The sequence below is a fragment of the Gossypium hirsutum genome, chromosome D07 (assembly GCF_007990345.1).
Source record: "Gossypium hirsutum isolate 1008001.06 chromosome D07, Gossypium_hirsutum_v2.1, whole genome shotgun sequence".
Taxonomy (NCBI): Eukaryota; Viridiplantae; Streptophyta; class Magnoliopsida; order Malvales; family Malvaceae; genus Gossypium; species Gossypium hirsutum.
In genome coordinates this window covers 58,173,454-58,315,674 of record NC_053443.1, presented here as the reverse complement: position 1 = coordinate 58,315,674, position 142,221 = coordinate 58,173,454, and the positions used below count along the sequence as shown (strand labels likewise).

Genomic DNA, 142,221 nt, shown 5'->3' with positions numbered 1-142,221 from the left:
CTTGTATGAGAAGTCGGGATTGCATTTTGGCCCCTATACTAAAAAAGAGAGCAAATTAGTCTCTGAGCAAACTGGTCCTTCTATTGTTAGAAATTCCATCCATTTCTAATATTAAAAATTGGTCTTTATACTTCAGCAACACAGCACATGTCATTCTCCGGTCATTTCATCAACCACGCCAGTTTTTAACAATATAAATAGATGAAATTTTTAACACCAATGACCAATTGGCTCTCTGATCTAATGCATAGGAACTAATTTGCTTATGTTTTTAGTCTGGGAAGCAAAATGCAATCTAACAACTAAAATAGGGACCTCCATGGTACTCTAACCTAAAAAGACAGCATACTAAGCGAGTATTGAGTACAACACTAATCTCAACCTAGTAGTGGACTTAGCAAAAACTTCAAACAGAAGTGACAAGATGAATAAACAAAAAACACTTGCAATGCTGATCTAACAAATCAAAACTACATTTATGGCCTAAGATTTGCTCTATACAAAACTGACAATGAACAAAATCAGAACTTCCCAATAAAGTACTAAAATTTAACTCTCAAAATTCAAATAATTAATATAAAGCTAAACTTCAAAGAATCAATCATAAAACCCTAATTTCAAAATGATTAATTAGAATAGGAATTGAAATAATCACCGTCAAAAGCTTTTACATTTCCCCTTCTTTTTCAGTTATCAACCAAATAAATCCCAAAACCGCCATTAACATAACTTCCCTTTCTGTTAATGACTGAAGATAAAGCTAGCTTTTTTAGTTTTTTTCCTAACAACCAATCAAATAAATACCAAAACCCAAACACAAGAACCATCGTTGATATAAAATTAACAAAGGAAACCCAAAAAATTCATTATTTTGATTACCTGTTAGCGTGAAGCAAAGCAGCAGGACCCAAATAAGATTCAGGATTCCACCAATAACTAGGACAGCTGGTACTGCAACAAGCACACAAGATACACTCATACATCCCATCTAACTTGGCTCTGTCCTTTTTAGATTGCGGAATCTCTTTCCCCGCCGTCGGTGGCGGATTCTTCCTCTTCAACCAAGGCTCAATGCTCTTATATTGATTATAAAAATTAGTCATATCAACCACCAAATCTTTTATCACAAACATATGCGGCAACGGCGTGATCGTCGTTTCCGACGGTCCAGATTCGATCTTGGTAAGACATGCTAACCCGTTACAACCGTTGATGTTCATTGCACAAGAGCCACAAATCCCTTCACGGCAGGAACGACGGAAGGTGAGCGATGGATCCATCTCGTTCTTGATCTTGATCAAGGCATCAAGCACCATGGGTCCGCATTCTTTTAAGTCGATTTTGAAGTCTTGAAGTTGGGGTTTCGTAGGATTATCTGGGTTCCATCGATAGATTTGGAAGGTTTTCATGCTGGTGCCGCCGCTGCCGGAGGAGGCTTTCGGTTCCACCTTTTGAGCTTCCGTTTCGGTGGCGTAAGGACGGTCCAACACCAGCCGCGACGCTGGAGCCACTGTCGATGACCGCAAACGTGACGTCATGTTCATCGCTCCACGGATCAAATTGGTCGCCATTGTTTCGGGAAAAGGAAAAGTGCAGTGGCAGGCAGTTGAATAATGAATAAATAAATTATGGGAAAAGTGCCGTGGATTGGATAGACTTTTTAAAGTCGGTTTGGTGACGTGGATGAATGTGGGCCGTAGGTTAGGGGTTCACGTGGATTTGTCGTGGAGCATACATTTCTTTCTATTATTTTCTAGGGCGTGTGCTTAGCATGGCGGCAAATCATATTTATACACGCGGCCGATTATTATTGGATAATAATGTTTTTGGAAACTATGAGATATTTGGGCTTAAGATTTTGGGTTTTTTTGGGTAAAACAAAGGGAAAAAAAGATATTACATTTGATGATGATGAGAGTTTGGGCTGAAGTTTTGGGCCCAAAGATTGTAATAAACTTAATGGACTATTTGAGGCTTGAATTTAACAATTGTTCTTGTATTAAGATTTAAATTACTTTTTGATCCAAGTTAGTATTTGAATTTGCCAATTGTTTTTATATTGGGTCTAAATTTTTTTTGCCTAAGTTAATTATTGAACTAGACAATTGTTTCTGCATAGATCCGAGTTTGGATAAAAACAGTTTAATCCCCAATGTAGGAACAATTATCTAGTTCAAGGGAAAACTTGAAAAAAAAGGGGTTCTATGAAAATATTTACTAAGTTCAAGATCCAAATAATGCATTAATCCTAAACATAAAAACACTCCAAAATTTTGGTTTTTGGGTTTGGATGATTTTGAATTCGACTTCTTCAAAATTCTGGGTTTGGATAGTGAAATTGGTTCTAGTGAGATTAAAGACAACTATATCAATGAGATCAATTATTGTAGCGGTGAGATTAGTGATCGTAGCAATAAGATTAAAATCAATGGTGAGATTTATTTTTGGATAAAAAATAATGATGCCAATAAAATAAATTATAATGAGCAAACAAAATGTTTTTTGGACATTAAATTAAATTTATGTAAAATTGTCTTACTATATGCAATTCATTACAATTAATAATATTTATAAGTATGTTTATTTATATGTTCAAGTAATGTAAATAAAAATATTAAATATTGTTAAGAGGGGTCAACTCCTTTGGAGAAGTCTTCGAATTCGAAGTGTCGTTTGTCGAAATCTTTTTTGAAATCGACTTTTATTTTTAAAAAGAGCTAAATGGAGTCACCACCAATCCCTTTTATTTAGGTGTCATCGGATCACCTCAAAGTTTTAATACATTACTAAAATTTTTAAATTATTTTTGGTATACAAAAATCTGAAAAAAACGGTTCGGGAGTCAGTTACGTATGAGGAAGAATTAGCACCCTCATAACGCCCAAAGTTGGTACCAAAATGATTACTTGGTGTCTTAGTGTTGAAAATTCAAAAATTTAAATAGGATCCCTCTTTGCATGATTTTTTAATTAAATCACTTAGTTAAGCCAAAACTTATATAAGAAACCTTTTTATTTCGAGATAACCAAAATGAAAAGGTCGTGTCCCGTAAGTTAGGACACGACATCCCGAATTCTCGAAAATAAAATTGCTCCTTATTTAATTATTGTTTAAATATCATGTGTTTTTAGTTTTAAAAGGATGTTCAGTTATTTAGGTTCAAAGAGAAAATCAAACCCCGTAAGTTAGGGTATGATTTCTCGAATTTCTAAATAAGAATGTTGCATTAGTTTTGAAATTCCCCTTTTTATGCATCGAATAAAAATTAATGTAACACTTAAAATGATGAATATTTAGTTTATTCGGGCATAGTATGAAACGGGCAAATATATTTAAACACAATGTATGATATAGTGATAATGAAATAATATAAAATGGCTATATGGGTAGAATATTAGAATGATAAATAATAGATAAATAAGGGAATATTATAATAACAATAATGTAATAATATTATTATTATTAATCATATCATAATAATAAAATAGATAAGGTAACTTAAAATAAAATAAAAATGGAACATGTATGATTAAAAAGATAAATAGACATGACATGAAAGTGCCAAAAATAATAAAAGAAATAATAAAATAACAAGAACAAAAAAGGAAAATAATAATAAATTGAAAAAAAGCACAAATAAAAGAATGTATACAATCTAATTTTTAAGTATATATATAAAAAATAAGTAAGTAAGTAAATAAATAAATAATAATAGAAACAGTTTGCAAAAAGGTTGAAGTTAAATAAGCAAAGGATTAAATTGAAATTTAAATGAAATTAGGGGTATACATTGTAAATAATAAAAAATAAACTCATAAAATGGAATAAAGGACCAAATGAAATGCGCGAAAAGAAATAGGGACTAAATGAGAAATTATCCCAAAACTCCAGGACACGCGTCATTCCCCAAGGGGTCAGCATACGAAGGACTAAATCAAAACAAATTAAAATTAAATCGTGTAACACCCCTAACCTGTATCCGTCACCGGAACAAGGCTATGGAGCATTACCGGAATAAACAAATCAAATACAGAAATTTCATATTATTTAACATTCATATAAGATATTATTCATAAAGTCCCTTATATGAGCCATCGGAGCCCAAAACATACATTAGAAACAAGTCGAGACTAAACCGGGTACTCAGAGAATTTTTCGCGAAATTTTAAAATTTTTCCTAGGTGAAGGGTGCACACGCTCGTCTGGTCAGGCCGTGTGGCTCACATGGCCAATAGACACGCCCGTGTTACAAGCCGTGAAGGCATTTGAAATAGGGCACACAGCCGTGTCCCAGCCCGTGTTAGTACCCGTGTAACTCTCTGACTTGGGTCACACGGCCAAGTCACACACCCGTGTGCCAGGCCGTGTGAGAAATTCTAAGCATTCTGTTTTGAAATTTTTAAAAAACAGGGGACACACGGCCAAGACACACGTCCATGTGCTAGGCCGTGTGTCACACACGGCTGAGACACACGCCCGTGTCTCTACCAGTGTGGACGAACTAAGACTATTTCTAAGCCATATTTCTCACCGATTTGGTCTTCCACCTACATTAACATTTTTAACACATTCAATAACCAATCCAAGACATTTAAACTAAACCACAACCAAGTCATATACCTCATTTCTCAACATTCAAATTTACCATATTAATCAAAACATTTATTTGCTTACTTATACCAACTATACTATCTCATCTCATACATCAATATGCCTATAACTTATCCATCACTCAACCACATCAAACACAACAAACATGAAGAAGCCACACAAAATATATACATAACAAAAGTATGTCCAACTCAAGCCATTCCAATGGCTATTTATAACCAAAACACATATTTGTCATCAAAAACCCATTTGCACCTATACATGCCATTATACCAAAATATAATTCTTTATATATATATATACCGAAATAAGCCGAAGGATAGTGTGATGTTGCTCCGACCAGCTTCCAACCACTTCGAGCTTCCGAATTACTATAAAACAAGAAAAATAATACAGGGTAGGCATATTATGCTTAGTAAGTTTGTATAACGGGAAATTAACTTACCATTCATTTATATTTAAAGTAAGCATGCAAAATTCATCCAAAGAAATTTGGCAGTTTGCCTAAACACATATAATCTCAAGAAACATGTTAGTTATGTAATTCATGTGAATATCAAGAAAAAATGAGCTCATCATGTAACAAAGTTTCATGTACATATGTTTTCCACATCATATATTCATATAACATATACATTTCCATAATATTTTATTTCAAATTTTGATTATCCCATGTCAGAAACTTTACCCGTTGAATTTTTTAGAAATATCAATGGATACACAGGTAGTACACTTGAATTATACAAACTGTAATTCGTCAATTCATATTCGGAATTTCTCATACGAGCACATAAATGAGAAGCTCTCTCTCAAGCCATATAACGGGAAGCTCATGTGAGCCATGTAACGGGAAGCTTATCCGGGCTGTATAACGGGAAGCTCATAAAAGCCATAATCAGAAAGTTCACGTGAGCCAATAATCAGAAAGCTCCGAATAGCCATATATCAGGAAGTTTAAGCGAGCCAATATCTGGAAGCTCCAGATAGCCATATATCGGGAAGTTCACAAAGAGCCTTTAATTGGGAAGCTCACTAAGAGCCATATATCGGGACGCTCATAAGAGCTGTGGTGTGTCTGCAATACATACAGAATCACAACCAATCGGGATGCTCCGAAAAGCTATTAACGGGAAGCTCGCAAGAATCATATAATGGAAAGCTCGAGAGGGCTAATAACGTGATGCTCATGAGAGATAATAACGGGATGCTCTTTCGAGCTGTGGTGTGTTCGCAACATATGCAGGACCACAACCAATTCGGGAACCTTGTATCCATCGAATCTCATTTATCCAAACAGGTCTTATTATTTATCAGCTATTATCAGATATGTGATCAATTTTATACATATGACATTTATACAATTCACATATACAACATTAATTTCAAACATATAAATATACACAACTTAGTTACACGAACTTACCTTGACAAGTGTTTGTTGATTTGTTGTCCACTAGTCCGACACTTTCTCTGTTCCTCGATCTAATTCCGTATTTTGTCTATCTGGATCTAATTGAGCAAATAAGCTTGCTAGAACTCAATACCCATAACTAGGGTTTCCATGGATTTTCATTTGGGAAAGATGATAATATGATGATATTTTCATTATTTTATCATTTATCATCTTTTATTATTTCACTTTTTAATTTAGCCATTTTCTTTAATTAATTTCCCATTGATGAATCATCATACTTATCTACTAACTCCTCTTAATGGACTATTTTCCATATAAGGACCTCAAATTTTGAATTCCATAGCTATTTGATACCTATAGCTACTAGAACTCAACTTTTGCATTTTATGCAATTTGGTCCTTTATCAAATTAGACATGTAATCGGTAAAATTTTCTTAACAAAATTTTTATACGACATTCCTATCATAATGCAGACCATGTAATAATATTAAAATAATTTTTCTTATAGACTCAGATTTGTGGTCCCAAAACTATTGTTCCGATTTCACTGAAAATGGGCTGTTACAAATGGTGCAATCTAAAAATTAAAAAAAGTGAAATTAAGACCATATAAAAAGGAGTTTGAAAGCGGAAGGACCAAGGTCACAAATAGACCATTGTCGTGAAAACACACGAATCTAGCCAACTTTCAAGTCGGGTCTTGGGTCGTGTCAAAACGACGTCATTTCGAGTGTCTATTTCACAAAAATGGCCATGGACCAAAATGAAAATAAAATAAAATAAAGTGGTAAAATAAAAAATAGAACAGGACTGTATTGAAAACTGCCTAAAAAGCAAAATGACTAGGGTTGCAATTAGACCTTTACCGCAAAAACACGCGAATCTTGCTAGCATTCGGGTCGGGTCTTGGGTCGGATTTAAAACGACGCCATTTTGAGGCTTCCAGAGCTTGGCAAAAATGACGTCGTATCCTAGTTATTATAAATGCAAAAAATTTCTTAAAATTTTATTTCTGAACTTAGTTTTTTTTTAAAAAAATATTTAGGTTTTTTTTTTCTCGTCTCTTCCACATTTGGCCATGGTGTCGGTGAGTCTCCACCGTGGCCATCGATCATCAGCGACGGAGACCGCTTCCTCTGGTGGCCGGAGATCGCAAAAAAGGGGTATTTTCATCCGTATTTTCTGGGGAATCCGGATCTGGGGTCAAAATCCCTAGATCCAATTAAAGTTTGACAGTAACAATTAAGAGCTTTTCGACCTCCAGTCGTCCCCGACACGGTTTTAGGTGAACCCCCAAGGGTGTGGCAGCCTTTTAAGTCAAAGGGGACTCCGACGATGACGTCGAGGTAAGAACCCTTTTTATTTCTTGTTTTATGTTTTTATATAAAAAAATAAATTCAAAAAAAAATTACCTTTGATATTTTTGTATTTTGTATTTTGTTAATGGCCCCTCTTTTTTTTGTATTCAATTTCTATTTCCAAAAATTCTTTCTTACAATATGTTTATTTAGGCTTTTTATAGCCGATTGATTACAATATATTTTCCTCTTTTTTGCTTTTTCTGCTACTGTTTGTTTCTTTCTCTTTGTAGGTGACGGTGCGTGGTCAACGGTAGGATGAAGACCCTTGCCTTTGCAGTTTTGGTGCAAGGGCGCGCGTCAGGCCTCGGGATGAGGGGCCTCAGGTGGTGTGCTTGTGAGGTAGCGGCGCTGGAGGCTAGGGTTTTTTAGTTTTACTGAAAAAAGGTTTAGGTTATTGGGCTACTGATCCATTAGGGTTTTTTATTTGGGCCATCTGTAATTGGACTTTTATTCATTTGGTTTTATTTATTTTATTTTTTTTGGTTTATGGTGGGCCGAGCAAAATTGGCCTGTTACATCGTTTGTCAAGCAGTTAACTGATCTCCCAACAATTGAAGGTATCGTCTCCCATACTTTGTCGACAATAAAAATTAAGCTAAATTGTAAAAGTCCAATCGCTATAGATTTTTAACTGGCCAAAGACTTAAGAAATTAAACTGCAATTAACCAAAGGTCCCAAATGGTAATTAAACCATTTTATAATATGAATTAGTGGATGATGAAACATCTCACTTAGGCTTAATTAAGCTTAAAATTATGTTTACTTAAATAAGGTTAATTAGGCTAATCAAAGATTAATACATGTATAAATAGTTGAAATAGTGGAAGGAAAGAGAAACATTCATCTTTCTCATCCTTCCATAGCCAAACCTCCATTGTTGAGAAAGGAGAAAGACCTTTCAAAGCTTTCACCATTCGGTCCCTATTAGATCAAGAACCGGATCAAAGCAAGATTAATCATGGGAAAACTAAAATTGTTGATTAGACTTTGAAGAATCAATTTGATGATATTTTGACTAGGTAAGTTCATATGGAACTTACTAATTTATTTTATGCTATGTTTGAATTGCGTTTTGTTTCATTTATGTGTTTAGGTTGAAGTGTATTGATTGAATTTAGCATATTTGGCTTAAAATGGATTGAATTGAAAATCATGAGAAAATTGGCTATTACAAAAAGGTTTGGAGTGAAAAAATGATAATTGAATATTTACAGGATCTGTAATGAAATATGTCAACTGGTATAAGTTTGATAATGATATGTATATGACAACAATGTTTGTGTGAACTTGGTAAAAGTTTAGAATACGTATGGCATGCCATTAAGGGTTATACATGTAATTGATTCGACATTTTCATGTTGTTACGAGATCTACCATTTGTTGCAGATTCTCGGGTTATACATATCGTAGGTTTAGCCCGGACGGGTAACCTCGATACAAGGTTAGCTTGTGTGAGCAAGTCCACTAGAATGTCAGCTTGTGGAACTGCCTAGCCGAATCAGCGGAGAAGCATGCCCACTATCCTGAGACAGTAGTTATAAGTTTGTTTTAAGTGTCGACTATGTGGCATTTACCTAAGGGTTATTTTGTGTAAAAGAGCATTTTGATTTTGGTAACTACATGTTAATGGTGAAGATGATTAACCTTGGATATAACACTTGATTTGAAGCTTGTTTGTGCATAGTTTTGGTCAAGCTTGATGTCTTGTGGAAGATGATTTTCTTTTGATTAGTATGACATGTTAAAACTACCTTATGGGTTATATGAATTGGTCAATTTGAACTAAAGCATGTGAAAATGGTACGCTATATGTGAAGTATGTATTGGAATTGTATGTATGATGATTTGGCTTGAGTTGTGCATTTGGTATGTGACTTGCTTTGGTTTATTTTGGGACCATATAGGTTTTATGTGCAAATTTGAATGAAATGAAGTTGAGAGAATGTTTTTGATAGACTTGACATAGGTAAAGTTGTAATGGAATGTATGAAACATCATGGTTTGATTTTGAATTAATTTTGGGTCATGATAGATTTAGGTCTACTTTAAATTGGTTTGGTGACTTGTTGGCATGAATTTCCCTTGATGATGATGGTATGCTGTGGCTTGAATCAAATAGGTAGATGTTTATGACTTGAATTGGGACCAAATGGTTCATTTTTGCTAAAAACAAGGTCCACATGCTGACGACCAACCTACCTCTTCGCAATGTCCACCAACAGTAAGTGACATTATGAAGTGACATACTATTTTGGAGATGTCACAATGTGGAAGAGATAACGTCATGACGCTGATCTTGAATTTTTAAAACTTTACAATTTTGTTATATTTTGTTCTTAGGTTGACAAAAGAGCTTTCATAAGCTCGATTAAGACTTGAAATTTATTGTTTAACCTGAAGTGAATGTGATTGACATTGAATTGTATGTGTGAATGATTATTTTACTATGAATTTGACTGTTTGTTACTTTGGCAACGAATGTAGCATCATATAGCTTAGGCCCGATGATCGAGTTGGGCGAGGGGTGTTACAACTACTCGGTTGGTGGTAGGCTTGTTTATGAACCGGGCTAGCCGCCCAAAATTTGGGAGGGTTCAACAAAAATATTAGGCCCATAAAACAAGATTCGACAAAAAGTTAAGCCCATTTAAAATATGGGTTGAGCTTGAGCTCAAACATTCAAATCTTGAGCCCTGCCCAACCTGTTCTCTATATTTATAATATATTATATTATGTTCTTTATATATATAATATAATTTATAACACATAAGAACTAAATCTATAGTAATATAAAATACTATAATGTAAATATTAAAAAAAATGGACGGGTCTAAAATGAGCTTAGGTTAACCATTTACAAACATTAGCTGATTTTGGCAAAAAATTAAGCCCATATTTTAGTTCGGGTTGAACTTGGGTAAGTGTAAAGCGTGTTAATATCATACTTAGGCCTACTCCAAACTCGACGCAACCCAATCCATGAATACTTTTAGTTGGTGAACCTGTAAAACTCAAAAGAAAAATACCTAAGATATAAGCATAATTATATAGCTAACTTGAATGTGTGGAGACTGGAACCACTATTCTAAAACTTTAAAGCATTTGCTTTGCAACCATGAGCAAATTAACTCAATTCCTTTGATTCAGATCTAGTAAAGAACAAGAAAGGCTAAGCAATCTATGCTGGATATTAAGAATCTCAATCTCTGGAAACAACAAAAGATTTTGATCATCAATAAAATCACATCTACGTGACAAGACAAATACAAGTTGCAACATCATTTGTTTTTGTTACAGGGAATCATATCTATTTGTTTCTAATTTTATAAAGTTTGATATATAGCCATTAATGGACCACCATGATTGAGCTTTGAAATCACACTTCCATGACCATAAAATCTCCACCAACAATCATAGTCGGCTTGGGAATGCATATGCCAAGATGAAGTAAATCTTGTGGGGATCCCTTGTTATCATCTTTTGGGTTAATATATTATTTAATATTTAAATCTTTTTATCCAATTAAATACCTATATTTTAATTTCCACTATAGAAGTTGGTATCGAGATTAAATGGCGATGAATATTTGATATGTGGCTAATATGATGCGTCATCCCAAAAATTAAAAGTATATATATATATTATTTTTATAAAAAAATATCATGATTTTGATTTGTGTAATTTTTGTATAAAATTTATAAATATTTTTTGATGTTTTATAAAATATTTTTTTGATTTGTGTAATAATAATTTTAGAAGAACATATTCCAAAAGAGGAAATAATTATTATTAAATTTCAAAATTTTGGGAGATAATTGGATAAAACTGGAAAAGGTATATCATAATCCTAACATAGCAAAATCATCATAAATGTCTCTCCAAATAGAATATGCAGCATACGCTAGTTACAATTTATGCAACAAAATTATTATTATTTTAATTTAATTATAATATATATTAATATTAAATCAAAATAATATATTGTAATAAACAATGTAATGGAGTTGTGGATTGATTTTTTTAAAGTTAAATTTAATTACCAATTTAACAAAAAAATAGTTGAATTAATTTTTTAAATAGAAATATTGACTAAAATATTAAAATTTTAAACCTGATAACTTATATAGCAATTCACGTGTACTTCATACTAAAATTTTTTACTTTTTATAAATTTTTTTGAATATTTTCATAAATTTTAAATTATTTGTTGAAGTGGCATATAAGATGTGCCATATTTGCATAAAATACAAATGGGCTGCCACATGGATTGTCATACCAACATTGTTTTATAATAAAATGTTGTATTAATATACTATTTCTTACTTAAGGTAGGTTTCAATGTTCATTTTGATAGTTGAGGTTTTTTTTTCTAGAGTATGCATGTCAAATATTCAATGACTCGACATTTAAATTAAGTATCAAATTGAACATTGAAGTTGACATAAATAAAGTAAGCCAGACCTAAGTTTACTATGTCTTTCTCTCACAATACATGTGGGGGTCATTATCATGTTTGAAATAGAGTACATGATAAGAATTGAAATTTGATAAGTTAACCCTTTAATTTAATACTTGTTTCATAATTTCATCAAATCTTTATAAAATTGTCACCCACTATTTAGAAAACTAATTTAGAGATTAATCCCTTAGAAACATTCATTGAATAATTGAGAGTTTTGAGGATCTTCACATGGGTTGAGTGTTTGAAGCCTTATAAATGAAACACTTAAGCAAAGCATTTTATAAAAGTAAAACATAAATAAATAATAAACATCCCAAAGGACAAGACAGGATCCACCTAACTACCTAACTAAATCATAAATAATAACAAGTTATAAAGTCCAAGACAAACAATTTTGGTACTTTTTTCAAACATATATTTCATCAAATATTAATTATTCTTACACCATGTTTGATAAATTAGATTAGAGTTAATCTTGAGAATTGGTGATATTAAGATTAAAAAAAATGTCATTGTGAAATGATAATTCAAATAATAAATTTAATTTTTAATCATTTTTATTTTTATTTTTTAAGTTAAAATTAACCTCAATTTTTAATGAAAAAGTCTAATTGTTGTTTTTTTTAAGTACATGATAATTTACATGTACTCTAAGTTTTTTTCTTTTTAATTTTTATTAAATTTTTATAATTTTTAAATTATTTGTTGATGTAGCATATAAGATAAAAGTGTCATATTAGCATAAAGTATACGTGGACTGCCACGTAAAATGCCACATCAATATCATTAAAAAATTAATGTTTTCATAAACATTTCTATTTAAAAAAGTGATTTGATTTTTTTTAAAGGTTAATGACTAAATTTAACCAAAAAAAGAATAAGAGCCAAAATAATAAAATATATAAATGCTGAGGGCTAAATTTAACATTACGCCTATTCTTTTTAAGGGATGAGGGATTCGGGTAATACGTTTTGAGCCCATATCAAACGAGTATCTGACAAGAACATTAACCACCAATCTGTACAAATCAAAACATAACTCATAATTTAATTTAATTTAGCTAATTCATGTATCACATTTAATAGGTTGGAATTCAGTTTATAACATTTGTACTCTATTTTGTACCAAAGAACTAAATATAACATAGGCAACTTTGGTTGTAACATGCATACTTGTTTTTATCAAGTTTTGTTAGTAATAGGAAGAGGGTGCAAAAGGGTTACTCAAAATAGCAATATTCTATTTAATTAATTAATGTAATAATGGAAGTAATTATTTTCTTATTGGAAAACCAATCTTGGAAGTTGGAAGAGGGTTATAAATATATAGATGATTGCCAAACTTACTTGTTGCCACTAATGGAAAAGAGTAAAAGCAAAGAAAACAATATATGCAATATTTAGTTTGTTGAACAATTAATAATTAGATTAATATAAAGTAAGTAAACCAATAACAACAATACAAGAGATATTGGGGAGGGACAACTAACCAAAATAATATTCATATCTTATGCACCTCGTTCTAGATCCCTCATCCTCATCGCGCACCAAATAAGTAAGACCAGAAGATATGATAGATTAAACATTAATGGGAATAATATTTCATTCGGTGTGGTTTACATGTAATAAAGTCACCTTAGAAAAAACATGAGTTATCTTATTGGCACCCTGACAAATACAATGGAAGAACAACAATTCGAAGAATGATTACACCATCAAGTAATCGTGAAGGATCTTACCAAGCTCAATATCAAAGTTATGAGAAATCGCTTCAATCACAACAAATAGTCTGATTCCATGACAACTTGATCCACACGAAGCAACTTAAGCCAAGAGAGTGAATAAAAAATCAATTATTTTCGGTTTAATTCAAATATGAATTATACAATTCAAGTTATCCGAAAATTCGAATAAAAAAAGACAAAACTACATCATTTTGATAAATGTTTACCCGTTAAGTTAAAAGGCAAAACCATTATATTGTTTATGTAGTTAAATAATCTTATATTTCGTCTACTAGTTAAATAATTGGTCCATGTAAACTCAACATTGAGTATAAATAATAGGATTCATTAACTTGACTCGAAATTTTTTGACTCAATTTGACTCGATTCGATCGAATGCCCATCATGACCACATGAATCCTTAATCGTGTTAAAATTTTAGCATTACATATTGATTTTTTAAACAACATTTCTACAGGGAATTGACCAAAAAAAATTTATTTAGAAACAAACATTGGTATAATTACTCAATCTAGTTATTGTTGCTCCTAAACACCATGATTTAACAACTTGATCAAGTGGTCAAAAAAGGAAAAGAAAAACAAGTTGATCATATAAATGGAGGGTCCTTAAATAAAATCATTACATTCTCCGACTTTTTATGAGCATACCTTAGCTACAAAGAAAATAGGGAATGAAATGCATGATTGTAAGAAAAAATTTACTGTCCAATCATATTTTCACATTTTTCTTTATGAGATAATGTATTCAAGAATTACCATCTAATAAAAATTAGTACGGACCAATTAAATTACGATTGAAATAATTTTCTTTATTTTTAAAATAACTTATTTAACCAAATTATTTTATATAAAAAAGCAATTTTATTTAAAAAAAATTCATCAAATCTCATGAGACAAATACCCAATTAAACTTAAAAACTAATCATTTACTATTAAAATATTATTATGAAAATCCACAATCGATCCTATTTAAATAAATTTATCCCAATCCCAATAGACCCCATGAAAAATATTCCTAAAATCCATCCATCAAATCAATAAGCTATATATATATTTGCCAGCCGACCAATGTTTTTGGTTATATGTTTAGGGTTTGGTCCACTAATCAAGCAAGCGTGTTACATAGGCACCCACTACCCATGTGCTTCATCTCACTTGTCTCCCATGTCTTCTATTATATAACTAGCTAAACCCCAACACTTTCTCTCCCCAATTCTAGCTTCTTAAGCTTTTGACAAACACTAAGGGATCAATCCTAGCTGTTAAAAGGAGCATGATGAAGTTGAAGTCTAAGAAGTTTTGCAGAGGCAGCTTTAAGTTTGGGAATGGAGGTGGAAACAATGGTAATGTAAAAAGTAGTGAAAAGGGTGTTGGGAATTGTAATAATATAAGTGAAATCAAATGGGAACTTAGGCCTGGTGGGATGCTTGTTCAAAAGAGAGAAACTGGTTCAAGTGTTGGAGAAGGGATGATCATTGTTAGAGTCTCAACTGTTTCTCAATGCCATGATATCTCCATTGGAGCAACTTCCACTTTTGGTAAGCCTTTCCTTATCTTTATAGTTTTTCTTTTCATAGTAATCAGTTTCAACCAAGGATCAAAATTGAATTATAAATTTTTTTTGAGGTTAAGGTGTAATTTAATGTCGTACTCACTTATGATTTCATCACTTTTGAAAGGACTATATAAAAATATTTTTATTTTTAAGAGTCAAAGCACGATTTTATCACATAATAACTTTTAATTATATCACAATTTTATCACATAATAACTTTTAATTCTATCATTTATTAGAGACTAAAAAAAGGTTATTCCCCTCTAAATTTGCTCTTGACTTCAACTATATATGTTTTTATATCATAATTTGACTTATTTGTAAATTTTTTAAGAGAGTAAAGTGTAATTTTATGATTTTATTAACTGTCAAGTTTACCATTTTGGGAATTGATAGAACAATTTTACCAAAAAAGGGACCCCAAGGTCGAGTATTGATTGAAATTTGTGGGGAATTTTGTTTATGTAGGAGAATTGAAGATGATATTGTCACTGGTAACAAGTTTGGAGCCAAAAGAGCAAAGACTATTATTCAAAGGGAAAGAAAGAGAAGATGATGAATATCTACACATGGTTGGTGTTAAAGACAAAGACAAAGTGCTACTATTACAAGACCCAGCCATTAAAGAAATGAAGAAGCTTCATAGATTGGCTTCAACAACCCAACATATTCCCACTACTTATCACACCATAAGTGTATGACAGTCCATTTGATATTATAAACCAACATTGTTGTTAATTGTATTTCACTAATTAACCACCAAAACACAAAGTGTCAAAAATATGGTGAAGTGTTCTTATATATATATATGTATTTCACTTTGATATATAGGTTAGGGACTTTGGTTGTATCCAAACTATATAGTTTAATTTCAAAGCTGATGCATGTCCACCTCATTTTCTATAGTTTAATATGTTTATTAAATTTGTACCAGGTTGATGTACAAAGCTGTTTATTATTGCTTAAATAGAAATGTATGGTGGATGGAAAATTTGTAATAATTAAGGGAAGAAATGAAAAGCTGTTGAGTACTTTTCTCTCTCTTAGATGGTGGTGTTTGCTTATTTATATAGGTTCCATGGACATTAACACGTATATTACCTTAGACTTAAAGCGTGTTTATATAGTTTCATGTGTAATTTCGCAGGAAAACATAGATACTCATTCTGTGAGCTCAGTCTGCGAGTACGGTCTACGAGGTCGATGTGCAAGTTCGATAGAAACCGGTCCATCTGACTTGAATCCATTTAAGCCTTGAATTGGTGATAACAAGTATCATAACAAAAGTAAATTAGATTTTTTAAGAATCTGAAAATTGGTTGGTGGGTTATATGGTCTAATTATAATGCTTAAGCAAAAAGTAGAGTCAAAATCATTACTAATGCTAAAAGAAGAAAAGGAAAATTCATATTCAAGTATGGTTTCTTGGTTGTACATTTCCATACCTAAACACATATGGTCCCATTGACAGCTATATTACATTCCTTCTGTTTGAAAGTGGCAATATATTTATATCATTTCATATGTTGGGAAAATATAAATAAAAGAAACATGTTAGGTGCACTTAAAAATAATTAATTTATGCTACATTTTAATTAATTTTTTCATGGCCATCTTATGTTATGTTTATTTTTTAATTAAAAAAATTTATCAATCACTCTTATTTTAAGTTTAAATGATATATTTAAAGAGACTTCTCAGAATGTTCACTCATCGACTAATTTCTAAACATGATTTATTCCGAAAATAGTATTATAAATTCAATTTCATAATTAATAAAATAAAATATATTATTAGTATTACATTTTAAAAAAAGCTTTTGAATAAATAATTATTATTTAATATATTAAAAATAGTAATTAAATTAATTCAAAAATTAACATGCCAAAATAATTATTGTAAGACATAGGATTTTTTATTTTAGTAAATAAATTTTGAATGGAATTTCAATTATAAAAGAATTTAAAATGAAATTTAAATAGAAATTATTTCCAATTTAGGAGTGATTCTAAATATAGAGGAAATATTTACATTCATTCTTTTTTAAGATGTATTTATATTAATTGTTAAATTAAATGAAGTATTATATATTAATTAATATGTGTATTTCATATATTGAGATTTTATTAATAATTTTAGAAATTTGATACTAAAGTTTTGGAATTTGAAAATAAATTTCTGCATAAGTATTTAAAAATAATTTAAATAATTTAAATTTCATTATTATTAAATAATACAAGTGATTAAACTTTTAAAACGAAAATAATAATTGAATTTAGTTGACGCATTCATTTCTATTTTCTTCTTTCATATTTTCATTGAATCTGGATGTTCTTTATTCTGTCATATTTCATTTGGATTAAGATCTATTTGATATTATTTAAAGGGTCTTTGAGATTTGATTTTGAAAGCAAGTTTGAATAAATGATTGCTTTAGAATTGGATTTGATTTGGATTTAAGGGTTTTGAAACTTGATATTGAATCAATGTAGTTCACTCAAAAGGTTATCTAGACTTGATACTAAAGACAATTGATGAAGATTTGATTTAAAGGTCTCCTAAACTTGATCTTGGGTCAATATGGTTCACTTCAAGGGTCTTTAAGACTTAATCTTGAATAATGAGTTTGATCTATTAAATGTTGATATAACTCAATCTTCTCAAGTTTGATCTCTTTTGTTTTGATTTTTTTTCGTACACAGAGGAGTAGGAGGGGTGATGGGACAATTCACCTTGTTTAGGATAGGACTAAGAGCCACCTATTTGGGTTACTGGGGTAGAAGGTAAGGAGGAGAAGATGGAATTTGGAATAGAGTAATAGGAGTTAGGGAGGTATGGTTGCTTGCCCTTAGCTTCAGACCTCAAGCCTTCTATATATCTTGTCCTCTGTCCTGAGGTGCCACATGTTGAGCCACTATTGGTGGGTCAAAGACAAGTAGCTAAGTGATCTGGTGCTATATGTCTGGGTAAAGTGGCAATATGATGTGCTCTAGGTCATCTCAAATGGGACATGATAGTTGGAGTTTGGTGGGGGTGGTTAATGAGTGGGTCCAACTGTTAGAACCAAGGGGGTTTCTTTGAGAGGTTTGCACGTATTGCTAATAACTCTCATATTTAGAGATATGTTGATTTAGTTTTTATAGCATTTTAGTAGATAATCTTAGCATTTAGGTTAGTTTTATTACATTTTATATATTTTCAGCTTAATTATATTTTATTTAATTTTTATCATTTCTAGAGTTAGCTTGGATTTACTTGTTTTTTCCTCTCTACATTATAGGTTTCAAGATGAAAGAAGGGAAGGCTTGGAGCAGAGAGTAAAAGGTAGTGAAGAGAATTTTTTTGGTCCACCAGATTTCAGTGCAGTGGAGCATAATCTTCAATTCAGAATTTTCAAACAAAAAGTAGTTCGCTCCACCGCAATTATGCATTCGGTGGAGTAGAACGATTAAAACCCTAAAAATAAGGGTGACATGATTTAAGAGAAAATAGGGAAAAAAATGAGGAGAAATCAACTTAGAGCTAAGAAACAACTCTCACACACTAAGGGTAGCTTCAAACTTGCAGAGATGAGAAGAAAAAAGAGATCTGAAATGCTCGACACTAATTCGATAATTATTTCTCTCTAGATTATTTCTTTTTACTTCTTCTCAATGTAAGTTTGTTTTGGATTTCTTCTTATAATGCTTTCTCAAATCAACATGGATTAAACTTTATTTTCTTGGAACGATGATGGATCCTACTTTTAGTTAATTAATTTATTCTCTCTTCAATTGTTTTGATCATTGTTAGTTATTTATTCAGTACTGTGCTTACTTAATATGTCTGTCTTGCAACCAAGTAGTATTAATTTTATTATCTTGATTTATCTTAGAAGATAAAATTAAGGTTTAGATCTAGACTCAATAGATTAGGATTAATTTTAGTAGTACTGACGAACGAGTTAATTTGCGGTTAGGATAGGAATATACTTGATGCCTTAATCAACCCTATATATTTGTTTATAGTAACTTTGCCCAACTTACCTAGCGTAGGAATATAAAAAGTGGGGAAGGGGGATTGCATACTGGAATGGTCTAGTTAATGCCATTGAATCCTAAGTTAGTAATTACATAGGTTGAACAATTGAACGAGAGATAATTGATTAACTAGAATAGGTGAAGTTACAGTTCCAAGATTTTAAAAATTGATTGAGAAACTTAGTAATTTTCACTATTTTAGTTTAATACAATCTATTTAATTTCTTTAGTTTAATTTTAGTAGTAATTGGAATTTAATTTATTGATTCGAATTAGATGAAAATTGAATAGTTGGTACTTAGCAACTTAGAATTTGGTCCTTATGGTAACAATATCTTCTTATCATTTTATTACTCGATTCGACATGTGTACTTGCGTAACGAATTTTCGCTCATCAATTGCTCATTTAGTGGATGGCTTTGGCCATCCTAACGAGGTGTAAAAAATTTCTTTTATGTTGATTCAACCAAGTTTGATCTCAAATTTTCTTGAAGAATGAGTTTGGTCTTCAAGGTCAATGTACTCATACACCATTATATTGGGATTGTTTTCTAGTATGGTTAGGATCACATGTTTAATCACAAAATACTTATTTTCATTTACTGGTATCCTAATGCTAGTTCGGTTAACATCAACACTCAGTAATGAATAGTATTTAAAACTCCTATAAACTAGTTGTTGTGGAAGATTAGGTAACTCTGCAACCCTATTGTTTTGTTGGTTAAAATCTTGTTGCATACTTTGTGTTGGGTTCTTCATTTCTTACAAATTGGACATGGTTTACCTTTCTTAAATTAGGCCGGACTTGGCAAAAAATTAAATCCATTTTTTGGTTCAGGCCGGGCTTGAGCTTAGAAAATTAGTCTAGACACCTTGTATGGGTTCGACCCGAACCTGACCCAGCCTATGAGCACCTCTACTAGGGGCATACTATTTGTATATCAAATCATGTGGATAGACAAGTGGTTACATAAACTAGTAGTTAAATTCTAGGTAAACTACACTTAAAGTCACTAAACTGTTAGTAAATTTACGTTTTGGTCACTCAACTTAAAAAAGTTACAAAATGGTCATTGAACTATTTGAAATTTTTTTTAAGAAGTCCATCTAGTAAGCTCTAGGCGACGATTCAATGATCGATATAATGGATCAGTACCTATCGACTAGTGGAAGAACATACTTTTGATCCAAGTCGATCTGACAAACAGAGATCGAAGAAGAAAGTTGAAGTGGAAAGGAAAATTAGATTATCAGGCAAATATAAATGGGTTGTTTTTATCAATGGATCCTTTATGAAACTTATGCCTTTATCTACTCTTAAAGTTGTGAATATCGATGTGAAGAGTTTACATTAGGGGAAGTGACAGTGGGCTTTAAAATAGGGCCAATTTTGGATCAGATTTGCTTTCAATTGATGTTAATGTGTAATGGATGGTGAATAACATATAAAAAACAACACAAAATAGATATTCCATTTAATCTTAAAATGATGTTCACTACTCGCACGATATTTAATTTGTCTTAGTGATAAATGATTTTATTACTATTTAATAGTAATTGACTTTTTATGAATGAAAAAAGTAATAGTTACTATAAGATAAAATGGGATAATATTGGGAGAACGGATTTATCCCAAAGAGATTAATGATATCATATGAGTGTAAAACACGTATGATAATGTCGTTAAACGAGTACGTATGAAATATTTTTCATAATGGTACATAATAAGAGAGAGTTCAGTCACGATACTTCAATGGAATGACTTCATAACTAAATAAATCTATAATTAATACGCGAAAATCCAAAACTTAATTATAAATTATTTGAGACCCAATTATATATGTCCAATTAGTCTCTCTTCTAGCTCGAAATAACCATATGTGAATTGCATGTAGAACCAATGAATGAAAATGAATAGAAATAGATTACAAGAATTACTATCTGCAGTGAATGTGTTTTCTCACTAAGTACAGAAATAAATTGAGAATTAATTTAAGGTGTTAAAATAGAATGTCAATAATGGCAATGTATCACAAATAAAATAAAGAAAAATAGAACACACAGATCTTATGTAGAAACCCTTTCGGGAAAAACCACAGACAGAGAAGAAGAAATTTACTATGTCAAATCCGAATGATTACAAAGAATATAGACTGTGTCTGTTTATAGGTTTAGAAAACCTTATTCTAATCAACATCTAATAGAAGTAATATAGTAAGGTTGAAACAACTTATCCTCGGCCTTCGCCCTCGTGGATCCCCCTATCTTGCCACTTATATTTTATTTTAATAAGAATTTGGGTCACAACTCTAACATAAGGTTTTTTGAATTATTTTTTAATTAATTATAATTAAATAATTGAAGTTGAGAGATTGACTTTAATGAATTAATTAAATATATTTTCTCATAGATTCTATTACTGTAAAATTATTGTGGCTTTAACAAGATTAGAATTGGGTTGAGAAAATTATTTAATTGAGAAAATTGAATTAGCAAATTAAATCAATTAAATTAATTTATTGAATAATATTTATTTTGGGTAATAGAAAATAAATATAAAGTTAAATTAAATTATAAAGTATTGAGTCGAAGCCTAGGAAGCACTTATAATTGAACCCAATATATGTGAGGCCTAAATTAGCCTTCATGAAGCATGAGGGGCCACAACCCTGCTAGAAAATACAAGGGTTTTCCCTCTACTTAAGTTGGAGTACAATAATATTCTCTATTTAAATAATATTATTTATTAATGGCTTTTTTTACCATAACTCTTGTACATCTCCCTATAAATAGAGAGTATCGATTGACCTAAAAAATACACTTTATGCATTATTCATATATCATTATTCTGCTAGAAAGTAGTGATAATTCATCTACTAAGAATAGTTTTAATTTTCTGAGAATTAGGAGTTTTATCGATTTATAGATTGAGAACTTACTTTCCTACTAAAAGTAAGTAAATAATTTCTTTTTTATGTTTTTGGTTCATGTTGCTGATTGTGCCTCGAAGTTATTTATTAAATTAATTTAAATTAATTAAATTTTATCATTAAATAATTTTCTCAACCCAATTCTAATTCCATTGAAATCATAACAACTTTACCGTAAAATAATCTATGAGAAAATATATTTAATTTCTACATTCAACAGATTCACAATGACCAATTAATTTAATTCTATCTTTGAGTTTTAATTTTTTAATTAAATAATAAATCAAAAAACTTAAATTAATTCTCATGTCATTTCCATACTTAGTGAGAAACCACATTCATTTTCAAATATAACTCATTTATCTAACTTTATCATTTTTATCCATTTTTGTTCATTTGATTCAACATGCAATTTATTTATGGTTTCAAAGAGCTAGTGGAGGGATCGATTGAACATATGTGATTAGAGCTCAAATGATTTATTAGTAAGTTCAAGCTTTTCACTTATTAATTATAAACTCATTTAGTCACGAAGTCATTCCACTATAATATCATGACTGAGCTCTCCCTAAATACATACCATTATGAAAGCTACTTGATCAGTGCTTGTCCAATGATCTTTTCATAAGTGTGTTACCCTCATAGGATATTCTTAATCTCTTTGGGATAAATTCGTTCTCCCAATATGATTTTATTTTATTTCATGGTAATCATTACATCTTCCTTCATGAAAAGTCAATTACTATCATATAATAATTAATTCATTCATCACAAAGAAAAACAACCCGTGACACACTTGCTTTTCATCTATCATGTAATGTCAATGAGATGATATAATTTACCCATGTCTTAGGCTATGAATTCCACTATTGTGAATGATGCTACATATTGCAGAAGTCATATACCCAATGCACCGGCTTTCGAATCCTTATCTCTTTGAACTCAAGTTTTGACTTACATCAAAGTATATGAGTCACATATACATAGTTCATCATCCACTCAGGATTAAAAGTATGTCACACTATAAATATTACAAACGAATAAATCCACAAATAGATTCAGGATCTATTCTATTTGGGTCTTGTTCGATGTATTGTCAGTCCAGTCGCTTGTCCTCAACACTTTGATTCGATGCTTGTTATCCTGTCAATAAATACAAACCAACCTCCTTGTTCAAATCCACTGACAATCCCTTATCTTTGATTGATGTGATATCGACATTATGAGTCATTTAACACCAAATCTAATCCAATTGTATATTGTGTTTCGAGGTATTATTACCTTGCGTATCCTTATTTTAATGTCTCGTGAGGCTCTGGTTGCTCGAGCTTTGCCTCTCTCTTCAAATGAGAATGGAATGAACTCATCGAATCCTTTAGTTGGCATCTCCCCAACTATGGCCAGGAAGTGTACAAACTCCATTACACTTTCATTTAGAACCAGTTTGAACTCAGTGTTAGTGACTACTCCTACATTTACTACTATGTCAATTGGATCAGATACACCTTCTTCCCTCTTTAAATCTTCATCATGGTCGCCCATTACAATCTCTTGATGAACTTTATCATTTAAGTTAATATGGTAAAAAATAGTACAATGGTCCTCACCGTCAGAGTTAGGAACATCATATACGACCTCTTGTATTAGAGAATTTACCTCTAATAGTTTTTAAAGTAATCCTATTATCTAATCCATCCTGTTTATTAGGGACATGTCGCTTTTCATTTTAGCTCCAAACTTAGACAAGCTATCCTCAAATGCACCAAGACGAGCTTCCATTACTGGGAACTCCTCATATCTACTATGATTCTCACCCTAATGTGGATAGTTATACTAAGTCTGTGGGTAGAACTGAGGCTGTGGATCGTAAGTCAGATAACGATTAGACCATCTTCAGCTGTATCTTTCTCTCTTGGTAGTATATCTATATAATCATACAGAGGTTCATCTTAATACCTGTGCCTCTCATATTTTCAGTCATAACTCCATTGGTTCGTCGAGATTCTATTCGACCAACTCGATTTTTTCCTACTTAAGTGTTGATTATAAAACCACCTGTAAGCATAATCATCCATGGTTAAGTTAAATTATCAAAAAGGTAGATAAACAAAATAATAAAAATGAAAAATAAAAATAACTATATAAGAAAGTTAAAACATTATCTAGCTCGTTCGTCTTTCAACTAGTATTATTTTACTATACAACCAATTTAATAACAATTTTACACCGTCGCAATCTTTAACAATGGCACCAACAACTTGATCACACCCTGATGTGCATGCATTAGGGCTTAGAATAATGCAATTAAATTTAGAAGTGAAGTGTGGTGTCTACAAGTGCATGAGTCAAATTGTAATATAGTTAATTTTACAACGAAATATTGAAAGTATTTTGAGGACCGTACCCAAGGGATTGCTAAGTTGGTGAAAGTTGTTACTAAATTAATTAGTCCTAAAACAAGTACTAATCTAGTCAAGTTACGAATTAGTAGTGTAGATTCAAGATTCAGATTTCAAAAAGACTAACTAAATTAAAATTAAACCTAGGGTTAATATCTAAAAACTCTCGAGACTTCCTATTCTTTGTTTAAACAAGGCGAGTTGATTAGCCTATAATTGGTTGATTTACTCATTATCGATTAAGCCACTATTTACTTTAATTGAGCTGTCTACCACTCTTAATTAAGAATGCCCTCTCGGTTTCATCCTTGCTAATAGCTACTACCTAAGTTACCCTATCGATCTCCCCTAGGCATATGAATATCCTTACAGTCTCATTTGTTTAGATATTCTACTAGGGTCATCAATCCTAGTATACTGAGAACTTTAGCAAAATCGAATAAACAACCAACTTCAGATAAATAATCACTTAATCAAATAATTAGTTGATCAACCAATCATGCAAGATACTAATTATAACATCGATTTTATTCTCATATTTACATAGACATTCGATTTATAATGTAATGAATGAGATATAAATAAAGAGACTAAAGAAGAGAATGCTCATTATTAATTCAGATGAGTGCACGCATCTGGAGCATTCTCTGTTCGCTACGAATAAACTTCGTAATAGAGAGATTCCGATTAAGAAAACATAGTGAAAACCTAATCTACTAAAAACTAAAATTCAATTTGTAGAAGTCTTAAAAGCCTCCTTTCATTCTGATTACAATATAGGTAATAGTTCGAAGACTAAAATGCCCTTTCATTTAATATAACAATTAGGACTTTAAATTAGAAAAGACCCTAAATTGCCCTTGAAATCGCAATTTCTATACATAGAGAAATGTCAGGACATGGAGTACTTCCTCGTCATGATATGGAACCAACATTGCGACTTTCAGGTCTCAATGTTATCAGTCACGACAGTTTCATCCCAGGAGTTTGTTAGTGCGTTTGTCTTCAATGTCATGACTTCCATGGCCTAATGTTGTGACATCAACAACAATTTCATCTAGAAGTTACATTTTTAGCTCTCGATCCATCCTATATAACCACATAACCTTATTTAGATATCAAATACTATAAAAACTACTAGAAATCATAATTTGACTACTTAAACTGTAAAACATAACTTATTACTAAATTAACTTAATTTTACTATTAAACAAGTTAAAATTATATGAAAAGGGATACAAATAATATGATCGGCTATAACAAATCAAGATGGTGAAGGGAAAAGACATTCAACACGAAATGGATACTTTATTCATATCATATTCTCTTTATCTATTTTTTTCTTACTTTCTTACGATGACTTCATCACTTACAACCTTTATATAGTTTTAACAAGTGACTATTTGTTTCAATCTATGCATCTAAATACATCCATGCATGACTATTAGATTCCCTAGCTTTATCCATTCTAAACACATTGATTACATGCACACATTCATGACATCACATTATTCAACATAAACAACCCCAACTGCAAACCATGAAAGATACGAAGAAGTCTACTTCCACTTCTAGCCTTTTGTTGGTAAAGTAAAATCAAATTTTCATGTATAATTATGAACTACAATTCAAGTTTCAAGTGTATAATAGAACCAAATCAAAGTTTATATATCAAATTGTATATTAAACCAAAATTCATGTATAAATTTGATATTTATCCTTTAAAGAAAAGTAGTAGCACTCAACAATCTTAGCAAATGATTCGTGCCCAAGTCAAAATATAATGATCTCCAGATCAAATAAGCAAACTTTCTTATGAATAAAATAGATAGTCATTATATCATGAAAAGTATATCATCATTTCATAGGAAATAACCGTAAAATCAACACTAAACTGCAGTTGCATGGTTTCATTACATTACATCAGAGTACAAACTGCATAAGATTGATCATATATTAATCCAATCTATATAGCAACATGCAGTGGTTGTCACTTCATCATATAACATTCTTAGCTATAACCAAACACCAAAACTAGAAATATATTTGATTATTTTAACTCATTATCGTCATTAATCTCTCTTTTCCACTGTGTTTTTTCCGCATACATACATGCATATATATGCCTGCATGAAGTTATATATGCATGTATGGTTTACTGCTGCGTCAAAATTATCTAGCAGTGGGATCCAATCTTGCAGCTAAGTGCACCAGCAGTGGCGGTCATTGGACCCACAAGAGAAGATGGTCTAGCACTCAGACTAGAAGCCCTAGCATAGGTCGATGATGCTCCGCCTCCGGTTTGCCTGAAGAAAGCTCCGTTCAACATCAAGTCTCCTTCCGACCTCCAGTTCCAGTTTCGCCACTCGCTCTCCGGTGCATCCTCATGCTTGGTCACCTCTTTCTTAGAACCGTCATCTGGCGCTAGAAATCTATTCCCTTGGCTGTTGATTGTAGGGTTTGCACTTCCTCCAATGGCATACATTTCCCAATGTGTATAATCATTGTTCACCACATGAAAATATCCATGTCGACACCTACAATTTACATGCGTGCGATGCTGAATATAGATAATGGAAAGAATCGAAATTAGGGGTGAATTAATAAAGAAGTAATTACCTTGGCATTCTCTGAACAAGACCTTCCCCAAAATGGTTAAAGGCAACAGTGACTTGCATGTCTTTGTCTTGCGTATACTCATCACTGTGTCCCAAAAGCATGACTTTATCATGATGCGTCATGTAGTTGTTTGAGATGGTCACTGCTGTGGATCCATGGATCACATCAATCAATCCATCTTTACAATTAGAGAGGGTACAATGGTCAACCCATATATTCTTGCTATTAAAGATGGATACCCCATCACCATCCGACGGAGTCCAATGGCCTGCATGCTCAGGTGAGTCTCTTATGGTAGTACTCCCACCCGGTTTACAATCATGTATGTTGATGCCATGGATGATGATGTTGGATACGTAATGTATGGTAATGCATGGCCCTCCCGATATATGAACGCTGGCACCTCGTCCGTCGATTGTCTTGTAAGAGTTCATCACCAACTCTTCCTTCAAAGTGATCACCATATCCCTCTTGAATATGATCCACAATGGCTCGTCTTGAATCACTGCATGCCTCAAAGTACCCGGTTTAGGGTTTACAGGGTCATCGTCACCGGCATCGGTAACGACATAGATTCGACCGTTCTTTCCGCCAATCGCGTCCTTTCCGAACCCGATTCCGCAATCAGCTAGCTTTTGACGATTACTCTCCCAATTGGGGTCACACCTCCAGCAGTCATCAATAGGGTTCCCCGTTCCACATGACAAGTAACCCAAGTGCCTCCTCGAAGCATTTATGCTCCTGCAAACCAAACACATGGTAAAATATTAATATTTATATGGAAAATCGAAACCTTTAAGGAAAAATGTTAAACAGTGTCCAAATAAGTGGTTACTTATGAACTTCAGCTACGACAGATTCAGGGTCTCGAACTGCCGAAGAAGAAACAAGAGAAGGACAAAGGAGAGGAAGGATGAAAATGTGAAAGATTGAGAATGTTGAGAAATCCATTGTGTAGGTGAGAAACGAAGAAGGAGATGGGTGGGATAGGAAGGCCATGCAGAATGGGGTTTATATAAAGGGTAAAAAGCCGAGAGGTATGGCGTGATAGGTCCAAGTGAGTCGTAATTTCAGGGGGTTTTATCTATGGGAGTCATATGGGTAGTTTAAACCGTTAATCAAGCCTATAGAAGTTCGTAATTAGCTGTGAATTAAAGTCAATTTTATTGAATTTATCCAGCCATGTATTTCATCTACAGTAGCCGTCATGTGTTGTATATTTCGGAACATGTTTATATTTGGTGGTTTATACCCATATTTTTATACATAATGTTAGATATTATACTTTAAAGGAAAATAAAAAAATCACAGTAGCCGAACTACGTCATCAATCATCATTCTAGTGTTTGAGGAAAGAAAAACACTAATATTAGTTAAAGAGATCATCAAGCTTTTTTTAATATTAGACCCATAATGTGCTCTCCACAGGTTCAATGGAACATGTTTTGCCAACCATCCTTTTGAAAAAATGCTGATCTTAGTTGACCTTTTTTTTCTTACTTTAAAAGATGAAAATTTGGAAATTTGGTTGCTTTTATTTGACTTGCTAAAGATTCGATAAAAAGCTACCATGCATGCACAGTGAGCCACAAAGACACAAGCACCAGAGCAGGCATAAAAACACTTTATACACAGAGCAAAACCAGAGGGCCACCAAACACATCATACAAAACAATCATGCACACAAAAACCAGCAATGATTGGAAGATAGTGTAGAGGGTTACTTGCTCTGAAAACAAAAACTGTGATTAAAATAGTATTTGGAATTATGATCATAGTTTCAATTATGAAATTAAAAGAAAGTTAAAATTAAAGATGAACACTGAGATGGTTTACGCAGTTCCACTTTAATCTATGTGTGGGGTCTTATCCAAAGCAATTTTCGTCTATGTTACTCACAGTACAACCAATGATTTCAGTTTTAACACTAGTCTAACACTCACCAATTTAGTGACCTCACCGCTGTATAAAGGCTAGATTACTCTCCCACAAAGCTTCCCCTTGAAAGCTTAGCTTTGCAACTCAAGAGACTCTCTTGATTGCTTATAGAATCAATTGACACATACACAGTTTTTTACTTGAACAAATTTGTGTTCTTTTAAACTCACGGTTACTCTCCCATCCACTTGACCTAGGCAAAACTTATGTTTATATACTACTTAAGTTTTGTTTATATAAGAGTTATAATCTAATCACTTTTCTTTAAAGTAAGGCTAAAAATCAGCAGAAGATAATACTTCTATAAGAGTCTCTGTGCAATCCAAAGTCTTCAACTATAGAACGTGACTTTACTTGTTCCGCAAATAACCTGACTTAATTTGCAAGAACCAATCTTTAAGTCTTCGATTTCTACACAATTGGTCATCACATTCTGGGCTTAATTTACTCCAAATAATTCCACAATAGATAGCCCAATGCTTCTGTTCTAAAATTGACAACTTTTCAAATAGACAAGTAAGGCAATAAAACAGTGCCTAAAGTTATGGTCATTGTTTTAGCCACTAAATCTTTCTTGCCATCAAATAAATGTGTCATCAATCTCCCCTTTTGGAAATTTTTGAACAAAACATATACAGGAAAAATAAATTCATCACAATTACATATTCTCCCCTTAAGTAACTCTCCCTTAACCAAACACTTTCATCTTCATTAAGGTATTTATTAAAGTACAAGCTTGTTAATAGATTGTTAATATGAACAAAAACATATGAGGGTAGAGTACAAGATTATTGGATCGGGTGAGCATTAGAGCAGAAGAATCATCATGCCAAATAAGAATTGGAACCCTAAGTTTATGTTATTGTTGCATAAAAAATCATACCACCACCATCGTAGCACCATTAGTCCCCCCTTTTTTTTGTTCAATGATTGCAAGGGGATCATTGAAGTTGTCTGGCTAAGACGCCCAACTTCATGGCCAATAGCTTATTGTTGCGAGCTTTGAGGTCTTTATTTGCCTCTTATTGGAAACAATATCATCAAAAAGTAACTTGAAGAGCCTCTGATCAACAGTAGCTGAGGTGCTTGAGGAACTAGGAACTGTGCCAACAGTTTCAAACACTATTGTGTCCTCAGTAGGGGCTTCTTCCTCTTGAATGTTTTCAGGGTCCAATGGAGCATGTTTGCCCTCTAACCACTTGTGAAAGAACTTCAACTCAAGAGGAAACTTTCCATATTTCTCAATAAATTTGATTTTTTTTAATTTTTCAAAAATAAGATTTGAAATATAAGAGATGGATAAGGAAACTGAGCTTATTATAAACCTTCACAACATGTTATCATATCCCATTAAAGATCAAGTATCCAATATCGAATTGGATTCAAACTCCCACCTTCCTTAACAGGGCAATTGTCTTCTTTGTCACATTATGCCTTTAGTTGTTGGGAAGTCAATTCTCGTTGTTATGGAATATAGGGCAACATAGGTTGGTTCCAATGCAAATGAGTGAAGTTCTGAACCAACAGGCCATATGAGATGAATTTTATTTGTGATTTGAGCAACAATGGTGTCATCTGATTCTCCACATCCTTGGTGTAGGAGTGGTGAAGTAAGTGTCTAATTTTTACTGGCTCAAACTTATACAATATACCTCACAAATAGACCTTGTGGTGTAACTTATTGGTTGGGTCATCAATGCTCTGAAGTAGGTTGGCATAGAACTCCAAGACTACTTTATTAACATAGGGCTTAACAAATTGAGTATAGATGAGAATATTATTCTTCTCTAGGATGGTGTTAATATCATGATCACCAAAGCTTTTCTTATTGATATTGTACTCCTCGATGATGTTGTCATTGGCCAATGAGGCATATCTCTTAGTACTTGTTGTGGTTATGTAGACTCTATCATAAGTTTACAACAACTCTTCTTCATATTGGTTTTTTTTCCATAAAGCTTTTGAGGGTTTACATCTCTCAAGCTGTTTATAGGTTGCATTGGAGTAAGTGACACATTGGGCCTCTTTGTTCTAGCTATTCTACCAAGCACTAGCTTCTTAATGGGCACGTTGTGTTCGGAATCAGCCTTAAATGGCTTTGATTGACTCAATCTCTTCCTTTTAGAAATGGGAGTGGCCTTTTATTTTCCTTTCTCTTCAATAGTAGCCTTTTTCTTTGAACTAGCCATTGATATTGTGGTTATTTATCTACACATGAGCTTTTGAACCTATTTCTGCATTTATGGTCACACTTTTGATGACAACTTCTTTCTCTGTCTCAGCTTCAATGCCAGGCTCAACCGCTTTCTCACAATGCTCCTCATCAACCTCCAAAGTAGGCACAATGATGTTTGTAACAAAATTCCCAACCATAGAAGATGGACTAGTATCAATTTCAAGTTGAGGAGAAGAAAATGCATCATTCAATGGAATAGTAGAGGGATTGGGGTTACGATATTCTATAACCCCTACTAGGGACTCCAAAAACAATGTAAAAGATTCAAGAGTAGAAGGGTTGTTGAAAGCATAATTGATTTCAACAAGAACTTGGGAAATAGCCTCTATTGACTGAAAGGCTTTTTCTTAGTCCTTTGCAGCATCAAAGGACTCCTCTTGGGCCACCTTAAATGATTCATCAACCCCTAGTCCAATATTAGGAAATGATAAAATCTGTGCAACATCGCCAAGAAAAACAGTGTCTGAGATAGTGCCTACAGTTTGTGGCACTATTTGAGAACCTTCAGGGATTTTAGAAATAAGAACATCAGGGCTGGTAATGGCTTTCCTTGAGCTTTGGACATCTTATTCTTATGCTCATTCAAGAAGAGAAGAGATTTTCTCAATATTGGTCATTGGTGAATATTGTTAAGTTTTCTCGAACACAATGGGGAGAAGAAAGCAAGAAGATCAAGAAAACAAGAAATTGCTTAAGGCTTGAAATATTCAAAGAATAGATCTGAGGCTTTTCTTCTGATTTGATCTTTATTTATAGCCCTTAAACTTATTTTGGCACGACACATTTTAATTTTTTCCCTCCAAGAATTTGGAAAGAAATATTTTCTCAAATATTTACCTTCAAAAGTAAAGAAACTACCACCAAAATTAAATACCAAAATTTTCCATTAAAACACTTTAATTGGAAACCCGGATATGCTTTTGGTTGCCTTCCCAAAATAGCTACCACATTGTAGACATGAAAAACCCCAACTGAACTCTTTAGCACTTCAAACCTTAAAGCATCCAGTAGATTCATAAACAAGTCATCCAATTGATTCTTTATTTTCACATACTCTAGCTCAACCTTTCCTTCTTCAACAAACTCTCTGATGAAGTGGTGGAAAATGAAAATATGCTTGGTCCTTGAGTGTTGAATTGGATTTCTTGATATGTTAATTGCAATCTTGTTATCATGGAAAACAATGGCCACAACATTTGCCACACCATTGTTAGCAAGCATTTGCTTCATCTAGAGAAGTTGTGCACTACAACTTCTAGCTGTTATGTACTCTGCCTCACCTATCGAAGGTGAGATGGAGTTTTGCTTCTTGTTATACTAAAAAACTAAGTTTCAACCAAGGTATAAGCAACCACCAAATCTGCTCTTTTGATCATCCACATTGTTGGAATATTTTTGTTTGAAAACGGTTTTCTAGCTCAGTGGAAAAATAAAATTTTGAAAAGCTGAGTTGGTTTGTGATATTTATAGCAATAAACTATTCTCGAAATAGTACTTGTGTTTTGGGTTAGACAAATCCTAAATGTTCTCGACTATCAATCGAACGTCCTTCTCTATTGTTCTCGTACCACGATCTACTTCGAGTGTGAGCTCGAACAACTTTAAATCAAACACAGAACCATAAATAATTTTCTTACTTTCAATAGGAAAACAAATCACTCTTATTGAAATCGATAGAATTGCTATTATCAGAAAATAATTTTTTTTCGTAGAAATAAATTCTCACTATATTTGGGCAAAATAACATCTCAAAAGTTGTATGTAACTTCTTGTATTTTTAGCCTTAACAGTGCAATCTATTTATAGGGAGAAGAAGTGAAACCCTAGTTGAATTATTAGAATGCGTTTAGTTCCTATTTAATAGAGAAAAAAAAAGCTAATCCCGTAGTTGAATTAGGAGAGAGGGTGACTAATAGGGTGTGCCTTCCCTCATATGTATTATGATGAGGATTTGAGCCTCTCCTGTATTGGGCACATCTATATGTGTTTCCTGAACTTTTAATCCAACAGTTTATAATTTGATTCAACCTAGTACATATTTTTCTATTTCTCAAAATAAGCATTATTTATTAAATTAATTTAAATTAATTAATTTTTCCACTTAAATACTTTTTTCAAAACGATTTTAATTATGTTAAAATCATGACAACTTTACCGAAAAAGAATCTATGAGAAAATATATTTAATTTCAAAATTCAACGGATTCACAATAACCAATTAATTTAATTCCATTTTTAAATTGAAATTAATTAAATAAAAATTTAAAGAACTGAAATTAGTTCTCAGGTTTTTTCCATACTTAATGAGAAACCACATTCATTTCTAAATGTAACTCATTTCTTTAACTTTATCATTTCTATCCATTTTTGTTCATTTAATTCAAATGCAACTCATTTCTAGTTTCAACGAACTAGCGGAGGGATCGATTAGACATATGTGATTAGGGCTCAAATGATTTATAATTAAGTTCGAGTTTTTCGCTTATTAATTATAAACTCATTTAGTCATGAAGTCATTCCACTATAGTATCGTGACTGAACTCTCCCCAATGATTTTGTCACAAATGTGGTACCCTCATAGGATATCCTTCATCTCTCTGGGATAAATTCATTCTGTAACACCCCTAACCCGTATCCGTCTTCGGATTAGGGTTACAAAACATTACCGAACATAACATGATTTAGCACAATCATTAAACACCCTTTATGCACCAAAGAATAACGGTACATTTATAACATTATCAGACTTAACTATCCTCAAATCAATTATTTAAAAATTTGAAACATACATCATAGTTCCAATTCAAATCAATCATATCACTAACCATAACTTACAAATCAACACTTTTCAAAATTTCCAATTAATTCAATCCGAACTTACATCAAAACAATTGAACATGTTCCATAATTGTCAAATTCGAACTAGTATGTATACAACTTAAAAATTTAATCACATATGCAACATTATAATATGGTCGTATATACCTTTGATATTATTATAACCTGCGCATAACACTATAGTCACATTAAACATTTATGATTACAAAGTACAATTCATAGAATACCAAATTTATATGCTTTATAATCAATTAAAAATACATATATTGAACCATTCAAACAAAATAAAGTTGCATACTTTGCCATTACAACAGAATTCAAATAACCTAAGCATATTCGAACATATATTCATCTCATATCAAACATACATTAAGACATTATTTAGTCCAATTTTCGTTTATTTAACAAATACCAAACTTACCATTTTCCTAGTCATAAAACCATTCGAAAATAACTTTATAAACTTAAATCAAACATACATCTTTTCTTGTTACGAATTTCATGTATAAATGACCATATCATTTAAGCCATTTTCAAACATCCATATTTCATTATCATTACAAAGCTAATTAATGCATATTCGGTCATTGTATAACTCTCAAACCATAGCATATTTATGTTTTCATGATATTCACCAAAACCCATATATGTCATTATAAGTGCCAAGCTTTAGCCAAATATACCATTACATCTATTAAGACATAATACATGCTCATCAATATAATATAAACACCAAAACTGAATCTTATAGTCACTTACACGTTCAAATCAAACATGTTTCAAATTCACCCCATATATATACAATATTTCCAAATACATGATTATCACATAACATAATCTTAATTCAAATAACACCCAATATTAACTTTATTACCAAAACACATAACTAATATCACCTTTATTCAACTCATATTCCAAGACTTTAATGCCTAGCATAAACAAAATTTATCACATACGTGAAACTCGAATATTTCATTCGAAAGCAAGCTCAAATCATGATCAAATATATATTTAAAATACAAGTATAAAAAAAATAAACACATCAAGCACCCATTCAAACTCATAAAACCTAACTTAAGCAAAATGATCATAGACAAGCCATTTTTAAACCAAACCGAACATAAGCATGGAAATTAAGCCATTTTCGCATGGCCATTTATATACATGATCCAAAACTAACCAAAAACATAAGCAAGCCTATACATGCCATAAGATCAAATTCAAACTTTAACAAAGTACCAAAAGATGTCGATAGTGTGATAGACTTTGCTGACGATCCCCGAGCTCGTAACGTGACTCCAAAATCTTAAAACAGAGGAAAACAAGAACACACACAGTAAGCTATTTAAGCTTAGTAAGTCTTAAGCAAAAACATGTATAACAACAATTACATATTAACATTTTGTTATTACTAGATCATTTATTACTAGATCACATTTTAACCTCACATACTTATACCATATGGTCGAATACAATCACTCATATGCATATATTTATATTTTCACTTTTATTATTACAAACACATCAATAGGCCGAATCACTTATATGTTCAAATATGTTAACACATAATTCATGTTCACATAACTTTTTATCATTTCAATACACATTCGGCCATACACAAATATATTCACAAAAATTCCATTCATCATGTAACATTTATATATTATCAAATTTAATGACATTTATATGCTTATAGACTTGCCTCGAATGTTGTCGAATGGTATAATCGACTATTCGACTACTTTCGACTTCCCTCGATCTAATTCTATTTTCTTTCGTTCTTGATCTAAATAAATTCAAATTTAATTAATTTAAACGCACATTCATTCAATTTAATCCAAAAACACATAAATAGGCAAATTACCATTTTACCCCTAACATTTTACACTTTTTACAATTTAGTCCTTACTGCATAAAACACAAAATACACAAAATTTGCATATACCATAGCTAGGCTGAATCTTTCTATAGTCCATCTAAGTCCACACATTTCATTTATTTCACATTTTAGTCCCTCAAAATATTATTTTTATAATTTAGCCCTAATTACTCAAATTCACCAAAAATTCAAAGACAAAACATGTTAATCTTTTACATATCTTTAACATTTCATCATCAAAAAACAAAAATCACAAACTATCATCAATGGCAAAACACAAAATCATCATCAATTTCAAAATTTCAAGCATGGGTCTTGTAGTATTCGAAGCAACGATTACAAAAACGTAAAAATTATCAAAAACCGAAACAAAAACTAACCTCAATCAAAGTCTTCAATGGGCGAATATTTCAAAGCTTCAAACCTAATTTTCTTTTCTAGTTTCGGTAATGAAAAGATGAAGAACATGGCTTATTTCTTTAATGTTTTATGATATAATAGCTTAATATTCATTTTACATTTTTAACCTTTATTACTAAATATATAAAACATATAATAAAAGTTCATTCTTGACCATTGTCGTCCACTCACTTTAATAGTGGGCTAATTACCTATTAAGGACTTCACATTATAAAGACATTAGCAAATTAGCACTTACACATTAATTAGCCACTTTTTCATTTTAAGTGATTAAGTCCTTTTTATTAAATTAAGCACACAAACGATAAATTTAATTCACAAAACTTTCACACATGTAAATTCACACATAATTAACACATAAAATAATATTAAAATATTTTTCTAACTCGAATTCTTGGTTCCAAAACCACCATTCCTATTAGGGTCAAAATCGGGCTGTTACACATTCTCCCAATATGATCTTATTTAATCTCATGGTAACCATTACATTTTCCTTCATGAAAAGTCAACTACTATCAAATAGTAATTAAGTTATTCACCACAAAGACAAACAGCTCATAGTCACATTTACCTTTCATCTATCATGTAATGTCAATGAGAGGATATCATTTACCTTTGTCTTGGGCTATGAATTCCACTATTGTGAATGATGATACATACTATAGAAGTCGTATACCCAATGCACCAGCTTTCGATTCCTTAACTATTCAAACTTTGACTTTTACTTACATTAAAGTATACAAGTCACACATACATAGTCCATCATCCACTCGGGATTAAGGTATGTCACACTATGAACGTCACAAGTGAATAAATCCATAAATGGATTCAGGATCTATTCAACTTGGGTCCAATCCGATGTACTATCATTTCATTCAGTCACATTTCTGTTTCTATCTTTTGGGAGTCATCCACTTTGATGCTCAACACAAAACATCTCCCCAATTGGACTTGATAGACGACATATTAGTCTTTTAATTGGTTTGCTCATTTCTGATTAAACTAAGGGTATGTTTAGGTTCGTTTACTAATATAAGTAGTCTTTCCATATTATGATCCAACAACATAATGCCGCTAAAACCAATGAGTTAATATTTGCATCTATTTTCCTTTACATGTGAAAACCACGTAAGGACAATATCCAAATAGTATTAATGTAATTCATGACTAATTTTATTAACCAAACAATTTGAACAAATTACAAGTGTACAAACGAATATACTATACTTAGGTAACTAGATCCAACAGTTACCTAGTTTCCTTAGTGTAGTAGATGAGACATATTTCGTATTCTCATGCTCTTTACGTGTTTATTAAAACTTCTAGCTAGTAAATTTTTGGTAAATAGGTCCAAAAAGTTGTCCTCTTATGCAACTTAGACTCAAAACTCCCACTTTCCCTAGAGAAGTTGATATGAAACATTTCTTATGTTTTCTTCTTTTTTTTTTCGCTGTCTTAGTATAGTCCTCTAAAAAAGGATGAAATCTCGATACAAAGGGTTGAGTTCCCTTCTTAGAATCAATCATTACATAAAATTTTATTATCTTGTCTATGTATGAAGCTTGAGATAATGTTATCACTTTGTTCTTTTGATCCTTTAGGATTTAAATATCTATAACAAACTTAGCATCTCCTAAATCCTTCATGCTAAACTATTAAGTTAATCACAATTTAACCGATGACAATATTTGTACGTTTATAAACACAAAGTTCATCAGCATTTTACTCAAATTTAAAATTTTTGATTGCTTGATCAAATCTTTGATTTCATGAGCAGGATGTTTGCTTAAGTCTATATATGGATCTAAGCAGTTTGCAAACTTTATTATCATTTCCTTTAGCTCTATATCTAGTGAGTTGCACCATATAAATGTTCTTTTTAAGATAGTCATTCAAGAACGTTGTCTTGACATCCAATTGCCAGATCTTGTAATCGAGAGTCCTCGCAATGGATAACAATATGCGGGTTGACTTGAGCATGACAACTGGATAGAAGGTTTCTTCATAATTGATACCTTTTTTTTGAGTATAACCTTTCGCTACAAATATGGTCTTATGATATATATAATTATATATATTCATTGTATAATTACATATTTATTTTTTGGTTTATATAAATAAAGGATTTATTGATTAAAAACATGAATTAAAATACAATTAAAAAACTTGAAAACAACATGTTTATCAATTAAAAAAATAAAATGCTTGAAACAACATGAAAATAATAATAATAATAATAATACCTGTGACATAATAATAAGAACCTTCTGTATAAAGTGCTTTTTGAAAGTACGTTTTATTGTAACACATAACAAAATATTCCCTAAATAACAGTATATATCACAAATAATAATATTCTCTAACAACTACCAAAACCATCAACTAGTTACTCAAATTCCTAATGAAAACACAATTTTCTAATCAAATACTTAAAGTCCTAATGAAACCCCAAGTTTGTAACAGTCTGTTTTTAGTGAAATCGGAATAGTAATTTTGGGACCACAAATTCGAGTCAAAAAGAAATTTTATTTTAATAATATTGCATAATCTGCACTATGATAAAAAAGATGTATTAAAATTTTGATAAGAGAATTTTACCGATTTTAAATTTAATTAGGAGGAATGGACCAAATTGCATAAAATGCAAAAGTTAAATTCTAGTAGCTATAGGTAGCAAATAGCTATAAAATTCAAAATTTGAGGTCTTTATATGGCAATTAGACCATTAAGAGAAGTTAGTAGATATTTTTTGATGATTCATCCATGGAAAATTAGGGAAAAAAAGGACTAAATTGAAAATTGAAATAAATAAAAGATGATAAATAAAATAAATATTTAATATCATCATTTTATATCATCTTTCCCAATTAAAAAGCCATGAAAACCCTAGTTTGAGAGCTTGAAGAAAGAGAAAACTTATTGGGCCAAATTAGGTGAGTATTCATGTCCCTTTTTTAGTAATTTTATATTTTCGAGATCATAATAACCTAATCTATCTATTTTGGGGATTAATTTGCAAAGTTATCAAAGTATTAAAGTTTTTTCATGGATGAACATGCTGAAATTTTGAAATTTATGGCAGAAAATGAAATGTTGTTGATAGATAAACAACTTTTGTAAAGTGAATTTTGATGAAATTGTGATTTAGAGACTAAATTGTAAAGATGTAAAATTCATGAAAAATTTCTGATTTTTGTGAAATACATGAGCTGTAAATGTTATATGAAAAATTCAGCTAGGCTTGGATTAAGTGTTAAATTATATGAATTTCATTTTTCGAGCCTAGGGACGAAATTAGAATTAATCAAAAGTATAGGGGCAAAATGGTACTTTTGCCTAAAAAGTGAATTGGGTTGATTTGAATATGAAATATAATAAATTGATGATTAAATTCATTTATATAGATCTGGAAAGGCCAAATACGAAATTGGATTGAGGAAAACAAAAAAGTATTAGATTAGTAGATTCTTGTATACGAACAAGTATCGAGGTAAGTTCGTGTAACTAAATTGTGTATGTTTATATGTTTGGATTAAATGTTGTATATGAGAATTATGTAATTGTCATGTATATGAAATTGATTGAATATCCGGTAATGCCCGATAAGTGTTAAATCTCGTTTGAACAAATAAAAATCAATGGATACAAGTTTCTTGTATTGGTTGTGGTCTCGCATATGTTGCAGTCACATCATAGCTCAAAAGATCATCCCGTATAAGCCCTCTCGAGCTTCCCGTTATATGGTTCTTACGAGCTTTCCATTAATAGCTCTTCGGAGCATTTCGATCGGTTGTGATCTTGTATGTGTTGTAGGCACACCATAGCTTTTATGAGTGTCCCGTTATATGGCTCTTCGTGAGCTTCCTGATTAATGGCTCTCCAGAGCTTCCCAATATGGCTCGCTTGAACTTCCAAATATATGACTATCTTGAGCTTCCCGATTATTGGCTCTTCGGAGCTACCTGTTATTTGCTTGCACGAGCTTCCCGACTATGGCTCTTATGAGCTTTCTATTATTTAGCCCAGATAAGCTTCCTGTTACATGGCTCACATGAGTTTCCCGTTATATGGCTCGAGAGTGTGCTTGCCAATTATGTGCTCTATTGAGCACTCTCGAATATGAATTGACAGATTACAGTTTCGTACACTTCAAGTGTACTACCGGTGTATCTATTGAAATTTCAAATAAATTCAACTGGGATAATCTTAATTTGAGATGAATTATTTTAAATGTAAAATGTATATAAATATATATGATGAGGAAAACATATATATATGAAATTGTTATAGGATGAGCTCATCTTTGTTATATGAATAGTACTTGGAATTCATGACCAACGTGCTTGATGAAGATTTGTATGTGTTTAGGCTATTGATTTTATTGGTTTGGATGTACTATAAGTGCTTATTTTAAATGACTGTGATTGGTAAGTGAATTTTCCTATTATACTAACTTACTAAGCGTTATATGCTTATTCTATTTATTTTCCTCTGTTTTACAGTGCTCGAAAGCTCATAAAGGTTGAAAATCAGTCAGAGTATCATCACACTATCATTCAGCTCGTTTTGGTACAAATAGAAAACTTATTTTGGTAAAATGGCATGTATACCATGTATAGGCTAAGTTAGGAAAAATTGATGACATGTTTTGGTTGTAACTAGCCATTAGAATGGCTAGTGATAGTATGGTTAATGTATATGTATAAGGTTATACTATGTTTGATATGTAAATGTGCATGATTGGTATTATAGGTTTAAATATTCTTAGTAAGAATATTTTCAATTGAGTAAGTTGGTTATTTAAATAAAGGTCATGATATATCATGCATAAGAATTTGGTTTTGGCTTGGTATAAATGTCTTGGATTGGTTGGTGAATGTGCTTAAATGCGATTGTAGGTGGAAGACCAATTAGGTGAGAAAAGTGGCTTTCAGAATGGCCTATTTTCATCCACACGGGTAGACACACGGGCATGTGTCTCGTGACACACGGTTATGCACACGGTTATGCACACGGGCGTGTGGTTTGGCTGTGTGTCCCCTGCACCTAATTTTTAAAAATTAAATTGTCCACATAGCCTAGCACATGGGCGTGTGATTGGCCGTGTGACATAAGTTAGAGAATTACACAGGTAAGGACACGGGCTGGGGCACGACCGTGTGTCTTATATCAAATGCCCACACACCCTGAAACACGGGTGTTTCACTTGGTTGTGCGAGCCACATAGTCTGGCCACACGAGTGTGTGTCCCCTGCATTTAGGAAATTTTGTAAAAAATTCTTTGAGTTCTCGATTTAGTCCCGACTTATTTCTAACTCATGAATTGGGCCTCGATGGTCCATTTAAGGGACAATATGATTGAATATGAATAGTAAATGACATGAATTACCTGTATTTGTTCTGTAAACTTTAGTAATGCTCTATAACCTTGTTCCAGTGACAAAAATGGGTTAGGGGCATTACAAAGTTTGTAAAGTCTTGTTAAAAATTTTAAAAATCATAAAAATTATCTTTTTTTTTGGCGTTATAAATTTTACAATTTTTAATTAATATTTTTTAAGAATTTTTACAATGTTGGGTTTTCAATTGTGTATTTGGTTAGAAAATTGTGTTTTTTATTAGGAATTTAAGTAAATAGTTGACGATTTTGGTAGTTGTTACAGAAACTTTTTTATTTGTAAGATATAGTGTAATTTAAGGGATATTTTGTTATGTGTCACATAAAGAGATTGCGAATTAATGATGTGACATATTGACCCCAAAAGTTGATGGTGATGATGGCATTTGCGACAGCTATAATGGCTCGTAATAGTGACGGTGGTTCGACGATAGATCCCTTCAATGATTTTTCAAGTATTTTGGATTTCAAGAAACCCAAAACCAAGATATTTAGCTTTCAACCAAAAGACCCAAAGAATGTTTTGAGAAAATAAATGTAAATTATTTTATTATCATTTTTTCTAGGATAAAATTATGGAAACTTTAGATGGGCAGAGTCATTTATTTTTATGCTTTTATATGATAGCATGATGAAAATTAAATTGACTAGAAAAAATATGTTTATGGATATGTTTGACAAACATGTCATAGAGTTCAGGAAAAGAATGTCACATGTACTTGTCATGACATCTTAATCATTCATTATTTAAACCAAAGATAAAAACCTTGCATGTTTTCTAAAAGATTGGGTGAAAGAAGGTCCTTAAACAAGACCTACAATCTCCATCAATGATCTATTGTGATAGCATGACAATTTTTCGGCTTTAAGGTAGATATTGTCATGTAGATTTCACTGAGAAGATTTCTTTAAAAGAGATAATTATCCTATGATAGAATATGATCATTTGTCGGCCTTAAGGTAGGTATTATCACATGGAATTCACTAAAGAAGTTTTCTTTTATTTTTATAGAGGACAACTAGTCACACATGTTACTCATTGAAATTGTCCCAAGACGACTCATTCGTGGTACATGTTATGATAGATGTTGAGTTGATTGTTATACATTCAAGATCATTTTAGTTAAGTAACTTCCTATGAATCTCTACTTAAGTTATAATGATGGTCAAACGTGAAACAATTATTAGTACATGTAAATAATTAAGGGATTAAGTTCATGTATTAATTGGAAGGAAATCCATGTTCTTACTAGTTGATTAAGATTTCCCTAAGGTGACTTAATTCAATAGGTGTAGGAATTATCGTTGCACTGGCTTACAATTTTTCGTCAAGGTTTAATGTAAGACACATGCATCATTTTAATGCATTGAATGTTGCAAAAAGTTTTTCAAATATCTGTTTAATACAAATATATTAATAAATGAATGTTTTATTTTCAATTCGAAAATGACACAAACTCCTTTACTAAACATACTCACTGAGAAAAAACTAAATGGAAATAACTATAATGAATGGAAAAGGAACATCACGAATGTCTTAAAATATAAGAAACTCAAGACAATTCTTGATAATAAATGTCCTCCGGCCAATCAAGCTAATGCTAGAAATCACTAGGAGGAATCTAATGAGATATATCGTTGCTACATGCTAGCAAGTGTAATCATCACCTTTTATAAGCAGCTAGAGAGTTGTAAGACTGCCAATGTGATTCTAGAAAAACTAGAGGACATGTTTGGAGGTCAAGATACCTTGGCTCAAAAGTCAACTATAACTAGTTTGATGAATGCCCGACAGAAACCCGGTACTCCAATCAAAAACCATATGATTACTTGTGTTATTTTACTTAGGTTGCAGATAATGAGGCCAATCTGGACTAGAATACAAAAAATAAGATGGTGTTCAAAAACTTATCTAAAGACTTTGTAGGCTTTAGGGCCACATATAACCTTGAAAACAAGAAATTGATGCTTACACAACTCATGAAGAAGTTACAATCCTATAAGTTGATGTTGAATGGTGGTCAACCGATCCAAAAAGCAAAATTTAACTTAGTAGTTTTTTTTCCTCTAAAGGGAAGAGAGAGTATACTAAGAGAAACAAGATAAAGTCCTCTAGGCCACCTAAAGTGGAAAGGAAAAGAACTAAAAAGCCTAAAGACTTATCTAAGTGTAAGTGTTTTTTTTTTTTTTTGCTGCAATAAGAAATGGCACTTCAAGGCCAACTGTAAAGAACGGAAGGAGTACCTAGCCATTAAGGGCAAAGAAGTTCAAGGAAATGAAAGATCTTAGAGATAAAAAGGTTATCATTGTAAACTAGAAATAGGATAAGTGCGGCAGCAGAAGCAGTGGAATAGGTACATCTTTATTTTGATAATTTTAGGAATATTATTTTAAAAGATGTTTTATATGTACCTAATTTCAAGAGAAACTTAGTTTCTTTTGTATGTTTATTTAAAGATAACTTGATTGTGACTTTTAATAATAATTTTTGAAATCGTGTTCTTATATATAATGGATGATTTTCTAATAATCTCTACTTTATCAAACCAAAGATGTACACATTGCTTAAAATTGAATTAAGTAAAAAGACTTAAGACTTCTTACTCTAACGAGGCGTACCTTTGACATTTGAAACTTGGTCATGTTAACAAAGAAAGAATCATTAGACTTGTGAGAGATGACACCTTAAGTTTTCTTAAGGAAGTTAATCTTTCAAAATGTCAATCTTGCTTGAAAGATAATATAATAACCCTAACCCGTATTCGTTGCCAGATTAAGGTTACGGAGTATTACCGATCAACCAAGATCCATACAACAACATAACATTCAATAACTTAAATATATTATAAACCATTCAATCACATATATTTTGTCCCCAAATCGAGCCTTCGAGGCCCTAAAAATAGCTTGGGAGCAATTCGAGACTAATTTGAAACAAATCAGGAAGTTTAGGAAAAAGTAGCAAAATCTGAAAACAAGGGACCCATAGTCGTGTGGCCAAGCCGTGTGGAATTTCCCAGGCTGTGTAACTTTTGAACAAGGGACACTCGATCGTGTCCCAACCTGTGTCCTCACCTGTGTAACTCTCTAAGTAGGTTTACACGGTCTTGTCACACGCCCATGTGCTAGGCCATGTAACTCACTAACTTGCATACAGAAGAACTCTCAGATGACACACGGTTGTGTTGCCAGGCCGTGTGCCTCACATGTTTGAGTCATACACTCGTGCCTCAAATTGTGTGAACCAAAATTCACCTAGAATCAAACCATTTTAATACCATATCATGCTTAACTTCTCAAACCATTCATGCACACTTTGAAGGGACCTAAGCATCACCTAAACACACATTAAAATACCATTTTAAGATCCTATTTCTACCAACCAATATGTCATTTAACGACACCACAATTATAACAAAACAACACCTACCTAACATGATAGCATTATCCAATTCCATGCATAAATACGTCATTCTATTATGTGCCTAAAGCACATCATAGATGACCATTCCCAAACCATCATTTTTATACCAAAATGCCATACACATCAATTATCCAAAAAGTGATCAAAAGGACTTACCTAAACAAGCATTATAAGTCCATCAACCATACATAAACATCAAGGCACAAACATACCAAATTACTATTTACATATTCATCAAAGCGCCATTATAAACGATCCTATACATGCCATTATAAACCTTGGCCAAAATGCTCAAAAACTATCAAATTAACTACTGGATAGTGTGCTAGGTCTCCAACGAGCCTCTAACCAAATCGAGCTTTCAATGACCTATAGAACATAGAAAAGAAAATACGTAAGCAATGAGTGCTTAGTAAGCTCGAATAAACTTAAACTAAACTTACCATGTCATTTTAACAATTCAAAGGTTAAACATAAATAATCACCAATGTCATAAGCTTAGTAAAAGCCTGTACAACATCACCATATCACAAGTTAGTGTACTTGCTCATGTTACAAATGAAATCAACCATCAAATATGTAAATTCCATAAATAAATGCATCACTTAGCTCATAATTCCTTTTCATAAGTCATGAATTAATCCATTTACATACTTACCATTCAGTTCTCTTTTCTTACTCATTGAACCATTTAGAATTACATCAAATACTCGAAAAATCTCACACGAAGTGTGCCTTTACATATAACCGTAACATTTCCTTTACAACATTGCTCACACGAGCTGCGAAATGGGCCTACTCACACGAGCTGTAGGTTGCAATGTAAGTTACACGATGCTGCTCACACGAGCTATGGAGTATTCGCAAAAAATACAAGACCTCAACCATCGGTAGGACATTCAAGACCGACACCTGAAACATGAAATCCCTGATGACATGTCATTTGTATCCTAAGAATTCCTAAGGTTCAACCGGGACTTAACATCCGTCAATTCATCATAGCATTGATATGTTTATATATATATTGATCCATTTACACTAAACTTACATAGTAATATTCAATTTAAATAAAATTAACACAAGTACTGTTCATACGAACTTACCTCGATGAATAGGAGTGTAGATGTAGCTCGAACTAATCTGAAGCTTTAGCTTTTCCTCAATCTAAGTCCGAACGTGGTTTATCTTGATCTAAAAATATAATTTCAGTCAATTAATTACTTCTAGAATTCAATTTAGTCCATATTTCATATTTATACCAATTTACCAGTTTACCAATTTACCCCTAATATTTTAACTTTTTACAATTTAGTCCTTAAGCTCATAACATAAAATCTAACCATTTTAATCTAAATCCATGTTAACCATATATGCAAGGAACTTTGGAACAACTCATATTTACTATCATTTCACAATAAAACCCTAGAATTTATACTTTTAACAAATTAATCCCTAAATGTCATTTTCATATAAAAATCACTTAACAGAACTTGTTTATTTTTCAACAAACATTCATAATCTATCAACTAACACCAAAACTCATACAAAAGCATTCATGGTAAGTCCCTCAACCTTTAACAATTTTGCAAATTAACCCCTAGGCTAGCTAGATTAAGCTAAAATAAACTCAAAAATATAAAAATCATTAAAAACGAGACTCAAAATCACTTACATGCAAGGAAATAATCTTGCCGAATACCCTAGCTTGTTTCAATGGTGTTTTCAGTGGAGATGTACACAAATGAAGAAAATGAACCTTTTTTCTTAGTTATGTTAGTTTTATTTACCAAATTACTATTTTAACCTTTAAAATCTATCATAATTTCATCAAAACCATGTCCATGCACATCCAGTATCACCTTAAATGGTATATTTACCATTCAGGTCCTTCAATTTAAAGTTTCATAGCCATTTGACTCCTTTACTATTAGAACTCAACTTTTACACTTTTTATGATTTAATCCTTTTCATTTAATTAATCATTTAAACATCAAATTTTCTTTACAAAATTTTAATACGACCTTAATAATATATCGTAGACCTATAATAAATAATAAAATAATAATTTACTCAAAGATGAATAATTTAAGCATTTATCTTGAGTCCTTCTACTTTATTGGCTCTCGACCCTAGAATGGGTGAACCGATCTTCCTCGACACCCCTCTCTCCTCCTCTAATTCTGTTGATAAACAATTATATATGATAAACAATGATTTAACGACTACATCAGTTTAGTGACTACTTTATAACATTTTAAAGTTGAGTGACCTAAGTATAAACTCAATAATATTTAAATAACCTCAAATGCAATTAAGCTTGTTGTTTTTTTCTTCATTACCAGTTGTTTAGTGGCTTGATTGCAAATTTCAACCTTAATATTTGGAGGGTTTTTTTTTTTTGGAATTTCACCCTAATCTCTTTTTTAGATTGCAGTTTTACTCTTTCAATTTTTATCACGTAGATGAAATTTAGATGAATAAGCTGATTTGAGGGGTCAACCATTTTTCTATGTAGCATGACACCTTTGTTCTAGGTTTACTGATGTGGCATGACTCACCTGTCATTTTTAAATTAAATTTTTTTTTAAAAATACATTAAAAATTATAATATTTTTATATTTCCTTTTTCCTTCTATTTCTTAATAAATAAATAAATAAATAAATAAAACACTCTGTTTTCCTCTCTAAGCCGTCTTCACCTCACCACTTCCCCGACACATTCTCAGGCGACTTCCTTTTTCTTCTCCGGCTGCTGTTTCCCATCACACCGACTTCGAATCTCACGGGTCGCACTGACTTAATTCCTACACAGTGCTGCGACATCTTCAACTCTGCTTTCGAAATCCAACGATATTCTTCGGCAGCCATTGATCTTTAGGTTTTATCTCTCATCTATTAGATTGATTCTTTTATAACACAACCGAAAAAAGTAATTTTTTTTCTTAATAAAAAAATCAGAAATACACTTGCTATATAGGTGCTTGATTTTTTCCCCAAAAACCCAAAACAGTACAAAATGGAAGAAGAATCTTACAAGAAATCTGAAGGATGCACCATTAAGGAATGCCAAGACATGATTCAAAGAAGTCTACGGAGTAATATTTCAATTCTTTTTTTAATCTTTTTTTTTGCCAAAATGTATTATTTTTCTTTTATTGGGGTTTTAGGGTAATAATCATTTCTGAATTATTGGTGGTTATTCATTGGGAAAACTATGGGAAAAGTTAAATTTTGTTGCTTTACTTTCTTGAATGTTCAGGATTTTTTTCATTTTAGGGTTTTTTTTCCTTCAAAAAATTTGGGGGGTTTAGCTAATATGTTTGGAAGTCAAATAATTTAAGGTTTTCATGATTTTTTGCTACGAAAGAGTGAATTTGACTGTTTCCAAGTTTTATGTTTTTCTCCTTCTTTTTCCCGCATTTCCTAGCACCGAACAGGTATATATATGATTGAATGGATCTAATTATTATTATTTTTTGTGTGTATATTTGGAATAGCTCCAATGGTGAAATTTTTGATGGAGCATATGGAGAAAACAGGGTGTAAGGTAGGAGATAATTTCATCAAGGCAGTTAATTGCAATAGGAAGATGGGTGGAGGCTATGTTCGTGGCGAAGGAGTAATTATCTTTATGCTCCTTTATGTTAGAAATATTGCTTTAAATTAATCCAATTAAAACAGTTTCTTGATCAGTTAATGCAATATGATTAGTGGTTTATTTTAATAGATGCCTTCTCTCTACATGATTTTGTGTGTGTGTTTCTAGATAGTGGTGTGTAGCGACCAAGTGAAGATACAAGATGATGTCAATCAAGTAGTTATACATGAGCTTATTCATGCATATGATGAATGCCGTGCTTCAAATTTGGACTGGACAAATTGTGCTCATCATGCCTGTAGTGAGGTTTGTCAAACTGAACTTGGTTTAATGTCCTGCACTTGGTTTCTCCTTGTATTTGGGGTCTCTCAGTACAATTGGTAAGTAGATGTTTTAACTTTTTTTCTTCTATTATTGCAGATTCGTGCTGGCCATCTAAGTGGTGATTGCCACTACAAACGGGAATTTCTGCGGGGTTTTATGAAGATAAGGGGCCATGAACAAGTGAGTTCTTTCCCCTCTTATATTGTTTCATTAAGAAACTTTAGTGTTTCATTATGAAGATAAGGGGACTTGACACCTCTTTGCATAACATATTCATGTTGAGAAATGCATGTTGGGCCTTCCCTTTGAATCTAGTTCTTCCCAATCTATGTTGCTCTGACATTTCATTTTTCTTGAAGTATCCATGTGTGACACATTTTTGGAAATGAGTCTAGGATATGACTCTTTAAGGACCCATTGGTACATGGAAAAACTTAAAAAATGCATTGGACTCATACCCATATCCGACACACAAACCTAATTTTGAGCAACAAAGTTTCCACTTACCCACCCTTTGTTCCAGCTAAGCTAGAATAAAGAAATTTGTGATGGAAACCAACCTTATCCTATTAAGGACTTATTTATGCTAAACTTGTTTTTGGTTCCTATTGAGTTTTTACCTTGTGTGTTGTTTTTCTTTACATTTTGTTGAAGATGTCATGTTTATGGTTTACTTTAAAGTTTAAACTCAGTTATGGTTTACTTTAAAGTTTTTACCTTCTGTATTCTCTATCAAATCCAAGTAATTTATGTTTTGATTTTGAAGGACTGTGTGAGAAGAAGAGTTATGAAATCGGTGATAGCTAACCCTTTCTGCTCCGAAACAGCTGCAAAGGATGCCATGGAGGCTGTGTGGGATGTCTGTTATAATGACACAAAGCCCTTTGACAGAGCTCCTTGAAAGACCAGTTTTTACTTCGCATTTTATTTGAAACAATTCTCAAACAAATCCTTTTTGTATCATAGAGTAGGAAAATGCCCTGGTTCTTCAATTACATGCACATTTCAATCTTGAAAAGAAAATTCAATTCCCTAAGAAAATATTTACCGCCTCTTTCAGAAGGCTGGAGAGGAAAGGATTGTACCATTGCTAATGTTATTTGAGGTCAGGTTTCAGAGAATGAGAAGGCCTCAGTATACCATTTCAACCAAGTTGAGTCAATAAGATGCTGGTTTCAGAATTGTTCATTTTCACACGAGGTGTCCTTGGAGTTGAAAGTTATGATTCCAAAACCGTAAAATCATTAGCAGATCTGTTTCATTGTGAGATTCTGGATTTATTTGCCTGATTTGCATTTCTTGGCCTTTAATCTCACAGTCTATATGTATTGATGTTCATATGGTTGAGTGATGAAATGAAAATTCAGAAGAAGTTAGGATGTGGGTATTTAAGGAGACATTTGCATAGTGGTGAGAAGCTTACAGATGTCGTTAACAGAAACTTTGTTGGGATTGTATTAGGGATTACTTAGTTGTTAGAGATTTTTTAGCTAATGTAAAGCTAAGAGGAATAAATTATCAATTCAATTTATTTCTCTACTTCTGAGAATAACAGAAACTGGTTGGCAATTCTTGAGACGAAGAGAAATAAGGAGAAAGCCAGAACTCACCAGCCATAGAGTTGCTTGATTCTTTGCTCAAAATCCCAACAATGAAAATTAAAAAGGTATTTATTTAGGGAATTTAGGGTTTTAGGTTGTTTTTTTTAATATTTAGGTTACTTGATTTTGAAGAGAGAAATAAAAAGTGCTTCCAGCAAATGCATTTTCAGCTTAGGGGACGCGCTTTCCAAAATATTTTATACAAAATGCGTTTTCTTTTAATATATCCGTTCCTTTAGTCAAATGGTTAAATTGTAGTTATTTTGGGCTTGAGTTCATGTTGTTCTAAATTTTTGCTTTATTTTTTATTAATGCTTTTAACACATAAACTCTTCTTGTTGGATGGTTAAATAATAGTGATTTTATTTTTGAATTTCTGGTTTGATTCTCTTCTAAGCACATTTGTATTTTTTATTTTTAATCACCAAGTCCTTTTTTTATTTTTAATTGATGTTTCTAATTAATAACACTTTTATTTATGAAATCAAATAATTATTTCAAACAATTAATTAAAAATAAAAAAATTGAAACAACATGAAATAAAAAATAGAAATGTATTTAGAAAAGGAATCAAACCTCGAACTCAAAGATGAAATTACTATTATTTAACCAGAGGAGGGAATGCATTAAAAACATTAATAGAAAATAAAAAAATTTAAAACAATATGAAATAAAAAACACAAATGTGTATAAGAAAGGAATCAAACTTGAGACTTAAGGACAAAACCACTAATATTTAATCATCTAATCAAAAAAAATTAATATGTTAAAAGAAAATGCATTTTATAGAAAGCGTTTTCAGAAAACACATTCTATTGGGCGTGCTTTCAGTTTAAAACGTTTTCTATAGATTGTCTTTTCTATTATTTTTTTTCTAAATATTGAAAAAATTGATCTATTTCTTTAATATTTTTTAAAATCGGCCTTTTTATTTGCTTTGGGCTATGATTGAATGAGTCTATTTATTATTATTATTATTATTATTATTATTATTATTTGTGTGTATATTTGGAATAGCTCCAATGGTGAAATTTTCGAGGGAGCATATGGAGAAAGCTAGATTTGAGAAATTGTGCTCATCAAGCTTGTATTGGGGTTTGTCAAACTGAAAACTTAGTTTAATGTCCTGCATTTGGTTTCTCAGTACATTTGGTATGTAAATGTCTTCACTTTTTTTTCTTCTATGATTGGAGATTCGTGCTAACCATCTAAGTGGTGATTGCCACTACAAACGGGAATTGCTGCGGGATTTTATGAAGATAAGGGGCCATGAACAAGTGAGTTTTTCCCCTCTTATCTTGTTTCATTAAGAAACTTTAGAGCTGCAACCATCTCAACAATTCGATCAGTAACAATCATTCCAAGCATTGAATTAAACCGTATATCAGTTGGTTTGACTGCAAAGGTCTGATTATCTTGCAAGTGGGTTAGCATTGTATGAACCGAACTCTCAAGTAGGAATTGTGCTATGAACATGATTCAAATAAAACATTAAGGGGTTGAGTTCCCTAAAAAGAACTCAGCCTCAATTTTTCATTTCTTTCTTTGCATAAAATATGAAAATAGCTCTAAGTGGCGTTGAAGATATCATGTTTGTGATTTACTTTAAACTCGGTTATGATATTTCTGATATGGTTTCTTTTATATTCTCTATCGAATCTAAGTAATTTATGTTTTGGTTCGAAAGGAATGCATGAGAAGAAAAGTTATGGGATCGCTGAGCGTTAACCCTTTCTGCTCCGAAACAGCTGCAAAGGATGCCATGGAGACTGTGTGGGATATCTGTTATAATGACACAAAGCCCTTTGACAGAGCTCCTTGAAAGACCAGTTTTTACTTGCCATTTTATTGCAAACAATTCTCGAAAAGAATCCTATTTTTGCATCATAGAATAGGAAGATGCCTTGGTTCTTCAATTTTAAGATAAAATTCATTTCTCTAAGAAAATTTTTCATTTCCTGATGATTTAACCGAAAATATTCCTTTTGAAATTGTAGAAATCGGTTTAAGGTAAACCCATTTTGCATCCAAATGCAAAAAATTGTTCTATGTTGGTAATTATTGGTATTATTGTAGAAAAATACCCCCACAACACATCCAACACTCTAAACAAGGGTGGCAGTGACACTCACGTTGGCTTTAAATCAAGGGTCACTGTTGTTGGTAGTGCCAACTGGGGCAGTGTTGCTGCTAAACTCATTGCTTCTAACACAGTCAAGCTCAACTCTTTTCATGGTATACTATTCTCCCATATAATATATATATTGATGTTCATATGGTTGAATGATGAAAACTTTGTTCATGTAATGAAAGTTCAGATGTCATTAACAGAACTAATGTAAGCAACTGATTTGCAATTCCTTTGTTTGTGTAAATGTCTGAATGGACCGGTCCTATTGGACATGTATCCATATCTGACACTCATACATGAGTCTCAGTAAAATATAAACTAAAAGTACAAGATAAAAAGAAGGAAATAAAAACTGATCTAATCCTTATACTTTAAGAACAAGATATTTACAACATATATCTGACAAATAGAAAGATAAGTATTTTCCACCCTCTCCCTCAAGCCGGTGAATATGTGTCTTCCATTGGAAAGTGTTGCCATCAAGCCCTTTTGTAAAGACATCTATCAATTGCCCCGTCGAAGGAATATATGGAGTACAAATAAGCCCACTCTCTAGCTTCACTTTGATAAAATGTCTATCTACATCAATATGCTTAGATCATGTCGCATGGGGTTATGTGCAATACTAATGGTCGATCTATTTTCACGGTATAACTTCATTGGTTCACTCAATTTTATCTTCAAACCTTGTAATATAATCTTCCGCCATAACAACATACAAATACTTTGGGTCATTGCTTTAAATTTAACTTCCACACTTGATCTAGCCATAATGTTCTATTTTTCACTCATGTCACTAAGTTGCTTTAAATTTAAGCCATTTTTTAAAAAAATATATTATTTTAATTAGTTTATTCATTCTTTTTTAGGCATACACTTTCATTCCATGAGTAATTGAGTTTCCAATTTAGCTTTGGGTCGATAATCAGTTCGGGAGAGAATTGTGATCATAATTTGTTAGACTCGAAAATATCAAGAGGGGGATGAAGTCATATTTAAATCTTTCGTAAACTTTTTTAAATGATGAGGAAATAAAAGAAAAGCTTGAACGTTCTAATTTATAGTGGTTTAGCCCTAATTGCCTACCTCAAACAAGGATTTCTCAATCCACTATACTTGAATTGTTACTTTTTAAGGAAAAGATAATGACTTCACAACATTATCTTTTACTTGAGGCTTAGATAGAACCTTTTCCCTAAACTTTTATAACTAAATTAGAATCCTTCCTAGTTTTCGTGGCTCAACTAAAACTATTTATAAATTACTTAAGGTTTTATGCCTCAAAAACCTTAAGTAGTTTTTTGTAAGTGCAAGAAAAGATGTAAATATGAAGGCCTCTCAAAGAGGTGCGTGTGTTTACAAATGTTTAGCTCTCTCAAAGAATTGAAATGAAAATGATAAAAAGATCTAATAATAAGCACCTAAAAGATATGTACAAGTGAAAAATATCAAGAAATAAAGAATTTGATGTTTTTCTCCTTATTTCTATGCTTGGATGTTCATCTTTTGTGTCTTGATGTGTTTTTAACTTGCATTTATACCTAGGAACAAGTTTGTGGACGTTTATGACTGTTGGGGATGAATTCTAGCCATTGGGAGCATTTGTTTCACACATTTAATGTAACTTGTAGCAGTGTGCCTCGCGACAGACAAACATCAAAGCTAAAAGTTACTTCTTTGAATAAATAAACTAAGTCATGAAAGTTATGTCATGAATTGAGACCGTAGCTTAATATAATTGAATTTAGTTGAATTGCTATTTGAATTAAATAGTTAAAATATGTACTTAACCGGTTTAAGTATTAATTTGCTACTTTTGAAAAGAGAGGTATAGTATGCCATAATTTAAAAAATATTAATTATGCTTCTCTTATGTTATTTGGATGTATTTGGTTGATGCAATCTTAAGGAAGTGTCTTCACGTCATTTAATTGTTGTAAAGTTATACTTTTGATAGATTTATCTTAAGACATAATAATCGTGTCTCAAGATAAGTACTATATAATCTTAAGATAAGGATCTTATTGCCTCGAGAGAAAGCAATATAGAACCCTAAACATAGTTTTCCCTATTTAGATTTTGAGACAAGAATTATTCTATCTCAAGACACACTGTTTAAATTTGAAGATTAAGTTTTGTTTTGATTCTTAATTCCATAATTAACTCCATTAAGCTCCTATTTGAGTATAACAAGATTAATTGATATTTGATTAGTGGCTATTTGTGTATAGTTTCAAACTTTGAGAATTGAATAGATCTAAGTTACTTCGGCAATGTGAAGTGATGTCACACATTTAAATTTAGTGACTAGGTCGAGTGTGGGGTGTCACACTCCTGACCTTTGGCAAAGCCCGCGAAGAATGATGAATCCAGACAGGATCCACTATGAGGCCCCAGTCTGGCCTAGAGCAATACCGTAGGAATTGAGCACCTTGGATGGAGGGGAAGTGTGAACCCACCCTCCCAAGCATGGAGGGGTATAAGAAACCCAGGACGATCAAGGTCATACTCACAGAGGGCACTCAATGGCTCCGGTTCAGGGCATGGAAAAAGTTGTACGAAGTGGGGAATTTGCAACCCCTACAATGAAGAAGGGCTTCGTACTCCTTTTTTCCGGTGGGGCAAGGAATCAAGGGCCCAGTCACCCTATTCTTGCACATTCGAGGAGGATTATTCTCCTCCTCCATCATTTAAACGGTGGAACAACTAGTGTCTCCTCTACGTGTGGCGAAATCCATGTTCGATTCTAAGAAATAAAGTAATATAAAAACCAACAAGAAAACAAAAATTTGTATCTGTATTCAAGTCGAAAAGTGAGCAGGAAAAGTAGCAATTGAATTATAAGACGATAAACAGAGAAGATTCGGAAAAAACAATGACAGAAGGCACTTCTTAAAAATGTTGCCCCCATGCAGGATCGAACTACAGACCTTCAGTTTACAAGACTGACGCTCTACCACTGAGCTATAGGGGCTTTTGTTATAGGTGCAAAGAAATATCTTATATAACTTATATATTAATTGGTTCGCTGCATATATTATGATGATTTTTAATAATTAATCTTGGAAAAGATTTTGATTTTCCCCCTACATTACATGTCAAACCCAAACATAATACTTTTATTTTATTTTAACTATAATAATAAGTTACCAAATCAGATCAAATAATGGTCATTATCATTACATGTCAAACACAAACCTTGTGAGGCTAAGGTATAAGAGAATTTTAGATATTCAAGTCCCATGTAATGAGTAGTGTATAAATGGGCAATAAGGTTGAGGAAGCTTTGTCATGGTTTCATCCACATTCATCATAATCACTCAAAGCAGCCAAAACTTTGTTAGAATGGACGTTCACCACTATGCTACACCCTTTGCTAAGCACTTCCCATCCACTTTCTTTACCATAGCTAATCAAGCTTCTTTATCTGTTGTATCTTTGCGTCCCAAAAGTACCATATTTAATTATCATCCAAATCAAAATTTTTTAAAAATAACATTACTAGTTTTTTGAAATACTTGTGTCTAACATCTGTGTTTGATTTTTACTCAAACATGCATATGAAAATATGATCTTTGAACCCTTAAAATATACAAGTTCAAGATATACAATTCTCTAGTATATGAAAGTAATATCATGTGATAATAATGAAAATAATACCTTAATACATATATATGCTACAAGTTCAAATTAGAGCTAAACATTTTTATGAGTTATTCATATAACGGTTAAATCTTTCAAAATGATCAAATAATGAAAAAAAAATTAAAATTTAGTTGTATAAGGGTCATATATTTCAAAATGGTTAAATAGAGGACATTTTTATGAAGGAATATAAGATATTATAACGTTTTTATGAGTTGTAAACCTTTTTATGCTGTATAAAATATTAAAATAGTTTCTGTACAGTGACAACAAAAGCCCCTATAGCTCAGTGGTAGAGCGTCAGTCTTGTAAACTGAAGGTCTGTAGTTCGATCCTGCATGGGGGCAATAGTTTTTCAAGTTTATCAAGCCATATCTATAAATTTCTTTTATAACTTCAGAGTTTATAAAAGTCATTGAAAGAAAAATAAAGGTTAAAATATGCCTAATTCTTGTACTTTTGAAATTTAAGAATTTAATCCTTATATTTGTATTTTTAATAAATTCAGCTCTCTATTTTTTAGATTTTAGAATTCAGATTCAATTGTTAATATTATTTTTTTTGTTAAATTCAATTTAATTACAATATTTTCTTAACTACATGCTACCAAAATGTCACAGCAACAAATTTAACCTAAAACAATTAGCATTGTTAATAGTTAGACTAGACTTGAATTTTGAAATCTAAAAAGTAGGGGACTAAATTCCTGAATATACAAGTACAAAGACTAAATGCATAATTTTCAAAAGTACAGGGACTATTGGTAACTTTTTAACCAAAATAAAATAACAAGCCGGAAGAAAAGAGCACCTGATTGAAAATAAGTTATAAAAGAGACCCTTATTTGCAATCAATTGAAAAACTTGTTTCTTGTCAAATAGGTTTCCTTCCCTTTTTATCCTTCACTCAACTTCCAGTCCCTGATCTCCGTTTGCATTCTCTCTCAGCTTTCCGGTGAGCTCTGCGGCAGTTAGTCTTTGCTAATCAAAGTTTTAATCTCTCCTTATTTTTTTCTGCTTTAAATTTTATTCAGATTTGAATTTGTTCCGTTTTTTTTAGGTCGAAGAATCATTCAATTTAAGGGGAAAAAGAAGAAAAAAAAAACCAAACATGTCGAAATCGGTGATTGAAACGCCTCCGAAGGGTGGGTTTAGCTTCGATCTTTGTAAAAGAAACGAGATGCTTTCAAAGAAAGGTGTTAATCCGCCGTCATTTCGTAAAACGGGTACCACTATTGTTGGCTTGATCTTCCAGGTACTGAATTTGAGGGGAAAAGTTAATTTCTGGGTGTTGGACTTGTTGCTTGTTTTACCATGAAAAATCTGTTCTTTTTAGCTGATTTTAGTATATATTTAGGTTCCACTCTTTTAGCTATATTCAGTGTATTATATGGATACTTTTTGGGGGTTTTGATTGGTTGATAGTGGGAAGTTTCAATATCTTATTGCAGTTTCTGTTGATTTTTAGATTAAGGAGTCGAAGAAGAGATGAATTGTACTACTCAAGTTTGCTATATGACATAGTGAAGCTTGATTTTTAGTGTTGTTAGCCATTGCCTGCTGGTTGATTCTTCCGAGTGGGTTATGTGAAGGTGAATCTGGAAACATTTTGGTTATAGTTGTAGGCTTTAGGATTTTTGTTAAAGTGGCCGTTTCATGAGATATGTCTGTGCTATCGTGAATTCAGGCTCGAGATTTTTATCACTGCAATTAATGATGAGCCCCTTGAAAAGCTGAAATAAGGAGAATAATTATGTGAAATTTAGCTGGAAAGTTAACTGACGTGATTGGCTTCTTGGTCAGTTTAAGTTCAATGGCGATCATGGTTCTTTGTGGTTTATAATGTTGATATATATAGTTTATAAGACTGAAACTGAGATGGTGATTGTTGATTAATATCTGGCGCGGAACTTAAAAAACCAATAGTTGACTCCATGTTATTGTGAACTTGCCAATTGCTTTATCTTTTCTTTTTATCTTCAAACATGTCATAAATTGATGTGCAGATATTTGGAACTTACTTCCCCTTATTTGTTTTGTATATCTAGGTTATTATGTTGACACTTGTTGTGATGCTAGTTATGCAATGCCATTGATTTTACTTGAATTTTTGTATAGGATGGTGTAATTCTTGGAGCAGACACTAGAGCAACTGAAGGACCTATAGTTTGCGATAAGAATTGTGAGAAAATTCATTACATGGCCCCAAACATTTACTGTTGTGGAGCTGGAACTGCTGCTGACACAGAGGCAGTAACTGGTACTTTTTGAAATTGGCCTTTAATATAGCTATACAAACATCAGAAGTTTCTTCAACTTGAATGCTTGAACACCTCGGTTATAAACTGTTATTTTCACATTCTCATTTTACTGTTACTAAGCCATTGTTATACTCTTATGCTTATGCTCAGACATGGTCAGTTCACAGCTCCAGTTACACCGCTATCATACTGGTAGAGAGTCCAGGGTTGTGACAGCATTGACCCTTCTCAAGAGACACCTTTTCAAGTAATCTTTTTCTGTGTTTTGATATTTTTTGAGTGACAACATAACTCTGCATGGTCATGTGATTCTAACTGCTTACCAATTTGTCCAGCTACCAAGGCTATGTTTCTGCTGCTTTGGTACTTGGTGGTGTAGATGTCTCTGGGCCTCATTTGCATACTGTGAGTTTTCTCTAACCATCTAGGCTTCAAAATGACAATAGCTTTCTGCTTTCTCTATTAGTTTAAATTCTTATTTCTGCAATGCTAAAATTCTGCAGATATATCCCCATGGGTCAACTGACACATTGCCATTTGCTACAATGGGTTCTGGTTCCCTGGCAGCAATGGCAGTATTTGAATCAAAATACAGGGAAGGCCTTACTGTAAGTTCACCTATTCCCTTCTTTTGGTCTCTTGAAGATTAAAGAGTTAGACTACCCTAACATGTTCTATGATTATTGGGTTCTCTTATGTTTTCCATTTTAATAAAAATATTTCATGCCTTTATAGCTACAAATGAAAAATAAAACAGCAATATTCAATTTGCAGCAACTACACCTATTTTGATCCATTGATACTATGGTCACTGATTTTTCTCTTTCAGAGAAATGAAGGAATAGAACTTGTCACTGAGGCTATATGCTCTGGTATCTTCAATGACCTCGGAAGTGGAAGCAATGTTGATATTTGTGTAATAACTAAGGTTTGTTGTTATGAACCAACCTCTTTTTGTTAAGGGACATCCTAGGTTCATTTTGATCTCAAGCTTCTCATTTTAATGAATCATGTCTCAGGGTGGCAAAGAATACTTGAGGAACCATCTACAACCTAATCCTCGAACTTACACCAGCTCCAAAGGCTATTCTTTTCCCAAGAAGACAGGTTAGTTGTGTGCTTTACAATTTCAATCCATTTCAACTATGAAGAACAATCTCATTCTGCTTCTATTTTTTGAAAAAAAACAAGAAGATGCCGTATTTCTATTATCAGAGGTTTTGATGTAGCATAATAAAACTGTGGTTACTAGTATGTTTTGTTGATAGTAAAGGATTTGAATGTCAAGCAAGTCCACTCAAATGACCTTAATAAGTGATTTAATCTACGTTATTCAGACTCGTGTGTTGGATATGCGTATGCATCTGACAGAGTATATCCAATTATTTGAAACTTTTCTATATATTTGGAGGGCTTTTAAAAGGTTTTATCCTTGTAACTGTGTCCAAAATGGTGTTGGACTTAGGTGCTTCAAGAAAAACTAAGACGCGAAGGTAAACCTATCATTTGGACGGGTCAGGGCAATTTGGATATTAAAATTTACGGGTTATTTAGGGTCCAGATCCTTTCAAGTGTAGGTTATTTCGGTTTAGGTCATTTTCTGCTCGGATTATTTAGTTCTGCTAGTTGGTTTTTTCAGATTAGGTCGTCTCAGGTTTAGGTCATTTTGGATTAGTTGTTTAGCTCATTTCGGGTTTTAAGTTATTTTGAGTTTTGAGTTATTTTCGGGTTTTTGGCTTTTCATAATCAAATTAGATTGGGTTGAGTTTGGTTGACTTAATCTGAATGTTGTTTGATTTTAATCAAGTGAAGTCTACAGAGTTTCATGTAGCATGTTCCAAGTTGAGTATGATATGTTGTTTGATTTTAATTTCTATGGGTTGCAGAGGTCCTCTTGACAAAAATCATACCGCTTAAGGAGAAAGTGGAGATCATCGAAGGAGGCGACGCCATGGAAGAATGAAGCACTTATGTAACTGATGATTAGTATATCAACTCTCTAGCTTTCATTTATGCTCTATCAAAGAACTATTTTCTGATCAGTGTTGTGCAATTGCTCATCTGTTTGACCTAAGATTTTGTTGGTAATCAAACCATTTGAGTTTGTTTTAACATTGCAGTAATGGTAATTTACCCTCAAAAACCTTCATTCTATGCCTAATATTTCAATACATAAAATTCCGGATTGTGATTTACTTTTTTATTTTAGGTTAGCTGACTAAAAATAAAAATAAAAATATAAAAAAACTAATTAAATTATTTGAAAGATATTATTTAAGTTGCGAGATTATTAAAATATTTAACCGAGGGTTGATTTGATGGTTAAATTCACTGTTATGAAATTACTCTCATATAAATTAAGTTATATTTTAAAATTAATAAAAAAATAATCATTTAAATCTAATAAACAATTAACTTTACAACTATAATCGCATCTACACAGCTTTTACAACGAATGATAAAACTTTTCACCCTCATCAAAGAAAACTACCGCTAATTTTTAAAATGATCATTATCTCACAAAATGCTATTTTCTAAAAAAATATAATCATTATTACTTTTAATCCTTTTAATTATTTTACAGTGATTTGTAGTAAACTATAATATATATTTTTTATTAGTATTAGTATTGTAGTAATTAAAACTTTAATTGATTGTTAATTAAAAGAGAAGAGAGTATTAAAATGAAAACAAATCATCATCTTCTTTAATCTCCTTCTTTTTCGTCGTCTGGAAGTATTATTTACAGATAGAAGGAAGAAGAAGAAAGCTTGAGAAACGTCATCTTATTCAACCATGTCTTACGACTATCTTTTCAAGTACATTATCATCGGTGATACTGGTTATTCTCTCTCTCTCTCTCTCTCTGCGTCTGCTTAAATTTCCCCATTTGGGTTTTCTTTTCTTTTCTTTTTTAATTTTCTTTTTCAATTGGTGTGTTGGTGCAGGCGTGGGAAAATCATGTTTGCTCTTGCAGTTTACAGATAAAAGATTCCAACCGGTTCATGATCTAACCATCGGTGTTGAATTCGGTGCTCGGATGGTCACCGTTGATGGCAGACCCATCAAACTTCAAATTTGGGATACTGTAATTACCTTCTCTCTTAAGTCATATTTTTTTTATTCATTTTTGTATTTTTTGGTGAAAAGGGTATGAATAACTTAGGAAAGATTTGGGTTCTTTTAAAATCTTTTCTTGTATAATTTTTTATGTTTTCTTTGGCTGTTTAGAGAAATGGTTGCTTAAAATTAATGGAGTTTATGGCTGTTAGGCTTGGATGATTTCAGTTCAGGGTACAAAGAAGATGGTGACAGAATTCCATAGGAGTTTAATTTTGTTTTATGTGAAATGATTGACATAGTGTTGGCTGGCTTATGGATTATGTTTATCAGAGTGTGTAGGATATTGGTATATATTTAACACGTTCAACTTCCTTTTTTTATAATTTTACCATGATGGTCATCCTGAGGTGTTAAACATAAGTGTCCGACATGGGTACTTTAAATAAAGAATCAAAACAAGGGATTTAGGGTTTATGTGTTGGGAATTTGTGAGTGTATAGAAACTGCATTAGTCCTTGTAATGCCTTTTATGAAATTATATTTTTAGCAATACATCAATGCATTAGGTATTTTGTTCAGTTGTGTCTTAGGAGTTCCTTTTGATGAAAAGGAGATCATAGTTATTCATTTGTTAGTTACTTCCTACTCAAGCAATGGTGAATCAGTAAAATGTAGCTTTCTAATGAACTTAATGGCTTCTTTTATCTCAATCTCAATGTTTTTGTTGATCATTTTTCCTTCCGTTATTCAATAATTTGATGATCTTTTTAGAAAGGAGCTTTTCTTTTGCTTATCTCTCTCTCTCTCTATATATATATATACCAGGCTGGACAAGAATCCTTCAGATCCATCACCAGATCTTACTACAGAGGAGCAGCAGGAGCTCTTCTTGTCTATGATATAACCAGGTGAGATATCAGTTATCTTTGGCTTCTATGTTATAACCGCTTGATATAGATTAGAGGAAATGAACGCTCCAACAGCTTGCGTCTTGCCTGTTGTAGCTTTTGCTTCGAGATTTTTCAACAGTTCTTGTACATTTGAAGGGTCTTGTACTGAACTGCAAGTTGTAAACTTGATCAGGAGAGAGACATTTAATCATCTAGCTAGTTGGTTGGAGGATGCTCGACAGCATGCGAATCCGAACATGGCGGTCACGGTCATCGGAAACAAATGTGATCTTTCTCAACGGAGGGCTGTTAGCAAAGAAGAGGGTGAACAGTTTGCAAAGGATTATGGACTGTCATTCTTGGAAACTTCTGCAAGGACATCTCAAAATGCTGAAGAGGTAAGTGTTATCCTCCAAGGATCTCCAAATATAGTATCATATTGTTTTTACATTAGTAAAAGTACCATGGAGGCTTTGTACTAAGAGTCAGATTGCATTTTGCCTCGTTTATTAACAAAATAAGCAAATTAGTCCCTGTACATTAAATCGAAGAGTAAATCAGTCTTTTTTGTTAAAATTTTCTCCATTTGTACTGTTAAAAATTAGGGTGATTGGCATAATAAGTAGACAAAGGCACGTAAAAGTCGCATGTACCTCATGCTAATGTATAAAAGTCACATGCTACTTTTACCATTGTTTTTGTTACTTTTGATGAATGATCAAATGGTAATATCGTATTGCCTTGTAGGCATTCATAATGACTGCTGCAAAGATCCTTCAGAACATTCAGGAAGGAATCTTTGATACATCCAATGAGGTAAATGATCAATGTTGTTCTGATTTTTTGTTTTTTATGTTATCTTCTTTTAAAAGACCCTCAAAATCGTAGAAAAATTTAAACACCGTGCCGGACACATTATTCCCACGTCCAATACTCTCACCTAAGTCCAAGTAGGCCTTGCTCCGTAAACAGTGTCAGCTTCTCGTGTATCTTACTGAAATGACTGATGAACTAAATGCAGTCATGCGGCATCAAGATCGGCTACGGACGTGGACAAGGTACATTGGGTACAAGTGGAACCGTTGGTCAGACAGGCGGCTGTTGCGGTTAGCAGGCTAAAAGAATTTATGTGCCTGTATTTGATCCTTAAATTCATTACCACATCACATTGCTTTGATTCATATATTCTTAATGGTGTTCTTGAACTATAGCAAGCACACTGAATGTACAAAACCGTCTTCTTTTTTTCTTTGTACCGAACTCGAATCGAAATATTCATATTTGCCTAATTTTTAATTCGAGCTATTTGCATATTAATGATTGTTATCCCGAGGGTAACTAATTGATACATGAAATAGAAAGAATTCAACCAAGACTTGTTTCTTTATTGAGACATTAATCATATCGAAAATACAAGGATAGAGTTGTTCTACATTGGTGTAAATCCGGATTAAAACTTGAACGACTACAAAAGTTCGATGGACCTAAGCTAAGAGCAAATATTCGTTCGAGAATAATCGGGTATCAGAGGCTCACTCTATTTCCAAAACCCCCTGATGAGAAACATAAAGTAATTGAATAATAAATAGAGAAATACCTACATAATATGACTTGTCGTGCCAACCTAGCGCTTTTAGACCTTGATTACTAAACCTGAGAAAATATCTGCAAAAGCCATTGGAAGAAAGCTTCAGGGATCAATACAAGAGAAAACAAATAAAATTGTTGGTTACTTGCTTATCAAGCAATACTCACCCCTGCAAGAACATCTTTAGAGAGTGTCGGTTTGCCTTGAGATGTATCGACTGCAACTGGTTTTTTCTGTGGAAATTGGCGGATCACCTTCTTATGGCTAACCGGCAGCTCGGAGTTCATTCCAGACTCCTCTTGCACCTTTTGCTTCTGCAGAAAGCCCAACACAAAGGAATCAAACATGCATGCAAAATAATGTATTCGGTTTTGTTCGAGGCAATTACAAGAGTAAACTAAGCACATGAAATTCAGCCAAGAAACTATGAAGCATCAAGTAGATTTGGATTTACATCGATCACAAGCAATGAGTTATATCCAAAAAGTAGTTGTTTACCTTCTTCATTCGCTCTTCAATTGAACTTAGCTTACGAGATTGGTCAACTTTCGAAAGATAGAAATCACGCTCCCTCTTGGCAGCGGAGATTTCTAAAGCCAACTTCTGCTCCCTAATTGCACTCTTGTAAGCTATATGAGAAAAGAAATCAACTCAGACACAATCAATATAAACATTACACATGTATAATTATATATAGCACCAAAATCATTGCAAAACAGAGAAATATAAACCAATGAGTTACCAATTTCTTCAGTAAGATCATCCCATTTGAATTTACTCAAGTATTTGATATTCCAAATATCATAATAGAACGATGACCTCTTCCTCCCACCTAATCACAGTGAAAAAGACCAAAAATGTAAGGACACACAATATCATCACAAAATGCTAATACATGAGGTAAAAGAATCACAGAAGCCCCTGTATTAGGAATCAGAATGCATTTTGCTCCCTTTACTCAAAAAATTGGCAAATTAGTCCTTGTATATTAGATCAAAGAGCAAATTTAAATTTTCTGATATGTGTATATATCTGACACAAGCATATTTAAATTTTCTTTTTAAAGTTTATCAATATATTTGAAGGATTCTTGGAGGGTCATATCCCCATTCCATATATGAAAGAGTTAGACATGGGTGTAGAACACGGGTATTTCAAGCAAAACGAAGAGTCTGACGGACATAGATAGAGATTATAAAAAAGAAACAAAATATAACAATTTTTTTCCATACCAATTTGTTCACCGTTTAACATATTAGCAACCCTCTTTGCAATCCCTTTTCTAGCAAATTCAACCCACCTAGAGAAAAAAAAAACCCAATGAACTCATTGTTAAACCATAAAAAACCTTAAAAATTCACAATAAACTATGGTTAGCTAAGCTATACAATGACATACCCTTCAGAAAATTCTTGTTCTTGAACCTTAGAAGGTCTAGGGCGTTTACCTTTTACTTGGGGTTGATGGCCTGCATTAATCAAACTAATAAAAACCCAATCCTTTTTCAAATATAATAACTAAAGAAGAACAAAAAGAAGCCATTTTTGAGGTGTGAATTTCACTGATATTAACTCACCGGAAGGAGTGAGATAAATCCTAAGAATTTCACCATACTGAGAAAGCAATTGGCGTAGTTTAACATGATCCATATGTGGTGGAACTCTGCTTAAATAACAAACCCCACGATTATCAGCATCACCACCTTCATTCAACAATTTCTTCTTTTTCCTCTTCTTATTCTGGCTGTTGGGTATATTATTTTCATCTTCAAATCCATCATCATCATTATCATCAACATCAACATCAAACTCTCGGTTTTCTTCTTCAGTCATTGAAGCTTCCTTTTTTTTTCAGTTTCAGCAAAAAATCCCATAGTCAGATTTCAAATACCCTTCAAAGGGTTCCAAATAGAAGTACAGTAGCGGTGTCTCGGCCGCTATTTCGCGCCGTCAGCCAGCGCTAAAGAACTCAACAGCAGATAACTCAAAATTTGATTAATCAAGTTTAGGGTTTAAAAAATTACCTTATTTAATATCTTGGTCCGCCGGAGAAAGAGGGCTCCGGTGAGGCACTGGAGGAGAGCGGTGAGAAGCTTGTTTGGCGGCGGGGAATGTGTGAAGATATGAGAGTGGGTCGAGAATTTTTGAAGGAAAATTTAGAAAAAAAAAAAAAAGGAAGTAAAAAAAAATTTGTATATAATCTGGGTGGTTAGCCTGTCTAGCCCAATGGGTTCGATTCGAATTGGACCGGGTTTTTAAAGATTTTTTAGTTAGGCCGGCTCGTTTTATTTCGAATTTAAATTAAATAGTAAAATTATTTTATTTAAATTTAAGTTATGAACTAATTAATTTATCACACATACCATTTTTAATTGAATAAAAATATTTATAATTTTTTATACAAATATTGTGAATTTAATAAAAATTCTAAAAATAGTGTTTTTTTTTCTTTGCCTATATGATATTACTATTATTAGCAATTGTTAATATATATTATTACAAGGTCCTAGGTAGAGCTGATTGTGGACTAGTCTAGGTTGGGTCTCAACAAAATTTTAAGCCCTTTTTAGGTCTAAACCCTGCCTGAAAAATGAGTTTAAATTTTTGTCTTATCCTAACATAAATTATAGAAGTCAAACTCAAGTCTGGCCCGACTCAGCCCATATTAAAAAAATTTTAGATTATTTTATTATATACAACAAATTTAATATATATATAATATCAAATACACTTAAAAATATTAAAACAAATGTTAAAACAACAACAATTTGAAAATACATTAAAAATTCTTTATATTAAGATAGTTGCAACTAAAACAGTAGCAAAATTAATAATAAAACATAAGTTCTACAATAACCAAATAATATTAAAAACAACAGCAAAACAACGTTATAAAATGTAGCAAAAAATATAAAAAAATCACAAAAAAAAACACTGAAACAACAAAAACATCAGCAAAAAAAAAGTAAAGTAGCAAAAACAACACCAAAACACTAGGAACAACAAACAAATAGTAAGATAATTTTTATTAAAAAATAATTAATTTATTCCGGCTGGCCTGGGCCAAAAAACTTTTACTCGAGGCAAAGCTTGTTATTTTTTGTCCAAACTCATTTTTCGAACTTATATTTTTATCCAAAATTTCTCATTTTTTTGGGTGAGCCTTCGGACCGGGCTGGACAACCCAACCCATGCATGATCAAGTGTAGTCTCAGTGTCCCAATTGACATGCTTTTGACATATGGTATTCTTATCATAGCAACACAATCTATCTATATATCCATTTTTTTAAAATTAATAGAAGATAATCTTAAAGTTATAATAATTAGATTTTACACCCCCATTTTATTTGGGATGTCAACCATTAATTATACATAAATTTATCTTATAATAATAATAATAATAATAATAATTTTTAATATTTATGTAAATAAATTTAGAAATATATTCAAATGAAATACAATAAACTAAGAAATCAAAACCTAAAATAATTATAATTTGTCAAACCTCTTTAAATATTTCTAACTATCTCTAAAATTAAATAATATAAATAAACTCTTAAGTGATAAAAATACAAGAAAATTAATTAAAACACAATCCAAAAAAATCTACACAATGTGAAAAAAATAGATAATACAAATATATATAATAATAATTTTATATAAATTAATTAGTACACATAATATGTGTATATATAATAAAAATTAATGTACATTAAATTAATTAATATATATGGGTATGCAATTATTATATAAATTAATATAATAATATTAAAATGTAAAATTAAATAATGTTATATTTTAATATTACTATACTAATTTATATAATATTGATAATGTTAATGAAAGATTAATTTCTACTTATTATTCAAATAAATGATGAGTAATTATATTAAATATATATGATTTTTTTACTAAAACTATTTTAAATTACCATAGTATTTAATAATTAAAATACAATTATTTTTTACCGAATTATCTAAAAATATGAAAAATTATGTTTGGTAAAAATTTTAAAACAACGGTACAATAAATATGTTTTAAAATACTATTAAATTTTTAAAAGAAAAATTTTACTAAAATATTTTAAATATTATTTTTAAAAAAAATTAAAAGTACAAATTCACCATCATACTATAAAATTCGCCATTATATTTTATTTTTATTGACATTTTTTGTTTTTTAAAATATGAGTAAATTTAAAATTAAATGTTTATCTTATTAAATTTTATCACTAAACGTTAAATTTTATTAATTTTACAGCCAACTTTCATTTTTTTTAAATTAAATTCTATCACTCAATATTAATTTTGAAGATTTGAAAATAAATTTTAATAATGAAACTTCTTTGAAATATTTTATTTCAATAGATAAACTTATAAAATATCAACAATTAATAAATTAACTTTGAATTTTTAAATTAATGAAATAAATATTTGAAAAATAAAAATATATATAAAGTAATTTTTTTATAAAATAACTGTTTTTAATAATTTTGACATTATATTGTTTTAGTTATTAATCTTAAATATTAAGATAAAATTGAAAAAAAAAAGAAAAGAATTTTAATAAATTATTTTTAAGTTATTTTAAATTAAAATTGAGTAAAAAATTTCAAAAAAAAAATCAAACTTTAGAGATAAATTTCAATTAAATAAATGTAAAGTGACAAGCTTTAATATAGAATTAAAGTATAGCAGTAAATTTACCTTTAATTTATAAGCACGATGATAAATATCAATTAAAATGTTAAATAGTGGCAATTTTTAATTTCACGTAAAATATAGTGACAATTTTACAAATAAAAATGTACTTTTAAAATTTAGTGGTAAGTTTTAAAAAAAATCATAATATATTTTATTAATACATACAATTAATCTGTGCACCGCACTAAGAAAATTAATGTTGTATAAATTATAAGTTTTGTTATTGTTTAGCTTGTTAAATTAATTTTATTTTTGTTGGATTCTTTGTTATTAATAATTGTTGAATTTGTTAACATTGTTCATAATGTAATTCAACATTTTATAGTTTTAAGTGACAAAATGTTGAAACGATTTTGTCGGTCTAATCTATTTGCATACATCAATTACTTCAATTGACACTGGCATCACATTTTCACCAAAGTTTTATGATGGAATAGTGTTACTTCAAAGGACGTGAAATATGAAAATATAGTGACGTAATAATCTTACTTTTGTACGACATGAAAATAAAGATTCTTATAAAAACTTCAGACTAGAGATACTAAAATGGATATTAAGTTTGAAGTATAGATTTGTGAGTGAAGTAGAAAAGGTGTTTTTTTTTTTGAACAATCTTGTTAAAAGTTCTGATTATATATGCTCTTATAATGTTTAGAATTACCCATAGTTTATTCTCAACCCTTAAATAGGAGGATAATGCGCTTCAATACACTTAAGCCTATGTTCTCCTGTATTGATAATAATGCTCATGCCAATCGAACTAAGACTCAATCGACAAAAAGTGGAGCTTGAAAAATAAAATTGATTGTAATTTCAGAAGGGAAACAATGAGAAACAAATGAAATTTCAATCAAAATATCAGAAAATCTAACATCATCAAACCTATTTACTATTTGCATCTTATCAACAACAAATTACTAAAAGAATATGATCACAAGTATAGCTTCAGTTTCGTTCCGATCGAACTCCGGCATATCGGACATGTCTCAAGATCTTTCGAACATCCTTCACATGTCTGATGGCCGCAACCAAATGCCATGTCTTTCGAGTTATCAAGACAAATGGGACAAAGCTGTTCCAAAACAACCGTAAATAGGATTAAATTTCAACATCAGTTATACATGTACATGTATATATGAAATTCCATACCTGGCTATCATAAATGGAAATTGGAGCTGAGGGTGTTGGGCTGACAAGACTAGTACTTTCGGGACACGGAGGGACGCTTGGTTGGAAACCGGTACGGCAGGACGGTTTCAAGCTGTTGAAAGATGGGGCACCGTAAGTACGCAGAGGTAGGGGAACTCTATCCGGTACATTTCCTGTCCTATTGCTGCCAGAAAATAAATCGGAAATCGTCATCGTAGCTTCGAGTTTGCAAAAGGTTCAAAATGGATAGTGAAGTAAGTATTGTTACCCCAAAATGTTAAGCTCAATGGTAGCTTTGTACTGTGATGGAATCTCCATTAAGGCAGTTAGTGCAAATTCCGTTTCCTTGCGCGACGGAGTTGTATTCTTCGACATGATTTCCGTGAAATTCACGAACTAGAAAAACCGAATCGAAGCAAGAATGAGCTAAATAACTGAAGAATGAACGATATTGAAAGTTAAACATTTTGTGTGCAATCAGAAATTACCCGGAAATTATCAAAGGCTCGAGCTGGAATGTTGTCGTCGAACTCTTTCATCATGTCCCACGGTCCATCTCCGACACCAACCAATATAATCGACAATGGAAGCTTGCTGTAATATACAAAACAACATATAAGACAATGAGAAAAACGAAATCGAACGAAGCAGGATCCATAATGTTTACCTTGCTTGTACTATGACATCAATAGTTTTCTGCTCTTGCGGACTTAGCCGATCCCGTCCAGTATCGGTACTTTTAGTTACCTGCCCATCGGCGATTATCACTAACACATGGTACTGGCCACAGCTCTGCTCGACAATGGTCATTGCCATTTCGATGATAGGAGCAAACGACGTAGGTCCTAAGTAACAATTACTAATCGGATTAGCTGCGGAAGGTAACTCGAAACAGGGATGAAAAAGGGAAGATTAACCGAAACCTGCAAGGCGTAGATGAGGCACGAGTTCTCTATATCGGCTTAAGACTTCCTCGAATCCGTTACAAAATCGGTTATCCGGATAAAAACTGAAGACATCTTGATCATGTGTTGATGCTGTCAATGGATAGTGTCGAAATTTAAGCCAATAGGCATCTCAAAAGGGAAAAACAAACACGAAATTTATCCGTACCATCACCGAATCCGAAACAAGGAATCAAATTATCTTCATCAAAGACAGATAAGGTTTTCCCAATGATCGATATTGCCTGTTCATATGGATTCAAATAATTTCCGATATGGTGTAAACTTTTGCCATTGAATGATCTTTTACCTACAAAACAAGTCACATTCAGCACGTAAAATGGCGCATGACATATATTACCGGCGCGGCGGCGCATTTTTAAGGCATCGATCTTAACCTGTCCACATATTGCTCTTCGTGAAATCGATACCGACAATGAGATTCGACGATTCGAGTCCAGCATTCGCAAGAGCCTCCGTTACCTACGTAATCAACCGGGGAAAAAAATAAATAACTAACTTGTAACACAAGTAACCAATATAATAGATATACATACCTGATCTAAGGAGTTGTAGCTATCTGCAATACTTGAATACCTCCTCTGCAACATCGTTTTATCATTTCCATGGTCTCGTGTAGGCGGATAATATGGCGGCTCGTGTTGCGAATGCGGATAATATTGCGGAGAAGCATAGCTGTACTTGGGGCTTTCTAGATCATATGAAGACTGAGGATAGAAAAAATACGAATCCCATGACGACAATGAATTGGAACGATTCGACGAACTTTGTCTCCAACTTCCCTCCTTCGAATTAGTACTTCCCATCAACTCCAAGTTTTTCCAGAAATTCCGAAAACCAGTGAAGATCAACAAGTAAGGCTAAAATATAAGGATACCCTTTAAACCAAAACGACTATATATATACCAGCTAGTAAGAAATGAAGAGATAAAAGGATATGGAATATTTGTGACTTTCCAAGAAAGTTCAAAATTTTCTACTTTACCAAACAATCAAGTGACCAATTCAGAAACGGATGCCAGCTAAGAGTATATTCTCAAAATGAAGAAAATTTGAAGATTTTAAAGCGTAAAAGTAAACAACTTTAAGACTTACGGGATCAAAGAGAAAATAATTCACATGGCTTTGATTGAATCATAGGAAGTTGCTGAGTTTTTTACATAGCTTCAATGGAGGATAATACAGGTATCTACTTTGCTTTTGAAGTTTTAGATCAATTATTGATTGAAACCCAAAAAGAAAAACAAAGGTTAAATTGTGTTATTAGTCCTTATACTTTGTAAAAGTTGTGGATTTAGTCTTTATACTTTAATTAGATTAATTTTAGTGTTTGTACTTTTTGACACAAAAGTAACATTTAAATTCACTTCGTTGAATTCAGTTACTGGTTCTGTACTATGCGTATAATTATAGATTTGGCCCATATCCTTTAATTGCATCATTCTAAGTCCTTATACTATTCAAATTTTGAAACTTCAATTTCGATACGAATGACTGTTGTTAATTTATTAACTGAATTTTTAGTAAGTAATATGTGAAAATAATATGTTGACATGGCATTACACATATAATAATATGTTTGCCGCAACAAATTTCGAAAATAGTAAAACTGAATGGATTTAATAAATTATCGTTTGGTGAGGAATGAAATTTGAAAAATTGAAAATATAGGGGCTAAAAATGACGAAATTAAAGTATAGAGACTAAATTCACAACTTCTGTAATGTATAGGGACTAATAGCAGAATTTAACCAAATAAAAAACATTTTTGATGTTTGCAAGCTAAACTCACGTCTCAATCATGTCTTATCCTTCTTTCAATTATTGTTTTCATCAACTTCAAAAGATGTCGGGACAGGGGATATTGGAATAGTTGATAAAATATTATTATTGTATTTATTTCCTTTAATAGTTAATATAAATTTTTTATCTTAAAATTTATTCTAAGATAGATATATCTTTCTCCATAATTACAAAAATAAAAATAAAAATAAAAATTTTAAAAAAGTATTAAAATTGTGAATTTTTTTATTATTAAACATTACTAAATGTTCTTCCATCACGAATTCAAATGAGTTGCTCGATACCGGCATATAAAGTTTGAAATCTCATGTTATGGATGCTTCATTGTGAGAAAGGTGCATAACGTGCCTACCGTTGTCTGCTTTTGTTCACTGAAGTAATGAAAACGACACTTTGTTCGTGTATAATTTTCTGGAAATATGATTGTTATATGTATTTGATCATAATTTTGAACTCCATTTCTTGCATTTTCAGCCACTTCCCGAGACTGTGACCCTTGTCGAAGACATTGTCATGGAGTATGTAACAGATCTGGTAAGTTTCTGTTTACTGATTTATATCTTTGGTTAATGAGATGCCATTGTTGGTAACATGTCGGTGTTTTACTCGCTCAAAGGCGCATAAAGCTCAAGATATCGGATCAAAGAGAGGAAAGTTATCGGTTGAGGATTTTCTGTTTCTAATTCGCAAGGTAAACTCTTAATTCGAATACGTATGGAACTATAATCTGAGTATGTTCCTGGAATTGGTTGTTTGTCCTTTGGTTTTTTATTGAAAATCAATTTGAATCTGCTGGACATGTCGAAACTAAATCGGTGTACGAAATTGCTGTCAATGCAAGAGGAACTGAAGCAAGCAAGGAAGGCATTTGAGGTTGATGAAGAGAAGCTAGAAACATTAGAGTAGCTTAATTGGCCTTTTATTTGTTTAGGTCAAAAGGCTAAGTGCGTTAAGCGTTGCAAACAAATGTTTATAATGATTTTGTTATAAGATAAAAGGGGTTTAGGGTTTTGGAAATAATTTTTGGTCCTAAATTTTGTAATTAGGTCTACTTTGGTACATTGGTATTTTTTTTGGTCCACTTTGATTTTTGAACTTGACAGCTAGATCCATTTTGGTCATTAAATTGAATTCTATTAAGATTTAATGATGTGACCAGTGTTGCAATAATAGGAACTTGATTGAATGGACCGAGAACTAGTTGATATAACAGTCTAAGCAAATGGGTTGAATTGTTAGACTCCAAAACTACTTGAAATTGTTAAAAGTAAAAAATTAGGACAAAAATGGATTGTTGAATGTGTTGAATCGGTTTCATTTTTTTTTTAGATTTTTATAAATTTGAATTATTTATCTAACTATTGTCAGCTTGACTGTTAAACTGAACAAGCTGGTTAAAACAAAAATAGGTGGTTTGAGTTGTTCAACTACTAGTCCGATAATTAAAACACTAAATGTGATGCTTTGAGACTATATTGCACCATCACCTAAAAAATTATATAAATTTTTAAAATTTCAAGTGATGATATGACACAATGTCATAGTGTTACATTATCAAACTTTTATATTTTTTAATTTTAAGAATTAATGTGTACTTAGTTTTACGTCCAAGTGCCAAAGTGGATAAAAAAAATATAGATATCAAAGTAAATCTAGTTGTTAAGTTTAGAATCCAAAAATTATATTATTTCTAAGATGAACAATAGACTTTGTTGATGGGTCGAGCCATGATCCGAATTTTTTTTTTGTTTAGGTGTTATTTTGCGAGACGCAACTTTTAAGCTTAAATTATTGTTTATTTAATATTAAATAATATTTATTATTATAAATAATAATAATTATAGTTCTTCAAAAGAAACTATAATAAAAAAAATAAAGTGATTCAAAACAAACTATAATCTTAGAAGTTAATACATGGTAAAATTATATTTATCCCCTCTTAAAATAATAAAATTTTGATTTACTCCTCCTAAAAAACTATAAAGATATAAGTCAATAAAATAGTGAAATTGCAGTTTAATTCTTATAAAAAATATATAACTTAAGCTTGGTTCCTAGAAAAAAATCTAACTTTACCCTTGAAGTAATCGAAAAAAAAAATAAAAGGACCAAATTAAGAATTTCACTAAAATACAAGTACCAAATATTATATATGATAAATAACATTCCATTTGATAAGTTGTCAACTTAACTACATTTATTCATTTTCATACCAATAAACTTTGACTTTTAGATGCCCCATTTCAACTGTTTTACACAAGACTCCTTTCACGTTGTTTTTGGAATTTTCAACGATGGAATGCTTCATGATACATATTTGCCATTCCTTTTATCCTAAATTTTCGTATTTTCCATATTAAGAAATTATTAATACCTATTAAAAAAATTTAAAATTTTTTTTTTCCAAAATCATATCAGACACGTCAATTGGATAGGGAATTGATCGGGGAATCAGTATAGAATAAGGGCTTAGACCAGTTATTCTACAAATCGGTAAAATTAGGAGTTGAACTGAGATATTTTAATAATTTATTCAATTTAACGACAAATTGATCAAATTGAGAACCAATAAACTGACTGATTTAACTATTGATCTAGTTCTGAATACCTTACATATATATATTTCAATTGATAGAAGCTTCTATAAAAGAAGACCAAACAAAAACTTTGAATAACAAAATTAACCTTTGTCATACTGATAGCCCAAAGTCTAGAAACCCTAACACAATTTCCCCACACTATGTAGCATATGCAATGTACCAAAATTTGACTTTCCATTGCGCAGCCAGCCATGCACGTCAAATAGTTTATATACTTTCAAGTAATTCTAGAAACTACAATATTTCAAATATATTTAGGGTAAATTACGCTTTTGGTCACTCAATTATCATCAAGTTTACACTTTAATCACTTAATTATGAAATATTACAATTTAATTAGTCAAATACTTGAAATTGATCATTTAAGTCACTCCTCTATTAACTTGTCAATGTGGAAAATTAGGCAAAATTTTAAAATTTCAAGAAATTTTCATATACTTATAAATTTTTTTAAAAAAATATTTCCAGAATTTCATAAAGTAAAATTTGAATTTTCATATTTTTAAGAATTTGTGATATTTTTAGATTTTTTTGGATTTAACTTTAAAAAATTTAAAAGATCCAAATTGATATTTTAGTTATAGTTCAAAGACCAAATTAGCTATTAAGTCATAGAGTTAAAGTGTCATGTCATCAGTTCTTTATTGAGTTAACAGATGAGTGATCAAAATGTTATAAATCGATAACATTACTGATCATTTTGTAACTTTATATATTTGGGTGATCACAACGAAAATTTACCAATAATTGGATGGCTAATGATGTACTTGAAGAATAGTGATTTAATGACCTACGTTGACTTCTATTAGCAAGTTAATGAGAAGTGACTTTATTGACCATTTTCAAATAGTTGAGTGATTAAAATTGTAATTTTTCATAATTATGTGACAAAAGTGTAAATTTACTAATAGTTGAATGATCATCAATGTAGTTTACCAATATATTTATTATAAGTGGATGTCCATAAACAAGTTTGATAACTTTAGGACTCTAATATTCATTAGGAATAGAATTTTATATCATTTATAGTTTTTATATTAAATAGGTTTAATGCAAACTTTAGTCTATAAAGTATATCACTTTTCCCACTTTGATTGTCTATTGATATGATAAATCAACTTTGTTTAACACTCGTTGTGATGACGGTTGGAACGAAAATAGACTGAAAAAAATAAGAGTAGAAAAGAGTCTACCAAAAGGTACGAAACGGCCATATGCAACGCCAACGAACGATATACGAACTCATCGATCACATTACATGGATACACAACCTCTACACTTCAAGTGAAATAAGTTGTAATTCATTGCAGTAACACGGGAAGAAATTGATTACCGCTAAGATCCATGTTGTTCTGACTCTTTATTTTTCTTTTAAGTACTCATTTCCGGCAAGGTATCGAGTTGTAACCCTCAAAAAATCCTCCAAATATATGGGAAAGTACCAAAAAAATGAAACCCGAATCCAAGTAACATAGGCTAAGGTTAAGTGATCAATTGAGCTCCCTAAAAAAGCCAGTATCTGATAAAGATGAACATACAAGTATGAAAAACAACATTCCAACATAAAAGAATGGGTGAAAGTACCTGGGAAGTTCCTGTATTATGGGGTGTTAGGACTGGATCAAATTAGACATTCTATTATTAAATAAATCAATTTAGTTCTTATACTATTAAAAAGAATCAAATAAGTCTAAATAACATTTACAAGATAAAAAATATCCTGAAAAATTATTATTTTAATAATAGTTAAAGTCCAAATAAAAAATTTCATTTACATAATCATAAAAATTGCTAACTCTATTTTAAAATGATCTTATTTTATTTTTTTAATAGTACAAGGATTAAATTGATACATTTAATAATAGAGGGACTAATTTGATCGGTTCGGCTCTCATTTTCATTGAGATTTCAATCATAATCCATAAACTGAAACGAAAAATAGAAAGTAATGAAAAGGGCAGTATTCAAAATTTCTGAGGAATTATACTTACATTGGGATCATCTCCAAAACCATACATCATATGCTGCACTGTAAATGAGAAAAACAATGTAAATCATTAAAAATTTGCAGGAAAAAAGAAACTCAGAGAATTGGGAATATAAAAGGTTGGGTTACAATCTTTCTGAAAAACCCCTCTTTTGCGCTTGAAAGAAGTCTCTGAAGGTTGTGAAGAGGGCCCTGTTGATGGGTGACTCATTTTTTTTATCCTCTCTACTTTTTCACAGAATCGTAGGAAACAAACAAGTCCCAATAAAAAATGTCAATCAGGAAACCCATCATTAAAATAATCTTAAAAGGGTTAGAAAAAGTAATTGATTTACCTGACTCTTGAAGAGGGGGGAATGGCACAAAAAGGAAGAGAATTCTGGTATTTGTAAAGATGGGTATTTTGATGGGCCAAGCTTGGGCTCACCAATGCCCTTATGATGTGTTGGTGTTCGGCCTGCTTGAATCATATTGAATTGGTTAAAACATGTCGTGATTTTTATACTTTTCGGAAATTTAAAATTTGTCTTTTATATATATTTTTCAAGTATTTAATTTTTCTACTTTAGATTTTAAAATTTAGATCCATCTATTAACACTATTAAAATTATTTAAAATTTAATCCATGCACTATTCATAAATTTAAAACGAAACTTCCAGAATTGAACTAATATAAATCATCGGATGTCGAATGAGCACGATTAACTTACAAAATATCTACATATAGAGAGTTTTTTTTGAAGGTGGCTTCAATGCCTCATATTCCGTTGCGACCATTGTTGCTCATGGCATCAGTAGAAAGGTAGAGATTAGAGACTCTTACTTTCTAGTTCCCGTGACAAAGCAAGAATAACTTTAGAAGATGCAACGATAATCATAGGCTTTCAAATTGAAGGAACCATTGTAGGGTGGTTGAATTTGAGATTGAGCCAAAGATGAAGAGGTTACTCGGTCGTAACCTCGACAACAAGAGATATTTAAAAGGCAATTGAGTAAAGTTGACAAGTCGAGCATCCACCAGCAAGCGATGTCAACAACGAAGAGTTTGAAAAATATGTTAAAGCATACATACTGTGCATCATCGGTGATTGCTTACTATCTGCCATTGTTGGAGGACATCGCTCGTGTCGACACAAACAACTAGAGGTCCAAAATGTTGGCATTCCTATACTGGGCCTTTTGACAATGAGACGGATTAAAAATCACAACAGTTGAACTTCGGCCTGGATACTAATGCCATTTATTAGGTAAATCCCTTATCATCCATTATCTTTTCCACTTGTGAGAAGGTTAGGAGATATTTACATCAAATTTTTAGAACATGTTTCAAGTTATATGTTTTAATAATCTATTTGATAAATATTTAAAATGTTTGTAAATTTAAGGTGAATTTGGATCACACCACGTATTTTTAAGAATTTACCCATATTCGAATCAATATTTATTTATTTTTACTATTTACTGTTTTATGAACTTAGAACAAATTTTTTTAGTTTCGATAGACACCATTCTAGCTTAACAACATTCAGTCCCTGCTCTTGAGGGCTGTAGACATTTTAGGAGGATTTCACCAATTTCTGAAAAGTACATTAAACGTCAAATTCACAGATGAAGTGATAATTCAATAATTTTAAGAAATTTAACATTCAAGAGTGCCGAGTTCATATTTATCTTGAGTGATAATTGAGATTAAGTTTTCTACGTCTATCATTTTTGGATGGTCTTCCTCTAATAATTTGTCTTGGATGTTACTAGTTTGACATTTGTCAACTTAATAGATTCCTTCGCGGAATGGACTCCCGTCTCCTCATGGGCGAAGGACTCCCACTAAGAAATATTTCTTTATAAAAACTCAATTTTGGAAGAAAACATCACTGGATTAAAATATTAATAATATACGCATTTATATCATATTGATATTTGTTTTTGATACATTTTTATATTCTTTTTTCTTGTATTCATCAATTGTATACTAGTGCCCATGTCTAGAGTTTGATTTTGATGGTTAAGCTGAAGTTATTATCTTGAATGCATTATTACAGCTCAACCTCATCCTGGTCATTTGGATTGTGTTACAGCTTAAAGTAGGCTTTATAGGTTTGAAAACAATGTCTTGTACATACCTTAACACGATTTTGATTTTTCAAGTTTTACACTTGATGTCTCTCTTTTTATCTCGCTATCGATTTCGAAAAATTGTTATCTCTATAAAGGTTTCGCATGGCAAACTGAGATCACAAGCAAGCAATGAGAAAATCAACAATAGAAAGATTAGATCCAATCACAATAAAATCTAACTTCGTTTAATTTCTATGACAATCAGTAGAGGTCACCTATTTATAGGGCAGAATCTAGAGTAATGAAACCCCCATTTTACCCTTCATTAATCTAATTTCAGCATCGTGGCTTCATCATCTTCGTAAGTTGTAAATGATTTCCACTTTATGCCTTCAAATAACCAACTCTCAAGTAGCAGAAATTAAATGCTGAAAATTTAAGTTATAAAATTATTTGATATATTATTTAAAATTAATTACAAAATATATTTAGATTATTTGATAAATATATATAGATTTTAATTTTTTTTTCTCATTTCATCCTTAATTTTTAAAAAAAATTAAAATTTAAATGTAAAGTTTTACAGGATAATAAAATATTAAAGTAAATAAAACAAAAATATTCCCCTTTTAAGTGATAAACAATGGCTGAGCTAGGGCCTCAAATGGAAAATTTTATATTTAAGCCCTTTATAATTTATAAAAATTTAAATTAGTAATGATAAAATTGTACTTTAGCCCTCAAAAATAATAAAAATTTGATTTAATTCTTTAAAAATTATAAAGATATAGAATATTAAAATGATAAAATTATATTCTTACTATCGTAAAAATGTACAATTTAATTCCGACTCAAATTTTTTCTTTCTAATTCCACCACTGATGATAAATAGCTCCTTTCTACTTTTATTTTTTTCATACCTTTTAAAACACCACAAAGTAATATAATTAGGTTGAAGAAAGTCCAAAAATAGAGTAAATTAAGAATATTCCCATTTGGATCATTAAGAGATGTTTTGGTTTTTAGAAAGAAGAGCATAAGATTTCAAAAGAAATAAAATAAATATTTTGAGATTTGGCACCTGATTTGTAGTTTAGCTTAGAAATTGGTGGGTTAGTGAATACGCACATGGATGATGTATCCCATTTTCTAGACCCAAGAAAATACTACCCTTTTTTCCACACTATTCTTTTCTCCCTTTTCCCTAGCACCGACAAGAAGCTTGTTACTATGATGAACAAGTTATATTATAGGATAGGATTAAATTAGTCTCTATATATAAATTGATGAGGAATATAGGAAGTTATAAAATAATTTAACATTCTTTTCAACAGTAAGTGGATTAATTTGATCAACCTCTAAAGTAGAGTTACTTCCACCTGTAATAATCACTTGCAATCTAAGACAGTAAAAACACTTCATCAGCACCACACAATCCCCCATCAAACGGTGCATAGCTCTCAGTACAAAACGAGTTTTAACTATGAAAAAGCACATGGTCCATGCTCCATACAGTATGCTGCAATCCTTGACATAAAAGAGACATAAAAGATTACTCTGTCAGTCTGGCAGGCTTGATTCTAGGCCACACTTGGCTGGATATCATTAAAAAGGGTAGATGGTGAGGCTGGTGGATAAGTTTCTACACTGAGATTACTGTCCAATACATTAAAAAAGGGAAAGTAGTAAAAAGTGAAATAGCTTTTCATATACATATATAAAAGAAGTTCCTAGAAATGAGCTAAAGTAGCAGAGAAAAAAATGGAGTTTTGGGGAGTTTTAATTTCTGGGGTTTTAGTTTCTTGGTGGGTTTTGAGTGTAAATGGTGCTAATTTACCACCATGTCAATTCCCTGCTATTTACAACTTTGGTGACTCAAACTCAGACACTGGTGGGATTTCAGCTGCTTTTGAACCCATTAGAGCTCCATATGGTGTGCCCTATTTTCACAAACCATCTGGTAGAGACTCTGATGGTCGCCTCATCATTGACTTCATAGGTAAAAAAGCTGAAAAAAACACAGTTCACAGTTCACAGTGAACTTTTATTTTATTGATTGCTGTTTTCTTCTTCTTGTGGCAGCTGAGAGACTTAAGTTGCCATATCTTCATGCATATTTGAATTCCTTGGGAGCAAATTTCAGGCATGGAGCAAATTTCGCTACTGGTGGATCAACCATAAGAAGACCGAATGAAACCATTTATGAATATGGGATAAGTCCATTTGGTTTAGATATGCAGATTATACAATTCGAACAGTTCAAGGCAAGGGCTACTGAAATGTATAATCAAGGTTAGATTTTTCATGTTATCTGTTTGATAATATGTTTATATGAAGTTAATAATTTGATCTTTGGACATTATTTTAACCCCTTTTTTGTTTTTTTGGTAATTATTAGCTAAAGATCCTTCTGAAAAAGATAAACTTCCAAGACCTGAGGACTTTTCAAAGGCGCTTTACACCTTTGACATTGGCCAAAATGATCTTTCTGTTGGGTTTAGGAAATTGAGCTTTGATCAACTGCGTGCTTCCATCCCAGATATCATAAACCAGTTAGCATCAGCTGTCCATGTATGTTTCGTTCTTCGAGTCTATGCTGCTCTGACTTTTCCCTTTTTCGAGGATATTCATGCAAATATAGTGAGAAGCCTTAGAGAAAAATGAACAAATAGGATACACACCCAAGTACGAGTAACATAACTTCTAGTTTTAAAATTGCCTGTGTTTGACATCTTTAGCAATGTCTAATATGCGTGTGGCAATGGCTTTCTAACACTTTGCCTCATCAAATATGTGCAAATAGTAGTCTTTTTGAATAACATGTTGATTGTCAGTAAAAGTAGTAAAAGTACTATGAAGGCCCTTGTATTAGGAGACAGATTACATTTTATCTTCTCTATTAAAAAATGAGTAAATTAATTTTTGTATCTTAGATAAAAGAGCAAATTGGTTATTTTATTAAAAATTTCATCCATTTTTACCGTTAAAAACTAGTCTGTATACGCCGACATGAAGCATATTCCGTCAGCTATGCTAGTTTTTAATGGTAAAAATGAATGAAATTTTTAACATAAAAGGATTAGTTTGCTCTTTGCTCTAATGTGTAGAGACTAATTTACTCATTTTTTGAAAAAAAAGGTAAAACACAATCTGACTCTTAGTATAATGATTTTCATGATACTTTTACGGTTGATAGTCTAATATCTGTGTGTCAATGGCTTTCTTTGATCAAATATGTGCAAATAACAGTCTTCTTAGAACTTTCATAAGTAATTGCAACTTTTTAGTCCATACTTGTGATAAGGAACAAAATCTAACTTATCAGTATGTTAAAATCCAGCATCTGTATGAGCAACGAGGGAGGAGTTTCTGGATACACAACACGGGTCCGATCGGTTGCTTGCCGGTTAACTTTTTCTACATTCTTAATCCCGAACCTGGTTATGTTGATCAGTACGGTTGTGTCAAGAAACAAAATGAAATGGCCATGGAATTCAATAGACAGCTTAAGGACAGAGTAATCAAGTTAAGAACCGAGCTCCCAGAAGCTTCGATTACTCTTGTAGACGTCTATACCGCTAAGATTGCAATGATTGGCAATGCTAAGAATCTAGGTAATCATCATCGTCATCACCATCATGTCTGACCCTTAATCTCCATGCTATGCAAGGGTAACTTTATTTATCAGTTTGTGCTTATTTTTTACAGGAATGGCGGATCCATTAAAGCCCTGTTGCGGATATCACGTGAACTACGATCATGTATGGTGTGGGAACAAAGCAATCATCAACAAAACCGAAGTATTTGGAGCTTCGTGCAAAAACCCGTCTATGTTTGTAAGCTGGGATGGAGTTCATTACACTCAGGCTGCAAATCAATATGTTGCAGATCGTACACTCAATGGCTCATTATCAGACCCTGCAATTCTTATTACTCAAGCATGTCATAAGCAGTAAGTAAAAGAGTCTTTTGATCTCAAATGTATTGAAATCGCCATTTTGGTGTATCGAAAGATCTGTTACGTGCAGAATGATCTCAAATGTCATATTAAAAAGACCTTAATGAGAAGTTTTAATACTGTTGGGGACCAATAGAAACTATTGAAGCTTACGTGGAATGTCATCATTTGCAAATGAGTTCCTTCATTTTTCATATAACTTCACCGATAGACAATTACTATGAATCAGATTGAATTTCACCCTATTTACTCAAAAATAGGTAAATTAATCCTTGTATTTTAAAAGAAAAATAAACTAATTTTTTTTGTTAAAAATTTTATTTATTTTTACCCTTAAAGTTAGCATGACTAACGGAATTATCAAACTATGTGTGTCTCATATTAATTTTTAACAAAAAAATTAATTTACTTCTTGATTTAATGTATATAGATTAATTAATTTATTTTTTGAGTAAAATAAGTAAAGTGTAATTCAACTTTTAACACAGGAGTTTTCATAGTACTTTTACCTAATTTGTTTCTGTATATTTTTTGGTTATATGTCCGACACGAGCATCTTCAAGTGGAATCGAATGCAATGGCTACCCTAACATACTAACATACTAACGAAGAAACAATACAGAGCTTTAAGTAACAAAAATGGATATCAGATTGTCAATCTTTCAATGCTAAGCCAATACATGATAATCAGGGTTCAGATTCACATGTTTAAAACGCCAAATTCTGAATTAAGACGCATTTTTATACACAAATCTCATTGCCTATGCCATTCTGGCAATGGAACCACCTTGTGAAACGGTACCGTCCTTTGCGGCAAAGCTCCGTCATCGAATTCCAATAGATACCTACAGACGATTGGAAAAGGGTATCATGCATTTCAGTGACACACAACAGGTAAAACAATTCCGGGTTCTTCTAAATAAAAGGCCATGGAGAATGTTACTTACTCATCGGATTTCCTCTGGTGGAGAGTTCCCCCGCAAATATGCACAAAGAAGATTGTTAGTCAGTTTATTAAGGAGAGGAAATGATCGAAACGTATATATTGCGTACTGAATGATGAAGGTGGTGACCAGAATAGTCACCTTTCGAGGTGTACTAATGACAGTTGCTTTATAAAGTGCAGTTGTTTCCGGATAAACAGCCAAAACATTTCTCCCCGCAGGGAATTCTTGAGTACCGGAAGGATCGTTACGTTCCGGGAATGGTATGATGCAAGATGCAGACAGCTTGTACGTCCTGGAATCGCAATAACCGGAAAAAAGAATGACATCTTCAAGATCAACTTCAGCTATGCAAATAATCGAAAAATAAAAGCTTTGATTCTTAAGACTGACTACATAAAAGAAATTGAGCCATCGATATAGGTATTCTCGTAATTACAGTTAAACCACGATAGAGTCCTCCGGACCGGCCAATATAAGCATGATAAAGAACAAAGTATGAAAAGCTTACTTCTGGACACCGCCCTCTTCATCATCACCTGCTTCCTCATCGAGTACTTCGAATCTGCATATGGAGATTCAGCTTAAAAACAAGAATAAAGAAGACCCTGGATGGGATTTTCGTACGAGCCGAAACGAAACATCCTATATGAACTGTACTTACTTTTTTGTTTTCTCATCAAAATTGATCACTTTTACGACAAACCACTCATCCATCTTGGCGTCCGAGGTGACTCTCGCAGCTACCTGAGTACAAAAGCAAAGGTAAATTGGGTCTACGAAAAAATATCAAAGATTGTGATAGAGCTACACGGACGACTATGCACTACAAGCTTACCTGTTTATCTTTGAAACTAACACAAGCGTCAATATGACTGCATAGGAGAAGGGCGAGAGATATCTGAATCAGATTTCATTCTTCTCCTTTTCTGCTTCCTACCATCTGCAATATTTGATGTCAGCGACATAAACAGGAAGTTCAGATACCCTCATTCTAGTATGTGAAATCTAGAGATGAAATTGACTTTTTCGTTTTGACGTATGTCATATATTCAATCTTCTAGCTTTGAAACAAGAGAAAGATTATAGACAATTGATCGCTTCAACTAATTGCCGAGTCTTTAATTGATTTTAACAATCATGATAGAAATTTGTACAGTCATATCAACTTGAGAAACTCTTTAGTAATCAGCCAAGCAATTCCATGTTTCAGGGAGAAAATCAAACCGCAGAAAATTAGTCTTAACATACTCTTTGATTACGACATAACTAAAACGAACAGAAGTGGTGGATAACACGCACCCATTTTTCTTCGTTGTTGTGCTGGTGCTCCGGTGCCAGGATGGCAGGAAAGTGTCGAGTTTACTTACTAAGGAATAGGAAATCCAGTATCGATGACAAAACATCAGGAATTCAAGAACAAGAGAATACAGTAATGAGAATCAAACCAGAAAGTTCATCACTAAATACAAAGAAAGTGGTAGAAGACTTTATTAGAGATAACGGACATACACTACTTCTCGCTCTGACAGATCTTTAGCTTGAATCTATCAACATTTTCGTTAGGAGTTCTTTTAAATCCAAAAATGGTTTTGCATTAGCAAGTTATTCAAAGGATTTGCAGCTTTTATCTGACGAGATGACAATAACGTGAACGTTAGTCTAAACCTTTTTTCTTTTTTTATTAGATTAGAATGAGAAAAAGGTCTAAAATTAGTTGTTAAAAGAAGTAGGTATTGTGGGAAGGTGGACTTTAGGAATTTTCTTATTCGAAATCATATGATAATATGTTGAACGATTGAAATTATGGGTTGCTTCTCATCAAGTCTCTTTAAACTAATGTATGGCATAGCTTCTCATCCACAACCCTTTTTTCCTTTGCATTTTAAATATTATTTATGCCTTTGTTCAATACGGACGGCTAAGAAGGGCAATGGCCTTTTTTATATCTTGGAAGAAGAATAAATAAGGTTGTCGAAATTAAAAATCATTTAGTCAAATCGGGTGATAAACTCAAACGTAAAAGGTCTCTATTCCAAAAATTGCATTCAATCGAAATTGTATTTTTGATGTTTGTTATTGTAATTATGAACTAATGCTTTTAATACCTAGGGATATTTAGGATGATTTCTAATTTTATGCAATAAAATCTTAGTTATTTATTTTTAATTATGAATGCTTAATTGTTCATAGGTTGATAATTCTAGAGTATTAATCCATGTTTAATGTGCACAAATTTGAGGTTGAATAGACTTTTCTTGTGATTAGATCTTTGATTTGCTGTAATTTGATATGTCAAATTAGGCTCATCGTGTCACTTAACGAGCTTGTTTTTAAGCAATTTAAATGTCTTTTTAGTAGTTTAGCTTAATTTTAGTTTTTGCAATTAAATAAGTGCGAATGTACCTTTTTACTCATTTTGAGACCCAAATTGGCCAATTCTGCTATTGGGGACCTAACGACTGATTGAGTGTTGTAGAAACGTGGTGGTGGCCGAATCCGAGCGAAAGCATCACCAATCGAAGGGGTATCACGATATCAAAGCTTGTGAATCGCGATACCCTAAACAGTGCTACAATGAAGAGAACATAAATCACCTACAATGGTATCACGATACCCAACACCCCAAGGATTTCCCATTTTGGAACTGACGACGATATCGTGACATCCATACCTAGGTATCGGCATATCGACATTATGAGGAGACAAAAAATGACACCAGGGGTAGCTCTTGTCCAACCGAAGCACCAATCAGAAAGACACATTCAAGGGAATTTCGCTCAATAATTGTGGGTCAAAATTTACTGCTAAAACAACCAATTTTGGCTAAGGAGAGAGAAGGGGAGCAATAGGCATAATTTAGATAGTTTTTTTTTTAGTTTTCTCTTCATCTTTTCTAGGCTTTTACATTTTCTATCTTCTTCCATAGCCGTAGTTTCATTTTCTCTGCATTTTCTTGTTATTTCCATTTCCTAAGTTAAGTTAGTTATTACTATAGTTAGGGTTTATTTTCACCTTTAGTACCTCTTCTTTAGTTGTAATGACATTTAACTCTTTATGTTAATGTTATTTTAGTTTCGTTTATTTTCATCTATTAAAAACTTCATCTTTAGTGTTCTTTGTAGGGGTGAGTATTCGATCGATTCAAGTCGAATTGAGTCAAAAAAATTCGACTTAGTCGAGTTGACGAATCATACTTTAGCAATCGAACTCAATTTGAATTTTTTTCAAATCGAATCGAATGAAAAAAATTTCGAGTTAAGTGGAGTCGAGTTAACGGATCATATTATTTATACTCAATGTTGGGTTTACATGGACCAATTATTTAATTAGTAGATGAAGTATAAGATTATTTAACTACATAAACAATATAATTGTTTTACCTTTTAACTTAATGAGTAAATATTTATCAAAACAACATAATTTTTCCTTTTAACTTAATAGTTTTGACTTTTAACTTTAGAAAAGGTAAACTTTTATCAAAACAACGTAGTTTTGCCTTTTCTTATTCGGATTTTTGGATAACTCGAATTGTGTAATTCATATTTGAGTTAAACCAAAAAGCTTAATTTTTTATTCGAATTGATCCGAATAATTTGATTAACTCAAATAACTCAAACTATTTAATTCAAAATTTAAATTTTTTATCGAGTTTTTCAAATCGAATCAAATTTTACTCACCCCTAGTTCTTTGTTTACTACTTGGTTGCTAGAAACTTGTCTTTACTTTTCTTTTAAGTTTTCTAGGTTAAAAATCTTAACTTTCATTTTCTTGTTTACCTTGATGTTAATGGCTACCATGTTTCCTTTTTTCTTTTTATTGTTTGTTAGCTTGGATTTTTTCATGAGTAACTAAACCTTAAGGGGGTTAATTGATGGAGGTGTGGGTAAGCTGATTTTTGAGTAAGAGACTAAATTGCAATAAATTGGGCTAAATTGAATAAATCTAAAAACTTAGAATTGACGCCCTTAAGGGAAAATCTAAGCAAGTGAGACCGAGAGGTAATCTTGTTGAGCATTTATTCGTTAGTCTCAGGTTAGCCGGTAAGATCAAGAGATAAACCAAATTAACTTGTCTAATTTGGTAAAATTGAGACTTAGAGATAAAATGAAACCATTTAGAAGTTTAAGCAATTTATATCCCTAATTTGAGGATTGGTGAACCACATCGAAATCAATCAACCACCATTTGTTATTTACTTGTTAATTTCATAACTTTACACGCTATACAATTTAGTCTTTTGTAGCTAGCTCGTAAATTAGTATAATTACCTTTGACTTTATGGTTTCCCATGCTATAGTGTTTAGTGACTAGTTGGTTAGACTCTTTATTGTGCATGCTTGTAGCTAAAATTGGTTCAATCGCCAGCTCTTGTGTGTTCGATCCTTGGAGTACTCCGTGTAATACCCCTAACCCTTATCTGTCGCCGGAACAGGGTTACGGAGCATTACCAGACTTTTTAGATCATATACGAACATTTCATAACATTTAATATACATATCAGAAACCAATTATAAATCACTCATATTGTCCCTTGTCTGAGCTCTTGAGGTCCAAAATACACATTAGAAGTAAATCGGGTCTACACCGGAAACTTAGAGAATTTTTCAAAAAACATGAAGAATTTTCAAAGGTGCAGGGGACACACGCTCGTGTGGCCAGGCCGTGTGGCTCACACGACCAAGAGACACACCTATGTCTTAGGCCGTGTGGCTATTCGATGAGAGGCACACGGTCGTGTCTCAGCCCGTGTCCATGCCCGTGTAACTCTCTACCTTGGGTCACACGACCAAGCCACATGCTCGTGTGCTAGGCCGTGTGAACATATTAATTTGTAAAATTAAGGTGTAGGGGCCACACGACTAAGCCACAAGCCCGTGTAACACCCCTAACCCGTATCCTTCTCCAGAATAGGGTTATAAAGCATTACCAGAGTTTACAAATTAATTTTCAGACATTTCATTTCATCAAGCATTCATATTTATGACCAATTAAAATCAAAACATTTATGAGCTAACATTAACCAATTTAACTTATACAAGTCATTATAACCAGAATCAAATCATCCAAAATTACCAATAGAACCAATGGATAATGTGATATATCTCTAACAAGCTTCCAACCCAATCGAGCTTCCGATAATCATTTAAATGCATCAAATAATTATACATATTACCAATAATAATTCGATTCTAATAATAAAACACACACACACACACACACATATATATATAATATTCATTACCAAATAGCATTCACTTCTATTAAAATTATATAGAATATAGCTCATACGAGCTCACCGAACTAAATTGCAGAAATACCAAAATTTAGGGACATTTTAAAAAATTTTTATTTTTCTCATATTTCCACCCAATATTGTTCTAAATTTCATCCAATTTTGTAATTTAGATAAATAACCAATCCATTTCATGCAATTTGGTCACTTTTTGACATTTTTACAAATTTACCCTTAAAGTTTCACATTTGTTCAATTTAGTCCCTGAACCTAAAACATGTAAATTGGTCATTTTTAATGAAAACTCATGCTAGTTAAGTAATCATATATTTTCCTCCTCCTCCTCTCTATTCCACATCCTTAATGTATATAACATGATTATAGGTAACATTATCTATAATTTCACCATTTACTTATATATATTCATTCAAAGCTGTCCACTTGAGTCGTAGTCACTAAATTATTTATATCTTGAGATACAGAACTCCAAATTAATATCCATAAATTTTATTTGAAACTAGACTCACATATTTTCTTACCATAAAATTTTCAAAATTTTTGGCTTAGCCAATAAGTACAGTTTATTCTTTAAAGTCATCCCTATTCTGCTGTCTAACAGTTCCGACCCTTCTTCACTAAAAAATAATTATCTCCTCGTACAGAATTATAATGCTGTTTCCGTTTATTTCTATTGAAAGTAGACTCATTAAGGATTTAAACATATAAATTTAAGCCTCTAATTATTTTTTCAAATTTTTTATGATTTTCCAAAGTCAGTACAGGGGAACCCGAAATCATACTGACCTTGTCTCACAAAATTTATTATATCTCATTATTTACAATTCTACTGCTTACACTGTTTCTTCTATAAGAAACTAGACTCAATAAGATTTAATTTCATATTTTATTCATCCTCTAATTCGATTTCCACAATTTATGGTGATTTTTCAAAGTTAACCTACTGCTGTTATCCAAAACTATTTTAGTGCAAAATATTGATTACTAAGTTTATAACACTCTTATTTTCCTTCGCTACACTATTTCTCATCACTAACATATCAAGAACATAAAACCTTATATAATAAAACCCTACATTAACATCAATTTCATACTTTTTCAATAATATCAAACTCAAAAATATATTGAAATCTTGATGCTCTTACCTTGCTCAATTGATTTCAATCTTTAACTTGATTTTCTCTCTCCTCCAGCCTCTATTTCTTGAATCTAACTTGATATTCTAGCTCCCCATAGTCTCCTTGTTATCTTTCTCTCTTGATGGATAAGGAAATTCTTTTGATTTTTAGGTGAAAATGGTTTTTTTTAAGGAATGATCAAATTGTAAAGAAAGCAAAACTTTTTTTCTTTCTTTCTTTCTCTCTTCTCCTCACGTTGGATGCATAGAAGATGATGGGTTGGTTGGTTTTTTTTTCATCTTTCTTTCCACATATATATACTAAACAAGAAAATAATAAAATAATAAATTATTATTTAAAAATCAAATTAAAATATTAATAAACTAATATTTATTTATTTAATCTAAAATATCTCCAATATCATCATTATCTTCTAGATTTTTCTCTCTTCTAAATGATCATTTTGCCCTTTATGATCTTTTAAAATTCCATCCTTGAGTCATCACTTAATTTGGTAAAATTACGATTTAGTCCCTCAAAATTCTTCACCTTTTTCAATTTGGTCCTAATCCATCCATTTTTCTTAGTTTCTAGATCATTCCACCCTTAAAATATTTACACCTTTGGTCCTTCAACCTTTTTGTATTTACACTTTAACCCCTCAAATTTTGAATATTTACTCTTGACCCACAAAACTTTTCTCACTTTTGCGATTTAATCCTTTCTTGAATTAATATGTCATAATATACTTCCTAATGTTGACATAACTCAATATTACCCTTTTTATCACTTTATTTCCTTATTTTACTATACCAAGGATAATATCTTACTGTAGAAATTTTTAAAATATTACATTTGTGGTCCCAAAACCACTGTTCCGACTAGGCCCAATTTCAGGATGTTACACCCGTGTGCCAGGCCGTGTGCAAAAACCTAGGCCGTGTGCATTCTATTTCTCAATTTTAAAGGGACAAGGGACACATGGCCGGACCACACACCCATGTGCTAGGCCGTGTGTCGCACACGACTAAGACACACGCCCGTGTCTCTGCCCGTGTGGACGAAATAGGGCTATTTCCAAGCCATATTTCTCACCCAATTTGTCTTTCACCTACATAAACACTTAAACACATTTACAAGCCAATCCGAGACATTTAAACCAAGCCAAAAATAAGTCTTATGTATGACATATTAACCCATATATTCAATTATCCAAACTTATCAAAACATATGTTTGCATGCTTTGACATCTATACCATACTATATCATTCATTAACATTCTTATCAACCATTCCTCAATTCACATTCAACCCAAAATCAAGCATGATAAACTACACATACATATATAAGTTTGATTGGGAATATAAACAAAAAGTGATTCTTAAACATTTGCACAAACTAACTTTACTTAAAACCATTCCAACCCTCTATACATGCCATATAAACCATAAAATACGTTTCAAAAACTACTGGGATGAGTTGAATAGTATGACTTGATGTGTTGATCCGATCTCCCGACCTCACGTTTATTTACAAGGACATTAAACAACACAAGTAAACTTAATGAAGCCTAGTAAGTTCAATAGGTTAAACATAAATCTTACAGAACCTACTATAATTAATCAATTAAGTAAATTATTCAATGTACACTTCCTGCCAATCACAACTTCAGTTGATGAATACATTCATTTCAAATCAATTCCAACAATAAATAACCAATCTTCCAATTTTAATAATGTAGGTCACTTACCAAATCTTACCAAATCGAAGAACGACTTACAGATATGAGTACATTGTTTTCAGAAGCCTGAAGGCTGAACAGAAGCACATAAGTGCTAAATAGAAACCCATAAGGGTTGAAGGGAAGCTCATAAGAGCTGAACGGAAACCCATTAGGGTTGAACGAAAACTCAAATGAGTTAAACAGAAGCACGAAAGAGTTAAACGGAAAGTAAACATGAAAGTTCGCAAAAAATGTTGAACCTCAGTTTACTTGGATAATTTTCCATCAATTCTTCCTTTGTTTTTTTTTGCCACACAACGATTATACTCAATCCCGCGTTCCATTTAAACTAGATATTCACTTCAAATTTATAATTTAACAATATTTCATTTTTCAACAATATACTAAATACATAATATCATTCATCAATTCAATATAATTATTAAATTTTAACCATACGAACTTACCTGGGTTAAATTGTAAAATTTGTAGAAGTTCAGGGACTATTCTACTAATTTTTTTTCACAAGTATCTACGGGATCTTGATCTAAAATATAAAATTACCCATTCATTAGCATATATTCAGTTCCAATTCACTTCACAATTAATACCCCTTAATTTTTGAAATTACACAATTACCCTAATTTTTACAACTTTTGCAATTTAGACCCTTACTAATTAATTCTATCAAATGAACTAATTTTCCTCAATTGATAATTTACCTAAATATTATAGGCTATCTTATAGCCCTTGATACATAGAAATTTTAATACCAAACCCTAATTCTTCAATTCTTCAAATTTAGTCCTAAAATTAATATCTATCAAAATCAATTAATAAAATCATCATAAAACAAAATTAAAGCTCTAAATTCATGTTATTTCATAAAAAAAATATCCAGTAATGGTAAATTTTAAAATTCTCAATAAAATTAAAAACTAATGAAATAACTAGTTGGACCTAATTGTAAAAGTATTAAAAACATAAAATTTATAAGAAAAGGCAATAATTGAACTCACATGAAGCTAAAATATGAAAACCAGCTTAAGGAGCTCTCTTATGGCTGTCTTTGGCTGAATATTGATGAAGAAATGTCTAAAAATCATCCTTAACAATTTATTTTAATTTTTCTCTTAAATCCCCAAATGACCATTACCCTAAATCATATGATTTTTGTTTCTTTTCTATGCTTATGCCGCCTCAGCCATTCCACTTGGCATATTTGTCCTTTTAGTCCTTCCTTATTTACCATTTATGCTATTTAATCACTTTATCAACTTTTGTACCTTTTTCAATTTAGTCCTTTTTAAATAATTAGCTATCAAAACGTTAAAAATTTCTAACAAAACTTTGATAGTACCATAATGACACTCTGTAAATATTTATAAAAATATTTAAGGCTCGATTTATAGAATTTTTGTCTCGATACCTTGTTTTCTAAACCATTTAACCTAATAAATCCTTATAAAACATAAATTACTAATTTAAAAATCTTCCTAAAACCACATTTGACTCGTAAATACTAAATAATAAAATTTATGAGCTTACTCATCAGAATTGGTGACCTTGAATCACCGTTTCCGTTACCATTGAATATCAAGCTGTTACTCTTCGTACCCCGTTGTACAATTATATTACAACTGACCTAGCACACTTGCAAACACCGCACGTAGTTATTGATTAAATTTTTTTTAGTGTTGATTTCTCTTGTAGCCCGCAAGGATGGCGATAGGTGATCAATCTTGCATAATTGAATGGAGCTGCATGTAATCTGTAACGCCCCAAAATTTTTATTTTTATTCTTACGAAGGTGTGACACAATTGTGTATCTGCTTCAGTGGTTAAGTGCTATGGGTGTGTGAGAGGTCCCAAGTTCAAGCCAGGACTTGGGCAAATTTTGGTATTTTTATGAATAAGCCCTATCTTTGGTCAGTAGGCTTTTAAGTAAAAGTTGACAAATAATTAATAGAATGAGTCTGCTGGTTTGGTGGTTAAGTAGAGTGTTAGTGTGAAGGACGTGATGTCGTGTGTTCAATTCTTTGTGATGTCGTGGAGACAGTATTTTTTGCAAAATTTTGAGTAGTTGTGCTTTAATGGGCAAAATTCTGAGTAGTTGTGTTTTAGTGGGTTAATAAGGAGTGATTTTAGGAGATAATGGGGGAGAGGTTATCAAAAAATAATTTGATTATCTTTTTGTTGCAGAAAATAGAGTAGAGTTTCGGTTTTCTCTCCAATTACCCAAACTTTTTCTAACGTTTTCTTCTTTTTTTCCCTCATCTGCCGATTCTTTTCCCTAGTTGCTGCCGAAATTTCCATTATTTTTTCCCCTTTCGTTTCTTTCTTTATTTTCCAATTGATTTGGTTGTTCATTGTTGGTTGTGTGTGTTCGGTAAGTAACGGTTTTGTCTATTGTTAATCGTTCTTGGTTAATCTCTGAAAAGGGGATTCCTTTTTGGTGTTTAGGAGTTAATCAAGGGGCTAGTGGTTTTGAATTGATGCTATGATTGTGTGAAGTCGTGGTTACTCAAGCGAGGTAAGGGTTTTGTTAGGTTTTTAGTCGAGTTCCTTCCATAATTGGTTGATTAAAAACGAATTAAGTGATTAATCTGGAGATTTGTTGGTCGATTTTTAGGTTCTGAAGGCTTAGGAGTGCTTATGCATCAGAAAACGATACCAGGTGTGTACTTGAAATGCAGAAAATGGGATTTGGTGAAAAGCCGAAATTGCTTGCTATCGAGAAATAAGAGAAATAAGAGAAAATGATGCGAAAAATTGTAGAGAAGGGAAATAAGGGTGTTATAAACTTGGAAATCAACATTCTGCAGTAGTCTAAATTTGACAAATCATCAAAAATAGTGGAAATTGAGTTAGAGGTTGAATAAAATATGAAATTAAATTTTATTGAGTCTAGTTTTTCATGGAAGAAACAGTGTAAGCAATGAAATTGTAAGTTATGAGATATAATGAATTTTGTGAGAAAAGGTCAGAATGGGTTCAAGTTCGCCTGTTCTGACTTTGGAAAAATCATTGAAAATTTTAAAAAATAATTAAGGGCTTACATTTATATGTTTAAATATTTAACGAGTCTATTTTCAAGATAAAAAAAACAGAAACATCATCTGAATTCTGTACTAAGAGATAAATAATTTTTAGTAAGGAAAGGTTGAAGCTATCAAACAGCAGAATCGGGATAGATTTGAAGATTTTACTATACTTATTTGATAAACTATAAAATCTGAAAATTTTATGGTAGAAAGGTATTTGAGTCTAGTTTCGAAAACATCAAGCAGATCTTAATTTAGAATTCTGTAGCTTAAGATATAAATAATTTAGGGACAATGACTCAAGTAGACAGTTTTGAATGAACATATAAGTAAATAGTGAAAACATATATGAATATTTAGCTAGCATGGGTTATATTAAAATGGATCACACGACCAAGGCCAATTTGGGCCGAGTGGGCCACACGGGCACACACGGGCGTGTGGGCCCATTTTTACCGGAATGTTTCGAAGGTTGCACGGGTCGTCCAAGTTGATTGTGAACCTACTGTAAGGTCGGTTAGCGCTACTTAAACCCCTAAATATGTGAAATTAACTAAATGATATATGTACTGAGCATGTTAATATCTGAACTGAATATATGTACTGAAATTGCATAATAGCATATCATCCATTGTATGTTGCATTGCATTGGGTTGGGGGTTGTTATTCGGAGGAAGTGTACTGAAAGGCTTTAAGCCTAATTTACTGGCATCTCAACTGCAAACTATTTGTGCCGCATTCGGTACTACTTGGAGTGTAGGGATGGGTGGGTTGATTATATCCCCACATGGAGTGTAGGGTTGGACGGAGATGGTGTGTAGATGCTTGATGGGTAGGATTTTGCTACTACATTTTTGAAACTGTACTGAGATGGGCTAAGGCCCAAACTGTCACTGATACTAAAAAGGGCTGAGGCCCAAGACCGTTCAACTGTGCACTGTGAAACTGATTGTTTGTGTAATAGCCAGTTTCTGAGTTTGTTTTAAACAGTGGTTTTGGGACCACTTAACCGAATCAAAATATTTATTTTACTATTTTAATAAGTTTTACAGCTTGATAGAATGATAGTATAAAAATTTCGTTAAGAAATTTTTCCGTTTAAATGCTTAATTTGATAAAAAAGACTTAATCGCGTAAAATGCAAAAGTAGCATGCTATAAGTTAAGAGTATTTATTTGCTATGATAAGTTGAATGTGAGGTCCTTATTAGGGCTGAGCATTCGATCGAATCGAATCGAATCGAATAAAAAAATTTCGAGTTAATCGAGTTGACAAATCATATTTTATCATTCTAATTTGATTGAAATTTTCTCGAATCGAGTCGAGTGAGATGGAATTCGAATCGAATCGAATCGAATATATTTGTTCGAGTTAAATTTTAAAAAATAATTTTGGGTCCTTGTAACCACTGTCACCCATCATAATAAAATTTGTCCACCTTAATCAAATTTTTTATTAACTTTCATCACCTCATAATTTATTTACTAATTTTTTATATACTAGTTAGCTTCTTTGCTTGCTTAGTTGTTTCAATTATCTTCAGATTCTTGTCACTATGTATTTTGGAATTAAAAAATATATTAAATGTAAAAATATGATTTTTTTTAATAAAAGTTATTTTAAAAATAAAATGTGAAATTGATACCAATATAAAATTTTAACACAAATATTTTATGGCATAATTAATAATTCAATTTTAATATAAATATTCAATATGACTAAACAATTCAATAATATAAATAATATAAAATGTGAAATTTAATTTAATAATATAAATAGTAGATATAAATAAAATTATTACTATTTATGTTTAGTGATTTTTTTTGGATAATTTTAATTTTTTATTTGAGAGTAAAGGGTGAGAAGTAAAAGCTTAGGGGGAAAATAAAAAGTTTTGGGCAATAAAAGTTTGAGCGAAAGTAAATAGGGGGAGTAAAATTTTAGAGGGAAAATATTAAAAAAAAATTGGAGGGGGGAGGGTTTGGGGTAGATGGGAGGTGGGATGGGAAGGGAATAAAAGTTTTAGGGGAAAAGTGGTAGGGAGTAAAAATTTTGGGGGAAAATAAAAGGTTTTGAGGGTTTTTGGGAGTAAAATTTTGAGAAAAAGTAAATGGGAGAGTAAAATTTTGGTGAGAAATAGATTTTGGGTAGATTGGGGGGTTGGGAGGGGAGGGGAGTAAAAGTTTTGGGGGAAAAGTGGGAAGGAGTAAAAGTTTTGAGGGAAAAGTAAAAAAGTTTAGAAGTTTGGGGTAAATATATAAAATATTATAGTTTGATATTCGAATTATTCGAGTTATTCGAATTCGAAAACTCAACTCGATTCGAACTTGAAATTTGAAAAAAATTCGTGTTGATTCGAATAACTCGAATAACTCGATTCGTTTAACTCGAAATTCAATTTTTTTTTTCAATTTTTTCGAGTCAAATCGAGTTCTGCTCACCCCTAGTCCTTATTATGTTATTGGACCAATGATAGTGGTGTTGGTCATAAATGACCTTAAAATATGTGAATTATGCATTTATTTCATTAAGGTTAAAGTGGTAATTATATATTTAAGTTAATTATAATAAAACATAACAAAATGGTTCATTATTTTCTCATCTTTTTGAATCGAAACTAAAGAAAAGAATAGGGTTTTGAATGCTTAAACCATTCAACACTTGTGTGGCTTGATTAAGGTATGTTCTTTGCTCGGTTTTTGATGATTTTTACGTTTTTTAGATTGTTGCTTTGTATTCTAGCTAGCCCGTACCTCAATTTCTAAAAATTTTGATGATTTTGAAATGTGCCATTGTTGAATACTAGTATATTTTGAAGTATTATGCTAGATTATTGATGGATATTGATATATATACAAGTTTTATAAAGTGAATTTTGACAAAAATGAGCATTAGGGATTTAATTAAAAAAATAGAAATATTGTGGTTAGAAATGTGAAATAAATGAAAATATGCGCTGATTAGAAGCTATATAGTATTCGGCTAAGTATATGTATAAAAAAATTCCGTATATTTTGTGTATTTGTGAATTAGGGACTAAAGTGTCAAAATGTGAAAATATGAGGGCTATTTTGTAAAAAGGCCAAAATATATGCATATGGATTGAATTGAATGATTTTGGTGAATAAATGAGTTAAATTTGAATTTATATAGATCAAGATAAATAAATACCGAAACTTGATTGGGGGAAACAAAAGTTAGACGAGTAGACGAAAGTATTCGAGCAAATACGAGGTAAGTCCGTATAGCTAGAATCGAACTATTAAACAATTGCAATAGTAATTAAATGTATGTATTTAATTAAATCGATTATATATATGTGATTTGAGAAAGTATGCGAATTGAGTATTTAAATGTATGTATTTAATTAAATCGATTATATGTATGTGATTTGAGAAAGTATGCGATTTGAGAATTTAAATGTATGTATTTAATTAAATCGATTATATATATGTGATTTGAGAAAGTATGTGAATTGAGTACTTAAATGCATGTATTTAATTAAATCGATTATATATATGTGATTTGAGAAAGTATGCGAATTGAGTATTTAAATGTATGTATTTAATTAAATTTGAGAAGGTATGCGAATTGAGTATTTAAATGTATGTATTTAAATGAATAGATTATATATATGTGATTTGAGAAATTGAATTATTGATCATTGAATGCTTAAATGATGAATTTGAATAGTTACCGAGTCTCGTTTGGACCGTATGAAGTTGTTAGATATGAGGGACATGTCACTAGGGTTACCGATTTGGTCGAGCTCTTGCATTTGTTGCGGACTCACCACAGCTCGTATGAGCTTACCGATATTTCAGCTCGTAAGAGCCTATTGTTTTCAGCTCGTTAGAGCTTACTGTTTCAGCTCATATGAGCTTACTGTCTAGCTTGTCAGAGCTTACTGTCTAGCTCGTCAGAGCTTACCGTTTCAGCTCAATAGAGCCTACTGTTTATTAGCTCAGGAGGAGTTTATCGATCATGGCTCAAAAGAGCGGAAAGGATAATGAATTGACGGATTACCGATAAATACACTTAGTGTGTATCACCCGAGTATCTATCAATATTCTACGAAGTTCAACGGGCATAATTATTGTTACTGATCATATGAATAAGTTATGTAATTATATGGATGAATTACTGTTGATATGTATAGGTTACTGTTGATACGGATAAATTTCTATTATTACTGATGAATTACAGGTTATACGAATAGGAACGAATTCATATAAATGTTATATGATTTACATGATTAATAAGTTATATGAAATACCTGATTTACATGGATTATTTGTTTTATGAATATATGAATTATAGGGACGACATGATATATTTAGCTATATGACTTGGATTGATTTTTATGATATATGATTTATAAGAATTGAGGAATGAATTTGGATGTTAAAGAATGTTATATGTTTGGTTTCATCTTTATGAATGGATGAATATATGGATGTGAAATGACTAACTTGCAAATGGTGATGTGAATAGGCTTTGTGGACAAATGAGTTGATTTTAATGCTTAATGTTAAATTGGTAAGTTTAACTCTATATTATACGGGCTTACTAAGCTTAATACTTATTTAGTTCATTTTCTTATGTCCTATAGATTTCGGAAGCTAGCTCGATTTCAGACGAGGTCGAAGATTTGCTATCACACTATCCAGACGATATTTGGTACTTTTGGACCTTATGTAAATAATGTAAATATGGCATGTATAAGTTAGTTTATGGGTTGAATTATATGGTCTTTTATGTTGGTGAATGTGGTATGAATTTTGAGGTTTGATCAAGCTATGTGATATGGCTTGAATTGGAAATGTTTGGTTTGGTATGGAAGCATTATGTGTTATGCTCATTTTGCAGTGATTTTGATAAATGATATTTTGGCATAAATGAGACATATGTGTGACCAAACGAAATGTCACTTTGGTATGTGTATACTTGTGAATTCAGTAAGATTTTGATTTGGTATAACAAGGCTTTGGTATGTTTTATAATGTATTGAAATGAGATGTGAACATATGTTTGGATATGAAATTGATATATGAAATTGACATTGAATTTGGTATGTTTGAGATGGTATTTAGTAAATGCTCAATGTTTTACTGTTCCGAACTGAATTAAAGGTCCTGTAATGCCCCTTACCTATTCCGGCAACGGTTACGAGATAGGGACGTTACAGTTTGTTTGTTTCTGTGGGATTACACACTGAGTTTACATAAACTCACCCTTTTTGTTTAATGTGCACAGGTAATCCCCAGACTTAGACGGATCGGTGCGACGGAAGACTCAGCGGTGACCACAGAAATTTTTGGACTTCATGGTTTTCAATTTACGTTTTATGATTTAATTATTATTGATTATTCAGGGTTGTAATTTAAGGACCCTCTGGGACTTTGGTTTTAAATTTTGGGTTTTTATTTATTTATTTTACTTTATGGATTTATACCTGCTGGTCGTAGGAAATTCGGTTTTCAAAAAGTTAAAGTAGTTTCTAAACGCATGATCACTTAGACTGTTTTATTAAAGCTTCCACAACGAGGAATGTTTCAAAACAAATGTTTTAAATGAATAAAGACGACTTCCTAAGTTCTAACAAAGGTTTACTAAAGATAATAACATAAAATGTTTTCAACGTAACAACGAGGTTTCAAAAACACTATTGTGTGACATTGCCAGATACGGCCATAACATCTAGGCTGAGTTTGGGGTGTTACACAATCCTAGAAATAGGATGACACAAATCTATTAGATTAGAGTCAAATCTAATAGGGGATCCATAGAGCGAATTAATACGATAATAGGAGTTCTATTTAGAAAGAAATTTCAATTAATCAACCTAGAATTAGTTGCTCTTATGCTCGAAAGATATATTAGCATAAATTAGGGATTAGGGATATCTACGGATCAAAGAAACTAAGAAAAGAAATTGCATAAATTAGATTGAGAATTATAGATGAAGTCTAGGTGGATTCTTACCTATGTATTGTTTTGTCACTTGGTTGATATTTGATTTTTTTGTGATTTATTTCTTTGATGCATTCATTAGTTAATTTTAGTTTTAATCAATCTTTTGAATTATTAGGTTAAATATTAGGAAACAATAATTACTAGTAATTGTAGTCCTCGAGGGAACGATATACGTGCTCACCATAAGTATTCCAAAAATTCACATAACGCGTTTGAATCAAAATTTTCATAGTTTGAATAATGGTTGAACCGATTAACTATCACTTCTCAATTTAATTGGTTGAATCTCAATTTTTAAGAAATGAAAGAATCCTTTCCCATGCATGGCAAGTAGGTTGGACAACAATGGGGGGTATTGGCATGCTAAAGTTGACCAAAAATTAAATAAAAAATATGGGAGTGAGGAGACTTAAACCTAAAACCTTTAGGAAACTTTTAAAGCTATTAACCACTAAGCCATATTTAATCCTTGTTCTTAATTTAACAAAAAAAAAATTAAAACATGGGATGTGACATTTGCTAAGGTTGGAAGCAAAATTGCACCATATAGAAAATAATGAGAGGGAAGTTTTTTTTTTCTACATCTAGAGTTATTATTATTATTTTGCTTTGTGATAATTTGTAGATTTTTATGTATTTTTCATTTATACTTTAATACATGAAAGAACCAAGCATGATGAGCTATTTTTAGACAAAAATATTTTAGGTTTTCTCCATGAACTTAATACTTGTCTTGAATTATACTTTACAAGTTTTGACATCAAACCCATAATTTTGTGAGCTTTTAAGCCTTTAGAGCATCCATCCTTTTATGCTTATATTATTTTTGGTTTTGAGTGTGTCAACTAGATTCGTTATTCTAGAACTTGTTTTTGTTATGCATGTCAAGACCACATTAATGATTTGATATGTTGATATGATAGAAGCACTTAGGGTTTAACTCACTTAACCTTTAAATAGCCTATCTATTTTACTGCCTACTAGTAAACCACTTTGAGCCTAATTCCTTTTTGTTCATTTATCACTCATTCATTTTAACCTTTTAAACCCCATTAATCATTGAATTACCCTTTTATTGCCCCTTTAGTCGAGATTTGATTTTGGTAAGTTGTCTAACCATGTTCGATTATATTCTTATTGCTGAATCTTTCTTTGTTTTGAAAAAAAAAAGGAAAAATTTTGTACTATCTTGTTCAATTGTGAAATCATTATTCATGTTATAAGTCTCATTATCTCATTTGCGAGCCTAAATCATTGTTATTCTTTGAAATTATTCATGTTATTAATTATCTATGTTAATTATTTGAAATTCAACATTTTATTGCTTTGGTTTGGCAACTCATCAATTCAACTCTCGACTGCAATCACCTTTCATACCCTTCCATACCTTTAACCTAAGCCCCATTACAACCTTTGTTAAGACCTCTCGATCTTTGTGTCATCTCATATTTGTAGTGGTGGAGATTTGATTCTTAAGCAAGCTTATGGTAATAACATTGCTTGTTTGACTATTGCTTGCATATTAATCAACCTTTAAACACTTTGAGTGCTTTAAGTGAATCTTAGTGAGGATGTTAACCTTGCTGAGTTTGAATTTCAAGTAATTATTAAGGTATGGGAGACTCCTATGTTTTATGAATTATTTTTTTTTGCTTGGATTGCTTATACTATTTGGTGTCATTTTAGTTTAAATTTCTAATGCATGATGATCTATAGATTGCCCTAAGACATGATCAATGAAAATAATAGGTGAAGGAATGTAACAACCCAATTTTCAGTGATGTCAGAAATAGTGGTTCGAGACCACCAAATCCGACAAGTGAGCTCGTATATTTTATTATTTAGTGTTTATAAGCCAAATGTGATTTTAGGAAGACATTTGAATTAGTGAATTGTGTTTTCGAAGAATTTATTAAGTTAAGTGGTTTTAAAAACAACGTATCAAGACATCGATTTCATAAACCGAGCCATAAATATTTTTATAAATATTTGCAGAGTATCATTAAGTTAGTATTAAAGTTTCGTTAGAAAATTTTAACGTTTTGATGGTTAATTAATTAAAAATGACTAAATTGAAAAAGGTGCAAAACTTGTTAATTAAAGAAATAATGATTAAATAGCTCAAGTGATAATTAAGGAAGGACTAAATGGAAAAAATAGCCCAAAGATGATGGATGAGGCGGCATTAGAAGGGAAAAATTAGGAAATTAGGTGAAACAAGGGTAAAATTGGAAATTTTGTAAAAATTAAACAAATAAACAAGTAATTAAAAGAGTTTCTAGCAATTTCTTCATAATTCTCAACCAAAAACACCATAGGAGAGTCTCCAAAAGCTGGTTTTTCATATTTTTACATCATGTGAGTTCAATTCTTGCTCTTTTCTTGAAATTTTTGTGTTTTTAAGACTTTACAATTAGGTCCAACTATCTATGTCATTAGTTTTTGATTTTATGGGTAATTTTGAAAGTTACCATTGATGATTGCTAGAGGTTTTTGATGAATTAACATGAATTTAGAGCTTTAATTTTATTATATGATGATTTTATCAAGTGATTTCCATAGAAATTAATTTTAGGACCAAATTGTGAAAAGATTAAATATTAGGGTTTGGTATTAAATTCTTCTTATCAAGGGCTGCATAATAGCCTAGAATATTTAGATAAATTGTTAATTGAGATAAAAAATAGCTCATTTGATGGATTAATTGGTGAGGAACTAAATTGCAAAAATTGTAAAAGTTGGGGTAATTGTGTAATTTCAAAAATTGAAGGGTACTAATTATGAAGTGAATTGGAACTGAAAGGATGATAATGAATAAATGATTTTATATTTTAGATCGAAACCCGTAGACCAACGAGAAAAAGAGAAATTAGCAAAATAGTCTTGAACTACTACAAAATTTATAAATTTACCCTAGGTAAGTTCGTATGGTTAAAGTTTAATAATTATATTGAATTGATGAATGATGCTATGTATTTAATATGTTGTTGAAAAATGGAATGTTGTTAAATTTATTATGTATTTAGTATATTATTAAATAAAAATGAAATATTGAAATATTATGATTTGAAATGAGCATCCGGCTAAAGTGAGATGCAGGATTAAGTACGATCGTTCTATGGCAAAGAAAGAATTGACGGCAATTTATCCAAGTAAACCGAGGTTTAGCATTTGTTGCGAACTTTTGTGTTTACTTTCTGTTTAGCTCTCATGAGCTCCAGTTAACTCATATGAGTTTCCGTTTAACCCTAATGGGTTTCAATTCAACTCTTTTGAGCTTCAGTTTAACCCCTATGGGTTTCCGTTCAGCTCTTATGAGCTTCCACTCAACCCTTATGGGTTTCCATTTAACACTTGTGTGCTTTTGTGCAGCCTTCGACTTCTGAATACGATGTACTCACATCCGTAAGTCGTTCTCCGATTTGGTAAGGGATGGTAAGTGACATATGAAATTAGTATAAGAAGTTTTAAAGTTATTGATAGAATTGATGTGAAATAAATGAATTCATAAATTGAAGTTGTGATTGACAGTAAATGTAATTTGAATGATTTACTTACTTGATTTGATTATAGTATGTTCAATGTTTGGTAAGATTTATGTTTAAAACAATCGAACTTACTAAGCTTCATTAAGCTTACTTGTTTTATTTAATGTCTTTGTATATTATTGTAAGGTCGGGGAAATCAGATCAACGTGTCAAGCCACACTATCTAACTCATTTCAGTAGCTTTTGCAACATGTATTAAGGTTTATATGGCATGTATAGGGTTGGATTGATTTTTAAGTAAATTTGGTTTGTACACATATTATAAACTATGTTTTGTTTATATTTCAAATCAACTTATATGAGTATAAATTAATTATACATGAGGTGTAACACCCCTAATTCGTGTCCGTCGTCAAAATAGGGTTACGAGGTATCACCGATCGAAACACAACATTCAATATTCATTTCTCAATCAAATAATCCAACATTAATAAATATCATTCAATCATACACATATTGTCCCTTTTAGAGGTCTACGGGACCTTAAACATACATTAGAGAAGGTTTGGGACTAAACTGATCACATATAAAAAATTTTGAAACTTGTAAAATTTTTCTAAGTAACAGAGGTCACACGGTCGAGTCACACGTCCATGTGCTCAGACCATGTGGCACAAAAATAGACTTGGTTTAAGCCACATTTCGCACCTTTAACATGCATACCTAAACCACATCATTTTGGCATCAATTTCACATCTAATAAGCAACCAAAAATGACCATTTCATGTACATTTCATACCATTGTATATCCATTTCTTTACTACTCATCAAATGTCCATAAACTAGCTCAAAGCATTCTAACTCCACATGATTCATCATTCACCACTTACTATCAATTGCATTTATCACATGCCTTAAATTCAACTAAATATCCAACCAAATCAGTCAATCTAAAACCAAACCAAGGCATACCAAAGTATCATTTCAAATTCATATTTAAACATACCATTTCTTAATCCACATTGCCACCACATTTGCATTCATAGTCAAGCCACAAATAACCAAACATATACATGTCACTTACGAAATGTCTATTGAGCTATTTGAATCATAATCAAACATACCAAGATATACCATTTCACAAGGAAATTTACATACCAAACTAATATGAACATAGCTTATACACATTAAACTTTACATCATTATTAAGCCAAATCTCATCGCTAAATACATATCAAACACATATGCATAAATAGCCAAAGGTCACTTATACACTTCATAAACCAACTAGAGGTGCTCATGGCCGGGTCGGGCCGGGCCCATAAAAAAATTTCGACCCGAGTCCTGTGCCCGGGCCCGGCTCGACACGAAATATGGGCCTGAAATTTTTCCCAGGCTCGGCCCGGGAAAAAAATCATAAGCCCGGGCCTGGCCCGGCCCGGCCCATTTTTTTAATAAATACCAAAAAATTATTTTAAAAATTAAAAAAAGTATTTTAAAAATATTTTAAAATTAAAAAAATTTTAAAAAGTATTTTAAAAATATTTTAAAATTAAAAAATAAAAAAAGTATTTTAAAAATATTTTAAAATTAAAAAAATTAAAAAATAAATATATTTATTATATCGGGCCGGGCAGGGCCGGGCCCGGGCCAAAAAAGTGGTGCCCGAGGCCCGACCCGTTTTCTAAACAGGCCTTGTTTTTTGCCCAAGCCCATATTTCGGGCCTATATTTTTACCCAAACCCTCCCATATTTCGGGCGGGCCGTCGGGCCGGGCCGGGCCGCCCGGCCCATGAGCACCTCTAAAACCAACTAGCCTATACATGTCACATAACCAAAATCACAAAGCTTTTGAAATACCGAAACGATAGTTGGATAGTGTGATGAAATCTCGGACGACTTCCAACCCGAGCAAGCCTCCGAAACACTATAAACATAGGAAAGAAAACAAAGTAAGCTATACAACTTAGTAAGCTCGTATGATAATATACTCAACTTATCAAATAACATATATTAAGTATTTACAAATTACAATGTTACTCATTTGCTTTCACTGTTATACCATGAATCCATACCATAGCTAACCAAGGGTGTCACAAGCTTATTCATTTCCATGTTCATATAGATCTAATATATTCTCACCAATTCATTCACATTTACATATGCATAAGCAATTTAAGATATCCCACATTCAATCCAATATTCATTACATATTCATAATCAATATAACCATATGGATTTCTCATAATTATCCACTTACTCACCATGTGAAATTCGATAACCTCAATAAGCATTGATATAAATCAAACACTTGCATAAAATCAAACCTTTCCATGTAATATACACGAGCTCACATCTATTTATCAATCTTCTTTCATTAATATACGTATAAGTATCGTACGTACCTGTACCACGTATTTCGTTTACACTTTTATTCTAGTATTGACTTTGCCCGTTGAACCATTCAGAATCGCTAAAGATGCTCAAAAATCTCGTATAATTCGCACAATGCCATATCCCATATATGGTCTTACATGCTATCATATATCGATGCCAATAGCCAGCTATGGTCTTACACGTAATCACATCTCAGTATCCTAAGCTATTCCTAATGTTCGTACGGGACTTTCGGAGGTCGTAACTTTGTCGATTCATGCTCGTACTCATGCAATCAACATTCAGTTCAATTCAACGATAAATGAACATTTAGAACACAATTTAAGAACATTATTTAACATACGAACTTACCTCGTTCGTTGAAACAACGAATTAGGTCGACTAATCCAATACGTAGTTTTTCTCCTATTTCTAGGTCCAAATCTTATTTTTCTTAATCTATATAATAACAAAATTTACTTATTTAATCACTAATTCACTCAATTTAACACAATTTACACATTAGGAAAATTTTACACTTTTCCCCTATACTTTCACATTTTTGCAATTTAGTCCTTATCACATAAAATCACAATTTCATGAAATTAAACACAAACCCAAGCTATCCAAGTTTTTATTATTGCCATAATAGCCCAAAATTTTCATTTATTCACACTTTTACCACACGATTTATCATTTTTCTCAATTTAGTCCAAAATTGACATTTTTACTCAAAATCACTTTACCAAACATGTAAAACTATCATCAAAATTTCATATTTCATCATCAAACATCAATTAACACATGTATTCAAAAATTTAAACTATCAAAATCTTTAATAGTTTCGAAATCGGAGGTACGGGTTAGCTAGATTACGAAGCAACGATCTCAAAAACGTAGAAATTATTAAAAACCAAGCAAAAACGACTTACCAAATAAAGCACAAAACTTGGCCAAATATTGAAGCTTCCATGGTTGTTCATCTTTCTCATTTTCGGTGGAAGATGATGAATAGAAAGATGAAATTTGGTTTTATTTTATTTATTATCATTATTTACCTTTTTACTAAATTAACCTTTAAAATTAATCAAATTTACACAAATTCCAAACCAAATATCATCCACTAACTTAAAATTGGATTAATTATCACATAATAACCTTTACTTTAATGTTCTATAGCTATTTGACACTTTTAGCTAATAGAACACAAGTTTTACGATTTACGCGATTTAATACTTTTTATCGAATTAACCACTCAAACGGTAAAATTTCTTTACAAAATTTTCAGACGAACATTCTATCATACTTTAAACATTAATAAAATAATAAAATAATTATTTTGACCTCAGATTGTCATCCCGAAACCACTATTTTGACTAACCCTAAAATCAGGCTGTTACATGAGGCATGCTAAAAATGGTTAGATAATGGTTAATTGATAAGTATATTGAAGTATGACTTGAATTGGCAAATTTAGTAAAGTATGCATATAATTGTATGTGGTTAATTTGGTAGGTTAGGTTATTTGAATATGTGACGATTTGTTAGATATAAAACTTGGTTTGGCTTGAATTGAAGGTGTCGTTATGGTTTGTGAATGTGCAAATGGTTGTGTCTAGGTTTATACCAAATTTTGGGTGAGAAAAGTAGCCATAAAATGACCTATTTTCGTCCACACGGACAGAGACACGGGCGTGTGTCTCAGCCGTGTGTGACACACAGCCATGCGCACGAGCGTGTGGTTTGGCCGTGTGTCCCTTACACCTAATTTTGAAAAAAATAGATTGTCCACACGGCCTAGCACACGGGTGTGTGGCTGGCCGTGTGACTCAAGTCAAAGAGTTACATGGGTATGGACACGGGCTAGGACACGAAAGTGTGCCTCACATCGAATGACCTCACGGCCTAAGACACAGGCATGTCATTTGCCGTGTGAACCACACGACTTGGCCACACGGGAGTGTGTCCCCTGTACCTAGGAAAATTTTTGAAATTTTGCGAAAACCTCTCTAAGTTTCCAATTTAGTCCCGATTTGTTTCTAACACATAAATTGGGTTTCGAGGGTCCATTTAAGAGACAATTTGATTGAGTATGATTGGTTTCAGATATAAATAGTAAATGCCATGAATTAACTTTATTTTTTCTGTAAACTTCGGTAATGCTCCGTAACCCTATTCCAACGACGGATATGGGTTAGGGGTGTTACAAGGAAAGTTAATTTGGATGTGAGTTGAGGACTCTGCTTGAGGACAAACAAATGCTTAGGTGTGGGGATATTTGATAAGTGTCAAAAGTAACATATTTTAGCCTCATTCTTAATGCAATTTTGGGTGATTCATGTGTGTTAATTGTGAATTATATACTCCTAATCTTTTATATTCACATTTTGATTCTTAATAGAGCACTTGGGAGCAATAGGAGTGAAAAACAGGTGGAAATCAAAACACTGGAGCATTCCGAAAGTTGCATATGGGCAACAGAGTTTCACACGGGCCAACCATATAGCCGTGTGAGTTATATGAACGTGTGTCTAGAGTGTGTGGATTTCGGGAACTGTGTACGCTAACAGTGAGAAGTTCCAATTTTTAGGTTTTTGGCACTTTAAGAAGACATAAATAAGGAAATAAAGAGGGGAGACAATATTCGTTATAGAATAGCACAAAAAACCCAAAAGAACACCATTAAAGTTGGTTTAAAAGCAATTCTTCATCAAGATTCAAGAATCCAAGCTGATTTCCAAGGGAGTTACCATGGGTTTCTTTTATTTTAGTAGTTATATTGTATTTTTGGTGTTTTTTCTTACAATTAGGAATTAATTCTCTTAATACTTAGGGGAGATGAGCCCTAGGATGGATTCTATTGTTTGATTTCTAGTTTTATATAAAATCTTAGTTATTTGTTTTCAATTATGAATGCTTAATTCTTCTTGGGTTGATAATTCTAGAGTATTAATCCATGTTTGATGTGCATAAGTTAGAGGTTGAATAGACCCTTCTTGTTATTAGGTATTGTATAATTAAATGGAGTTGCAAGCCATTCTAGAAATAGAACGACATAAATCTACCGGATTAGAGACAAATCTAATAGGGGGATCTATAGAGCGAATTAATGCGATAATATGGATTTTAAGCAGAAAGAAAATTTAATTAATCAACCTAAAATTAGTTGCTCTTATGCTCAAAATAGATATTAGAATAAATTAGGGATTTCTATGGATCAAAGAAATTAAGAAAAGAAATTGCATAAATTAGATTGAGAATAATAGATGAAGTCTAGGTGGATTCTTACCTATGTATTATTTTGTCACTTGATTGATATTTCATTGTTTTTGTGTTTTATTTCTTTGACGCGTTCGTTAGTTAATTTTAGTTTTAATCAATCTTTTGAATTATTAGGTTAAATAATAGGAAGACGATAATTACTAGTAATTGTAGTCCTCAAGGGAACAATATCTATGCTCATCATAACTATACTATTATTTGATAGGTGCACTTGCCTTAGTCGATTTAATAGTTAGTTTAGTGGACATCATTAACATTTTACCTTATCAAACATGTGCAAGTAGAAGTCTTCTTAGAACTTTCACAAATAATTGCAACTTTTTAGTCCATGCTTGTAATAAGGAACAAAATCTAATTTTTCAATATGTTAAAATCCAACATCAGTATGAGAAAGGAGGGAGGAGTTTCTAGATACACAACACAGGTCCGATCGGTTGCTTGCCGATTAAAATTTTCTACATTCTTAATCTCGAACTTTGTTATGTTGATCAGTACGGTTGTGTCAAGAAACAAAATTAAATGGCTATGAATTTAATAGACAGCTCAAGACAGAGTAATCATGTAACAACTTATTTTTAGTGGTACGGGAAACGGTGGTTTCGGAACCCCGTCCTCTAATGATCGAGTCTATAAATATTAATATTTAATAGTCATTGGTTCAATACAGTGTTATATGGAATTTTAGTTCAAAAAATTTGATTGATTAAAGAATTGATCATTGAAATCATAAAGGTAGTAAAAGTTGACCATTATGGATTTCTTTTTGCTAATGATAATATGTTAATCGATTAGAGACTAAAATGATAATTTAGCTATTTTTATAAATAGTGTCCTGTCAAGTGTTGACATTACCTATAAAAATGTTAATTTAATTAATAATTAGATTAGATATATATGTACCGTAACATAATGGATAGAGGGAAGAAAATTCATTTTTATTTCTTTCATCCTCTCCATCATCGTCTTTCTTCTTTGTTAAGCTAGAAAAACTATGTCAAGTTTTGTTCTCTTGCATGGTAAGCTAATTCGAGCCCATTTTGCTTGGATTTAATGTTTTTGAAATTGTTGTGTTCAATTTAGCTAACAATGATGTTTGCTTCTAGAACTGTTAAAGATTTCATGAGATTACCATTGTTGAATGCTTAAAATTGTGATGTTAAATGATTAGATTAGAAGAAAGGTTATGAAAAAGGATCACTTGGTAAAATGAAAATTTGTTAGTTTTGTATATCAAGACTAAAGTATAGACATTTTGAAACCTGTTTAAGATGTCTATAAATTTTTTTTATAAAAAGGGCTCGACTATTTAATGTGTTACATTTAAGGGAATCTAGAGTGATAGAATTGAACTGACTTATATGTTTAATAAGTTGAAGAATGATAATGGTTGATAAAAAATGAATTAAATTATGTTATAGATCAAGATTTGAATCCGCCGAGAGAAGATAACATAAAAGGAAAAGTTGTTGAGTAGATTCTATCATGATGTGTTATCATTCCGCTTGGTAAGTTCATACAATATGAACATTGTTTAACTTTGTTTTCTTTTGTTCTTTAATTGTATAATTGAAAATTTGGTAAGTCAAATTTGGTTTGTTAAGTATATAGAGAGGAGATACTAAATTATCATACAAAGGAATAAGAATGAGGTTACAAAATGAAAGCGTCCCGATGAACTTAGTAAAAGACTCATACACATGGTTACATGTTATTTCCTGACATTCCGAGATCTAATACTTGTTGTGGACTCGAAGATACATGTGGCACAATTTAGCCTGGATTGGCAATATGATTTCGTTTTAAAAGTTTAACCTAGACTGGTAACCTTACATGTATATATAGTTCTGGTCAGGCTTTCATTGTGTTGATAAAGGTTTAGCCTGAACTAAGTAACCTGACACATCTGTACATGATTAGCTTGGACGAGTCTCTGATGTGAAACGTACTATTGTTTTGAGTTCTTTTACAATATTCATCGGGTAAATATAAAACATGCGATGTAATGGCCCAAATTCAAAATTATCGGAATAGTGGTTTCGTAACCACAAATCCGATTTAAAGATAAATTTATTTTAATATTTTTGCATGAATATTGATATGATAGGAAAAATCGTATGAAAATATCGATAGAAAAATTTTACTGATTAAGTGGTTAGTTAGAAAAAGAAATTATTGAAGGAATTAGGTAAAAATAAGATATCGAGACTTCGATCTCGTAAAACGGAGTCAAAATATTTTTATAAATATTTATGAAGTGTTAGTAATATGGTATTAAAATTTCGTTAGAAAATATTAATGTTTGGGTAGTCAATTAAGTGAAAAGGATTAAATTGAAAAAAAATGTAAAAGTTACTAGAGGGATTAAATAGCTTAATTGTGAAATGAGGAGGGACATAAATTGCAAATAACCCCAAAAGGAAATATTTTGGGCGGCATACACTGAGAAAAATCAGGAGAATTGAAGAAATAAGGGTAAAATTGGAATATTACAAAATTTGCTTTAAAAGTTAGGACTAAAGTGGAATTATCTAGATTTCTCTTTAATTTTCTGCACTCTCATCAGCCAAAAACGTCCTAAGGGTTTCTTCAAGCTGGTTTTTCATAATTTTTGCACCAAGTGAGTTAATTCTTGCCTTTTTCTTGTAATTTTTGCGTTTCTAAGACTTTTATAACTAGGTCCTACTACTTAATTCATTAGTTTTTGATTTTATGAATGATATTGAAAGTTGATATGAATATGTGCTGGAAGTTTATGAGGAAATAGGATGAAATTGATGCTTTAATTTGTTTATGAGATGATTTTATTAGGTAATTCCAATAGAAATTGATTTGTAGGACCTAATTGTGAAAAAGTTTGGAATTAAAGTTTAGTGCTGAAATTCTGATTTCCAAAGATTATAAGGTAGTTTAAAGTGATATAATAAAGTGTTGATCGAGAAAAATCAGCTCAATTGAGAGGTTAATTGAGCAGGGATGAAAATCCATCGAAATTCCAAGTAATTCAACGAGATAAATATGAAAAAATAATAAGGAAATGGAAATCATGGAATTGATGAGCTCATCAATCATTTATCTTTGTAATGAATTTGCATGAGGTTGAGTTTGTATGTGATAGGTATATGTTTATGTGAATTGGATGTGTGCTTGTGTTATTAAATGATGGATGTATAAGTATGGTAAGTATAATTCCTGTTGCATGAACTTACTAAGCACAAAGTGCTTACCCTGTTTCTTTTTCCCCTGTTTGTAGAGTTAAGAGCTCGGAGGTCGGATTTGGCCGGAGACACATCACACTATCAATCTCGAGATCTCGGTACATAAAGGAACTTTATTTTGGAAATCAATGGCATGTATAAGCTAGTAAATTAGATGTTAATGTGAAATGAATGTATGGTTAGCCATTGGTATGGCTAACAAATTTTGGTTTTGGTATGTGATGAAATTATCTTATGAATATGATAAATCTATCTTGAAAAAAAAATCGGTAAAATCTGGTAATGCCTCATACTATATTTCGGCGACGAATACGGGTAGGGGGTATTACATGCGAGATGCGAAATTTTCGAATTAAGGAATGAATGGTAATATAAGACTTGACCAGGGATTTAAATAGCGGTCCGTTACCGAAATAGCGGCCGTTATATAGCGGTAGTGGCACCGTCCGAAACCGCTACTGCCGAAACCCGCTATACCCGCAATACACAATAAGTAATGTAAAATTCACGACCGCGATACCTGCAATGACCGCAATAGCATCCGTTATGTCCGCAACCACGATAAACGCAATGCGACCGAAAACGCGACCGCGACCGCAATTTAAATCCCTGGACTTGACTATTAAAATTGGAGTCCGCAACAGTGAAAGGTATGACAATGAATCAGATATGAAGAGTATTAACACATCATGTTGCGTACTAAATATGTTGTATGTGATAAAGTATACGCACTTACCTTGTTGACAAATTGTGTTGGTTAATAGGTAAACTATGTTTGCATATATAATTATCACATAATTATTGTGTGAGGTAAGTTAATTATTGAATTTTTATGAGCTTACTAAGTATTCTTATTACTTACGCCTAAGTTGTTTTTATCTTGTAGATTTTGAACTTTCAGAGCGAGTCGATTGGATCAGCAAAGAGTTTACATTAACCGCCCAAGTTGTAGTAGACTCTTGATTTTGTTTGATTCAAACTAAGTGACATGTATATAAACGTTTGATTATTTGTAAAGAAATATGTTAAATTTTGAAGGTGATTACTTTGGACTCTCATGATGTATGTAAATAAAATGAACTCAGATTATGTTACGCATTATAAGTTTTGTGGGACCTATTGCAATGTGGGTATCCGCGAACCAGTGTGCTATTTAGGTATCTGCAGTAAATTACTAAATGAAATGTTTGCCTTAATTTTCATAATAAGTGTGTCCATTGGAAAATCCGCACTTTATCCATCTGCAATTCAATACACAATTGGACAAGCCACAGGATCAGTCAATCACTTATTAGTTCCTAGCACGGTCCGCCATGTATGTATGAAATAGACGTATGTTATGTGAGCCTCGTGTGATAACATTCTGTAGCTTAGATCCGACGATCAGATCAGGCCAGGAGTGTTACAAATCAAGTTAAGAATCGAGTTCCCGGAAGCTTCGATTACTCTTGTAGACATCTATACCGCTAAGATGCAATGATTGGCAATGCTAAGAATCTAGGTAATCATCATCACCATCTTGGCTGACCCTTTAATCTTCATGCTATGCAAGGGTATCTTTATTTATCAGTTTATGCTTATTTTTTACAGGAATGGCGGATCCATTAAAGCCCTGCTGCGGATATCACGTGAACTACGATCACGTATGGTGTGGGATCAAAGCAATCATCAACAAAACCGAAGTATTTGGAGCTTCGTGCAAAAACCCGTCTATGTTTGTAAGCTGGGATGGAGTTCATTACACTCACGCTGCAAATTAATATGTTGCAGATCGTACACTCAACGGCTCATTATCAGACCCTGCAATTCCTATTACTCTAGCATGTCATAAGCAGTAAGTAAAAGAATCTTTTGATCTCAAATGTATTGAAATCTCCATTTTGATGTATGGAAAGATCTGTTACGTGCAAATTGATCTCAAATGTCACATTAAAAAGACTTTAATGAGAAGTTTTAATAATGTTGGGGACCAATATAAATTATTGAAGCTTACGTGGAATGTCATCATTTGCAAATGAGTTCCTTCATTTTTCATATAACTTCACCGATAGACAATTTCTTTGGTAAAATTACCGTGAATCAAATTGCATTTCACCCCATTTACTCAAAAATAGGTAAATTAATCTTTGTATGCTAAATAAAAAAGTAAACTGATTTTTTTTTAAAAGTTCATCTATTTTTACTGTTAAAAATTAGCATGAATAACGAAATTATCAAACAATTGCATATGACGTACCATGTGAACTTCATACGAATAAAGATTAATTTTTAACAAAAATACCAATTTACTTCTTAATCTAATGTACATGAATTGATTTTTTTTATTTTTTTAAATAAAAAAAGTAAAATGCAATTCAGCTCTTAATACAAGAGTCTCCATAGTACTTTCACCTAATTTCTTTCTACATATTTTTTGGTTATATGTCCGACACGAGCATCTTCAAGTGGAATCGAGTGCAATGGCTACCCTAACATACTAACGAAGAAACATACAGAGCTTTAAGTAACAAAAATAGATATCAGATTGTCAATCTTTCATTGCTAAGCCAATACATGATAATCAGGGTTCAGATTCACATGTTTTAAACGCCAAATTCTAATTTAATATACACATTTTTATACACAAATCTCATTGCCTATGCCCATCTGGCAATGGAACCACCTTGTGAAACGGTACCGTCCTTTGCGGCAAAGCTCCGTCTTCTTCATCGTCATCGAATTCCAATAGATACCTACAAACGATTGGAAAAGGGTATCATGCATTTCAGTAACAGACAACAGGTAAAACAATTCCGGGTTCTTTTAAATAAAAGGCCATGGAAAATGTTACTTACTCATCAGATTTCCTCTGGAAAGAAATCGTATGGTGGAGAGTACCCCCGCGAATATGCACAAAGAAGATTGTTAGTCAGTTTATAAAGGAGAGGAGATGATCAAAACGTGTATATTATGTACTGAATGATGACAGTGGTGACCAGAATAGTCACCTTTCGAGGTGTACTAATGACAGTTGCTTTATAGAGTGCAGTTGTTCCCGGATAAACAGCCAAAACATTTCTCCCTGCAGGGAATTCTTGAGTACCAGAAGGATCATGTCGTTTCGGAAATGGTATGATGCAAGATGCAGGCAGCTTGTATTTCCTGAAATCGCAATAACCGGAAAAAAAGAATGACATCTTCAAGATCAACTAATTTCAGCTATGCAAATAATTGAAAAATAAAAGCTACCAATGAACATTGATTCTTAAAACTGACTGCATAAAAGAAATTGAGCCATCGATATAGGTATTCTTGTGATTACAGTTAAACCACGATAGAGTCCTCCGGACCGGTCAATATAAGCATGATAAAGAACAAAGTATAAAAAGCTTACTTTTGGACACCGCCCTCTTCATCATCACCTGGTTCCTCATCAAGAACTTCGAATCTGGATATGGAGATTCAGCTTAAAAACAAGAATAAAGAAGACCCTGGATGGGATTTTCGTACAAGCTAAAACGAAACATCCTATATGAACCGTACTTACTCTTTTGTTTTCTCATCAAAATTGATCACTTTTACGACAAACCACTCATCCTTCTCGGCATCTGAGGTGACTCTCGCAGCTACCTGAGTACAAAAGCAAAGGTAAATTGGGTCTACAAAAAATATCAAAGATTGTGATAGAGCTACACAGAAAACTATGCTCTACAAGCTTACCTGTTCGTCTTTGAGACTAAGACAAGCCTCAATATGACTCCGCATAGAAGGAGAAAGGCGAGAGATATCTGAATCAGATTTCATTCTTCTCCTTTTCTGGTCACTACCATCTGCAATATTTGATGTCAGTAACATAAACAGGAAGTTCAGATACCCTCATTCTAGTATGTGAAATCTAGAGATGAAATTGACTTTGTTTTACGCATGTCATATATTCAATTTTCTAGCTTTGAAAGAAGAGAAAGATGATTGACACTTGATTGCTTCAACTAATTGCCGAGTCTTTATTTGATTTTAACCATCATGATATAATTCTGTACACTCATATCAACTTGAGAACTCTTTAGTAATCAGCCAAGCAATTCCGTGTTTCACTAAACAAGGTTTCACGGAGAAAATCAAACTGCAGAAAATTAGTCTTATCTTAACATACTCTTTTTTTTTTCTGGTAACATCGTAACATACTCTTTGATTACAACATAACTAAAATGAACATTAGTGGTGGATAACACGCACCCATTTTTCTTCGCTGTTGTCCTGGTGCTCCGGATGGAAGGAAAGTGTCAAGTTTACTTACTAAGGAATTGGAAATCCTGTATCGAAGACAAAACATCAGGAATTCAAGAACAAGAGAATACAGTAATGAGAATCAAACCAGAAAGTTCATCACTAAATACAAAGAAGATGGTAGAAGACTTTATTAGAGATAACGGACATACACTACTTCTCGCTCTGAAAGATCTTTAGCTTGAATATACAAACTTTTTAGCCTTGACAATGAAGAATCACCGGGTTTCTCAACTACCTCAGGAGCTGCATTGATATACCGAAGTTCAAAATTTAGCACACACTCTCAGTAATATATATTCCCCGAAATTCAAAATAATGCATCCAATAGTTCCCCGATATAGCTTTTAAACCGTAATGACTATGATCTCAAAGCTCCATCTACAATACTTCTAAAATACTCCAAGAAACTACAGATCAAATTTAAACCTTATTGAGTTGACAACAATATTTTTCATTTACAGTCCTTTTCCGATTTCATACAATTAGTTGTTATTTTGTAGAATATTCCGATTTCTGACCTCTTTCATGCAAATATTCTCTATTAAAGCAATCAAAACATTATGGGAGAATTGATATCAGGAGCAAATTTATGATACGATAATATCAAAAGCTTACCTGAAGCAACTAAACGTATATTCCGAGGCTCACCGGTTATAAGGTAATATTATACATGAAGCATTGAACATTATTCTATATAAAAAAAGTGAAACCACTACAAGCTGAAAACCACAAAATTTCCTTCTCCATGAAAATGAAGCTCCATAAGCAACTAATCCAGCTAAATCGCGTGTTTTTCGATCAAAAAGGCGAAATCTTTACACCGAAATTACATCAAAACTTGCTACCTTTAAAGTTTAAAGCACAATTTAGATTCGAACATATAAGTATAGCTAAGTTTTAAACCAAGTCACACCAGTTAAACTACAAATAGAAACTATTCCTCTCCTATTTGATCAAATTTTAACCTCTTTTAAAACCAAACCCACCTAAAAAGAAACATAACTAAAAAACCCCAAAGAACCAAAAAAAAACCTTAAAACCATTGAATAACATCGTGTTTTGATAATATAGAACAAACCCATTAATCTAAAGAACAATATAAATAAACCCAGATCATAAAATTTGAAGCTAAAGGACAAAAAAATTTAAAAAGAAGTTGAGAAAATTTACTGGCTTGAAGCTTTTTATGAAGCTTATTGATTTCAACAAGCACCTCTTCTTGATCTTTCCTTAATCGATCGAGTTCCCTTGAGTTGTCCATGATTGAAGCAATGTCCGGCGACGACATCGTTTAACGTTTCTTATCTCCGTCGTCGGAGATACAATGTTTGTTTTTACCAGATTATTTTCCAGCTAGATTTTTTTTTTCACTTCATTCAATCGTTAGTTTGATCAAAAGGTTTTTACTTTTTTTTTTATTATTTTCAAATAAAGTTTGAATTAAAAATTAATACTATTATAAAAAAATTAAAAATAAATAAATAAAGTTTGGGGAACCTTTTAAAAATTGTTTTAATATTGAAATATATAATTAAAATTTAAAAGAGAGGGAAAGAAAATGAAGAAAAAGAAAAGGAAAATCGGTGGATAAGTTTTGATTTTTCTTTTTTGTTTTCACTTATGTTTTTAGTTTTGTCTCTCTGTTATTAACACGTGGAAGAATTACAAGTCAATTTACATTTATTTTCCTTTTCGCCAATATTTTTATTGCCACGCGTTAGACTCAAATGCCACTTTTTACATATTTGGTCCTCCGGTGTAAATTAAACTTTGCACTTGGGACCTAAAATTAGGTTAAAATACCTGTGAGATCCCTGTAATATACTGACTAGATTAAATTAGTCCCTCTATTACTAAATGAATCAATTTAGTCTTTATATTATTAAAAATAATCAAATAAGTTCAAATTATAATAGAGTTAACATTTACATTAAAAAAATATCTTGAAGATTATTTTTTTCAATTGCAATTTAATTTTAAACAAATTATTTCATTTACGGAACTATAAAAACGTAAATAATAGTAACTATGTTAAATAGTAAATGATATTTTTTAAATAATAAATGTTAACTCTATTTTAATTTAATTTTATTTAATTTTTTAATAGTATAAGGACTAAAATAATCTATTTAATAGTAAAGGGACTGATTTGATAAGTCCCTAATTTGATCACCCTTAAAATTATATTTTTTTTGCCCAAAATTCAGAATCACTTGGGCCAAGTAACCAAATTATCTAAGCTAAATAATTTGTTTTACCCTTCTTAATCAATTAACTGAATAACTCAATCGAAATAATTTAGATAAGTCAGGTTGATTTTTAATTATTATTGTGGCAGTTGTGTGAGCAATCTTTATCTTGTGTTTGTTGTTCTTAGCATTGAGTAAGCTACATATAACTTGCTTTATTTAGTTTTAACAATCTTTTGAAATAAAATCTTTAGATTGTAATCTTTACTGATATTTTGAATGTATGATAGTCCGTTTTGGAGATCAATTCATTTGAAACAACATAAACATATTTTGATTTGATCAAACAATCAAATTCCCTAAAATAAGGAGATTGGATTGTATCTCTATTATCTCCTCAGTATTTTGGACTTTATTAGTATACAACATATGCAAAAAAAAATGTACCAATACAATCCAAAAAATGTACCCTAAGTACCGAAAACTCAGTTTTAATCATGTACCAATACAAGCCTCACTTGTTTCATAATTTTGGATACTAATCTCAAAAGTCTCGGCACTTAGGATTTGAATACCGATATCCACTATGAGTTTTCGGTATGTAGGTATGGGGTACCGATACCTCATGCAAAAAATGTAGAAAAAGAGACTAATTCAAGACTTCCAAACATGCTCCTTAATACACTAAACATACATGACATGCAACCAAAATCATTCTGTAACGGCCCGATAGTCAGGGGTGTCGAAAAGTGCATTCCTGAGACTCCGTTCCATTAAATCAGACTCGTAAATATTTATTAAAAATATTTAAGAAGCTAGTTGTGTAGTTAATTAAGTTTTGGTTAAGTAAAATTGCATAAATTAAGAGTAATTAGGTATAAGGACTAAATTGTATATAGGGTGAAAGTTGAATTATAAATTAAAAAAATTAAAGAGACTAAAGAAGCAATTATGCTATTGTACTTTAATGAGGCCGCATAAGGTAAAATATTTATATATTTAATATATATATATTATAATAAAATAAGTTTGCTTACTATTTAAGTGTATATATATTATAATAATAAAAAACTAATGTATAATAAAATAAAATAAGTAAATGAATTAAAAAAAATAGAAAGCCAAAGCCAAACGAAAACAGAAAGGAAAGAAAGAAAAAGAAAAAAGAGAAAGAAAGACGTAAGGTTTAGGGATTTTTAGGGTTCAAAGCTCAATTGGATAGTCAATTTAGTCCTTTTTCTTGTAATTTTTATGTTTTTGGAATCCTTGTATTAAGTACTATCCGACCTATGTCAAAATTTTAGAAATTATTGAGTTTTTAAATGCTGTTAATGTTGAATAATTTTAGTTTTAGGGATTAACTTGATAGATTTTTAAGCTAGAAATAGAAAAAGGATTAAATTGTAGAATAAATTGAAAATTTTGAGTAATAGGGACTAAATTGTGAAAAATTTGAAATTTAGGGATTTTAGTTAAAAAATGGAGTTAAATTTAGTTTAAAGTGAAATTTGTATGAAAATATAAGATTAATTGTGAAGAATAAAAATTAATATCGGTTTAGGGACTAAATTGAAAATTAGGCAAATATTGAGTAAATTTTGAAATATTCAATATGAAATTGAATTGTGTTGTATTGATGAATTTTAATTGTTTTAATTCATAGCTAATGTTGTACTGGAATCTTCAACTAAAAAGGGGAAAGATAAAGTTGACGTGAAATAGCTCGAAATTCTTAGTTTGTATTTCTATAATCCGAACCTACTTGTTAATTGTTGTATTTTAAATTAATGTATATGGTAGGTGGTTAAGGTGAGTATATGACACTTTGATTATTGAATTGATTTAAAGTTGATTGAATTGGATTGAATTGATATATATATGTGCAAATATGATATTGGATAATTGCTGTATTTGGAAAGTGAATTGGGACCCTATTAATTGTATCGGGCTGAGTCGGATATATATGGCATGCCATAGGATTGGAAGAGTTCAAGGATTTCTTCGACTTCGAGTCGATGAGATACCGGGTGCCAATTTACTTCGGTTTAACCAATAAGACACTGGGTGCCAAATTTATATAGCGTTGGGCGCAATTATTACTTCAGATTATCCGATGAAGCACTGAGTGCCAAACTAGTGTGTTGGTGGGATCCGTGTATTCGTTTGAGTTCGAGTCTTGTTAATAGGGGTAATTAAATAAAACGGTACTATGATTGATATTGGATGATATTGTACATGAATTGAAAATGGGATAGTGAATTGAAACATGAAAATGATATGCATGAATTATGTATTCATGAATTGGATATTGTTATTGTTTCAAATGATATGTGGATCAAATTGTGAAAAGCTATTATATAGCAAGTGATGAGAATTGAATAAGAATATGTTATAAAATGATGTTTTTATGTTTTGAGTATTGAATGGTTAATGTTATTGTATAAATAAATGTGGTTTTAAATATTCAATTGTGTCTATTATATTGTTTTGTCTTTAAATATTCGGATTATAGAAATACCGTTGAGTTTTACTCAGCGTACGATTTTGTTTTCCGCGCGCAGCTTAGGTACTTCAATTTTGATCGCCGATTCAGCATCCAACAACAATCCAGAACTCAAATGTGGTGATGTCTATCTTTTGTGTCAGCATGTACCTAAGGTATCTAAATAATAGTTACTTTGTGGATTAAATGTAAATGAGGTTATAAATTTAATATTGGTTTGGTATATACATATAAAGATGTGTTTGTTTTTGAAGCTTTATTATGCCATGTTAAGTTGATGTTTAAGTGTTCATAAACTAGGCAAAATGGATTAAATTAGGTATGTTTATAATTTGGATTTGAATGATGTTTGATAATGTAATTTGATGATATAATTGTGGTACCAATGAGGGTACATTGGTTAAGCACCTAGGATGATTGTTTTAACGTGATTTGAATGTGTTTTATTGTGTTTTGAATTGGTTAAACGAATGATTTTTGAATTGTTTAGTATCCAAGCCTACAGGGAATGGTAAACTTGTTGTTTAAGGTAAATTTTGAGTCCACACGGCCAAACACACGGGTGCGTGATTGGGCCACACAGCTAGCACACGGGCGTGCGAGGCCATTTCGAAAGGGTACACGGCCTGGCACACATGCATAAGGATTGGTCGTGTAACCCAAGTCAGAGAGTTACACGAGCACGGACACGGGCTGGGACATGGTCGTATGTCCCAATTTCAAATGTCCACACGACCTAAGACACGGGAGTGTCTCTTGGCAGTGTGAGTCACACGACCGTGTGAACCTTGCAGCTTTGAAAATTTTTAGTATTTTTCGAAAAAAAATTTGAGTTATTGAATTAGTCCCAACTTGTTTCTAACATGTATTTTGGGCCTCGAGGGCTCAAATAAGGGACAGTGTGTATGAGTTTAATTAATTTCTGGCCTGAATATTATATGATACGAAATGTTTGAAATTTATGTATGTTTGATCGGTAATACTCCAAAACCCTATTCCGGCAACGGATATGGGTTAGGGGTGTTACACATTCCAACACATTAGACATTATAAAACACAACTAAATCATGCAAATTCAAGTATGATTAACTTCTAAATCATAATATGACTACCTTGATAATTGAAAACAACTTTTAAACTTCTTAAATAACACCAAACCTTTCAACAAAATTCAATTCAAAAGCCACAAAGTCTCCTATGATATGGCAAGCCTTGCAAAAATACCAAGTGATAAAAATGTTTAAAGCAAACAATAACCAAAGATTCAAGGCTAAGAATTGAGTAAAATTTAATCCTAGTTACATATCATTAAGTCTAGGAAGCAAAAAATCATTACATCAATAAGGAGATCATGTTGAGACTCAAATATTATCCACTAAATTACACTTCACTCTTATAAATTATGCACAAAATATAAATCTTCACATTAAGCTTTCCTTAAAGTTCAATGGTTTTTTACTACGATCCAATGATACTTTATACATTCATAAGTCAAGAGCATACCGATAAACAACATTATAAACTAAATTTAAAACAATTACATAAATCAACGACATGTTATAACATGACATCTTGTTATGCATCCGCAATTGAAACAATATACTAACAAATGTACATATCACAAGGCATAGCAAAGTATCTTCCATTCACTTAGTTTACACAATCCTCATCCTCAATTAACATTAACATATTCCAATCGCAATAACAAGAACAATTTAGATTTGTCGATTAAGTCTTCCCCTATCAATTGAACATGAAAATATAGTATGGATACACAGATAAATACCCTAACTCTCCAAAGTAATCAGAAGGCTGAAGCAAGAAAATGAAGAAAAATGTTGGAAGTAATGAAGAAGGCAGTGAGTCACGGGACTAGAACTTTAGTATGGCAAATCTCGCGGTCTTAAGTGATTTTTTGGGTTCAAATCCTGCCTAAGTCGGCCTACTCTCGAAAAGTATTTTATTACTTTGAAGGTTTACAATTAAGAAGAAATTTTTTATTTATAGTTGAGCTCCCCCAGATCCAACGGTATAGATTGGATTAAATAGATGGACAAGATTTTGTCTATCTACAATATAAGAGTCCTAAGAGATTTCCTTATTCTAATTTTACTAGAGTGTTTAATTGGGCCACCAAAGTTTCAAATAGACGAGTTTCTCCGTATATTCCACGAGTCAAGTCAGTTCAAACAAATCAAATGAGTCTCATTTAATAAGTTGAATTCCTTAGAACTTTCTATGTACAATGATTATGAGTTTTGATATGTAGCCCGTGACACTAGAAGATAAAAATAGTTGACAGAAAGCAAGCCACGAGGGGAGCAAATAACCCGTATTAAGGAATCTCAAGCAAGATTGTGTTCTTAACGACCCTTTCAGATAAAAGAATACCAATTTGAAACAGCGCATCCTTGGTTTCATCTGCTGTAAAAGGCCTATCAAGTCTTCTTGTGAAAGAAAATGATGAAGGTTGCCTATGCTGTTGGACCCAGCTCATCATAAATTCCTCAACCCAAATGCCACTGCTATCATAATTGAATTATACAATCTTCGTCTTATAGTTGTTGAGTGGGAAAAGTTAGCATCCTCTCACCCTGATTAGGGCCAGTTCTTCATTGTTTAAAAAAAACACTTTCGACTCCAAAAACACTTTTGAAAGAAAAGCTATGAAGAACAAGCTGCTTTTGGCTGAAATTTTTAGCTTTTCAGAAGTGTTTTTGAAAAGCACTTCTGAAAAGGAGCTGAAGAGGAGAAGCTAAAAATTTTAGCTTTTCCTCTCCCAAAAGCACTTTTGGTACTTAATTACTTTTTCACCCCTCTAATAACATGATATTTTTATTTTTTTTCTTGGTGCTTAATTACAATTGTGTTAAAATCATTAATTAAAAATAAAAAAATATTTTTTAAATACTAGTTATAAATATTTAATGGTTATATTTAAATATTTAAAATATAGTTTATATATTCTAATTAAAATTTATAAATAATTAATATTTATTACTTAAAAATATTTAAAATTTATATTTCATATATTAAAATATTAACAACAAGTTATAATAATTTTTTTGTATTCTTACTAAAATATAATAATATTAACTAATTTAAATATTATTTAAATGCATATTTCTTACTTGATAATAACACATCTAAAATGGACATTTTATTTCTCAAAAGTATTTTTTAACAATAATATTAAATATTTAAATTTTAAACTAAACTTTTCAATAACATTTTTCAAAAGCAACGAAGAACTGCTCTTATAATCCAATTAATTCAGTAACCAGTGAAGTTGTTACTGCTCCACCAACTCTTGACATCACAACTCCCAGGAAATATAATAATGTCCTTCTAACTCCTGTCATGCTTCCTCCACTCAACCTCGTTTTTCCTTTAATCTGGAATATATTATATAAATATTACATAAAGCTATAATAATATGTGAATATCAATTTCATACCTTAAAAAAAACAACTAAGAATGAACTCTTTTGCTAAGTTTTATTCATCCATACAACTCACCTATATTCGAGCCTTCGAGAAAGCAAGTGATAGGCTTTTATTTGGGTAACTTTGAGTTTCTTAAAATGGACATTTTAACTTTTCACCGTATTTTTTTACAGCAATGTTAAATACTTTAATTTAATAGATCACTTTTTTTATTGTACTTTTTAAAAATATTTTTTAAAAATATTTTTCAATCGCAACAACCATGGAAAAGTAACCCTTAAGCTATCTCAAATTTATAAAAGATTATTGTCTAATTTATTCTTCATTTTAGTTGATTGAATTTCATCATTTTGTTCGCAAAAATGATTAAAAATGACCAACACTTAATATTTGATAAACTGAAAAATTAAGTACAAAATTTAAGTTATAAAATTGTTTGATATATTACTCAAAATTAATTATGAAATATTAAATTGTTTGATATATTCTATATTTTATCCTTAATTTTTAAACATTTAAGATTATTTGAAACAAAAATTAAAATTTAAACAGAATACTATAATATAAAATTAAATTAAATTAATTAAAAATATTCTCTATCAAATAATAAACAACTATTATCTACTTATTCCACATTTTTTATAAAAAAAAATTCTATCCTATTATTTTTATTTTGAATTAACAAGTATAACAACTTAAATCACTAATTTTCAACCCTCTATCAAATAGGTCCTTATATTTTAAAATAAACTCTAAAGAATTTACAACTGATCCTTTGTAATATCATGATATAAATACTAAGGGAAAGGTCTACTTGAAGTCTAGAATGAATAAACTATTATTCAACGATTTGAAAAGTAAACATCAAAAGCATAAGACCAAAGAGTTCCTCTTCCCAATATGGTCAAAAACAACAAAAATGAGATCACCAAATAAAGGAATTTTATATTTCTATATATGGATTTCATTTCCTTTTAGCATCAAATAAAGGGTCTCTCACTTTGAACCCTTTGATAAGATTACCAATTGTCAATCAAAGGCACCTCAGACAAACAGAATCGGTTAATGAATAAGATTTAAAAAGAAAAACCAAACCTTTTTAACAGTTTGCTACAAAATCTGGGGACCATTTTTTTGAGGCGGCTGATTGATTTATTTGGTTCCCCAAAGTTTCAAACTTTTTATTTGATCTCACTCTTTTAAGGAAAACCCAATTTAAGAATTGTCGTTTTGGTTCCAAGTATGTTGTTTTTCTCTTTAGATTATGTTATTTCTCTTCCAAAGGAATCAACTTTTTTTGTGTGTGTTTTAAATTCAATGTTTGAGATTTTTTTTCTTGGTTTTGGGATTTCTCTTAGCTTGGGTTTTTTATTTTATGTTAATGTAAAATTTTGGGTACATTTTCAGGTTTAGGAAGAACATAAATTCTCTTCTTGATTCATGTATGGTGTTTTGAGTTTTCAAATGCCCTTTTTTTGTGTTATTTTAGCTTATTGACATTGTTGATCAAGAAAAATTGAAGCTTGTTTTGGTTGATTTTATTGGTTCATAAAAAAAGGAAATTCTTTTTACAATAAGATTTCATGCATGTTGTTTTACACTTCTCAAACCTCAATTTACCACTAACATGTTTTTTCCCCTTAAATTTTTTTTTTCAGTTCTGGTTTGTCAAATTATTGTAGTTTGAATTTAAACCCTAGATGAAGGCATTTGGTGCATTCATCTTTTGTTGGATATCAATTTAATCTTGGTAAAAGTAGACTAAGATCCTTTCCATAATGAGAGTTCCTTTGAAAAGGTATTGCTTTTTCTTAAGTTATTATCTTATTCATATTCATATTGTTCCCACTCTTTTTTTTTTCTCGATATACTTTTATCATACACATTTTCGGATATAGATATACAACTATATGAATATGAACTTTCATGTATATTCTAAATACATTTAATAATCGTCTCCTAATATTTACATTAGATTTGTACTAGAAACTAGAAAGGCAGTAAAAGTATCATAAAAACTTTATACTAGAAGCTTGATTTTATTTTGCCTCGTCTACTTAAAAATGGGTAAATTAGTTCTTTTAGGTTAGAAAAACTGACGCAGCTGATGGAATAGCCAAACAGTTACAAGTGGCATGTCACAGGAATTTTAAACAAAAAGATCAGTTTAGTCTTTGATTGAATGTAAATTATATTATTTGCCCATGTTTTGAGCAGACTAAAATATAATCTGACTCTTAGTATAAAGACTTCCAGAAATATTTTTACCTTAAATGTATTGGCACTTTTACTAGTTGAAAAGATTTGAATTGACACCTAAAAAGGCACTAATTTGAATTGCATTGCACCTCTGTTGTGTTGCAGTGGTAATGTTAGGATACCAAATGAGACAATGAGGTTGATTATAACAACATTTGGTGGAGTTATTTTTGGCTTCTTTTTAGGAATAATATCTCCAAAGCTTTCTTCAACTAAGGTTACACTCACTTACTGTTTCATTACATTTACAGTAGTTGTTTTTTAAGTCCCTTGAATGACAAGTTTATTTCATTACATATGTATCTTGGTTAGATCAATCTTACATACATTGAGAGCAAATATCATGGTCTTTCGACTCAAGCACTATTCGATGCTTTGAACCCTCTCAAGGCTAATAAGGTCGGGTCTAACAAAGCCAAAGGAGCAAAGGTAAATCCCCCTTTTATTATTATGATTACTGCAGTGAATGATGTGAATTTGTTTTACTCGTTGTCCTCTATAGTTAATGTAAAAATAATAACTGGTAGTTCCTTAATTATGGCAGATATGGACTCCAACAAATCCAAAGGGTGCTGAAACACTCCCCCCTGGTATAGTTTCGTCTAGGTCTGATATATATCCTCGACGATTATGGGGTCATCCGGATGAGGTATGCATCTTTATACTATATTTTGTATTTATGCTAATCTGGTATGTGTCAGCTATGTTTGAGGCAAATGATGTTTTATCTTTATCTGTATGTATTCGAAATTTGTTTCTCTGATATAATCCGGGGTTGCATTTGCAGGACTTAACCATCAAACCAAAGTATCTTGTAGCGTTCACCGTTGGTTATAATCAGAAAGACAACATAGATGCAGCTGTGAAAAAGGCCGGTTCTCTCTCTCTCTCTCTCTCTCTCTCTCACACACACACACACGCATGTATATGCAATGTTACTTTGACTTGTCATTTTGCGTCCTATAAGTTCATTTTCATACCTGTATCTAATGCTTACACCCGAGTCCAAGTAGCATAGCATATTTATATATATGTGTGTGTGTATGTATGTGCATATTGTTGGCTATCTCTGGCCTCACATGTATATACTCTTTTTTTCTTTTTCCTAAAACGTTGACAGTTCTCAAACAACTTCACAATTGTATTGTTCCATTATGATGGAGTGACCAGTGAATGGGATGAATTTGAGTGGTCAAAGAGAGCTATTCACGTGAGTGCTCCAAAGCAGAGTAAATGGTTAGCAAGCAACTAATCCTTTAGCTTTTATAAGTAGTATATATAAGCCTTGTTTATGTCGCATTTCAAACTCCATTGAAATGTTTATAAGGTGGTTTGCGAAGCGCTTTTTGCACCCCGACATTGTTGCACCGTATGATTACATCTTTATATGGGATGAAGATCTCGGTGTGGAGCACTTTAATGCAGAGGAGTAAGTCCATAACTTCCTTGTCTTTCTTTGGATTCAAAAACTATGTTGCTTCGACTCTTCAATCTCTCGTATCCCGCATATTTGGGTATTGAGTATAGGGATATAATTTTCCAAATGAAAAAAACGAAACTTACCCTCTTAGTCCAAGTAACATAGCATGGAGGCCTTTGTACTAGAAATTCGATTGCATTTCGACTCTACTTAAAAATTTTCAAAGGGCATATTGGTTCTTTCCGTAAAAACTAGTGTGGTTAACGAAGTAATCAAACAGTAATACATGGTATGCCATGTGTACATTATGTTGATATATAGGGGCTAGTTTTTAACAGTAAAAATGGATAAAAAATTTTAACAGAATAATCAATTTGTTTTTTTATTTAATATATAGAGACTAATTTACTCATTTTTTAAATATAGGGGAATGCAATCCGACTCCATGATACTTTTACATATATATATATATGTGCAAGTAATGTGAAAATAAACTGAAATTTCTTTTGGTTCTCAGATACATCAAAATTGTGAGGAAACATGGTTTAGAGATATCCCAACCGGGGTTAGATCCAGATAGTATTGGGTTGACATGGGCAATGACAATGAAGAGAAACGACACTGAAATTCACACGTAAGAGCGTTTGACCGATATTTTTACGTCCCACATAGGTTGAAAATGGAAATTAATGTAGGTTTTTTTTTCTTCAGGAGAACTCAAGAGAGAACTGGTTGGTGTACCGATTTGCATTTGCCTCCATGTGCAGCGTATGAAACATTATTAATACATATATGCTATTACTTTGAGTATTCGTTTTTCCAAAAGTAGTTGTGACAAACACCCGTATTTAATACATATTCGAACATGAGTTTAGTGAAGTATGGTAACAGGGTAGGCAATTTTTTGTTTGTCACGAGTTAAATTTATACTTATATATATACACACACCTAAACCTGCGTCATCTCAAATTTTATTTATTACTATAGCCTTCAACTCCAATCCTAATTTTAAAACCTTATAAGATCGGATGAAAAACACTTGGAAATTTTGAACATATCATAGACACTTATCCATGTCTCCCACTCACACCAAATCCGAATTATATATAAGATAGTATACTCGCTTCTTTGTTAAAATGATGTTTGTTGCATTGCATGGTTGGTCACAGATTTGTTGAGATCATGGCTACCGTGTTCTCTCGGAATGCATGGCGATGTGTTTGGCACATGATTCAGGTAAATTGATTAAGCTTTAATCTCAATTGGATGTTCATTTTTCTCAGCTCCCCCCCGCCCTGATTTATGATATAAACTCTTGTTTGAAATGCCAGAATGATTTGGTTCACGGATGGGGTCTCGATTTTTATCTTAGAAGATGTGTCGAGGTTAGTAACTTCTTTATAGTTATTCGTATGTTTGTGTAAAATAGATTCGGATATGGATATTCAAAGATTAATATTCATGTCCTCTCTAAATCTGTTGCAGATAATAATTAGAATATCTGAATTTGCAAAATATGAATCAGATATACGTAAAATGATAAACACTTCTAAAGCGGATAATATCTCGTAATGAATCACAATCCGGTAATATTTACTCAATATGTGTGTACATGTATAGAATGAAGGAGTTTTGCTGATATTTGCTGATAATGTGTGAAATAAAACAGACTCCACATGAGAAAATAGGTGTTGTAGACGTTCAATGGATTGTACATCAAGGTATTCCTTCTCTACGGAACCAGGTATCTTAAAACCCCCTTTTAAACCCTTTTTTTTTATTATTGGGTAAATAAATCCAATGTTACTAAACTATTAGTAAGTTTACATTTCGGTCACTTAATTTTAAAAAGTTATAAAATAGTCACTGAATTATTTGAATGATTGTATTTAAGTCACTGGACTATTAAGTCATTTTTTTTAAAGTTCGGTTGGGCAAGCTTCGAGTGACGAGTTGGCAATCAGTTCGGTGAAACAATACTCATCGACAAGTAGAAGAAAGCTATTTGGATTTTGGTTCATAGATTAGTGATGTTCAAAGTTGTTTCATAAAAAAAAACTAAATTGTAGAAGAGGAGGGCGAAGTTTACTCGATTGATGTCGGAGGTGAGAACGAAGAAGGCTATACAGCAGTGACTTTAACAACTCGGTGACTTAAATGAAAATATCCGGATAGTTTGGTGACCATTTTATAACTTTTTGAAGTTTAATAACCAAAAAATAAACTTACTAATAGTTTAATAACTTTGAATGTAGATTACCCTTTTATTATTTACTTATTCCCATTTTGTACACTATAATATTACCTTCTTCTTGTTTGTTTTTCAAGACATTTTCCATGGGTCAAGAAGACATTGGACTGGCACCATGGAAAGGGGTATGTCTTAAATATTCCTTTCTTTCTCTTCTTCGACCCCATCCTCGCCACACATAAATATAGGGGTTTTCATAATGATTGTTTATTGCTTCTTCTATCAAAAAGTATATTGAATTTTTTTTAAAAAAAATTTCATTCGTTTGTATTGTTAAAACTAGCATGATTGACGGAATAACTAAACAGTAATATGTGACATACCACATGTACTTTATGCTGACGTGCAAGAATTAATTTTTAACCGTAGAAATGGATAAAATTTTTAATAGAACGACCAACTTATTCTTTGACTTAATTTACTCTTTTTTAATAAAGAGGACAAAGTATTTCACAATACTTTTATAACTGTTATTGACGATAGCTACTTGAAAATTGTTGTTTGTGGCAGGTTAGGGAAAGGTGCAAGAAAGAATGGAGCATGTTCCAAAATAGGATGACTGATGCAGAGAAAGCATACTATGAATCAATGGGGATTAGTACTACCGATATCACTTATGGGATGGACCCTTCTGATTTTAGGAGATAGACATAAATTCTAGTCTAATGTGTAATTCTATAAATGTATTTTGATTTTGTGCAATTTTATACATGAAATTTTAATTTGATTCAATTCTCATAAATTATTAATACAATTATTGATATAGCATAATTTTATGTTATATTGCATACACATATAATTATATTTATTCAATATAAAAATAAATTGATATATTTATTTCTTTAGATGTGTATGAATGAACTAAAATTAAAGTGTCATGTATACATTTGAACCACAATCAAAGTTTCATGTAATTGCACCAAATTAAAGTTATGTATTAAATTAAAATTCATGTATAATTTTGAGATTTATCCCATTTGTTTTTCTTAAGTATCCCTATTTGATAAATATTCGTGTCTATCTCTCATGGGTCGAGTCAGGTTAGGTTCAAACCAGCTCTAAGTATGATATTAACATACTTTATGCTTATTTAAATTCGATCATATTTGTAAAAGATTAATCCAAATCTATTTTAAGCCCGCTCATATTATTTTTTCATTTTTTTTAAAAATGTTTATATTATATTATTTTTATATTTAATAATTTTATAATATAAGTTTATTTTTTTTAATATGTTCTAAATTACATAATATATAAAAATAACATAATATAAAATATTATAAACTTAAAATGAGTCAGGCTGAGTTAAACTCAGACCTTTAATGTTTAAATCCGAGCTCAATTCATATTTTTGATCGAGCTTGAACGAATAGTACAGCACATAAATAAATAGGTCTGTATGCGGTATATATTTCTTATACTCGTAAGTCGTACCCAAGCCCAAGTAACATAGATATCCAGAAAACGTCTATAGAAACCGAATGAACAAAGACGACTCCATCCAATTCTACAGCTACACATGCTATGTACAAACTATAAACCAGGCAAATCCATGTTCCATCAGTCTTCTTCCTCTTCATCTTCGGGAAGCCCCGTATCATCTCCGATACCTTCAAGCAGTTTATCAACATCTTCACCTAGTTCCCATAACCCTGCACTTAGTCTTTCCACCTTGCTCTGTTCTTGACCGAGGCACACGAGTAAATCGTTTAGCTCTGCTTCGCTTTCCTTCTGGGCTTCTTCTCGAGCTTTGGTCCTTACTGCCTCGATATCAGGGGATGTTAATGTCCTGCCAATCTCTAAGGCTTCCACTTGTTTTTCGAGGTGGTGATTGCTCTGCTCAAGACTATTGTAAGCATCTGAAAGACTCTTAAGATCAGACTCCAGCTTCCCGGCCAAATTCTGGTATGTCGATGCCTCCGATTCAAATTTAGCTTTCTCTGCCTTGTGCATCTCTACCCGTTGTGATGCCTCCAGAAGATCTCTACGAAGTATCTCTACTTGGACCCGGTCTGAGCCGCTGCCCGCCTTTAGCTCAGGTTGAGAATTCCCACTCCCACCTGCCCTTGCCAAATTCTCAGCCAAAGTGGCATTTCGGCCAAGAAGTTTCTAGGAATGAAAAGCACATGGAAAGCAGAAGATGAGACAGGTGAAAACTAATTAACACGAGTGTTGGAGATAGATATCATCCTCAGCAACATCTTCAATCTCTAACGTACTAGCAGCAGCGGATCTAGTCAGCGGTTTATGGGACTCAGCTGACTTTGCCGATGAGAAAAGGGAGCTTCTCTGCATCTTATCGAACTTTAGAAAGTATGATGCAAGACCAATTTTCTGGCTTATGGCATCAGCTACGGTAATAGCATCCTTTCCGCTTTCACTAGATTTATTGTAAATCACACATTCTCCCAAGATAAATGCAGCCAACCCCATAACACACACGGTTGATGATGTATTTGAAACTAACTCAAGCAAATACGTTAAGTGGGGACGTGAATTTAAGAAGCATTGCACTGCACTTGGGCAATCTGCTAGCCAAGTGACGAGCAGTTTCAACATAACTGGTTGAACATACGAGAAACCTGGCTTCCCATCTTTATCGGAAGAGGCAACAGCCAAGTACCTAACGATACGGTGCAATAGTAGCTCTGGAGCCCCGAAGGATGGAGTTGGGGCTTCAAGTTCAATTTGTAGGACCTGCACAATCTCCATCAAAATCAGATTAGAGAAAAATCGAGGCATGTAGTTAGCAGTTTTCTCTATATGCAAGTGTAAAAGAGAAACAAAATGTCACAGCATACCCTTTCTTTGCACCAAGAATTGTCCTTGAGAATGTAAGTAAGAACACTAGCAGCCCCGCAACAAGTCTGTACTTTAAGATATCAGAGCTAGATAATTCTCAGGCAGTATTCGCCATTAAGAATGAAGAAAATCTAATACCATACATGATGGATATCGATATTTATAAAAAAAGCTTCAGGTAATATCATGAGATGGTCCAAATTTATGATCTCTGTATCGTTCGTTTTCACTAAGTTAACGATGCGGAATGGAGACATGAGACCATTACGTTACCTCAAGATCACCGTTGCTTTCACTCAATGCAAGACCATGTAATAGCATGCTGCCATACATACAACATAATTAAATAATTTCATCGATGGACCAAGCCAACAGTAAAGCTTTAAGATTTAACTGGCTCCATAGGATCAATACATTTTCTAGCAGATGGTCCAACAACTTTTTCTACAATCAAGAAAACCAGAAACAAGATAATCTATCAGTTAAACAGATAGCTCTTAGGCATTTAATTGAAGCAGAAATGATTCCTAATGAACCTGAACTAGGACCGTTTTACTGGTGATCTTGTTCAAGTCTTTTTAAGGATCAGCTTCTGAACCTCCCATCATCAACAAATTAACAGTCTCCAATGCACTGATTATTTTAGTTGTCTACTGGCATGTTGTTTGTTTCATGAAGAACAGCAAATGACCTGTTAGCTTGTGACATCATGGAGAAAAAACAGAAGCCACATAAAGCTATAAACAATTGAATATCTAACCTTCTGTTGACTGAAACTGTAAGCACTTCCTCTTAGTTTCAAGAGTGATATTAATGGGTCAAAGCCCACAGTCTCCCTTAGTACTACCTAAAACCCACTTAAAATCAGCAGCAGATAAACCCTCACAAAAGAGATTGGTAACGATGAAAATAAAACATGGAGTAAACCCGATTTGATGCATTACTATGAAGAAGATTGTTCACCAGCTTGAGACAGTCCTGTTCAAGAACAATATAAGCATCACATTCTTTCATTTATAGATTGCTCCAACATATCATAGCAAATTAGGATACACAGCATGCGTGAATTAGCTACACAAGCTGCCAAAAAAAATAAAAAAAAGAGTGGTATAACAGCAAACCAGCCAGTATAAATTCACTTAACTCGAAAAAATTAAATGAAATAAATCACCTGCACAACAACACCCCCTTCAGAACCTCCTTCCTCCTTAATAATACCAAAAATCTTTTCAAATGCACCTTCGAAGACTACAATCAAATATATTAAGCAAGGTTCAGGTGCAGCAATCAAATATTGAACGGCTGAATACAGGGAGATTAAACAAACCAAAAGTTCACCTCTGCCTCACGAGTCAAGTAAGGAGCTCTCTGATACAAAGAACTCTAACCAGCAAACTTAGTAGAAGAGCAATGCTCTCTGATTCTTGGGAAAGTAAATCAGTATTCATTAAAGCTGGCTGAACCTCGTTCGTAGGCCCTTTTGCATGATCAATTGGTGTCAAAGCACTAACAAGAGTTTCAAGGGCCCCAACGAACCTGCATGAAGGGAATGAATGGTGATCAATCTTTTTTCCATTTTCAGGAAATTCTGGATCAAAAAGGTTACATTGTGGGATAAAGGTAAACAAGAATATTTGGTTTATGAAGAAAACAAAACTGCAATATTATTTGCCAAGAACAATCACCAGAAACTTCTTTGGTCGTGAATAGGGACTAGGGAGGTAACCCGGAAATAACAAGTTAGAAGCATAAACACAGATCATAGAGCTAGATCATCCCACTCTCAGGCTAATCACTGAACCCTTTAATCCTTCACTAATAAATCTAATACATCTGAGAACTACAAATTCCTCCTTGAAGACCATTTGAATATAGTTTTCCAAAAAAGCCACGAAAATATTCTTGATTGACAGCAAACTGCTGAATCAAAGTTCTCCAGAGGTAGCACAAGCACTAGTGAGAAACAGTATACAAGAAACAACAAGAGGAACAAATAGAATAAACATTGCATCACAAACCATTTCAACATCATCACGTTCATCCTATAAGACACCCATGCGTACGGGAAAGCCTGCAAAAATGGAATTGCTAACCTTACTGAACAAATAGACACATACTGTTCAAAAACTGGAGATGATCCAAGTATAGTGAAAAAAGAGAATGAAATCGGATCTGCGTTTCATGTGGACCTTGATCGTCGTTTTGTCAAGTGATGTTCCGATTATCAAAAAGGGAAGGCTTTGAGCGAAGGAAAAAAATACAAATATAATAGAATAAGACGGTGCCGTATTACTGGTCTTTTGGGCCCACCAAAGTCTTTTCATAAAAGTTGAAATCGAGTAATATTGTTAAACTTTATCGTTTTATATAATTAATGCTTAATATAACATTTGGTATTGTAACTTTGCACTTTTTTTTAATTTGGTACCTAAACATTTTTAGCTCAATTTGGTACCTGAACTTGACACTTTTTTCTAGTTTGGTACCAGATTTATTAAATGTTATACAAACTAAGCAAAACACTAACAATGTTTTTTTTTATTACGCTACAAAAATACTATTAGTGTTAAGGAAATTTATGTAAAAAATAAGTATGGAGCTATTCTTAACAAATTAATATTAAATAAGAAAAAGAGTTTTAAAAACTCAAATTAAAAGAAATTAATTATTTTCAATTAATTAAATAATTAATTAAACAAATAGAATTAAAAGTAATTGAACATGTAAAATACAAAAAAAATCATATCATCTACCACATGTCAGTCATACATTGATTATTTTTACTACCTCATAAAAAAATAACATTGTTAGTATATTAGAGTAATTTGTAAAACGTTTGACAAGTTCAAGTACAAAATCAAACAAAAAAAGATTAGGTACCAAATTAGGAGAAAGATTTAAATTTAGGTACCAAATTGGACCCCAAAAAAGATTTAAGTACCAACTTAATAAAAAGTGTAAAGTTTAGGTATCAAATTAGGGGGAAAATGTCAAATTTAGGTACCAAATTGGACCCATAAAAAATTAAGTACCAAATTAAGAAAACAAAATCAAGTTTAAGTACCAAATGTTATATTAAGCCAATTTAAAAACAATAGTTGGCAAAATTAATTAAAAAAATTATGTGTTTATCGATGATTAGTTTAAATTCTCAATTTTTGTGAAATATAAAAACTATAAATTAAAGTAAAAATAAATATATAATATATTTTAATTGATCAAAATTCTCAATTTGGGTTCTATTATATTAGAAAAAGTAATTGCTTTCTTAATAATTCTTTTTCATTTTTATTAAAAACTTCATTCATTTGTATTATTAAAATCTGACGTAATTAACAGAACAATAAGTGGTCGTATTAATATATAAAGACCAGTTTTTAATAGTAAAAATAGATTAACTGATATTTTCTTTATGAAATAATAATATTTAAAACAAAATGAAAAATGGAAGCAACCCCTACCACCAAAAGTTCTTTGATCCATTAATTTAAAAGTAATGTGCAAATTTAACAATTATGAACTAAATTAATCTGATTAATTTTAACAATTATTTTTTCACTTTTTCTTTCTAATATCTAAGCAATTTATGCTAATTTTACTTTATTTAACTTCCCTAAAATTTTAATTTTGTGATAATAATACCCTTTGAAATACAAAATTGTGTCTTCAAAGGGGATCAATAACACTGGTTAAAGCAGAAGAAGAAACCTTTTCGCCTATCCTCTCCGTCCACGGTTTTCGGGGTTTCCACTACATCATCTCTAGCAGCCATCAACGAGCTTGTTCCCGGGGATTCCGGCGGGAACACAACGTTCTCGGATGTTGTTCTTTTCGGAGGCATCATTACCAGCTCAGGTGGTGAAACCGTCGAGAGATAGTGTAATAGCATTTGTATGATTTGAGTGAAATTGGGTCGAGCATTCGGATCCTCTTGCCAACATGAAGTCACGATCGCTGCTAAATCTTCCGGAAGGTCTTCAGCACTAGGCCGAACATTCTGAAAATAACAAAGTTAAAACTCGAGAAACCATCCCCATCTTAGTTTATCGGTACAAAAACAAGGCTATGTGTTATTCATTTTACCTTAAAAGCGGCTGCATATGCGGCTTGTAAATTCGACATGCCCTCGAATGGTAACTTGTTATGGATGAGTTCCCATAACACGATAGCAAAGCTGTACGCGTCTACTTTATGATTGTAATGCTTTTTCTCTCCCTGCCTTAGCGTGACCGTGCTATAAAGCTGTTCCGTATGTAAAGGTTAAGCATCACAAATGTAAAAGAAAACCCAAAGTTCATACAGAAAGAAACATCAGTTTTAAGTTTACCTCTGGAGCCATCCAACGATACGTCCCGGTTTCAGCAGTCATCATTTCGGTTAATGACTCTTCCCTGGCTAAACCGAAATCCGCGAGTTTAACTGTTTTATGGTCTTCGGTCAATATCAGGTTCTCTACAATAGGACAGAATTTATTGGGATCACGCAAGCGTATTAAAGTCGACAACACAATATCTCATGGACTCAGCTTGTCCTCCTAAATTACAGTATTCGTATTTTTTGGCCAGTTTAAAAAGGGAAATTTTCATTAGGTAAGGATGAAAAATCATTATAAAATCGATTCTTCTCTGTTAGTCAAGAGTTTCCACGAGATATGCTATACGGTATGAAACTAATGATCCATCAAGTAGCAAATACATAGAAGCAACCAAATTTTTGGTAAAAGAACCATAGGAGGCCTTTGTACCAGGAGTCATATTGCATTTTGTCACTTCTACCTAAAAATGGGCAAATTGTTCCCAGCACGTTAGATCAAAAAGTAATTTGGTCCTTTCTATTACAAATTTCATTTATTTGAACTGTTAAAAACTGACGTAGCTGATGGAATAACCAGATAGTGACATGCGGCATGCCATGTGTACCTCAGCATGAGGTACAGGGGGCAGTTTTTAACAGTAAGAATGGATGAAATATTACCAGAAGGACCAGTTTGCTATTTAATCTAAAGTACAAGGACTATTTTTCCCTTTTTTGAGAAAAGGGGACAAAATGCAATCCATTTCCTAGTACACTAATATTTCAAAGCAAGCAACTAGTGCAGACATATAAGCACTGTTAGAAAAAAGTTATAGTCATACCAGGTTTCAGGTCCCGGTGAATGATCCCATGGGAATGTAAGCATTCCATTGCACGAGCAATATCGAGCGCAAATCCGATCGCCACACACATGTCCAAGCATTTAGGCCGCATATTCAGAAGGTATTTACGCAATGTCCCACCTAGTAGAAGCTCAGTTACAATCACCATAACAGGCTCCTTACAAGCTCCAATAAACTGGAAAAATAAACAAAAACTCCACTAAGATACAAGCCTATTTCCGCTTAACAAAACCTCAAACTTTCAGATTCGCAGATATTCATCGACAATAAACCGAAACAACATATATAATGATCCAACAAACCTTCACACCATATGCTAAGACAGAAGCCTATTGCAGCTTAACATGTCCTAAAACTTATCGATTTGGCAGATATTCATAGACAATATCAACCTATTTCGGCTTAAGTATGACATAAAACTATGTGGATTTGCGGATATCAGTCGACAATGTATTGATTATAAACGGAAACCAACACATATAATGATCCAACAAACCGGCACACCAAATGCTAAGACAGACGCCTATTTCCACTTAATATGACCTAAAACTTTCCGATTTTGCAGATATTCATAGACAATATCAACCTATTTCGGCTTAAGTATGACATAAAACTATGTGGATTCCAGGATATCAATCGACGGAAACCAACAAATATAATGATCCAACAAACCTGCACACAATATGCTAAGACAGACGCCTATTGCCGCTTAATATGACCTAAAACTTTCCGATTTCGCAGATATTCATAGATAATATCAACCTATTTCGGCTTAAGTATGACATAAAACATTGCGGATTTGCGGATATCGATCGATAAGGTATTAACTATAAACCTAACAAACATAAAATTCAGCCACAGGATTTGAACCTTGACAAGATTTTTGTGTTGAACTTTGGATAACATTGCAACTTCCCTTGCAAACCTTCCTTCTCTTCTTGCAATTTCTTCAGGGGTTTCCCCTCTTCTAACAACCTTAATAGCAACATTTTGATTCTTGTATCTAGAAAAACAACAAAACATAAGTTAACTGTAATGTAATAACAAGTATTAAATGATCAAAAGCTGGAATCAAAGAGAAAAAAATTTTACTTACTTTCCTTCATATACTTTAGCATGAGCACCTTCACCAATTTTAGGACCAACAAGAAGCTGTTGAGGATCAATTAACCATTTAGAATCTAAATTGAACTCTTGAGTTGAATAAAACCCATTTCCAGATCCCATTGTTAAAATAACAATAATAATAACTAAAGAACTACCATTTATTGATCAAATAAAAAGAATCCCTTTTTCAAAAATCCCACATTTTATTTTATTTAAAAAAAAAACTTTTTCATAGCTTTCGCCTACATTAAAGTACTAATACTCAAAGATTCATCCCAAAAATCATGGATTTCAGATCCAAAAAGACCCATCAAGAACTACCCATTACAAAAGTCAAAAACTCCCAACAAAACAAAATTTCATATATAAAAATACAGAGAAATACAAGAAATTTTTTTTAAAAAAAAGACCCTTTAAACAAGAATCAAACACTGAGATAAACAAAGAGAAATTAAAATAAAAAGATGTATTTTTTTTAGGGTGGAAAAAGTGAGCTGTTTTAAGTAAAAAAAATAGTTGAATTATATAAAGAAGAAGGAAAAGAAGAGTTTAATGAAGGACTCTGGGAAAAGAGTGGATCGAGAAATGGGCGATGGGATGTGGTTACTGGTTAATTGAAGACGAAGAGAGAGAGAGAGATTATTTAAGATTGTGTGAGGAAGATTGGTTTTTTGGCTTTTTATTTTCAACGCGGGTATATTCATGTACTGTAATGGAAATGACATGAAAATGAAACTACCTACTACACTATTATGTCCTCTTTTTTTCTTTGCTCAATCTTTGTCTGAAAAATCATTGTTTATTTTTTTATTAAATACATTAA

The 142,221-nt window shown here is 31.9% G+C and overlaps 15 protein-coding genes, 1 long non-coding RNA gene, 2 other non-coding genes and 1 pseudogene across 44 annotated transcripts in view; 9 read left to right on the top strand and 10 right to left on the bottom strand.

Annotated features, from left to right (window-relative positions):
- Positions 1 to 1,629, bottom strand: part of LOC107926498 (succinate dehydrogenase [ubiquinone] iron-sulfur subunit 2, mitochondrial) — a 2,438-nt gene extending 809 nt beyond the window's left edge. Inside the window, exon 1 of the mRNA XM_016857361.2 lies at positions 880 to 1,629. Within this exon, the coding sequence (XP_016712850.1) occupies positions 880 to 1,571 (692 nt within the window). The 5' untranslated portion in view covers positions 1,572 to 1,629. The remainder of the gene's footprint in view (positions 1 to 879) is intronic.
- A 13,050-nt stretch (positions 1,630 to 14,679) lies between these two features.
- LOC107926419 (BAG family molecular chaperone regulator 2) lies at positions 14,680 to 16,048 on the top strand. The gene is made up of 2 exons (XM_016857273.2): positions 14,680 to 15,135; positions 15,621 to 16,048. The coding sequence occupies exons 1-2, from the start codon at positions 14,871 to 14,873 to the stop codon at positions 15,851 to 15,853; spliced, it is 498 nt and encodes a 165-aa protein (XP_016712762.2). The 5' UTR covers positions 14,680 to 14,870; the 3' UTR covers positions 15,854 to 16,048.
- Positions 16,049 to 26,332: 10,284 nt separating this feature from the next.
- On the bottom strand, positions 26,333 to 28,090 carry LOC107926415 (pectate lyase). The gene is made up of 3 exons (XM_016857266.2): positions 27,955 to 28,090; positions 27,120 to 27,860; positions 26,333 to 27,037 (listed from the first exon to the last, which is right to left on the bottom strand). The coding sequence occupies exons 1-3, from the start codon at positions 28,068 to 28,070 to the stop codon at positions 26,677 to 26,679; spliced, it is 1,218 nt and encodes a 405-aa protein (XP_016712755.1). The 5' UTR covers positions 28,071 to 28,090; the 3' UTR covers positions 26,333 to 26,676.
- Positions 28,091 to 47,765: 19,675 nt separating this feature from the next.
- Positions 47,766 to 50,367, top strand: LOC107926353 (mitochondrial inner membrane protease ATP23). Of its 7 annotated transcripts, none has more exons than XM_041098058.1 (6): positions 47,766 to 48,129; positions 48,262 to 48,346; positions 48,749 to 48,798; positions 49,018 to 49,155; positions 49,270 to 49,353; positions 49,940 to 50,367. In XM_041098058.1, the coding sequence occupies exons 2-6, from the start codon at positions 48,268 to 48,270 to the stop codon at positions 50,072 to 50,074; spliced, it is 486 nt and encodes a 161-aa protein (XP_040953992.1). In that variant the 5' UTR covers positions 47,766 to 48,129; positions 48,262 to 48,267; the 3' UTR covers positions 50,075 to 50,367. The 7 variants fall into 7 exon arrangements, with proteins under 7 accessions (XP_040953992.1, XP_016712679.1, XP_016712681.1 ...); XM_016857190.2 differs by having other exon boundaries at positions 47,892 to 48,129; positions 48,210 to 48,346; positions 48,749 to 48,870; XM_016857192.2 differs by having other exon boundaries at positions 47,896 to 48,129; positions 48,229 to 48,346.
- On the top strand, positions 50,340 to 52,966 carry LOC121219195 (mitochondrial inner membrane protease ATP23-like). The gene is made up of 4 exons (XM_041096890.1): positions 50,340 to 50,436; positions 51,814 to 51,869; positions 51,968 to 52,051; positions 52,462 to 52,966. Exons 1-4 carry the CDS (start codon positions 50,340 to 50,342, stop codon positions 52,594 to 52,596), a joined length of 372 nt encoding a protein of 123 aa, XP_040952824.1. The 3' UTR covers positions 52,597 to 52,966.
- A 2,841-nt stretch (positions 52,967 to 55,807) lies between these two features.
- Positions 55,808 to 55,879, bottom strand: TRNAT-UGU (transfer RNA threonine (anticodon UGU)). The gene has a single exon. It is a non-coding gene; the product is annotated as a tRNA-Thr (tRNA).
- A 946-nt stretch (positions 55,880 to 56,825) lies between these two features.
- On the top strand, positions 56,826 to 56,897 carry TRNAT-UGU (transfer RNA threonine (anticodon UGU)). The gene has a single exon. It is a non-coding gene; the product is annotated as a tRNA-Thr (tRNA).
- Positions 56,898 to 57,358: 461 nt separating this feature from the next.
- Positions 57,359 to 60,959, top strand: LOC107926516 (proteasome subunit beta type-7-A). 2 transcript variants are annotated; one of them, XM_016857391.2, is made up of 9 exons: positions 57,359 to 57,504; positions 57,610 to 57,804; positions 58,668 to 58,809; positions 58,961 to 59,057; positions 59,146 to 59,215; positions 59,314 to 59,418; positions 59,640 to 59,738; positions 59,830 to 59,917; positions 60,697 to 60,959. In XM_016857391.2, exons 2-9 carry the CDS (start codon positions 57,661 to 57,663, stop codon positions 60,771 to 60,773), a joined length of 822 nt encoding a protein of 273 aa, XP_016712880.1. In that variant the 5' UTR covers positions 57,359 to 57,504; positions 57,610 to 57,660; the 3' UTR covers positions 60,774 to 60,959. The 2 variants fall into 2 exon arrangements, with proteins under 2 accessions (XP_016712880.1, XP_016712881.1); XM_016857392.2 differs by having other exon boundaries at positions 57,412 to 57,519.
- A 477-nt stretch (positions 60,960 to 61,436) lies between these two features.
- LOC107926519 (ras-related protein RABB1b) lies at positions 61,437 to 64,059 on the top strand. 2 transcript variants are annotated; one of them, XM_041098056.1, is made up of 6 exons: positions 61,437 to 61,643; positions 61,759 to 61,898; positions 62,699 to 62,781; positions 62,957 to 63,161; positions 63,511 to 63,579; positions 63,785 to 64,059. In XM_041098056.1, the coding sequence occupies exons 1-6, from the start codon at positions 61,607 to 61,609 to the stop codon at positions 63,872 to 63,874; spliced, it is 624 nt and encodes a 207-aa protein (XP_040953990.1). In that variant the 5' UTR covers positions 61,437 to 61,606; the 3' UTR covers positions 63,875 to 64,059. The 2 variants fall into 2 exon arrangements, with proteins under 2 accessions (XP_040953990.1, XP_016712884.1); XM_016857395.2 differs by having other exon boundaries at positions 61,442 to 61,652.
- A 68-nt stretch (positions 64,060 to 64,127) lies between these two features.
- On the bottom strand, positions 64,128 to 66,529 carry LOC107926517 (pre-rRNA-processing protein ESF2). Of its 2 annotated transcripts, none has more exons than XM_016857393.2 (8): positions 66,375 to 66,529; positions 65,928 to 66,192; positions 65,750 to 65,819; positions 65,584 to 65,651; positions 65,094 to 65,183; positions 64,850 to 64,980; positions 64,519 to 64,665; positions 64,128 to 64,428 (listed from the first exon to the last, which is right to left on the bottom strand). In XM_016857393.2, the coding sequence occupies exons 2-8, from the start codon at positions 66,181 to 66,183 to the stop codon at positions 64,411 to 64,413; spliced, it is 780 nt and encodes a 259-aa protein (XP_016712882.1). In that variant the 5' UTR covers positions 66,184 to 66,192; positions 66,375 to 66,529; the 3' UTR covers positions 64,128 to 64,410. The 2 variants fall into 2 exon arrangements, with proteins under 2 accessions (XP_016712882.1, XP_016712883.1); XM_016857394.2 differs by having other exon boundaries at positions 65,928 to 66,188; positions 66,375 to 66,511.
- A 3,314-nt stretch (positions 66,530 to 69,843) lies between these two features.
- LOC107926373 (E3 ubiquitin-protein ligase RGLG2) lies at positions 69,844 to 72,391 on the bottom strand. 2 transcript variants are annotated; one of them, XM_016857217.2, is made up of 10 exons: positions 72,265 to 72,391; positions 71,706 to 71,978; positions 71,547 to 71,631; positions 71,318 to 71,458; positions 71,128 to 71,241; positions 70,872 to 71,049; positions 70,693 to 70,798; positions 70,473 to 70,600; positions 70,205 to 70,388; positions 69,844 to 70,127 (listed from the first exon to the last, which is right to left on the bottom strand). In XM_016857217.2, exons 2-10 carry the CDS (start codon positions 71,973 to 71,975, stop codon positions 69,987 to 69,989), a joined length of 1,347 nt encoding a protein of 448 aa, XP_016712706.1. In that variant the 5' UTR covers positions 71,976 to 71,978; positions 72,265 to 72,391; the 3' UTR covers positions 69,844 to 69,986. The 2 variants fall into 2 exon arrangements, with proteins under 2 accessions (XP_016712706.1, XP_016712705.1); XM_016857216.2 differs by having other exon boundaries at positions 71,706 to 72,029; positions 72,265 to 72,360.
- A 4,371-nt stretch (positions 72,392 to 76,762) lies between these two features.
- On the bottom strand, positions 76,763 to 77,898 carry LOC107926458 (transcription initiation factor TFIID subunit 13). The gene is made up of 3 exons (XM_016857306.2): positions 77,689 to 77,898; positions 77,564 to 77,601; positions 76,763 to 77,091 (listed from the first exon to the last, which is right to left on the bottom strand). The coding sequence occupies exons 1-3, from the start codon at positions 77,768 to 77,770 to the stop codon at positions 76,933 to 76,935; spliced, it is 279 nt and encodes a 92-aa protein (XP_016712795.1). The 5' UTR covers positions 77,771 to 77,898; the 3' UTR covers positions 76,763 to 76,932.
- Positions 77,899 to 81,138: 3,240 nt separating this feature from the next.
- On the top strand, positions 81,139 to 83,727 carry LOC107926557 (GDSL esterase/lipase At5g14450). Its single transcript, XM_016857440.2, has 5 exons — positions 81,139 to 81,616; positions 81,700 to 81,909; positions 82,016 to 82,188; positions 82,958 to 83,231; positions 83,326 to 83,727. The coding sequence occupies exons 1-5, from the start codon at positions 81,379 to 81,381 to the stop codon at positions 83,571 to 83,573; spliced, it is 1,143 nt and encodes a 380-aa protein (XP_016712929.2). The 5' UTR covers positions 81,139 to 81,378; the 3' UTR covers positions 83,574 to 83,727.
- Positions 83,728 to 84,200: 473 nt separating this feature from the next.
- Positions 84,201 to 86,156, bottom strand: LOC107926433 (SAGA-associated factor 29 homolog A-like; annotated as a pseudogene).
- Positions 86,157 to 115,176: 29,020 nt separating this feature from the next.
- Positions 115,177 to 115,926, top strand: LOC107926459 (uncharacterized). The gene is made up of 2 exons (XR_001692203.2): positions 115,177 to 115,497; positions 115,587 to 115,926. It is a non-coding gene; the product is annotated as an uncharacterized lncRNA (long non-coding RNA).
- Positions 115,927 to 116,500: 574 nt separating this feature from the next.
- Positions 116,501 to 119,911, bottom strand: LOC107926397 (SAGA-associated factor 29 homolog A). Its single transcript, XM_016857245.2, has 9 exons — positions 119,436 to 119,911; positions 118,415 to 118,508; positions 118,212 to 118,288; positions 117,696 to 117,805; positions 117,523 to 117,605; positions 117,370 to 117,423; positions 116,984 to 117,137; positions 116,831 to 116,844; positions 116,501 to 116,728 (listed from the first exon to the last, which is right to left on the bottom strand). The coding sequence occupies exons 1-9, from the start codon at positions 119,551 to 119,553 to the stop codon at positions 116,626 to 116,628; spliced, it is 807 nt and encodes a 268-aa protein (XP_016712734.1). The 5' UTR covers positions 119,554 to 119,911; the 3' UTR covers positions 116,501 to 116,625.
- A 7,515-nt stretch (positions 119,912 to 127,426) lies between these two features.
- On the top strand, positions 127,427 to 133,075 carry LOC107926403 (uncharacterized). Of its 2 annotated transcripts, XM_016857251.2 has the most exons (15): positions 127,428 to 127,643; positions 128,062 to 128,201; positions 128,768 to 128,879; positions 128,975 to 129,091; positions 129,207 to 129,311; positions 129,450 to 129,533; positions 129,783 to 129,898; positions 129,990 to 130,091; positions 130,600 to 130,716; positions 130,794 to 130,850; positions 131,252 to 131,318; positions 131,414 to 131,467; positions 131,752 to 131,826; positions 132,411 to 132,458; positions 132,844 to 133,075. In XM_016857251.2, exons 2-15 carry the CDS (start codon positions 128,182 to 128,184, stop codon positions 132,979 to 132,981), a joined length of 1,212 nt encoding a protein of 403 aa, XP_016712740.1. In that variant the 5' UTR covers positions 127,428 to 127,643; positions 128,062 to 128,181; the 3' UTR covers positions 132,982 to 133,075. The 2 variants fall into 2 exon arrangements, with proteins under 2 accessions (XP_016712742.1, XP_016712740.1); XM_016857253.2 differs by lacking the exon at positions 128,062 to 128,201 and having other exon boundaries at positions 127,427 to 127,643.
- A 512-nt stretch (positions 133,076 to 133,587) lies between these two features.
- LOC107926526 (golgin candidate 6) lies at positions 133,588 to 137,441 on the bottom strand. Of its 16 annotated transcripts, none has more exons than XM_041098050.1 (9): positions 137,229 to 137,383; positions 136,474 to 136,671; positions 136,307 to 136,383; positions 136,063 to 136,215; positions 135,896 to 135,982; positions 135,672 to 135,788; positions 135,409 to 135,579; positions 135,135 to 135,200; positions 133,588 to 135,030 (listed from the first exon to the last, which is right to left on the bottom strand). In XM_041098050.1, exons 7-9 carry the CDS (start codon positions 135,466 to 135,468, stop codon positions 134,494 to 134,496), a joined length of 663 nt encoding a protein of 220 aa, XP_040953984.1. In that variant the 5' UTR covers positions 135,469 to 135,579; positions 135,672 to 135,788; positions 135,896 to 135,982; positions 136,063 to 136,215; positions 136,307 to 136,383; positions 136,474 to 136,671; positions 137,229 to 137,383; the 3' UTR covers positions 133,588 to 134,493. The 16 variants fall into 16 exon arrangements, 15 of the variants coding, with proteins under 15 accessions (XP_040953984.1, XP_040953977.1, XP_040953982.1 ...); XM_041098043.1 differs by having other exon boundaries at positions 136,080 to 136,215; XM_041098048.1 differs by having other exon boundaries at positions 136,063 to 136,113.
- A 1,152-nt stretch (positions 137,442 to 138,593) lies between these two features.
- On the bottom strand, positions 138,594 to 142,184 carry LOC107926574 (serine/threonine-protein kinase STY13). Its single transcript, XM_016857464.2, has 6 exons — positions 141,388 to 142,184; positions 141,162 to 141,294; positions 140,271 to 140,466; positions 139,463 to 139,587; positions 139,219 to 139,377; positions 138,594 to 139,132 (listed from the first exon to the last, which is right to left on the bottom strand). Exons 1-6 carry the CDS (start codon positions 141,516 to 141,518, stop codon positions 138,812 to 138,814), a joined length of 1,065 nt encoding a protein of 354 aa, XP_016712953.1. The 5' UTR covers positions 141,519 to 142,184; the 3' UTR covers positions 138,594 to 138,811.
- Between the last annotated feature and the right edge of the window lie 37 nt (positions 142,185 to 142,221).

Coding starts and splice junctions, on each gene's coding strand:
- LOC107926419 (XM_016857273.2), top strand. CDS start 14,871: ATGATGAAGTTGAAGTCTAAGAAGTTTTGCAGAGGCAGCTTTAAGTTT. Junction 15,136..15,620: donor TGGAGCAACTTCCACTTTTG/GTAAGCCTTTCC, acceptor TTGTTTATGTAG/GAGAATTGAAGATGATATTG.
- LOC107926415 (XM_016857266.2), bottom strand. CDS start 28,070: ATGGATTTCTCAACATTCTCAATCTTTCACATTTTCATCCTTCCTCTC. Junction 27,861..27,954: donor GTCGTAGCTGAAGTTCATAA/GTAACCACTTAT, acceptor TTTGGTTTGCAG/GAGCATAAATGCTTCGAGGA. Junction 27,038..27,119: donor CTTGTTCAGAGAATGCCAAG/GTAATTACTTCT, acceptor TGTAAATTGTAG/GTGTCGACATGGATATTTTC.
- LOC107926353 (XM_016857190.2), top strand. CDS start 48,268: ATGGAAGAAGAATCTTACAAGAAATCTGAAGGATGCACCATTAAGGAA. Junction 48,871..49,017: donor GCTATGTTCGTGGCGAAGGA/GTAATTATCTTT, acceptor GTGTGTTTCTAG/ATAGTGGTGTGTAGCGACCA. Junction 49,354..49,939: donor AGATAAGGGGCCATGAACAA/GTGAGTTCTTTC, acceptor TTGATTTTGAAG/GACTGTGTGAGAAGAAGAGT.
- LOC121219195 (XM_041096890.1), top strand. CDS start 50,340: ATGCTGGTTTCAGAATTGTTCATTTTCACACGAGGTGTCCTTGGAGTT. Junction 50,437..51,813: donor ATTAGCAGATCTGTTTCATT/GTGAGATTCTGG, acceptor GAAATTTTCGAG/GGAGCATATGGAGAAAGCTA. Junction 52,052..52,461: donor AGATAAGGGGCCATGAACAA/GTGAGTTTTTCC, acceptor TTGGTTCGAAAG/GAATGCATGAGAAGAAAAGT.
- LOC107926516 (XM_016857391.2), top strand. CDS start 57,661: ATGTCGAAATCGGTGATTGAAACGCCTCCGAAGGGTGGGTTTAGCTTC. Junction 57,805..58,667: donor TTGTTGGCTTGATCTTCCAG/GTACTGAATTTG, acceptor ATTTTTGTATAG/GATGGTGTAATTCTTGGAGC. Junction 59,739..59,829: donor ATATTTGTGTAATAACTAAG/GTTTGTTGTTAT, acceptor ATCATGTCTCAG/GGTGGCAAAGAATACTTGAG.
- LOC107926519 (XM_016857395.2), top strand. CDS start 61,607: ATGTCTTACGACTATCTTTTCAAGTACATTATCATCGGTGATACTG. Junction 62,782..62,956: donor CTTGTCTATGATATAACCAG/GTGAGATATCAG, acceptor AAACTTGATCAG/GAGAGAGACATTTAATCATC. Junction 63,580..63,784: donor TCTTTGATACATCCAATGAG/GTAAATGATCAA, acceptor AACTAAATGCAG/TCATGCGGCATCAAGATCGG.
- LOC107926517 (XM_016857393.2), bottom strand. CDS start 66,183: ATGACTGAAGAAGAAAACCGAGAGTTTGATGTTGATGTTGATGATAAT. Junction 64,981..65,093: donor TGATCTTACTGAAGAAATTG/GTAACTCATTGG, acceptor TTTCTCATATAG/CTTACAAGAGTGCAATTAGG. Junction 64,666..64,849: donor TTGAAGAGCGAATGAAGAAG/GTAAACAACTAC, acceptor GGCTTTCTGCAG/AAGCAAAAGGTGCAAGAGGA.
- LOC107926373 (XM_016857217.2), bottom strand. CDS start 71,975: ATGGGAAGTACTAATTCGAAGGAGGGAAGTTGGAGACAAAGTTCGTCG. Junction 70,799..70,871: donor GATGTCATAGTACAAGCAAG/GTAAACATTATG, acceptor TGTATATTACAG/CAAGCTTCCATTGTCGATTA. Junction 70,389..70,472: donor ATTGAGCTTAACATTTTGGG/GTAACAATACTT, acceptor ATTTTCTGGCAG/CAATAGGACAGGAAATGTAC.
- LOC107926458 (XM_016857306.2), bottom strand. CDS start 77,770: ATGAGTCACCCATCAACAGGGCCCTCTTCACAACCTTCAGAGACTTCT. Junction 77,602..77,688: donor AGGGGTTTTTCAGAAAGATT/GTAACCCAACCT, acceptor TCTCATTTACAG/TGCAGCATATGATGTATGGT. Junction 77,092..77,563: donor GTTTTGGAGATGATCCCAAT/GTAAGTATAATT, acceptor CATCTTTATCAG/ATACTGGCTTTTTTAGGGAG.
- LOC107926557 (XM_016857440.2), top strand. CDS start 81,379: ATGGAGTTTTGGGGAGTTTTAATTTCTGGGGTTTTAGTTTCTTGGTGG. Junction 81,910..82,015: donor TACTGAAATGTATAATCAAG/GTTAGATTTTTC, acceptor GGTAATTATTAG/CTAAAGATCCTTCTGAAAAA. Junction 83,232..83,325: donor TGGCAATGCTAAGAATCTAG/GTAATCATCATC, acceptor TATTTTTTACAG/GAATGGCGGATCCATTAAAG.
- LOC107926397 (XM_016857245.2), bottom strand. CDS start 119,553: ATGTCGTCGCCGGACATTGCTTCAATCATGGACAACTCAAGGGAACTC. Junction 117,806..118,211: donor ACAACAGCGAAGAAAAATGG/GTGCGTGTTATC, acceptor CAAATATTGCAG/ATGGTAGTGACCAGAAAAGG. Junction 117,138..117,369: donor GAAGAGGGCGGTGTCCAAAA/GTAAGCTTTTTA, acceptor TTGCGATTTCAG/GAAATACAAGCTGCCTGCAT.
- LOC107926403 (XM_016857251.2), top strand. CDS start 128,182: ATGAGAGTTCCTTTGAAAAG. Junction 129,899..129,989: donor GCTCCAAAGCAGAGTAAATG/GTTAGCAAGCAA, acceptor AATGTTTATAAG/GTGGTTTGCGAAGCGCTTTT. Junction 132,459..132,843: donor GACTGGCACCATGGAAAGGG/GTATGTCTTAAA, acceptor TGTTTGTGGCAG/GTTAGGGAAAGGTGCAAGAA.
- LOC107926526 (XM_041098046.1), bottom strand. CDS start 135,468: ATGTATGGCAGCATGCTATTACATGGTCTTGCATTGAGTGAAAGCAAC. Junction 135,201..135,408: donor AAAGCAACGGTGATCTTGAG/GTAACGTAATGG, acceptor CTTAAAGTACAG/ACTTGTTGCGGGGCTGCTAG. Junction 135,031..135,134: donor ATTCTTGGTGCAAAGAAAGG/GTATGCTGTGAC, acceptor GAGATTGTGCAG/GTCCTACAAATTGAACTTGA.
- LOC107926574 (XM_016857464.2), bottom strand. CDS start 141,518: ATGGGATCTGGAAATGGGTTTTATTCAACTCAAGAGTTCAATTTAGAT. Junction 140,467..141,161: donor AACACAAAAATCTTGTCAAG/GTTCAAATCCTG, acceptor TTATTTTTCCAG/TTTATTGGAGCTTGTAAGGA. Junction 139,378..139,462: donor ATCGTTGGATGGCTCCAGAG/GTAAACTTAAAA, acceptor CATACGGAACAG/CTTTATAGCACGGTCACGCT.